Genomic DNA, 132,407 nt, shown 5'->3' with positions numbered 1-132,407 from the left:
CATGGCAGCCCACTCCAGTGTTCTTGCTGGGAAATGGCGTGGAGAGAGGAGCCTGGTGGGCTACAGCCCATGGGGTTGCAAAGAGCTGGACATGACCCAGCGCACACACACACACACACACACACACACACTGCGGGGAGCAGTGCACGTGAGCAGGTCGCCCGAACTCATCCAGAGCTGGCGTTTTCATAAGTGGAACTGCAGGTGGTCGAGAATGAGAGCAAGAATCAGAACCCCGGTCTGGAGCCCCCACAGCATCCGCCCCCAAAGCCAGGGGGCACCTGGGCACCAGCCCCGCCCCCAACCAAGGCGGCCATGCCCTCCCTAGGCACCACCTGCAGGTGGCCATGGCCCCGCCTGCCCCCCCGACCCCGTGCTCCGAGCAGGGGAGGGGGTGGGGAGGTGGGAGGGAGGGGCCGTCACCCTGACGAAGCCACCTCGCCACCCTAATGAAGACCTCATGCACCTCCAGTAACACTTAGCAAATCCGGGCACAAATAAATAACCCCTGTGCAATTGAATCAACCTTCAACTGATCAGCACAGCTAAACAAATTATCCCCAGGCCGGACGAGATTAAAAGGCCGGGCGTGCAGGCCGGGATCACTGGCAGGCAGGGTCGGGGGTGTAATGAGTTTAAGTCAAATCCCCCGTGTTCATTTCTCTGGTTTTAGGACGCTCTGCTCCCAAAGTGCAGGCTCTCGGGGGCCACAGCCCTGAAGGGCTGCTGAGGGACAGCGGACACACGGCTGCGGGGACAGACGGGAGCTGGGAGGCCTTCGGGTACAGGAGAGAAGCTCCTCCTGCTGGTGGAGCCAAGTGCGATGTTCGAGGGAGATGGGCAGGGGGCCAGCAGGTTCTCACCCGCGCCCTCACCCTGCACCCCACAGCGCCACGGCCCACGCTGCATCCAGACCCTGGGCATCTCTACTGTGCCAGGCCATGCCCCAGAGACTCCCCGGCCCCCAGCCCCATGCAGGGGTGCTGGGGTCTCCCCCAGACACACGGCGGGTGAAGAAGCCCCTCAACAGGCCCGAGGCCATGCAAGGCCTGTGTGTCGACAACCACGGCAGTCAGCGGAGAAGGTTACTGTCTCCAGCCTCGCTGGGCGAAGCCTGCTGTCCCCAGCGTGACACAGCCGAGGGAAGGGCTCGGGCAGCAGGGGACTTGCTGGCGGCGGCTGACTGACCGCCGGAGGGCCCAGCAGAACGCAACCTGGGCGGATGTCAAGCCCCACCGCATGCCCCCGCGCACCAGGAGTCTGACCAGTCACTCTGGAGGTTGGCCAGGATGGAGGTGTGGCGCAGCCCGCCTGCCCCCGTTGGCGAGGATGAGGACAGACACGGCGCGCAGGAGTGCAAGGCCCCTGAGGGGGCCGCGCCCACGGGGGTTCCCCCACAGCCTCCCTTCCCAGGGCCACTCGTGCATCTCTACAGAAGTGCCTGCCGTGGCCAGGAGGGGCCGTGCCCTTCGTGGGGGGCGGGCGGCGAGGAGCCTGAGTACAAGGAGGACTGTCAGATGATGGGGTCGAGGGTCGGGAGCTCATCCCTGTAGAGGCGGTGAGCCGGGCGGCGGGCGGAGGGTGGGCGGAGGGCGGGTGGGGCCCCAGGAGGGACGAGAGACACACAGCTGCAGGCACGCAGGTGCACACACGGGCAAACGCTTACCCACGCGTGTGCACACAGCGCACCGTCCCCAGCAGCCCTGCCAGCATACACCGTGCGGTTCTGCTCAGGGGGTTGTTTTATTGTTTAGTCGCTCAATTGTGTCCGACTTTCTGCAACCCCATGGACTGTACCCTGCCAGGCTCCCCTGTCCATGGGATTCTCCAGGCAAGAACAGTGGAGTGGGTTTCCGTTTCCTTCTCCAGGTGATGTCTTGGAAAAGACAAAACTGCGGGGACAGAGAAGAGCCCAGGGGTCATGCGGGCGGGGAGCCAGGGGAGCTGGGGGCGGGGCATGTGATCGCAGTTACGTGACGACATGTATTTGTCAGAACTCAGGATGGCATGCCAAGGGCATCCCCCGCATGGATGTCAAGCCTCAATTTTTAAGAAGACTAAAAACCTGCTCTAAGAGTCCTACTGTTTATTCAGGGAAAGTCACAGCCCCGAGGGCCCCAAGGCTGAGCCCCGGGGGAGGCTTGTTCTCCGTCCCCCAGCCATCCAGTCCTGTCTGAGTGATGCTCCGGGGCCACATCCCAGCAAGGGGCAGCTCGGACCCCACAGCGGCCCCTGTAGAAAACCTGGAGAGGCCCGTCCTCCCCGCGGAGTCTGCGCAGCCCACGCTTCTGATCATGGACTGCAGGGGAGGCACCTGGATGCCTGACCTTGCTCCCCTTCTCTCGGTGGCACCCCGAAGCGCAAAGCTAAACCTGAGGCCAATCTTAGCGAACGTGGGGCCCAGAAGCTGGCGGGACCCACGGCCGCGACGGTCTCGGCCTGTGGTACTTCCTACGGCTGAGGGCAATGCCCACACAGGGCTCACCCCACGGTCTCGGCCTGTGGTACTTCCTACGGCTGAGGGCAATGCCCGCACGGGGCTCACCCCACGGTCTCGGCCTGTGGTACTTCCTACGGCTGAGGGCAGTGCCCGCACGGGGCTCGCCCCACGGTCTCCCAGGTGTGGGGGCTGGACCTGAGCTTCCTGCTAGCCCTGCAGCCCGTGGCTCAGAGTCCAGGCCCCAGGACAAATTACAGATGCTGACACCTCTGAAGGACAAAGAGCTTTGTCATCAGGTGGCTCTTTGGATGGGGAGAGAGACAGAGAGGGAGGCATGGGGAGGGGAGGGAGAGACAGAGCGGGAGAGTGGGTGGGCTGGGGTGGGAGGAAGGGTGGGTGGGCAGCGGGGGGAGGGAGCCAGAGAGCAGAATCGGCCTCTGGCCTCTGGGAAGACGCAGGATGGCTGATGAGGTGGAAGGGCCTGAGGGGAGGAGGCGGACAGGGCCCTTCCTCTGCCCACACTGGGGTTGGCTGGTCCCTGCTCCATACGCTGAGTGAGTTCTGTGGCCTCTGCTGCCCCCCAGGGGTGTTCGCTGATAACGCAGGGACTCCCCGCCCAGCTCCTTGGTCCCAGACCCTACTCAGGCCCCAGCCTGGGTCCACCCGGGGCTCTGGGTGCGTCTGCACGGGACAGAACCCCCCTGACAGCCAGGACTACATCTCCTTCTTTCCCCTTTGTACTTCCCTTCTGAAATATGCTACAGATTCAAATGGTACAGAGATGCGTGGCCGTGGAGACCGAAAGCCCCACCTAACTCTTTACCCCCACCAGCCCAGAAGGCCAGCGTCGTGACGGGCCTTTTCAGCAGGCAGCGGGCCCTGTGTCTCAGGACCTCGCTGCGTGTGCATCCGTCTCCTTACGTCTCAGAGCTGTTTTCCTCGAGGAGTGTTGGCACTGTGCTTCCGGCCTGCTTTGGAAGTCTCATCCGCTTCCTTTGCTGGGGTGGGGCTTCTCCTGCTTCTTCCTGACGCTGCCTTGACCCGCAGCCGCTTGCTCATCGTCCGTCTCTTGTCTGCAGTGAGGCGGTGGGCATCTGGGGGCCCTCAGACCAGCTCCCTGCAGAGGATGTCCGCTGACTGCGTGAGCAAGCAAACATTTCACCGCCGGGTGGATGGAGACGGACGCGTGGAGAGAGTGTAGGGATGAACGTATGAATGGATGGACGTACAGACGCACGCGCGGATTCGAGGGCTGAACGGCCTCCCACCGCAGGGATGGCGCGCGCGGCGCTTATCCGTTTGCCTGTCCATGGACACTTGGTCGCTTCCGCCTCCTGGCTACAGGGGTCAATTCCGCGGTGAACACGTGTGTGCATGTTGACATCTCGCTTCAAGGCCCTGCTTTCAGTTCTTCTGAGCAGACCCACCTTGATCACATCATGATTCCGTGTTTTGAGGAACCGCCACATGGCTTTACCCAGCGATCGCACCATTTACAGCCCCCCAAACAGCGCCCAGCTCCCCCACACCCCGGCCAACGCTTGTTCTCGCCACATCTGTGTATACACGAGCCATCCCAACAGGTGTGACGGGCCCCTGTTTAAAGGCAGTCACTGCCTTGGGTGGGGGTGGGAGCTTCCTACTGTTTCTGTCTGCTCTTCGCTTGAATCATTTCCTTGCCCTTCTTTAATTTACAAAGCTTAGGATTCACTCACAACACACAGTTCTGAGTGTAGACGAGTGCTCAGGCACCATCACACTCAGGACACGGCAGATCCGTCCTCCCCCAGCATCCCCTTTTCATTCACACTTGCCCCTCACCCCCGCCCTGCAACCACTGATCCGTACAGAATCCCGCCTTTTCCAGAACATCGCCTGAGCTGATCTGCAGAGCACACTGCCTTCCCTGTTTGGCTTCCTTCCTGGCTCTGTTCTTGAGACCCGTCCCACCATCAGAAGCCCCGATGACTCCTTCCTTCCTATCAGAGAGCAGTGCTCCGTCCGCAGATGCACACAGCTTGTCGTCTGTGCGCCTGCTGGAGACAACTGGGTCATATTCAGGTTTTGGTCAGTGAGAACGCCTGTGTGCAGGCGTTGGTACTGGCATGACATCCGTGTCTCCCAGGCAAACAGCAACGCGTAGGGAGTCGTGTGGCAGGCACGTGTTCACCTCCGCGAGGAGCAGCCACGCTGCTTTTCAAGGTGCCCGCCCTGCCCAGCATCCCCAGCAGTGGTGCAGGGGTGCCCCAGCTGCTCCATGTTCCCCCCAGCACTTGGCATGGGGTGTCCCTGCGGAGTTCAGCTGTGTGTCTTGCTGGAGACGCTCTAGTAGCCACATCTCTTGCAGTCATCGACCCACACTGACTCACAGAACCGCAGATGCTGGGTTTGGAAAAGCCTTCAAACTCTTCTGAGTCCAGTCCCCTCAGCGCAGACACCCTAGCACAACCGTTACCCCAGTGACCGCCCGGCCTCAGCACCTCCGGAGGGAGCGTGCTCACCACCTCCCGTGCAAGGCCCAGCGTCCCCGGTGGCCAGACGGTCCCTGTGTTGTGCCCAGTCTGCCTTCCCAGACCCTCCGTGGGGTACAGGCCCCAGCCCAGTGCGCAGATGCAGAACGGCCTTCAGGAAGGTGAGCCCGCCTCTGACCTCCCCAGACAGCTCCACGCCCTCCCTGCTCGGACGAGACCGACGCTGGGTTCCCCCCACCCCGCCCGGCCCTGTCCCCATCGCAGGCCCGGAGCTCAGAGGATGGATCAGAGGCACCTGGAGGCCACCCAGCCTATTTTCCCATTTTACAGATGAGGAAATGGAGGCCCAGAGCACAGAAGGGCATGGTCCGTGGTCATCAGAAGTTAGTGCCAGGGCCCAGGGACAGGGCTTCATCCTACCCCTCCCCACGCCCACCCACTACCCTGGACCCCTGTCTCACACCAACTAGAATACAATCCAACCTGGCCAAGCTTTATCAAAGCCATGTGCTGGCTTTCTGTCCTCTCCCTGTAAGAGAGGACAGGATGACCGATAACCAGCCTGGCAGGCTCTGTCGTTCAGCTCGACACGGGGCGATAAGACGGCTTCTCATCAGGGGAAATAACTTCTTAAAATATTGAAAGAAAGGCTTTTGGAAATTGCACTTGGATTAGGGTTTCATTTATTAAAGAACTAAACAAATAGTGTAAGATATGAGTACGAGGAAGTTTTCAATCTCTCTAATGAGGGCAGGAAGCTTCGCTCCAGGAACAAAAATACTGAAGCCTGAGTTCAGCAGAAAACAAGGCAACCAGCTAAACTCTTAATTCTGTGCCCTGCTGAAATTAGGTGCAAAAACAGAGGATTTTCTTTGTGTTTACCATATGACATTAAATAAAAATACTCCTGCTGACATAAAGCTCCACAGCCGGGGGCACCGCCAGGCCACGCGCGGGCACCTGGCCGGAGAGATGGCACCGGCCTCCACGAGCAGGTGCTGCTTCCACTCCCGGCCTGGGGAAGAGGATTTATGCCCTTTCTGGTGAAACACTCCCCAGACCCTTATAAACTGGGCTCGGTGTCGATGGTGTTTGTTTCCCTCAAGAAAAGTCAGAATTTCAGGGAGTCCCAGGGTTTTGTTCCTGCAATAAAATACATGTGATTTTCAATGGGTTGCCTTTAATCTTTATATCCTTCCCCCTCCCTCAACTTAGATAAACCTAGTTCGTAAAAAAGTCACGGTGCACCACCTTTTCCCAGATAACTGGGTTCAGTGAAAGGCCGCTTCTGGGGCCCAGAGCCTCCTGGCTGGGGACCATGCTGCTGCTCATTCAAGGCTCTTTGCAACCGCCGAGCGGGGGCGCCCCACACCACACAGGTGACTGCCGGGCACGCAGCCACGCCTTGAGACTAGGCTGCACCCTGCCGAGGGCAAAGAGCAGCGGCAGGCTGGGGGTGACAAGCGGGGTCCGCAAGCACGAAGGTGCCCCATCCTTGACCGCAGGGCTGCCGAGTGGACCGAGGTCTGCGGACACCCTGAGGCTGGCCGTGGTTGCCACGCTGGCCCTCTCGGCCCCGCAGCTCTTGCGCCTGCTTCTGAACGCACGTCCTGCTTCAGCAAGACGCGGCGTCCGCGTCATCACAGCCTTTCTCCAGAGAGAGGGCCATGGCAGCAGTACCTCCCCGCCCCGACGGTCCCCAGGATGCTGCTCTGATACCAGACTCGGCATCGAGGGGAATCAGGGACCGAGCCTCTCCCGGTCTTTCTGCTGCTTGCAAAAGCTTGGCGCACGGAGCGGTTGGTGTCACGGATCACGAGAGGGCCTGTGCGTAGGGCACTGCCAGTGGAACTCAATGACCCGTGAGCGGAAGGAGACTGTAAGCGCCTCGTATGGGCCAGGCCCTAAAGGAGGCCCTTCTGCAAGTGGGATGTCATTTAATCCTCCCAAGTGTTGAACGAGCAAGAATGGGTTCCTCCAAGAGGGAAAAGCACTGACCCAGGCCACAGCACAGATGAGTCTCGAAGGCTGAGGGAGGAAGCCAGACATGACAGGCCACAGAACTCAGCCCATCTGAAGGAAATGCCCAGGACAGGCTGAACCACAGAAGCAGGAAGTGAACGAGTGGTTTCCACTGCTGCTGCTGCTGCTAAGTCGCTTCAGTCGTGTCCGACTCTGTGCGACCCCATAGATGGCAGCCCACCAGGCTCCCCCGTCCCTGGGATTCTCCAGGCAAGAGCACTGGAGTGGGTTGCCATTTCCTTCTCCAATGCATGAAAGTGAAAAGTGAAAGGGAAGTCGCTCAGTCATGTCCAACTCTTAGCGACCCCATGGACTGCAGCCTTCCAGGGTCCTCCGTCCATGGCATTTTCCAGGCAAGAGTGCTGGAGTGGGGTGCCATTGCCTTCTCCTGGGAAGTCCTAAATATTCTGCGATTCCCACTTACAACGTCTTGTTTGACATATAGTATTTAGGAGCACTGTTTAAACTCCTAGATACACGGGTTAATGCTTTTGCGTTAACTTTTTGTTTTTTTGACCGAGCCACACAGCTTGCAGGATCTTAGTTCCCCGACCAGGGACTGAACCCACGGCAGTGAAAGCTCCGAGTCCTAATCACCAGACAGCCAGCGAACTCCTGACATTAAAGCCCTGCGCCCCGGCTGCGTCTAGGCCTGCATTACAAATGTAATCTCCAATGGCTGCGACCCGGACTGGCCGAGAGAGGTGAGAGCGAGCACCCTTTATACAAACAAAGCGGGACTTCCCTGGCGGTCCAGTGGTTAGGACTCAGTGTTCTCACTGCTGCGGCCCCAGGTTCAACTGCTCGTCAGGGAAGTGAGATCCTGAAAGCCAGGAGGTGCCGTCAAATGAATAAGTAAAGGGGTTCCACTAACTGCTGCGTCTCATAAAAATTTAGAGGGATGTTGCCTCTACAAGACCGAGGCAAACCCTGGCAATGCCTTACCTGTTCCAAGACTGCGATACCTGGAAGTCTTGCTGGTCCAGGTTTCAGCTGCCTGAGTGCCTGCAGTCAGGAGGCTGCAGAGGAAGAGACATTGTCATAACACAAGAAGTTTCATGAATGAATTGACTATTTGCATAGTTGGACTCCGCTCAGGCGTCCCTCACTGTGTAGCTCCAGAATCTACTTCTCTCCGCCTCTTTCTCTGTCTCTCTCTCTCTCTCTCACACACACCCCCAACACTGAACGCCCTGGGAATCATGTTGTGAGGCTGTGGAAGTACAGTGCAGATCAAGTCAGGTTGTAAATCTTGCAAAAGATGCAAAATTTCAGAAAGTCCATAAATGAAATGCTGAGGGATGTTCAGACCTGGCCCAAAGCCATTGGCAAGTGTGGGAGGGCCTGACTGTGCAACCGAGGACCAGGAAACTGACAAAGCTGGTGTCAGGCTGGGGCTCCCACTGTGAGTGACGTGAACAGCAAGGGGCTAGGAGAGGCTCCTGGGGAAATGGATGCTGAGCGTATATATCTCAGCACAACTGACCCTTTTTATGACAGAGCTGGGGAAATCATACACGATGTGAAGGAGAACGTGGAGAGCAAGCATACAATTTGTTGGGAAAATTATGACTTGCCAACACTCCACCTGATTAATTCTTCGCTGGTTCTACAACTCATCATTGCATTAAGAACCTAAATTTCCTTGAATACGAGACAAATTCAAGATACTCCCCCTCCTTTTTTTTTTTTTTCAAGAGAAATTCTCAAACTCTTTTGCCCCACAATTGACATCATTACTATGTCATTCCCATTTTTAGTGAATTCATTTAAGGGATCTTTCTTTCCAGTTCAAGTCTCATCTTGCACTCAAGTAGTCAAGGGCAGGCTCGATATTGTAACTGTGTAAATTCTGCTCACACACCCACTCAGGCCACCAGAAGTCCCTTGCCTGGACGGCCATCACCTCAGTCTGGGACAGCATCTCACCTCATATGTCCTTCGTACTCAGGCTTTACCAAAGATCTAAACCAAAGAATGCCATCATAAAAACATTACCCAGTTTAGGGACTTCCCTGGCAGTCCAACAAAAATAAGAGCTCACCTTCCAACACAGGGGCTGTGGCTTCTATCCCTGGTCAGGAAGCGAAGATCCCACAAGCCTCAAAGCAAAAACCCAAGACATAAAACAGAAGTAATATTACAACAAATTCAACAGAGACTTAAACAATGGTCATCAAAAAGAATCTTTAAAAAGCTATCTACTTTGTTCTTCAGCATCTCGTTAATAAAAGCGATAAGCTTATTCCAGACTTGGGGGTTTGTTTTGTTTGGGTGGGTTTTTTCGGGGGGGTCAGATTTCTCGTACCTATTTGCCTTCAGAGAAAGAATGCATGAGTTGGTAAATAAAAGTAAACGAACCTTTTACAGGTTTCACACGGCAATACATTGGCAATTGGCTTTTGAGGCACGTGAGGATGGATGGGTGTTTAAATTTAGAGCCAACAAAAACCTAGACCTGCCTGAGGAACTGTATGCTTCTTCTTTCGAATATTCGGAGAAGGCAACAGCACCCCACTCCAGTACTCTTGCCTGGAAAATCCCATGGATGGAGGAGCCTGGAAGGCTGCCATCCATGGGGTTGCTAAGAGTCAGACACGACTGAGTGACTTCACTTTCACTTTCTCCTAATCTTTCCCTTGGTGAACTGGCTGCAAAAAAGCTCAAAACACAAGGTTTCTCTTGACTTTTATGTCTGTCTTGATCATTTTTTGCAGACAAGCCTTTTTCTTTCATGCCACCAGAAATCACTGTGCAAGGAGCATGCTTCATTTGACATAACTTGGATTGTGCACGGAGTTATCAAACCCTGAGAAAAAGCAGTAAGGATAGGCGGGTGCCACCCAGGGCTTCCCAGGTGGCTCAGGGGTAGTCTGCCTGCTAAGGCAGAAGGCACAGTTTCAATCCCTGGGTCAGGAAGACCCCCTGGAGGAGGAAATGACAACTCACCCCGGTATTCTTGCCTGGGAAATCCCATGGACAGAGGAGTCTAGTGGGCTACAGTCCATGGGGTCGCAGAGCTGGACATGACAACAGGGCTTCCTAAGGGGTTAAGTGATGTAGACAGGCCTGGCCGGGGGGAGTCCGCCGTGACAGGCCGTCAGGAAGACGGACAGGTTCCTCAGGGGTGTTCATCTCTCCAGGGAGAGGCTCAAGACTCTGATTACTGCAGGGTCAGCACAAGACCCTCCTCTGCCAACACCACTTCAGCTCAGAGAGAGAGATGTGTGCAGGGCGTGTGGGGGGCTCTCAGACCCCTGGGGGGACTAGAAGTTATCCTGCTTCAGGACAGCACTGCCCCTGCTCTTCCCCTTTACCTGGGCGAGCGCATCATGAGACCAGTAATCAAGGGTAAAATTCGGAAGGCCAGATTCCGCCCCTCTCAGCTGTGTGGCCTTGGGCGAGTCCGGTGAGCCTGAACCTACCATCTATATGACAGGGATGGTAACGTGTCTACTCAGCGGGGTTGAGATTAAACACGTTACTGCAGGAAAGCACTGAGCACAACTCCTGGCGCACACTAAGTGCCAGATAAATGCCAGCTGTCATCATGCCCTCGGCCGTGGACGGCTGGCCCAGAGGGGCTCGTGAGGGCAGAGGCGCCTGGCACACCACGAGGGGCTCAAAGGCCCTAGTCAGGGAGTTCCCGAGAGGTCCAGTGGTTAAGACTCCGCACTTCCAATGCAGCAGACGCGGGTTCAATCCCTGGTCGGGGAACTAAGGTCCCACATGCCACGTGGTGCAACCAAAAGCGGTCTCTACAACCTCAGTGACTCTCAAATATATGCATTTTGCTGTGTGGGCCTTCGTCGCCACCAGGACTTCTCTCTAGCTGCAGCGAGTGGCGGATACTCTCTAGCCGCAGTGCATGGGCTTCTCATGGTGGTGGCTTCTCTCCCTGTGGGTTTCGGAGCACAGGCTAAGAAGCTGTGCACAGGTGGAGCTGCCCCTCTGGATGTTGACTCTTTCCGGACCACGAATTGGACCTGTCTCCTGCCCTGACAGGCAGATTCTTTACCACTGAGCCCCCAGGGAAGCCCCCAAAAGATATTTTTTTTTTAAAAAAAGGCTTTTGTTACTGCCAGGCAGAGCATACTGACATTCTCTCCTAGACCAGACTACTCCCTGAACTGTTTTTTAAAAAATTCTCTGCCACAGTTTATTTAATCTTGGCTGCGCTGGGTCTTCACTGCAGAGCTTGGGCTTAGCGGCAGCATGTGGGGTCTCGTTCCCTGACCAGGAATGGAGCCCTGCGCTGGGAGCACAGTCTTATCCACTGGGCCACCAGGGAAGTCCCTCTGAACTCTTTCCCAACTAGGCACTCACTTTTGGACTTCTGTGGTATCTCTGCATTTTCCAGTCTTAGCAAGAACTGCCCCCCGACCCCATCCTGCATGTCTGGTAACCACCAATGTCTAACCAGCTCCTCATTCCCCACCGTCCCCCAGGTGGTCTGAGGCCACGTTGGCCTGCCTCCAGCAGGAATTCTGCTGGGTTTTCCTGCCTAGAAACCCCTCACCCCCCTTTCCTCTTAGTCATTTCCCACCCACTGACCCTATCCTGAACCTTGGCTGTAAATCCCCACTGGTTCCTGCTGCTCTAAGTGAAAAATGTCACCTGCTCTATCAGTAAGCACATGTTGCAGCCTACAAGCCGTCACATCACAGCTGCCCGACGGTGCACCCTGAGGGGACTCGGGTGAGAAAGCACGGGACGCTGGCCCCGGGAAGCTGAGGTGCACATCAAAGGAACGTAAGAAAGCGCTGAATTCCTGGAGATGCCTGGTTTTCCTGGATTAAGCAATCTTCTGACTTTCGGACTACCTGGTCTTTGTTGCAAACACCCTTATATACCCTGGCTCCGCCCTCACCTCTTCGGGGCAGTCCCTCAGCTATCCGAGATGCTGCGTCCTGGGCTTAAGTCCTCAGTTTTGTCCAAGGAATAAAACCTAACTCCCGACTTTTAGGTCGTGTGTTTTTTTTCAGTCAACAGGCATTTGGGTGAACCCAGAGGGCCCCACACTGAGGTCTCTTGCGCGCTACGTCAAGGGTCCTGACGGGGATGTTTTCGGCGCTTAAAGTGACGTCCAGCCCTGCTTTTCTCTCAGCTCCCCGTGCTTCCTTCAAGGTCCAGGAACCCAGGGCCAAGGGGCCAGAAACCCTGTTTCTGAGGTTCCTCAACCACAGAGCTGCAGAGTCTCCCTCAGGAGGGCGCGGGGACGCCCTTCTGGAGAAGTCAGACTCCCCTCGCCTGAGGGCCAGGTGCCGAGAGGCCCAGGGGTTGGTGCTGCAGCCCCTTTTCGCAAACATGGCGCCCAGCCCTCGCTGCCCGGGCGCGCGGAACCCCACAGCACAGAGCCCCGGGGCCGCAGCGGGAGCCGGAAGTCCCGCAGGCTGCACTTCCGGGGGAGGGGAGGGCTCGGCGCTCGCAGGGCGGGGCCTGTCGGGGGCGGGCCCGCGGAGCCTGCGTGCGTCACTTCCGGGCGCGGCGCGGTGAGCGCGGGCGGCATGGCGGGTGGCAGGGTAGTGGGCGTCCGGTGGGGCTGGAGCCGGGCGGAGAGGCTGGGCGCCCCCGGGGGCTCCGCCTGGCCCCCGCCGCCCTCGTCCCCGCGCTGTGGTAGGGGTGCTGCTGCTTCTGTGGGACCGACGGTTTCCTCAAACGCAGGAAACGATTAGTGGGCGGACCGGAGGGGCGGCGGAGGCGCGGCCCGCTGCTCTGCCGGGTTTCCGAACCTGCGGCGCCTACTCCCCCTGCGAGGGCGGGCCGCCGGCACTCAGGGAGGGCCCTCGGGGTGGGGCGGGGCCCTCGCGCGGGGAAGAAGAGTCCTCGTCTGCCTCCATCGGGAGCAGCATTCTTTGACATCTAGCCTGGGTACCTCTGTGTCTGAGTGAATCCAGAAAGTTCCGGGCGAATAAAGCTTGTGTGGGCGAACAGACAGGCTTTTGAATGGGCATTTCTCTTTTAATGCCAAATAGTGTTTATTCTGGAGCTCCCAGGCTATCTGCCATCGATTGATTTACTTTTTTTTTCTTAAGATAAATGTAAGGTGCCATCGAGCAGACTCCGCAATGGAAGGTAAACCCTTGCTGACGTCCAAGCAGAAGACTGCGGTGGTGTGCGGAGTCCCCACCCAGGTGGTCTGCACGGCCTTCAGCAGCCACATCCTGGTGGTGGTGACCCAGCTGGGGAAGATGGGTACCCTGGTCTCCCTGGAGCCCAGCAGTGTGACTAGTGACGTCGGCAAGCCTGTGCTGACCACCAAAGTCCTCCTTGGGAAGGATGAGGTAATGTGGCTGGGAAGGGCTCCCAGTGCCCGTACTTTGTCAGGATGTGGAGCATCTAGTAGGCAAGCGCACCCCTGTCCCCCCACCACCACAGCCCAGGGCAGCACTGCGCGGGCCCCGAAGATAATTGGAGGGCATCCACCTGCTGCATGCAGCCCATCAGCGTTTTATCAGACACACGCAGAGGTATTGGCTTTGTAATGCAAGCCTGTGCCACAGTTTGACCCCATCATAGTACCTCATGGTAGTGAGAGCCGTTCTGCCCCGTTCGGGAAAATCATCTGTGAGGTCTGACAGGCTTTCCCTCTGTGGACTCTCATGGCCCTTCCAGAGTAGAGAGAACCAGGAGAGAGAGGGGCCGGGAAGCTGGCCTGGCCTCCTGAGAGGCACTGTGTGAAGCCGTTAAGAAGAAAAAGGTTTCCTTCAGTTACAGTGGTCTTCCCCCCTTCCCTCTTCAGCCTCTCGTCCATGTCTTCGCAAAGAACCTGGTGGCATTTGTGTCTCAAGAAGCTGGGAACAGAGCCGTTCTTCTTGCCCTGGCCACGAAGGACAAGAGCATGGAGGCGGTGAAGGCCCTGCAGGAGGTGATCCAGGCGTGCCAGGTGTGGTGACCCTGGCGTGGCCACCCCTGCCATCCAGGAGGGCCATGCGGCAACTCAGACACCTTCGCAAGGATCTGAAGGTGCTCCTTTGGTTAGAAGCAGGAGCTCTCTGGCTGGAAGAAACAGATGCCTCGGGCTGGCCTTGGTTTGGAGGCTGACGGCCCCTGTGGAGGGACAGGAAGCGCGTCCTGAGAAGGTTGCGAGTCCTCCTCCCCAGGTCCAGAGCCTCACGTGTGTGAGAAGTGACGGATGAGCCATGGCCCTCAATTGTTGGGGGAAGTTTTTTTTATTGTTAAAAATAAATGCATATCCCCAAATACCTTACCATTCTTCTTAACAACGCTGAGAAATGTCAGGCACACGACATACGTTCATTGCAGTGAACAGCTGGGGGAAGGAAAATCTATTTGGCAAAAGCTCGATCTGAGGTTCACATGGTAAGACGGCTCCAGGAGCTGACTCTACTCCCTCCCTCATCCTGCTCCTCTTCCCGTGGCTTTTCTGATCCTTCCGTTGCCCAGACGCCGCTCGCGGCCTCGCGACGGGCTGGCACCCTAGCTTCCAGAGCCACGTGCTTAAATGCAGAGGGTAGAGGTGCATCCCCCCACCGACGCAGGTGCTCGTGGGAACGGCCGGGGTGCAGAAGCTCAAACTGGGACGTTAGGGGCTGTCGGGGACTGGTGATGGCGAGACCACGCTTCTGGTCTAAGCTGAGAAGGACTCGAGTGGGGTTGCTGAGCATGGGACAGAAGACAGCCTTGTTCAAAGGCTCGTTCCCTCAGCAGATGCCGGGGCCCCCGGGGAGGCACGTTCACAGCCCCTCAGGACCGTCGGGTAAACCCACAGGCACACACCAGCTGTGGGGTGACCCGGTGACCTGTGTCAGGAGGGCCAGGCAGTCGTACGAGGGTCCACCAGACTTCTAGAGCGGAGCAGATGCCCCTGTGTGGGGAGCTTCAGGGACCTGGGAGCCAGGCCCCCATCAGGGGAAACGGGCAGATCCATGCTGGGCAGCTCAGGGCTCTTCGGCGGCCACATCTGGCTGGGGGCTCTGGGTCCACCTCCCTGCTGCTCGCTCTCAGCCCTGGCCTTTCTCCTGAGAAGACCCTGCCTGGCGTCTGCACTTGGAGGGCCTGCACGGACGCTTTAAAGGCCAGAAAGCAGCTGACCAACAGGAGAAGGGAAAGGCCTGTCCACCCACACGAGAGGGCCCGAGGGGTGACACAGGTCACGGCAGGTGTGGGGACACAGACACCGGAGTAGAAGAGGTGTGTTGGGAGGTCAGCAGCACCTGGGAATGATGGGGGTCACAGCTCCTGGAGGACCGGCGCCTGGCCGGGCACACGGGGCGACGCGAGCACCGCTGGGCCGGAGCCGCCTCCATCCGTATCAGCCTGTAATTAGCACGCTTGTCGTCTAGGCATCAGACGAGTCTGGAAACGCTTCTCCTGCTTGGCCAGCCGGGAACCTGAACCTCGGGTCAGGCTCCAGCCTGGGGCTAAGTCCAGATTTGCAGCTTTGGTTTTCTGACTTGGCCCCTAAATGTACGAGAGGTCTGGTTCACCCTGCCTGTTGGTGAGCTCTGGGCTCACCCTTCAGTCCTGGTAACACGTTTAATCCTCCCGCCCACCCAATGAGGTCTACACAGCAGTTGAGGAAACAGAGGCACGCTGCCACCAAGCGGCAGGGCTGGGGTTTGAAGCAAGCAGAGGGCCCCGAGGGACGCCGTTCACACTGACTCCTTGGATGGGCCACACTGGCTTCCCTAGTACCTCAGCTGGTAACGAATCCGCCTGCAATGCAAGAGACCAGAGTGATCCCTGGGTTGGGAAGATCCCCTGGAGAAGGGAAAGGCTACCTGCTCTGGTACTCTTGCCTGCAGAAGTCAACGGACAGAGGAGCCTGGCGGGCCCCAGTCCATGGGGTCACAAAGAGTTGGACGTAACCGAGCAACTTTCACTTTCCCACGCTGTTCACCCGGCCCCAGCCCCATGCTAGCACTCCCCGGTCCCTTTTCTAAGGGACAGGCCATCCTCGTTGACACGGCGGGCGGACGTCCCTCCGTGCTCTGCGTGCAGGGCTCGTGCGCAGCCTTGTGGCCTCCTGCGCGCCAGGCCCTGGCGGCGCCCCTGCCGTCTGACCGAGTCCTAGTGACTGTGTTAGGAGGCAGGTGGGCAGTGGAGGCAATTGAGGCTCAGCAGGACGGGGCGAGTTGCTCAGGCCCCCAGGGGACCGGCCCCAGGATGCAAACACACTTGAGCCCATCATCTGTGCTGTCCCACAGCTGCCCGCCGGGAATGTGGGGGGACGGCTGACGTATAATTGAAACCAGGGTCCCCAGCGCTGTCCTAAGTGGTACTTATAGCTGCCCAAAGCTGTCGTAGCTATTGAGAGCAAAGACTTCCGTCACTGAAGCCAGCGCCTCACTGCTCTGCTCTGCCTTGTAAATCAAGACGGGCGGCTCGTGTGAGAAGGCGCTTGGCCCTTTCTGCGGTGCTCTGCTCGCAGCTGCTGTAATTCAGGAGGAGAGACACACTCCAATAAAGAGATCCATAAAGCCGCGGTTTCCGCAGGCAGGGCTGTCGGCTTCGTGGAAATTGTTATTCCTTTAGATGGAAAGGCTGCATATGGTGCTTTACCCAGCAATCAAACTGTAATTACAACTCCCAGCAATTTACGGCCAAATGTGGATAACACACGTGGGGTCGGTGTGCCCGCCCCTGCAACGCCGACAGGTGCAGGAAGCGCCCTTGTTCAAGGCCGTGGCCTTGGACCAACGCAGTGTGGGGTGGACGCGCGGTATGGGGTGGACGCGGGGTGGGGTGAGGTGGTGTAGACACCCCTGCTGCTGAGCTGCAAGCAGAGAAGCCCACGTTCTCCCACTTGCTGCCTTTTCCTAAGTGGACACGGCCTGCAGCCCCAGCTCAGAGTCAAGGGCGGGCCTGCAGCCCCAGCTCAGAGTCAAGGGCGAGTGGGTCCCTTGGCGGTCAAGAGAGGCCAGGAGGGCGGCCATCCTCGGTTATCCATCCAAGCAGTTTGTCCGGGGTTTGATGGAGCCCTGGATCCTCCTGAACCAATTATGACAGACAGCCCACTGAATGAGGCAGCGGGCGCAGGCCCAGCTGGATAAGCTGGCATCGGCTGTTCTGTTTCGTGCCTTGGAGGGAAACTGGAGATCAGGAGGGGGCGCTGGGCAGGGGACGAGGGTGATGGCCGGATCCGCGAGAACGAGCTCAGAGCTGGCTGAGTGGTGTGGAGGTGAGCGCGCCGCCGGCTTTCACAGTCACAGCTGGAGAGCAGGGGGCAGGCCTGGCTTCCTGTGGGGACCAGGGACATCAGAAGGGTACATTCCACACAGACTGCGAGACATGGGAGGTGCCGGAGCCCCGGGAGGCGCGGCTCCCTGACGTGGGGCAGTTGAGGGCAGAAGGGACGGAAGACAGGAAGGTGGAGCAGCGTGAACAGAGCAGGGCTGGGTGGGGGTGCTCCGAGTGTGGCAAACGCCACATCACCCCACTCAACCCTCGCCGCATGTGAAGCGGGCCTCGGACCCCCCGGCCACACAGACGGGCCGGGCAGACGCAGGACCCAGAGCCACAGCAGTCACTGGTCCAGCAAGACCCACGCCTGGAGGTCGGAGCCATGACAGCCAGGTGGGTGGTGGGTGGGAAGGACTGCTGGCCCCAACCCTGGGCAGGGCACGGAGGAGGGTGTGGCTGGGCTACCCAGGCAGGTAGGGCCGGCCTGGCAGGGCAGCTGGGGCGGGCAGCAGGGAGGCATTTGCTGGGTCTGGGGCAGGGCCAGCACTTTCCCAGCAGCAGGCCTATCGGACTGACCCCAGCCGCAGGGAGGAGGCGCGGCAGAGGCCTGGAGGTCTGGCGGTGGTTCCGGACAGCCCGCCACCCCCACAGGCCCGGAGGCCTGCGTCAGACCTGCCTCAGGGGCCCGGCCGGACGGCCGAGGGCGTTACCAGGGAGGTGAGCTGTGTGTGTGTGTGTGTGCGCGCGTGTGTGTGTGTGTGTGTGTGTGTGGGCGTGCCCGCACACCCAGGAGAGAGATGTGTCCAGGCTGGACCCCTGTGCACCCCTGGAGAGAAACACCCACACCCTGAGATTCTGAGCTTCACAGCAGTTCTATCCCCAGCCCACCTCCACCCCAGAGGCTGTGCCCCCTGCCAGGCACCCCGTGCCCCGGGTGCCACCCCGCGGCCAAAGAGGCCCTCAGGCCAGCCCGGTCAGGCCAGGCCCAGGTCAGCACCCCAGTCTGCTCTGGGGCAACAGGCAGGTATGGACAGGCCCCGGGCAGGCACAGGCTGTCCCGGGGACCAAGGCAGCAGGCCTGGCAGGGACTCGGCTGGGCACGGGCAGGAAAGAGGGCAGGATGCAAGGAGAAAGCCTCGTGTGGGTCCCCGCGCATCGCGGGGCAGGGCTGGTTGGCTCGGTGACTGGGCAGCAGAAGGCCACCCACGTGCGCTCGCTGGCGGGACCCTCGCCCAGCCCCCGGCGGCAGCAGCCGAGGCCGCCTTTGGGAGGAGCCGGCAGCGCCTCCCGAGTCCCGTGCTGACCAGGGCTGCCCTGCCGGACACGGCCATCATCACCCGCAGAAACCGGGGCCCGGAGAGGCCACAGTCGGCCATGGCCACAGACACAGTGAGAGGCCCTCAGGCTCCCAGGCCTGCCTCTGCCTGGGGCCGGGCACCCCCGGCTTCAGGCCCAGGGCTCCGCCCAGGTGAGGAGCCAGCACCTTGGACAGAGAGAGGCCATGCTTCCAAAACTGCCCCCAAACTAGAGCTGGAAGGCCCCTCAGCGCCTCCCCCGCCGCCAAGCTGAGGCCCAGAGGGAGTGGAGGAGGGGCTCGGGGCCTGCAGGCTGGTGGGCAGCCAGGCCGGGACTCATCCCCTGCGGGCTGCAGAGGCGTCCTGGGGCATGACAGCCGCCCTGTGCAGGCCGTGCGGGTGTGGGCTGAGTCACCGGCCGTTCTGCTGGCAGCAGCCACAGCCCAGGGGTGAGTCCTTTCACTGCCTGTGGGCACTGTCAGCGAGGGCCTAGGGGGCATCAAAGGACCCTGGTGGGCTGCTCTCGGCACGGGAAGGGCCTGGATGCAAGGAGGGCAGGCAGGGAGTCTGCCCCCGCATGACCCCGGAGATGTCCCCAGGCAGCAGACCGGCCTAGAAAGGGGCTGGCTCGGCAGGAATGCCTGGAGGGAGGTTCGGTGCCCGACCCAGGCTGAGTGCCCCGGGTGTCAGGTCCCTGAGGTGAGGGGCAGGCGCTGGGACGAGGGCGCTGAGGTCTGTGATGGGTCTGCAGCGTCCCAGCCTCCCGCAACCCGGCCGGGAGCCACCTGGGGCCCCGTCACCTGTCATGGGACCCGCATTCAGGGGCCTCGGCCTCTGGGTGGGCAGGTTTGTCCCGAGACAGGCTCGGTCAGTGTCCAGCCCCAGGAGGGCGAGCAGGAAGTGTGGCTGTGACAGCGTAAGGCCTCCTTTGGCTGAAGAGTCCCATGGTGGCTGAAGGGTCAGCCTCGCCCTGGCCCTTCCCAGGACTGGGTGCTGAAGTCCTTGCCTCCCCAGACCCGGGACCCTTCGCCAGTCACGCGCGGGCTTGGCACAGCTGGTCCTTCCCTCTAAGCGGGAGAAGCCACGCCTCACCCCCCCAGGGCTCCTGATCCTGCCACGCCTGGTACGTGGCCCTGCTCTGCGGTCTGCGATCTGCGGTCTGGGGCTCAAGGAAGGAGCAGGTGGGGCAGGGCCTGCAGTCTGCACACAGCAGCCCACGGAAGGGTTGGTGGAACCCAGACTCACCTTTGCAGACGAGAAAACAGAGGCACAGTGAGGTGAAGGGGCCTCCGAGGAGGCTGGGATCCCGGCGGCAGGCGGGGCCGAGGCAGCCGCTGGGGCGACCTGATCAGGAAGCCGCAGGACGGGCGGGCGCCCAGGCTTACAACGTGTGGCCACCGCGCAGTGGGCAGACGGGGCTGGGGGCCCGAAGGAACTCGTGGCGGCGGGAGAAGCCACAGGCCGCAGCAGCCACCTGCCAGGCAGCGTGGGAGCCCATGCGCAGGGCGCTGGCTCCCCGGGGCCCGGGCGTGGGCTGGGCAGGGCACAGCGATCCTGACGCGCCTGTGGAATTGAAGGAGGTGACATTTGGGACGCAGGATGACACTGGGCCCAGGGGACTCTGGCCAAGGCAGCCTGCAGGGGTCTGGGGGAGGGGCAGTCCCGGGCTTTCCGGGTCAGGACCAGGGCCTCAGGGCGTATCTGGGGGCTCCCTGGGCAACCATATGGGTGGACGGGCGCAGGCGCAGGGGCCGGCAGCCTCTCTGGAGCACCCCCATACCCCTGGGGAGCCCAGTCACGTCTCCCCAACAACTCCCGCCTCTGTAAGGAGCCTGATGCCTTGACCCAGGGCCTCAGGGAGGGTGGGCAGCACCAAGGAAAGACCATGTGGGCAGGTGCCCGCGCTGACGCCCGCCAAGGCGCCCCCTGCCACCCCGAGGCCGGGCGGGCGAGCCCCCGGCCCTGCCAGGGCTGACCCCGCAGGCCCAGCTGCCTTTCTCACTCACCCAGGCCCCTCCTCCCCTCCTCCAGCAGACAAACACAGGAACATTCCCAGTAGACTTTTGGGGGCTGGGACCCAATAATAGATTTAACCATTTTAAGGGGCATTTAATCCACCCTCGATGTCACGCTATGCCCACTGTCTCCTCGGAGAACTCCATCAGCCCAACGGGAAGCCTGTACCCACAGGAGTGCAGCCCACCCTGGCCCGCCGCAGACCCACCCCCTGTCTCAGGCCCCCGTGGGCCTGGCCTTCTGGTCCAGGCAGGTGAGGGCACCTGGCGGCAGGCAGTCCGGGAGCCAGCCGCCTGGAGCAAGCAGCCGGGGGAGGGATAGAGTGTCATGGGAGGGGCCCGCCTTCGCGCCGCCCCTCTGCTGGCCCGCCCTCCGCCTGAGGCTGGGGGGGCCACGGGGCTGTGCCTGCTGGTTGCCGCCCCTCCCGGGGCCTGGTGTGGCCTCCCAAAGGTAGCCCGGTCCCACCCCCACCAGGGCCGCCTGCCGGGTTCACTGGCCACGCAAACGACCAGCCTGGCTTCCCTAGAGGCCCAGCGCCCAGGACTGGCTGGGGAGCTTCCTGACTGAGAGGTAGGTGCTGGGCCCTGTGACCAGGGCCGGAGGGCGGGGTGGAGGCCTCGAGTGCGAGAGCGGGGAGGTGCCTGGCGCCCCAGCAGGTTACAAGAGGCTGCAGAGCGGGCACCCAGGATGGGCGAGCAGTCCTGGGGTGGCCAGGAGCCCTGGCCAAGCAGGACGCCAGATGGTCAGGCAGGCAGGCTGGGTGGGTGGGTACCGGGCGCGCCCCCCACCCCGTCCGCTGCTGAGGGCAGGGCCAGTCTGGCTGGCTTCCCAGACCCCACCCCCGGCAGGCAGGGCCACGGGGACTCCCCGACTTCCTCTGATGTCTTTGGCTCCTGGACGCAGGCTCCCCCAAGCCCAGGACACCAGAGGGGGCATCGCCCCAGGTCACGGGCGGGCGGCTGGTGTCTGCGCCCAGGCAGCAGACACCAGAAAGGAGAGCACCTCGGGGCCGGGCCTCGGAGTTGGGTCCCTGCACACAGAGGGCTGCCCAGAGCCCAGGCACGCAGGCAGGAGGATCTGCCTGGCACCCTTGTGGGAGGGCCGTTGGCCAAAGCCCAGCTTGGCCGCGCAGCCCGGCGCTGCGGCCCGCCCACATGCCGCCCGCCCCCAGCGCACCTTTGCCCTCTCCACGCCCCATGTGCCCTTCCTCCCTCTACAGATGACTGACACCCCGGGGCTCCTGGGCACCCCCTTGGTGTGGACGCCACCGGCCAGGCCTGCGGGACCGCAGATGGAGCGTGCCGGGAACGGCTCCCAGGGCCCCGGGCCCCTCTTCCTCACCTCACCGCTGGCCCGCGGCGTCTCGGGCGTCTTCGTGTGGGCGGCCCTGGTGCTCACCGGCCACCAGGTGAGCCTCCCCTAGGTGCCCCCTGGGGACCCGCAGCCCAGCCCCAGGGGGCCTGCTCGGCCTTGGGGCAGACCCTGAGGCCTGGCTGGCTGGAGGAGCAGCGCCCCGGGGCTCACCACAGCCACGTGGGGCCAGGGAGGGTCAGGGGACACAGAGAGCCGGGCGGGAAGACAGATAGCCTCCGCCCAGCAGTGGGAAGAACTCTCGCTGGATGCCCGGCCCCCCCACCCAACCCCGGGGCGCTTTGTCAGGCCGTGGGTCCATTCGCTGAGGTCAGCGGCAGGGTCCGCTTTCGCGGACGAGGAGAGTGAGGCTGTGAAAGACTGGGGGTCTTTCCCAGGCCCACGTTGCTGGGAGGGGAAGAGTCCTCTACTCCCGGGGGTCAGAGCGTGGCTGGAGGGGCCCAGAGCTGGGGACCCAGGTCGCCCCAGGTGGAATTGCCAGGCCTGGCAGAGAGAGTGAGGGAGTGGCTGGGGGGCGGTGAGAGGCGGTGCTTGGGGGCAGCGTTGGGCAGTGGGTACCAGGCATCACAGACAGCAGAGCAGCTCGGGAGCCCAGGACCAGCCCAAAGAGGTACGAGTGCAGGTTGGCAGGAGAGGGCTTCCCCGGGCTGGAGGCACTCCCCGGACATGTGGGAGTTTGGCCCTCAGCCAGGGGTGCTGGGGAGCCAGAGGAGGCTGCGGTTGGGCACCAAGGGCAGAGTGGCCCCGTAGGATGGCTTGGCTGGCATCGTTGCAGAGGCTGGACTGGCGGAGTGAGCCTGCGGCAGGGGCAGTCAGGAGACTGGCTGGCAGGACAGCAGGAGGCCAGAGGCCTCGAGGCAGGGCCGTGGGGGCCGATGCCCCCCCAGTGAGAGTCGCCCCCAGGCTGGTGCATGTCTAGGCGTGGCCTCAGATAACCGGTCGTAAGGGGGACAGGGCAAGCATGTTAGGGTGGGCCAGGTGCAGCCGAGAGCGGCAGGAGAAGGTGGCCCTTTCCTGTTGGGGCCATCCGGGAGGCCTTCCTGGAGGAGGCAGTATTTGCCCTGAGTTTTAGCAAGCTGTCCCGGAGCATCTGGATGGGTAGACAAGACAGGTGGGTGGTGCGTTTGCATCACACGGAAGCCAGGCCTTCTTCCTGGTGGCAGCATGGCTTTAGGTTCCCAGGCGGCTGTGCTTTGTGGGACAACGAGCACCCGGGGGGGTGGGCACCCAGTGTCCTGGGTCCAGGCTGTCCCAGTTCCAGCCACAGTCTGGGCCTTGGCTTGGCCCTCTGTTCAGCCCTGACCTTCTGGGAGCGTGTGTCTGGAGCCCAGTGTCCCGGGGCCCCACGGCCTGGGCAGGGCTTACGGAGAGCCTGTGGGCGGCATTTCCCAGGCCCCCACCTCCTCTCCTCCCCCCACCCCAACAGGGAGTCCCTCACTCTCCACCCAGGGGGACAGAAAGCGACTCAACTCTCACTTTAAAGACGGGGCACTGAGGCCTGAGGGGACAGCGGCTTGCCGAGGCCCGCAGCGGGCAGTGCGTGCCCAAGGGCCCGAGTCTGTCTCCTGATAGCTGGTCAAGCTGTGCCCTTCCCAATGCACCCGCTGGGGAGGGAGCAGCTGATAAGGAGCCTGATGATGCCAGCCTGCCCCCGCCACCCCGGGCTGTGCCCCCAGAGGCTGGGCTTCTGCGCTCAGCCTGCCCCTCCCCCTTCCCTCATGGCGCTTCCTCCAGGAAGCCCCCCAGGGGTGCTGGGGCCCATGGCCAGCTACCTGTTTGCCTGGCTCCCTGTGCTTCTTCCCCTCACTGCTTTTTCATGTCCTCGTAGAAAACAAAGATGATGTAGGAAGGTTACAGGCGATCATGGGGACTACCCATCTGTCCCTTTCATCCAGGGATGTCCTCCCCTTCGTCTCTGCCCGGCTCTGGCACACACCTGGGCCCTACTTGCTTTGCCGTCCTGTTGCGTTCTCTCGGAGCAGCCCCCCAGGCTGGTGTCCGGGGCTGAGGGTCGCCCTCTGCAAGGCAGTCAAGGGCCCACCACCAGGCTCGGTCTCCTGTGTCCCTACGATGAACATCCTTGAACGTGAATCCTGTCCTTGTCTCTGAATAAATCTGTTCCGTGGGCTAAGTCCCGAGGAGGGGTCGGAGGCATCAGCTGTTCTAATGCCCCATGTCGCCGTGCCATAGTGCTCCGCAGGCCAGCGTACATGCCCACCCCTGAATGAATGAGCACGCCCGTGACTATGCACGCTCCTGGTGCGCAGCGTCGGCTCAGGGCAGGGCCCAGCGAGGCTGGCTCTGCTCCCTCCCGCTGGCTGGGGGCTGGGGGCGGGCGGGCAGCGAGCCCCAGGCCTGCCTTCTCTGCCTGCCCAGATCTACCTGCACCTGCGCTCCTACACGGTGCCCCACGAGCAGCGCTACATCATCCGCCTGCTGTTCATCGTCCCCGTCTACGCCTTCGACTCCTGGCTCAGCCTCCTCCTCCTGGGGGGCCACCAGCCCTACATCTACTTCGACTCCGTGAGGGATTGCTACGAAGGTGGGTGCTGCCAGCTCTCCAGGGCCCCGGGAGCGAGTGAGGGGCTCCCAGGGGCTTGCACAGCCCCTGCCAGCCTGAGTCTGGCTTAGCGAGGGCCCCGCCAGATGGCCAGATCAGGGGTGCCAAGGAGATTCCCGGGCTCCCAAGGTGGGGGAGGGGCTGCAGCTGGGCCGGCCGGAGCCTGGGAGAGGCCGTCGGCCAGGTCGTGGGGGAGTCAGAGCCACAGGGACTGCTCTGGCCCCACCCCCCTGCCCGGGGGAACGTCCCAGGGCTGGGCTGCGAGCCCCGTGAGGAGTGTGTCTGTGTCTCCTGGGCAGGGGGTGCCCAGGAGCTCTGCGTGGCCAGCGGGCCTCGTGGGCGGCCCAGGCTCACTGCCCACACCCTGCTCTGCAGCCTTTGTCATTTACAGCTTCCTGAGCCTCTGTTTCCAGTACCTGGGGGGTGAGAGCGCCATCATGGCTGAGATCCGGGGAAAGCCCGTCCGGTAAGCTTCTGCCCAGAGCCCGCGGGTCCCCCACCCCCTGCTGGGCAGCCAGGACACTCTGGGGGTATCCTCCGGGGACACGCCTCAGGGACTCCTGCACCCCAGGACCAGCTGCTTCCACGGCACCTGCTGCCTTCGGGGCATGACCTACTCCATCGGCTTTCTGCGCTTCTGCAAGCAGGTGAGTCCCTGGGCCGCCCGGCCAGCCCCCCACAGCCCCTGCGCACCCAGCATGCTGGGCTGGCTCTACTGGGCTGGCTCCTCACCAGTGGCCCCCAGCCACCATCCTCAGCCCCTCCCCGACCCCCAGGCCACGCTGCAGTTCTGCATTGTGAAGCCCATCATGGCCTTGGTCACCATCGTCCTGCAGGCGTTCGGCAAATACCACGACGGGGACTTCAAGTGAGGCCCGGCCGGGATGCGGGCAGGGCAGGGTGGGGGCCGGAGCGGGAGGCAGGGCTTAGCACAGGGGGAAGGGCCGGGGGCAAGGCTGTGGCAAACAGACCCTTGTTCCCACGTGAGGCCTAGGAACCCCAGGGCCTCGCGGCCCCGACCCCACGGCCCCCGGACAGCCGGGGTGGAGTTAAGGGCACCCAGGGAGCCAAGCTCCGCCCTCGTAACGTGCCCCTGGGCCAGGGCCTCAGGAACATCCCACACGCATGTGCACTCCTGCTCGCATCTCAAACGCCTGCGCACTCCTGCACATAGCCACACGCATGCGCACTCCTGCTCACGTGCACACATGTTCACACATGCACATGTGCAGGCACACGCTGTCACAGAGGAGCGCACACATGCGCGTGCACACATAAGGCTCACGTGTGCATGCGTGTGCACACATGTTCCTGCTCACACAGTCACATGCACACCAAGGCCCGCACACGACGTGGGTTTGCCTTGCACAGGGCTGTTCCTATGGAGGGAGGTTGGGGAGGGGCAGCGGGGCTCCTGCCTGGAGGGGGCGGGAGCTGGAGACCAGCGCCCCTCAGCTCCTCGGCCTCCCCGCCAGGTGCCCCGTGCGGCCCTGGAGGGGGGCCCAGGTCTGAGTCTCTGCGGTGCCCAGGCTGGGGGCTCAGGGCGGTGGCACAGTGGGTGCGATGGGGTTGGGCACAGCACTGTGGCCGCCCTAACGGGCTCCCGTCCTGGCCCGCAGCGTCCGCAGCGGCTACCTGTACATCACCCTCGTCTACAACGCCTCGGTCAGCCTGGCGCTGTACGCCCTGTTCCTCTTCTACTCTGCCACCAGGGAGCTGCTGCAGCCCTTTGAGCCCGTCCTCAAGTTCCTCACCATCAAGGCCGTCATCTTCCTCTCTTTCTGGCAGGGTGGGTGGGCACGTTCCTGGTGCCCTCAAGCCCAGCCCCACCCCCAGCTGCAGCCCTGGTCAGCCGGTGGCCCTCTCAGTAGGGGAGACAGCGAGGACCCCCCAGCAGATGGGGCCTGATGTGGGGAGTCAGGACGCCCAGAGGGGTGCTGGAGCCATGCACCCACCACCCCCTGGGCACTCCCGGCCCCCACTTCTCAGAGGACAGTGAGCAGCTGGGGCCAGGGGGAGAGCAAGACAGGCCCTTGGGAATTCTTGATGCCCGCTGTGCCGCCAAGGACCCAGCACTGGAGGCACCCAGTCCCCCTGAACTGAGCTCAGACCCTGCAGACCCCTACCAAGCTCACGCAGCCTCGGCTGGGTGGGGGGGGCGGGGGCGGGTCTTGGCTGGGGTCGGCTCCCGTCCAGCCTCCTGTCCGGAGCAGCTGACTGAGCAGCCATCACCACTCCCCAGGGCTGCTGCTGGCCATCCTGGAGAGGTGTGGGGTCATCCCCGAGGTCCAGGTCATCGATGGGAGCACAGTGGGGGCCGGCACAGTGGCCGCCGGCTACCAGAACTTCATCATCTGCATTGAGATGCTCTTTGCGTCCATCGCCCTGCGCTATGCCTTCACCTGCCAGGTGTACTCGGAGAAGACAGAGAGCTCACCAGGTATGCAGGGCCCGCAGCCCGGGTGAGGAGCTCCTGGACCGTCTCTAGGGCAGGGGTGCTGGGGGGGCCTGGGCAGCTCCCAAACCACGCCTCTGTTCCCCATCTCACCGTGGTGGGCAGGGAGACGGCCCCAAGGAAGGAACGAGCCCCAGCAGGGGCGTCACCTTCACACAGTCCCAGGGAGGAGACCAGGGGCTGGATGAGCTGAGTGAGTCCCTGCGCTGATAGACAGTTCCTTGCCCCCTGGGCCTGAGGGGTCCTCACCAGCACCCCCAGGCACTCAGACAGGCCTGGCAGGAGAGTCGGGGAGCTGGCTGGCGCTGGTGTCCCTAGAGAAAGGCCCATGTGGGTAGGGACGGGCCTCAGCCTGGACTGGTCAGCCTGGAGTGGTGAGGAGATGAAGGGATCACCCCAAGGTGAAGATAAGGTGGGGGCCAACCCAAGGCGACCTGGCAGAGGGTCTGGGCTGGGAGTGCCCCAGGGCTGGGCTGAGATCCAGGGATCCTGGAGTCACCCCCTGCTGGCTGAGCCAGGACCTGGACATGCAGAAAAGAGGCCTCAGCCCTGGGCAGTGCGCAGGCTGGCAGGGAGGAAGCCAGGTCCTGGGGGCTGGGCGCATGAGGGGCGGGGTGGTGCGTGCCCGGGGTGCGCCCAGCCCACCCACCGCCCGCCACCAGCCCCCTCAGCACCCATGCAGAGCATCTCCAGTGGCCTCAAGGAGACCATGAGCCCGCAGGACATCGTGCAGGACGCCATCCATAACTTCTCACCCGCCTACCAGAAGTACACGCAGCAGGCCACACAGGAGGCCCCCCGGCCCGGCCAGGGCAGTGTGCCCTCACCCCGCACGCCCACCCACAGCCCAGATGGCGGCCCCGGTGGGGGCAGGAAGGGCCGCAACGTGGAGAAGAGGATGCTAATACCCGCGGAGGAGCTGTAGGGGGCCTGCGGTTAGCGGCCACCTGGAAAGGACAGGGCGCCCTGCCCGCTGACCATCTTGCCAAAGGTCAGGCCTCTCCTGGGAGCCTCCTGCCCACCCACCTGCGGCCGGTGGAGTGGGTCACCTGGTAGCCCTGCCAGGCGCCCAGGGGCCGCTCCCTCACCCGGTGGGCCCGCAGCCCCAGAAGAAGGCACTTGCGCCCACCTGGTGACCCCAGGGACCTGCCGGGCTCCCCCGGCCGGCAGCTCAGGCAGCCTCCCCGTATGGACAGAACCCGGGCGGGGCAGCCGGGAGCTGCAGGCCACACGGGAGGGCTCCACATGGGCTGCGGGAGGCGGGGTGGGCCCTGGAGGGAGGGGCCGAGGTGCAAGCCCCCAAGTCAGCCGGCCCGCCAGGCAGAGGGTGTGCTGGCTGTGGGTTGGGGGGGCAGGGCCCCCTGCGGAGGGCAGAGGGTCTCCTGGTGAGCTGCACATGTTCATACATAAACAGCCAGGTTTTCCAGTGCCTCCAGCGAGCTGTGTCCCTGCAGGGTCAGCACTCTGACGGATGGATTGCAGGGTGGGGGGCACAGCTGACACCACCCTCCCTAGTCTGGGTGCTGCGGGGAAGGTCTCATCCACTATGGGGCGACCGGCTACGGTCACAGCTCCGAGCAGGCGGGCAAGGGGCTTGGACCTGAGATGGGGCGGCCTGCCCCTTGCAGGCCCTGAGATCCAGAGCCTCTGCTCTCCCGGTTCAAGGCCCTGTGCTGCCCTGCCTGGGATGGATTGAGAAGGCTGGGTGTGCAGAGCCCAGAGGCCAAGGAAGGAACTGTTCCCTGGAGCTGCCTCCCCATCCTCTCCCCTTCCCTGTGCCAGGCTGGCGTGCGGGGGGAGCCTGGGACCCGGGAAGGGGAACAGGAGCTGGGGAAGTGAGGGTGGGCCCCAGGCGTCGGGGTTCAGCACCTGGGGAGGGGGCAGCAGCCACCCGGGAGGCTGAGTCGATCCAGTGTGTCTAGGGGAAGGAGCAGGGTGGGGGCAGTGGCCCAGCTGGGTGGGCAGGAAGGCCCGGGTACCACCCAGGTGCGATGCCCCCCGCCTCCCGGTCGCTGGCCCCCACCTCACCAGGGAAAGAGCGAATGGCCGAAGGGCTCGGGGAGGCTCAGCCAGGCAGAAATGGCCTGTGGTGTCCGGGCCAGAGCATCACCCCTGGGCCTGGGGACACGGGGCTCAAGGCCAGCGGCCTCTCCCAGGGCCCAGCCCGCCTGCCTGATAAGATAGGCCGGCCTCCTCCCTGCCACCCCCTGGGAAGTCCCCACCTGCCTTATCACCCTCTGCGGCTGTCAGACCAGCGCGGGGAGGCCCCTCGTCTGTCAGTTGGTGTGGGAGCAGCCACGGGGCTCCCCAGAGACGTGCCGGCCCAGGAGGGAGGTTTTCTGGAGGCTGTAGAACAGGCCTCTGCGGCTCCGTGGTGAGACGGGGGCGCGGCAGCCCGGAGGCTTTGTCCGCAGGGACCTCCGTGTGGTGGGAGTTGCCCAAAGCTGTGCACCAGGAGGGCCCGGGGCCAGGCCTCCTCCTGGAGACCCCAGGGTGGTGGGGTCCTGGGGGCAGGGGGCTCCTGGGCAGGCCTGGCACTCAGGGAGCACCCGTTGTGTGTGTGTGGCTCTCTCTCACACACACCCATACACTACACACACCCCCCCCCCCCGACGAAGGCTCAGGGAGGCCCAGGGAGGTTGGGCCACTTGCCTGGGTCACAGAGCCTGGAAGCAGGGGGCGGCTCACCCCGGTCCTGGCCCCGCAGCCCCTCTGCTTGTGGCCAGGCCCTCCTGACCTGACAAAGCCAAGGGAGAGGATGCAGATGCTCCGTGCCTCCCCGGCCCACACCCATGGCTGCTGCCTGCCCTGGTTTCTGGCCCCGTTCTGGGGGTCCTGAGAAGCAGCAGGCTGGGGCGGGGGTCCAGCCTCGCTGAGAGAAGGCAGGGGGGAGCTGAGCGCACCTGTCCCCTCACCTGACTCCACGGAAGGGCGCTCAGTGCACGCAGGACGAGCCGGTGGAGGCCAGGCGTGGACTCGCACGGAGCGGCTGGTGCAGAAGCAGAGTCCCTGGGTTATCAGGTGCTGCCCGGGTCAGCTCAGGCAGGGGTGGGCGGGAGGGCCGACAGCAGTCAGAAACGCTGATGAGCAGCTCCCCTGCAAGCCTCTCTTCAGAGGCCGAGGCCGAGTACTAACCCGCCTGACCCTCGGTGGGTCCGTGGAGCACAGAGGGGGCAGCATCTGAGGACGGGCGCCCCAGCCCAGCAGGCCCAGGCTGGCCGGGCCCCAGCACTGGCTTTCAGGGGAGCATGACTCCTTGCTTTCCCTACACTCCGGGCAGACCCCAGCTCTGCCGCCTCCTGCGGGCTCACTGCAGCCCCAGCCAAGACAGCTGTGCGGGTGTCCGCGACGGGGCAGTGGGGTCCCAGGGAGCCCACCCACCGGCGCCTGACCCCGCCCCACACAGGCCGGGCCGCCTACCCCCAGCAGCTCCGCTGCTGACCCGGCCCCGGGGGGGCGTGGTCACGGCGATGGCTGGGCACGTGCAGCGCCGACAACCCCCTCGGGCAGGGGAAGGACGGACAGACAGCTGTCCCTGAGCGGTAGCCATGCGGCGAGACGACGTGAAACCAGAAAACTCTTTATTGAAAGGTACAAAAGCGTCACAGCAGAGATGTACAGCAATAAATTAGGTGTGGCCAGCCGGGCGGGCCGCTTCCCACCTCGGGGCCACGACATAGGGTCTGTTCTCAATAATTTATATCATGATAAAAGCAGCACAAAAATAAATATTGAAATGAAACTGCTGAGTGGCCGGAGGTGTGGAAGACGGGTGTGGAGCTGACGCACAGGGCCCTGTCGCCAGGGAGCAGGGGTACGGGCCTGTCTTCTTAAATAAAAAAACCCATATATTAAAACTGTGACAATGAAACTCCAACGCTCTGAAAGGAGGAGGGGGCACACGGGTCTCCCAGGCCTGGTCCTGGGAGCAGGGAGGTCCGGCGGGCAGCACTGGGCGGTGGGCAGCCGAATTGAGAGGCCAGGCATGGGAGGGGGTCCCCCCCACCCACACTGCCAGGCAGCTCTGCTCTATAGAGATTTACAGTATCAAATAGGAAGAAAAGGTACGAAAATCTGAACGATAAAATGTGTATATAATTTTATATATATATATACTTTTCTCTTTTAAATATCCCCATGGTCCTTATTGATATCCAATGTGGATTACCTACCATGGCTATGGTGCGGACAGCTTCTCTACATGCCCGCCTGGCTCTGAAGGGACCCAGACATCCCCGAGGCCGCACCTCCCCCCAGACAGGGGGACAATTTTCATCTGCAGCCCTTGGGGCCCTCTGCCCACCCCACACGCTGCCTCCTCCTCCTGGGTGGGCTATCGGTGGAAAGCAAGCAGAGAAGGAGCCGGGAACTGGAGCTCAGGGCTTCTGGCCTGCGGGGGGCTTGGGGCTCACCACCCACCCACCACCCGCCTCTCGGCCTGGCACCTTCCCAGGAAGGGCGGGAAGGGGCGCCCAAGCCTGGCCACACTCAGGGAAGGGACACCCAGCAAAGGCCACCCGATCATCAGTGGCTCTGAGTGCCAAGAGGAAGAGCGGACGAAGGTTCCAGGCAACGATTAAGCACCAAGGTGGCAGAGTGCCACGTCCTCTGCCGACAGACCGTCCAAGTGTCCCCAGGAGGCTGGTCCTTGCCGCCTCCCCAGCCCAGCGCCCACCCCTCCCCCGTCCTCACCAACAACACTCCTCGTCCTCCAACCTACCCTCCTCCGTGCTTTCCGTCTCATCCAGCAGGACCTCGGCCACTGCCAACTTCACACCTGCTCCCCAGAGAACGTGCTCCCCCTGCCTGACCCCCGGGGCTCCCCTCTCCCGGCCAGGTGGCTGCTGCTCCTCGCTGGGGACCGCCCCTGGGCCACCCGACACGGAGAGGAAACGCAAAGCGTGGGCGGGCCCAGTGACAAGCCGCTCCCGAGGTCCCCAGAGCGGCAGCACCCCGCAGGAGGGCAGGCACACGTGCGCACATGTTCACACGCACAGGTGACCCTCGCACACGCTTGCACAGCCCTTCCTCCACCCACTCAGGGGGTCTGGGCCTCTGGCCGAGGCTGCAGCAGGATCACAGTGTTTGGACCCCGTGGGGGGCGCCTCCTCCCGGGCGCCCAGGTGCAGTCAGCGTGTTGAAGGGGTGCTGGCCCAGCTGGGGGCCCGTGCGGGGTGTGGACACGCTATCTCGTGCAGACGGGCAGCTTGAGGGAGGGGTGGAAGACGTCTGGGCCAGGGGCCTCCTGAGGGCCTTCCGTCCACACGCCCTGCCCCCGCTGGCGCCGGACAGAGAGCCCGGGAGGCAGCCCGGAGCGGGAGACGGCCCGGAGAGGGCGGCGGAGCCCAGGGCAGGCGGGGCGTGCGGTGCGCGTGCGTGTTCGCGTGTGCAGGGCGGGCGGCGCGCGGAACCCCGTCTGTTCCCGCCGGCCGGTCCGCAGGAGTCCGCGGGACCACACCCCTCGGCCGGGCGGGCACTAGGAGGCGGCCGAGAAGGGCACGGAGGCGGAGGCGGCCATCTCGGCGGACTTGACGATGGTGATGACGCTGGTGGTGGCCACCTTGGTGGGCGTGACGGGGCCACGGGCCACGGTGCGGGCGAAGGTCTGCAGGGCCTCGTACTTGGAGCGCAGGGCGTCCAGCTCGAGCCGCATGCTGCTGTTCTCGCGGGCCAGCTTCTCCACCTCCTGCTGCAGCTCCACGCGCTGGCGCTCCAGCTCCTCCTTCTGCGTCACGCGCTTGATGCGGCAGCTGGCCGCGTAGCCCCGGTTCTTGAGCGTGCGGCGCCGCTGCTTCAGGCGCACGACCTCCTCCCGCGTGAGGCCCCGCAGGTGCTGGTTCAGCTCCCGCACCGACATGGACACCAGCTCATCGTCGCTGAGCGCCGCGGCGTTCTCGCCCGCCTCCTTCTTGACCTGCGGGGCCACAGTGCGGGGTCAGCTCCAGGGGCCAGGACTCGGGCGGTGAGTAGCGCGAGGGACCGGGCCCCTCTGCCCCCAGGCTGCCCTCCACTGGGCTCGGGACAGGCACCGCGGCCTCACCCGGCGTCGGGCACACACGGCGTGGGGCGCAGGCCATCCTGAGGGAGCCACTGGCTATGCCCTGCTGTGAGCCGGCTACTCCAACCCCGCGAGGCTGTCCCAGCTGTGCTGCCCTCTGGGGACCTCCAGTGCCTGGTCCGGGCTGCTGGGCAGATGGCTGCCCCACCCTGTGCGCCCCTCCGGTCCATGGGGTGTCCCCAAGGCCACCTTGACCCAGCGGGACCCAGCAAGGGCCTGGAGGTCTGCAGGCCACACACCTACACACACACACCCACACCCACACCCACACACACACACACACACACACGGAGAACGGACTCCGGCCAGCCCTAGGGGCTCTGCGGGATCAGAGGCCACGCGCCCACATCCGGGTGCTGGGCTGACAAGCACATCCTGGCCAGCAGGCACCCACCCCTCCTCCCCAGCGTCTCCTGAGGCCACAGCCCCGACTCTTCCCGCCTCCTTCAGGTACTTCCTCCAGCCCGCAGCCCCCTCCCGACCCTGCTGACAGGCGCCCTTCCATACACACCAGGGCGGTCCTGGGCTTCTGGGGCCAGAGGGGGCCTCTCCCAGGCCAGTGCCTGGCGCACAGACGGGGCTGCACCCACCATCCCTTACCTTCAACGCCTTGTTCGCTTTGGGATTAGTCGTCATAACCTGGGCACAGTCACCCGGACAGAACCACCTGGAAATGGTAGCTGGAAATCAGAGAGATGCATGCAGTCAGTTTATGGTGGGGGCTGGGTGGACAGGCCGCCGTCACAAGTGACCTGAGCGGGAACGGCCCCCTGCAGGGGGTCACAGCATCCCGTAAGCGAGGGCATCCTGGTGGGCCTGAGCCTCTGCCAAGGGCAGAGGGAACACCGGGTTACTTTCTCCAGTCCAGCATCCGCCATCGGGGTGGCCTGGACACACCTCGTCCAGCAGCGGTCACAACAGCTGCCCCGCCCGCAGGGCCCTGGCCACAGGCGCTAGCGTCGAGGGCCGGCACCAGGCAGCAGCCGCGGCTGCCTCCTGCTTTCGCCCTGAGCTGGACGGCGGCAGCTGGGCAGCGCGGGACGCCTCGCCTGGGGTCCACGTGCGCAGCAGCAGAGTCCCTCCCAGGAGGCCACGCCTCAGCCGAGAAGCATGCTGGCCCCAGGGACGCGCCCACCCTGGCAGGACCCCGTCACCCTGGAACCACCTGGCCCCCGACAGGAAGGCCCCCTCTGGGGAACTCCAGCCTTGCTGAGCTCACCCCCACGACCGGTGGGGCAGCCCCATCCTCCCCGGAAGACCTACCTCCTCCTGGGGCACTGCAGCGGTGACATCACCCCCTCCACTGAGGCCGCCCCACAGCCATGACCCGAGGCCCAGAGGCGGAGTGGGGGCTCCCACCGCCTCCAGCGCCCACCGACCGTCTGGCGGGAGCTGTCCCCGCCGCCCGCCAGCCCCCACCGCCCGCCCTTCTCATTTTCGCGTCTGCATTGTGTCACACATTCTAATCATTCATGAAAAAGCCAGCCAAAGCATCCCAAGCATGATTCCCCTCTGATAGTTGCCATGGCGACCTTGGGAAGTAGCCAGCCCCTGGTGGTCGTCATGGAAACGGAGAAGCCCACAGCAACAATGGCTTTGGGCAGGCTGCGCCGACAGGACAGGTTGTGGGGCGGCAAGTAGGCCCCCCGGGCCCACAGCTGGGGAAGGGGTGCAGAAGACCCGGCCCCGACTCATGCACGGGTCTCGGGCTCACAGGTTCGGGGCCCGCCCCCCGGTTCTGAGGTGAACTGAGCAGAGAGAGACACCCAAGGAGGGTCTGGGGCCAGAGGTGGAGCTGCAGCAGAGGCTGTGTCTCACGGTGAGGGAGGCCTGCTGGGCAGTCTCCCCGCAGCCTGAGACCCTCATGGTGGCACCACCTGGACTCCCCCCGGGCACTGGTCCCGCCTCTGGCGGCCCGCCCACCCTTCAGTACCAGACAGTCTCAGCATCCCGGTCTGTGCCCAGTCTGCTCTCCCAGCCCTGGGGGCACCGGGCCCCTGGGCCCTCTTGAGCTCACGCCTGTGCCCACGGTGGACACACGGCTGCGTGTCCTGGGTGAACCCAGGAGGTGAACCCACAAGAGGTGAGAACTGCAGCCTGACTGCGGCCTGACCCCTAGGGACCCAGGGCGCCCCGTGGGCCACCCCTCCCTCCAGCTCGGGAGTCAGCCCCGGTCTGGAGAAGCCACCAGGAGGGCCGGTGGGCCGGGCGGTCGAGAGGCCATGAGAAACTTCTCCACGTCGAGCGAGGAGGGGCCGCTATCGTTCCAGCCCGCTCCCAGCACGCCAGGGCATAGCTGGGCGGTGAGTCACCAGCTGTTTACAGAGCTGGGCTCACATTCCCACAGGCGGAGGCCCCGCCCACCCCCGGTGGGAAAGGAAGGGCAGGGGGCCTGTGCTGGACCCAGCAGACCCTCAGGGACGCGCCAGCCTGGCTGGGACCCCAGCGCCTTCCCAGGGGCGCCTCCCCTGGGGACCTGCCCACCGAGACGTCACCGGGTGGGCACCCAGGGCCCAGGACGCACACGGGACTGGGGCTCGGCATCCCCGTCCACCGGGTCGAGCTGGCTGCAGACCCCAGGCCCCACGTCTGCCGGCACTGAGTCTACCTGGCCCACCGCCTGGCCTCTGGGCCCACGACTTGGGCGAGGAGCCTTGGCAGAGACGGGGGAGAGCAGCCTGGCTGGGGTCCCCCCGGGGCCTGCCCTCAGTCCTCAGGCCCCCACCAACCAGACAGAGCCGAGGGGCTGGTCCCCAGCCTCTGAAACACCTCTCCTCTCTGTGGGTCTTGGTCTCCTCTTCTGAAAAACGAGAGGATCGGAACCAAGGGCCCAGTGCCAAACGTCCTCAGCTGGGCCACTCCGGTGACGCCCAGAGACAACACCCTGACCCTGGGCGCTCACCCCAGGGTCTGCACAGGACCCCCACCCCAGGGGAAGGGAGGCGAGCCCCAGGCAAGCAGACACTGGCCGGCCCTGTCCATCGTCACAACCCCCACAGACCCAGGCGTGACCCCCACAGACCCAGGCGCATTAGTGCTCGGCTTCCAACGCCCTCAGGGCCCAGGGGCTCACATTGAAGTCAGGCTGTGGGTCAGCGGGCCAAGAGCCCTTCCATGGACTCAGTAAGGGAACAGGAGTGGCAGGCTACTCGGCTCTCCCCAAAACACCCGAAACACCCCCAGAACCGACCTCACGTCACTTCAGGCTTCAGAAAACAACAGCTTGCTTTTGGAAAGAGGTTCAGAGAAGAGTTTTGCAGGTGTGAACGAGAGTTTGTAGAACAACTGACTGGGGAAGAGCTGCCCTGAAAAGGTGTTTGTGACCCCCGCAGCCGTGCAGGCCAGCAGAGGTGGGAGCCGGCCAGGGAAGACGGCGGCCGGGGCGGGCAGGATGCCCAGGGCCAGCGCTGCTGCGTCAGAGCCTGGACCCTCACACACCTTCCCGACAGCCCGGCCAGCGGCTCCTCCTGGTGCCGCCACCCGCAAAGCCGGGCCCGCGCCAGGCTGGGACACTGGACGGGGCTGCTCTGCCCCTTCTCATGCCCCGAGGAGCTGCTGGTGCAGCACGCAGCCAGCACCTCTCCCAGGAGCACCTCCCAGCCAACTGTCGGCTCAGAGGCTGCTTTTCAACCCAAAGCCAGAAACTCCGTTCCAGCTGAACACAAAAGAGGACGTCCTCTGTAGGGAAGGGGACCCAGCGGCGTAGACAGAGGCAACCTGGAGACCACACGGCCTGCAGGGAACTCGGGAGCGTGCCTCCCCTTCTGGGCCCATGAGAAGCAGGGCAGGGCAGGGCGCCCAGGTCTGACAGTACAGGACTGCCCTTCCAGCAGGCAGGTGAGCCGGGGCCGGGATCACTTCCTGCCCTCCTCCTAAGTCCCTGCTGCGGCTGAGACCTGGCTCCCGGGGTGATGCACGGCCTGGCCGGCCCCTGTGTGCTCCAGCCTTCACCAGGCCGGGCCAGGGTCCGGGGCCCAGGAAACCGGTTCTTCATCAGGGCAGCCACTGGCAAACGGGGGCGCGACCCACCTGGGCAGCCCTGGGCTTAGATCACCCAGGAGCAAAGGGGGCCTCGAGAGTCTCAGATTCTCACTGGATTGCACGACCAGTCTGCATGCCCAGGTCGTGAGCCCGGGCGGGAGAAGCCGAGTCTCCAACGTCAGCGTCGAGCAGGGCAGGTTCCCGATGCCCACAGCGCTCAGCCTGAGAGAGGGGGTCGGAGCGGACCTCCCATTGCCAGGCCTCAGGGCCGTCCGGGGGGCGTGGCAGCCAAGAGTGAACCCCAAAGCCAGAACCACCATGCCGTGCTGCCTCTGCTCTGGGGACTGGGGCAGCCTCTTGAGAGACCCTCAGCCGACTGCCCCTGGGGCTGGTGCCACAGCAGGAGCCTGTCTGTCGAACAAGCACCCGTCGACTCATCCGACCCTGGAAGGAGCCAGCAGAGGCAGGTCCCAGAAACAGGAGGGTGCCCGCCGCCTGCGCCAGCTCCCTGAGACGGGGGTGTGTCCCGCCGCACCCTGCCGGCCACCCCAGCGGCCCAGCCCACACCCAGCCTGCAGGCTGGCCCTGGCTGGCTGCCCTCCGGCAAGACGTGACTGTCTGCCTGGCCTGGAGGACGTCTGGTCACCTTGCCTTTGCAGCCCGAGGAAGCTGTGTCATCCTGGCCATGTCCAGAGGAGACTCAGGCAGCCGCCAGGCTGACAGCAAGCTGAACGCCGCCCCACCCCCGCCACAGCTTCAGGCTGGGCCCCTGCTCCCCTGGAGCCCCCACGGCAGGGGGTTCTGCTCTGCCCCAGCCCAGCGGGGCTGACCAGGGCTCCGACCAGCCCCACCTCTCTGTCCAGCCAGGGACGCGACAGCGGTGGACCACCCCAGCCCGCACGGCCCCAGAGACACCCCCTCTCGCACCGCGCTCCTCCTGGGTCTCCAGCGTGGGTGGCGGCCACAGGCCCCCCTCCCCTCCGCGCCCACCTGCTGGCTTGGCCTGCATCCCCGTTGATGCTGCAGCCCTTTGGCACCGCCTGGGCACGGGCCCCCGAGTCTGGTCTGGATTCCCATCCCAGTGCCTCAAGCACAGCCCCCACAAGCAGGCGGGGGGTCCCTCCTGAAGCCGCCACTCCCGGGGCCACCTGTTGCCGTGCCAGGCCTCCCCCACAAACTTCCTGAAGCCCCCCACTCATCTGTGCCGGGGGCCTTCCCACGTCTGAGCTCCTGCCCCTCTGCCATTGCCCCCTTCCTTGCCTCGCTTCATGTGTGGGAGGTGGGCACCCCCTCCTGAGCACGCATCCAGGGCAGCGCTCAGGACCAGCGCTGACCTTTCTGTCCAAGGCCTGCCTCCCTCGATGGGTGGAGGGCAGGGGCGCTCTCACCTCCCCATTCCCCATGACTCCTGGCAGGTGGGAGGCCTGCTGCGTGAGCAGGTGACAGCGCCTGTGTGAGGGAGGGGCTGGGGCGTCCCACCCCGTGTCCTCTCTGCCCCTCTGCCCAGGGCACCCAGGTGGGCAGCGCAGAAAGGCAGGCCAGCCACACCAGGCACTGGGCGTGGGGCCCGCCCCTCTGGTAGGTGAGGCGCTGTGGGGCTCAGATTCCTTGGGGAGAACTGTGTGTCTGTAGACTGAGATCCCGCAGGTTCATCTCTACCTGCTCTAAAATTCTACAATTGTGAGATGACACTCTCAATTTCCTGAAACTGTAAGAAAGAGGAAACATGACGAGTCTGTGACTTATAAAAAGCAAAAGTAAATACCGGAGCAGTGCATCTTCCATCAGCCGAGGACAGGGAGGCGGGGAGCAGAGAGGAGAGTGACTCACTGTTTACTGCCCCGAGGAGCAGCCACGCAGAGGACCGTCCCCACTGGCCGGGGCTCCATTTCCCGTGCGGGCTGGACCCGCCGTCCAGAAAGTCCATCCAGAAACCTTTAGACTCGGGAACGGCCAGGACACGGGCAGGAATTCTGGGCTGCCTGAGACTGTAAACAAACTCTCCAGCTACGGCAGAGCCTGAGCGTGAAAACACGCACTTCAGTGGACAAAGAACGCCCGGAAAACGAGCTCGCTTGGCGGCAGCCTCAGTGCAGGGCTGGAGAAAGGGCTGGAACACAGCAAGCCCCGGAGCCGACTTCCCCGGTAGCCGCGATTCAACTCCCATTTTTAGCAACTACCTTGAAAGTGAGCGATGCTCAACTTGGAAGCTGTCCCTTAAAGGCCAGCCCTGCTCAAGCACGAGACACAAACACGCTCAGGCGAGAAGCCTCGCTTGTGGTTCTGAATTAATAAATGTTTTATTCTGGAACACCGAGAGGTCCAGCTTTAAGTTGTAAGAGCAGACACCCTCTACGGAGCTCAAACATCCCTACTGGACCCAGGGAGGGAAGTTCTCGCATAGGAGGCAACCATCCACAAGGCAGGTGTGCCCCACCCACCTGCACAGCCTACCTTCAGTGTTCCAGGCCCTCCCACCTGCTTAAAGGAACGCTTTTTAAAAAAGGGTCAACCCCCCACCAGCCAGCAAAGACATCAAGCTTGCGGACTGGGCTTCAGAGATGGCAGGCAAGGCATCCGGCCACACTTCATTAAGACTCCTGGGCAGCAACCACTGTGCTGGCAAAACCTGGTAGATGCCAACAAAGGGGCGAGGGGAGGGCGATGGGCCGCCAAGCCACACTACCGGGAAGCCACTGAGCTGTCACTATGGGCTGCATGTGGACGTCCGAGTCCCGGGACCTCGGGAGAACAGGCGCCTGGCAAGAGGGGGCTGAGTGGCAGTCAACTCTGAATGGACTGTCAGGGGGAGGACCTCACTTCTCTAGGCTGCCCTACCGTGGGGAAGGTAAACAAGAGCGTAATCATTAACACAAGACGGAGAGCAGGGGACTTCCAGCAACAACGCGGCCGCAGGCAGCTCCCGGAATGTGAGCAGAAGGGGCGAGTGCCGCTTGGTTGAGGGCTCCGGGACACGTGGCGAGTGAGGACACTGGTTCAGGGGCCAGGGGACGGGGGCCAGGGCGGAGCGACCTTGCTTTCCCAACGCAGACCCGAGGCCAGGTGGCGGGGCAGGTGTGTGGAAGCGCGCGGTGTCCGGAACTCAAAAGAAGTAGAGAAGGGTCTCTGTTTCCAGTTAGAAGAGGCGGAGACCCCCACTCAAAGAAGAGAAAGATGAGACGCGAGCCACGGACTTCGGGAAATGACGCGCTCGTCGCCCCCCTCCCCACCACAAGCTCCCACGCCGAGGCTTCCCTCGGTGAACCCCGGCAGGTCGGCTGCTCGGACAGGGACCCGGTCAGCGAGGCCCCTGCTCCTCGCCCTGCGCACGTCCGGCGCGGCAGGGACCCGGGCGCGCGCGGGCAGCGCAGGCCCGGCCTGAGCGCCGCTGGGGCGGGACCGCGCCGCCAAGCCGGGCAGCGCCCAGGTGCGCGAGGCCCGGGTCGCCCGGGTCGCCATGCGCTCCCCGGCACGTGGCCCCCGCCGCGCCCCCGCTTCCCCCAAGCGCATCTCCGGGGGCCCGGAGGGCAGAACAGGTGGGGCGGGCCTGGCAGGGGCGCCGGGCCCGCCGAAAAGCCGCGTTGCCCACCCGTCCCTCCCCGGGCCCGCCAGGCGCCCGCCTCCCCCGGACGCGGGCCGGGGCTCAGGGATGGGGGCGCGCCCTCAAGGAAGGGCCCCCCGCCCGTGCGGCGCGCTCGGGGCTGGACACCCGACCGCAGGTGCGCCGACCGGGCCAGGGTCCCGAGGTCCGACACCAGCGGCCGCGGGTCCGAGGCGGCAGACACTCGGCGGCGGGCGCCCCCCGGGCGGCCCCTCGGGCCCCCGCCCGGCCCCGCCCGTCCGCCCCTCACCTGGCGTCGCGCGGGGGGCGCGGGCGCGCGGCGGCTCCTCGCGGGCACGCGCTCTCTTCGCGCTCAGTCTCGCGCTTCCCGTCGGCCGCTGCCTCCGCCGAGCGCTCGGGCTCCGACCTCACGGAGAACAACAAGTCCCCCCCGCCGCCCGCCGCCAGCCCGCCCGCCCGGCTCCCCAGCATCTGACACCGCTTCCGGGATCGGCGTCGGCGCGCGTCACGCCGCCCCGCCCACCGCGCGCCGCCCCGCCCACCCGCCGCGCGCGCCAGCGCCCCGCCCACTCGAGGCACCACCCACCGCGCGCCCCGCCCCGCCCAGGCCCCGCCCAGCGGAGGCTCCGCCCCCGAGCCCACCTGCGCTGAGTCGACCCGCCGTACCTGTGACCGCAGGTGCCGCGCGCGCCGCGCGGTGGCGGCAGCAGTCCCCAGATGTCGAGAGCCGGGAGCACCCCATTCTCCCTCGAGCTCGTCCGCTCTCAGCTCGATGGAAGGGCAAACTCCTGTCTGCAATCCACATCCATATTCGCCGGTTGACCTCCCGAACCTAATCTTAAACGCCCCCCATCCCCCAGGCCCGCGCATCCCTGAGACTCACCAGGGCCCTCAGAGACCCCCGATCTCTTGATTTACCAGTTTGACCTAGATATGGGTAGAGAGAACAAGGTAAAATGGTGTTAAATGGTTTCAACCCAGAGCCTCAGTGTTAAGGGGCTCCAAGACCCATGACCTGGAAACAGTGCCCACCTAAGGCCCAGCTGATGGTTGCTGTGGGGTGGCAGACCCCCAAAAAGCAGAATAGAATGCTGCCCAGACTCAGGCCAGGGCCAGCCCGGGAGAGGAGAGCCCGCTCCTGCTGCACGTGGAGGCTGAAGCAGGGGAGCTGACCCATTCCCCCCTCCTCAGCACTTGGATGGCATGCCAGATCCCTGGACGGTTTCTGGATCTTTCTCGGAAATAATGAGCTACGTCCATGAGGCCACATTTCTGGGTTCTGAGAGAGCAGGGAAAGTCGCTAAGGCTGGTATGAGGGCGAGGGGGCCTCGAACCATCTTGGGCCCTTCAGAGTGTATCCCAGCAACAAATGGGAGAAAGTGCCAAGGGGTTTTCGAGTCCCCCGTTTGCAGTCCCCATGACAGGTGGGCTTCTTTCTGAGCAACCTGCTCTGCCAGGGTGCCCTGGCCTTGTGGGGCCACCAGGCATGCTGGACTTTGCCGATGGCCTCAGCAGTAACAGCTGCCAACAAACACAGGAGCGTTCGCCTCTCCAGGATGTTTTCAGAGCTGGAATTTGAAAGGTGTTTCCCCTTCTCCCAGCCCACGCCCTCCGTCCCCAGATTGTGGCTCTCTCAGCAGGACACCACGGTGAGAGGTCAGGCTGACGGACTCTCTCCTCCCTGTCCTCATTCCCCTCACCAGCCTGCAGACTCTTTGTATTAACTTGGTTACCAAGGGCGCTGTCTAAATGGCCTCCTCAGTGCCGTGACCTCCCAGCACGCAGAAGCGGCAGCAGGTGGCTGTGGGAGCTGGGCGTGCGCCTGTGCCGGGGCCAGTCACGCAGGTCCACTTCTGGGCGGCACGCAGAAGCGGCAGCAGGTGGCTGTGGGAGCTGGGGGTGCGCCTGTGCCGGGGCCAGTCACGCAGGTCCACTTCTGGATCTCAGTTTCCTCGGCTGGAAAATGGGCTTGATGAACGAACTTCTTTACAAAACCGAAACTGAGTCAGAAACTTGGAGCAGGAGCTTATGGTTACCGGGGTGGGGAGTGTCGCGGGGCAGAAAGGTTGGGAGCTTAGCCTTGACATGTACACACTGCTGCACTTAAGACAGATAACCAACAGGGACCTGTATCCCAAGTTCCCTGTATAGCACAGGGAACTCTGCTCAATACTCTCTAATAACCTAAATGAGAAAAGAATCTGAAAAACAGGAGATACATATACATGTATGACTGAATCGCCTTGCTATATACCTGAAGCTAATGCAACACTGTTAATCAATTCTCCAACATAAAATAAATTTTTTAAATAAAAAATAAGATGGGCTTGATAAAACCAAAATGAAGACGGGCTTTTTATTTTTAATTAATTAATCACTTGGGCTGCACTGGGTCTTAGCTGTGGCATGTGGGATCTAGTTCCCAGACCAGGCATCGAACCTGTGCTGGCAGCCCCAGGCCCCCCGCACTGGGAGCACAGTGTCCTAGCCACTGGACCATCAGGCCAGTCCTGAGATGGGCTTTTTAAAAGTGATGTTGAGACAACATGATAACCATTCAGGATAAGATAAAGTTGGGCCCATGGTTTACCTACAGGGTACGGCAGTATTATGCATCTCGAAGGGATCAAGTAATTATTAATAATATTTTAAAAGAAGCCATGAAATGATGAGAAGGTTCTGGAAGTGGATGGCAGTGGTTGCCCAGCAATGAGAACGTGCCTGACGCCTCCGAGCTGACACACCAAAAATGGTTAAAATGGGGAATTACACTTTATTTGTATGTCGCCACGACAAGAAAAACAACCTTAAGAAAACATTCACATATTGAAGAATACACGAGTGACTTCCTTTATAACTTCTCAGTGGGAAAAGGTTTCTTCTAATTATGATGAAAAGTCGAAACATAAAAATGACTTAATGACTTCCCTGGTGGTTCAGTGGCTAAGAGTCCGCCTGCCAATGCAGGGGACATGGGTTCGGTCCCTGGTCTGGGAAGATCCCACATGCCGTGGAGCAACAAAACCCCGTGTGCCCTGGAGCCCGCGCTCTGCAGCGAGAGCAGCCACCGCAAGGAGCAGCCTGCGCGCCCCAGCGAAGAGGAGACCCCGCTCAGCACGACTAGAGAAAGCTCGGGGGGCGACAAAGAACCAGCACAACCACAAAACACTAAACAATTTTAAAGTAATTAAGGCAAAAATCACCATAAGCAAAGTTACCACACAAAGAATAGACTAGGACTCCTCTCCTCGTCCGCAAAGGACTCCTGGAAATGTAAAAGACCAACAGAAGGAGCAAAGGGTAGGAAGAGTCAGCGACAGAAAAGGACATCTACACGACAGACGCAGCAAAGACGCCCACCGCAGACGGAGCGCACGTCACCATGGCATCGCAACGCCCGGCCCGTCTTCCAGGTCCAGGGACAGAGCACCTCCTCAGATGGAGAGGCTGGAGGCAGGAGCCCTGGAGCGCACTGCTGGGGGCTGGGGGAGTATCTGGCAGCTTCTTCCATGTTGCCTTGGACCTTACTCAACCTTAGACCCAGTCACTCACTTCGAAATCTGTGCCACATGTGCACCTGGTCACATGTGAAGCTGGGTGTATGAGCTCACCATTGTGGCAGTACCTGCAATAAAGGAAGACGGGAAGCCACCACATTGTCATTATCAAGGGACCAGCTGAATAAACTGCGGACGCCTGCATCACGGAGTACCACGCAGCCATGCAAAAAGTACGCGCGAGGTCCTGCGCATTACCAAAGCCCTCAGGGTCTGTTATACACGAAGCATCAAGGTGCAGAACTAGCGGATGATGTGCTGCCTTTAGTGTCAGCAAGGGAAGGACATAAAAACGTATACAGTCGGCGCTCTGTATCTTCCGGTTCCATATCCTCAGGTGCACCCAGTCTCAGATTGAAAATATTCAGAGGTAAAACTTCTCAAAAGTTCCAGAAAGCAAAAACTCGAGTCTGCAATGCACTGGCAGCTATTTACATAGAAATTACATCACATTAAATGTCACAGGTAATCTAGAGATGATTGAGAGTATGTGTGTGTAGGTTTCGTGCAAATACTGCGATTTAAAAAAAATATATTTTTGGTTGTGCCTCATGGCATATGGGATCTCAGTTCCCTGACCAGGGACCGAACCTCTGGCCCCTGGACGTGGAAGCGCAGAGTCGTAACCACTGGAGCACCAGGGAAGTCCCCTGTGCTGTGGAAGGGACTTGCGCATCCTTGGAGCTTGGTTTCCATGGAGGACGTTCGGCCACATTCACGTCTGTTCCTGCAGAAGGCAGGCTGGGGGTAGAACAGAAACCGGGGGCAGGGGTTGCCTGTGGCTGGCGGGGCCGACGCCGTGGGACAGAAACGAGGCGCCGTGTCAGCCTCTTTACGTCAGTTCCGCTGGCAGACCGTGCAACGTGTTAGCTATTCAAAGCTATAAAGTCAAATTAAAAATGAAATAAGATGGAGGGAACTAGGCTGACCTCACACGACTGTCATGAGAGTGCACTTTCTAAATGGCTGTGAAGACCTTTGCACAGCTCTGGGTCCTGGTTGGCCTTGACAAATAGCCCATTTATGACGGCTTTATGGTGAAGGCAGAGCTGGTTACCAGATAAACGGCTCCTCTTTGCCCTGGGAAGAGGCTTGTGACCGTCAGGGCCCCCGCCTGAGGTAGACAGACCTGCTCGTTGCCCAGCTGGGTAGAGCTGGTTCCCAGGGAGGAGTCTGGGCCCCCCTCTCCACCCAGGGTCCACCCAGCTCCTCCCTCCTCCCAGACAGCTGGAGGCCATGGGCAGACTCAGGTGGCCCTGGCCAAGGTCCAGGTAAAGGGAGGGACACTGAGGCCTGAAGACCAGTGACTCTGTCTGCAGGGGAGGGGACGAGGGGCCCGCTTCAGCTCTGTGGGGGGGCCCAGCAGTTACGACCCCTCAGCGTCCCCACAGTTGCCCTCAGGATCCCGGACCCCTGAAAGGTGGGGGGCTGGACTGCAGGGTGGGGGCAGACTGCAGGGGCTCCTCCTGCACGCCCCACCCAGCCCCGGACAGGCCAGCAGGGCTCTGGAGGAACCATGGGTTGCCGCTGGCCCTCAGGCCCGTGTGGGGCCACCCTCGCTGGGAGATGTGTGCACCCGCTCCGGGCCCTGGTCCCTCCCCCGGGGGAGCTTCCGGGGCCAAGGCCCCTCCTGGGAGTGCAGAGCCGCCCCGCTGCTCCCCGCAGCCTGGGCCCCGCCAGGAAGCAGGGGTGAGGGGGCGGCTGGGAGCATCTGCCTGCTGGTTCCCCGCCTCCGGTTTCTGGGGCGAAGGAGGTGGTGGCCTGGCCAGGACCAGGGTCCGTCTGGAACCCTCTGTGTCCCAGCGGTCTCCTCCCCTTCCAGCTCCGGGGAAGGGGCCCCTCCATCTCCACCCTGGGAGGGGAGCAGGGGGCCGCAGAGGGAGGAAGCGGAGTCAGGCTCCCAAGGGCACTTGGCCTTCTCCACGTCCATCGCGCAGAGCTGCCCGAGGCTCACACGGGAGAGCGCTCCGAGAAAGGACGAGACCTCAGTTATCGCGGCCGAGATGGTCCCAGGTTCATGTGTTACTGAGTAATAAAGCTGGTCTCCAGTCACGTTTTGAGAACAACTCTATCAAGTTTCCTAAAAAAGTTACCTCACTCCACCCCCCGCAACCTCCCTGCCCACCGCCTCTCCTATGTTTACCTGGGGCCCTGGGGCTTGGAACCGGCTCCTGGAGTTGTGGGGGGTCCTCGCGGGACTGAACCCCCACCCATGGGGTATGCACTGACCCTGGGAGTTAGTGCTGGAGTGGAACTGAGTTGTAGGAGTTGGGCGGCAGCCGAGTGCCCTGCAAAGCTCCTGCTCCCAGGTGAGGGTCCCGTGACCGCCCCACCCCGACATTTCTAGCCCGTCCGCAGCGGCCAGCCAGGGGTGGCATGCTGGCTGCCCTCGTGGTCTGCAGCCCCATCCCACACTGGCACCCACGGGCTATCCAGGTGTTACTTGGCCTCCTTTCCCAGGTGGAGCACCTGAGACTCAGGCGATGGCAAGCTGGCTTGTGGCCACCAGCGTCTCACTAAAGATGCTCACTCCCTTGTCTCGGGGCCCCCAGACCCTGCGGGTTATAAAGGAGGAGGAGGGCCCGCAGTGACGGCGGCTCCGAGCGCTGGTTCTCACAGGACTGTGGGGCAGGGAGACCGCATGCCACGCCACGGTCCCTCCATCCTTTGATTCTGCAAAGAGACACACCTTTCCTGCCCGTGGGACTTAGAGATGCTGGAGGGCGGGGTTCTCAACCGGGATGATTCGGGCCTGGGGGCACTTGGTCAAGACTGGACACAGTTTTGTATTTTGGGTTGTCACAGCTTGGAGAAGCAACAAAGACTGTGGCCAGAAGTTCCTCTCTCGGTAACTGCACTTGACTTCAGGATCCAAAACTAAAAATTCTTTTCCCAAGTCATGCCTTTCCGTCTGGAGTCGTAAGTGACCACGATAATGGTGCGTGTTTACACAGCCGTGTGGCCTTTGCTTCAGAGAGCAAGCCAGAGGCTTCCTCGCCAGTGAAGCCAGTGATGCTTTCTGTGTGTGATACCTACACAGAAGCCCTGTAGCCTTCCCTGCCGATGCTGTGGGTCTGCTCAAGAGAACATTTTGAGCGGTTCTCCCCTGTCCTATTGAGAAAAAAAATTGCTACTGGCATCTAGCATGTGGCAGCCAGGAATGCTGCTAAACATCCCAGAATGCACGGGGCAGCCCCAGAAAGCAAAGAAGGCTGCAGGGCAGAACGAGAGGAAGTGGCAGCCCACTCCAGCGTTCTTGCCTGGAAACCCCATGGACGGAGGAACCTGGTGGCAAAGCTTAGCAGCCAAACGACAACTACACACACGCCGGCGAAGCCGCTCAGTCGTGTTCGACTTTGTGCAACCTGATGGACTGCAGCCCACCAGGCTCCTCCCTCCACGGAATTTTCCAGGCAAGAGTACTGGAGTGGGCTGCCGTTTCCTTCTCCAATATATCCACACAGTCCCTATCAATAAACAGTATATTGATTTTTTTTTAAAGGATGGTAAGAAACTGCTCTGGGGAAACGCGAGTCTCGTGTCCCCCACGCCCCACAACAACGACAGAAGCAGCTGCGTTCTGTGTCCTTCTCGGCCCCAGACGCAGGGTGAGGCCACCAGATGCCTTCACCAGATGCCCCCGCCAAGGACCCGGAGCCACAGCTCCGTCACCTCCCAGTTACGGAGGACAGAGAACCACGTCCGGGTGACTGTGGGCAGGTGAAGTCAGTCCAAGTAGCCGGCCTGCACACAGGAGTTTATTTTGGCCTGATCTGTAATCTCCCCAAACTGCAGCACCCGCTGCGTCCTCCAAGCAGCAGGCATAGCTGTTACCATGTGCCGTGTTCAGTGGCGGCCGGGCCCTGAGTCCCGTTTTCAAGACGGAAGCACGCCGGGCCCCAGAGGACACCGGGGGGGTGTCCACACCAGCTCACCAAAGGAGCTGTTCGGTTTCTCCAAATACCAGCCAGCTCTGTGACTCTCCAACACCAGCGGGGTGTCCTACAACTCAGTTTGACTCGAGCACTAGCTCCCAGGGTCAGTGCAGACCCCGCGGATGAGGGCTCGGTCCCACAAGGTCCCCCCACGATTTCAGGAGCCCATTTCAAGCCCCAGGTCCCCAGGCTCCCCTCTCATCTACCTGTCTGACTACAGATTTGGGGGGTTCCCATGACCCCAGCCTCAGGTTCAATGATTCATTCAAAGAGACCCATGCACAGGGCACAGGAAGGACTTATACTCAGGGCAGAGCGTCGCTGAGGCTGCAACTTGGGAACCACCGGGGCATGGTCACAGGGAAGGCGTGGGGAGGCCCCGGGGCATGGTCTCAGGCTGTGAGGGGGCGGGCCAGGGCGCACACGGAGCGCAGACGTCCTCCCTGCACAGCTGTGCCTGCAGCGGCTCGGAGGCTCCTAGGAGAGCTCCTTCCAGAATTTCCATCAAGGTTTCGCTATGTACACATGATCGATCCAGCCCCTGGCCATTGACCATTGAACTCACCGGACCTTCTCCGGCACTCCCCCCACCCCCACCTCCTCGGAGTTGGGGATGGGGTGCAGCTGTAAGGTCCACCCCCTCCTCACAAGGGCGGTTCTACCCGGGAGTCACCTCCTTAGCGTGAACTCTGGTGGGGTCCACGGGGGCTTGTTAGGAACAACCGCAGACAACCCTACCCTTCAGGAAGCTTCAGGGCTTCAGGAGCTCCCCGCCGGGAGGTCTGCACGAAGACCAAACATGTCCTTTTTAAAAAAAAAAGCCATTTGGCTGTGGCGGGACTTAGTTGTGGTCCAGGGGCTCTAGTTCCCTGACCAGGGATCAAACTCCTGGCTGGGAGTGTGGAGTCCTAGCCACTGGGCCACCGGGGAAGTGCACACCCTTGTTGTACAGGGTTGCCAGGCCCTGTCTCTCTGCCTCCTGACCTGGAAACCTGGTGTCCCGCAGTAAGGAGGCCCGAGCCGTGGGCAGCTGCCCCTGAGGAGGTCTTGACCCCTGACCAGACTGACCGCGGTGCTCCCGTCCGGCCCTCTGTCCCTGCCTCCCCGCCCCACACGTGTGTGCGCACACACACACACACACACACACACACACCCAGAACTGCCCAGCTGAGCCCAGTGAGCCCTGGGCCAGGAGAGGTGGTAACACGGGTGGTGAATACAGAGTGCCGTGACCCGTGGGGCCTGCAGTCACCCACCTGGGGGCGGGCCCCCTCCCCCACCGGCCTCTGCTCAGCCTGAGAATATCATGGAGACCAAGCCAACCTGGGGACATCTGACTCAGTCCTGAGCTAAACATTGGAACACGTGATGGAGTGTGAGCCTGTGAGGGCACTTCCCACAGAAAAGTGTCAACCAGGAGAAGCGGGCCTGGTAGGAGGCCGGAGCCTCGGGGACATTTGTCTGCATCTGCTTTTAAGCGGGAAGAAGAAAGCAAAATCCGTGAGGGTGTTTTTCTAATTTCAAAGCTGGTGTACGCTCTGAGCAGGCAACTTGGGCAAACCCCACAAGGAAGCTAAACCCGGCTGGGGAGCTGGGAGGTTCCAAGGCAGTGTCGGGACGGCGAGACGGGAGCATGGGCTTGGGGCTGCCGTGGGTGTCGCAGGACCCCCGTCCGGCCCACCAGCCGGAGGACAGGCGAGAAGGAGGGGCTGGCCTGAGGGTCTCCGTCCGCTGACCAGGGCGAGTGCAGGCCTGGAGGAGCTCCTCCCATCCTGTGATGCTGGCCCTGACACCAGTGACCCCAGCCCTGCCAGCCCCGTGCCCTTGACCCCTGACCTCTTCTCCCCACTGTAGCTGAGCAGCCCCTCAGGTGCACCTGGGGCTTCCCAGCCACGGTGGAGGTGCTCAGCCTCGACCGTTAGGGGAGCCTGGAACCCGGTGAAGCGCTGGTCGGGGGGTCGGGCTGGACCTGGGGTCCCTGCTGCTTAGTCCGCTTGCCCTAGTTCTCCAGCGGGGTTCCCTGGGGCCCCAGGGTTCCGCAGGTGGAAGGGTCCGGCCCCCCACACCCCGGGGCACCCGGCTCCTCCCCGCCCTGCTCTCTGTGGCTGACACTTGCTTCCCGCCGCCTCGCAGGCTCTCGAAGGCGTGGGAGCAGCGTGTCGCGAGTGGGTTGGCGTTCCCACCGGAGCTGGGCCCTGGGCTCAGTCTTGTCCCTAGAGGTATTGAGCCTGGTCCTGGGTGCAGGCCCCAGAGTGTGCCAGCCCTCACGGGGCGGGAGGGGGCGCCGGCTGACACGGGACTATCCCTGGAATCCTTTTGCTGGGCATGCCCGCGGCCTGGTGGGAAGTGTGCCCTCAGAGAGGCTCTCCTGTGGGGGGCTGCCCCCCAGGCCTGCTTCCTCAGCCGCACGGCCCCACACCCGGGCTGTGCCCGCGGAGAAACTGAGGCCTGGGGCCCCTCCGGGCGGGCAGCCTTCCTGCTCCCGCCCCTCCCCTGGCGGGTCAGCTTCCTCAGGAGCTCTATTTTCAGACCATTGTCGGAAGGCGCTTCCCACCTCCGGCCAGAGGCGGCCTCCCTGGGGCTTCCGCTTCAGGCGGGGTGGGGGGGCGGAGGCGCCCAGGGCACCCACTCCCCAGCTGGCCTCACCACAGCCACACCCCGCGGCAGGCCCCTGCGCCCCCCGACAGCCCGGCGTTGGCGGAGGGAATTCCCGAGAGTCCCCACGGCCGCTGACTCACGGCTGACCCAGTCTCCAGCGCGGACGAGGTGGCTTCTGGATTTAGGAGCTGATGGGTCCTCAGCCTGTGGTGGTTGCTGGAGGGCACCCATCTCCCAGCCCCCCCACTGTGAGTGCTGGGCTGGGCCAGGCCTGGCTGGGCTGGGGACCCCTGCCCCAGGCAAGGAGACCTCAGCCGGGGACACCCCGCCCCCCAGGGCTGGAGACCAGCTCAGGGGGTGCCCAGGGCCCCAGACTGGAGCAGCTGCTTCCTGCATGGAGGCCGTTAGACCACACACAGCTGCAGTCCTGCCCCCTCCCCAACCCCCACCCGGGGGGCCGGGGTAGGTGCCTCTCACCTCTGACCCCCATCTACGGGCCCCCTCAGCTCCTGAGACCTGCAGGTGCCAGGGAGGGGCTGCCCTCCTGTCTCCTGCAGAGCCGTGGGGGCTTGGTGGAGGTGTGTGCCCACCATGCGCCCACTAGGTGAGGAGTCTGGGGGGCGAGGGTTCTCACCGTGGCTCTGGGGTCACCGCCCAGATGACCTGGGGCAGTGGGGGTCAGAGGCCTGGGCTTGTCCAGCCGACGCGTCTGTCCAGGCTGAACCCCGCACCAGCCCATCACGGCTTCTCAGGTCGCGACCTCGCTCTGCCCGCCTGGTCCACTCACCTCACCCACGTTCATCTGGCAGGGGACACGCCGGCGAGGTGCTGCTGGGGGGGAGGCAGGAGGACGCAGGCCTTAAAGAAGGAGGTAAACGATAGGATTTCGGGGTGGCAGGGGCTCCAAAGGGAGCTGTTGGGGGCCCGGGCCACGGTCCTGGGGTGAGAATGGCGGCGCCTGGGGTTTCTGACGCAGGAAGAGCCTGGGCAGGCAGAGGCCCTGAGACAGGAGCCTGGCGCGCGCAGAGATGAGAAGGCTGGGGTGCCGGACGGGGTCGGGGCGCACAGCAAACCAGGCGAGGGTCCTCGGAATGCAGCTGCCATGGGCGGGAGGGCGGCCCCAGAACACATGCCCACACCGGACCCTCAGAGTGGACCTTGTCGGGAAACAGGGTCTTTGTGGCCTAATTCAGGGAAAGCCCTCAAGCTGGGGTCGTCTGGGTTGGGGGGGCCCTAAATCCATTGAGAAAAGGGGACCAGAGAGGGGCGGCCTGGGGATCAGGCAGAGACGGAGAGTGCGGCCGGAGCCCAGGAGCCGGTGCTCCGTGAGCTGGAAGGGGCAGAGGGCCCCTCCTTGGACGCCCAACCTCGACACCCAGCCTGCAGGGCACGCCTGTGCTCCAGCTGCCCAGCAGAGGGGCTTCCCTGGGAAGCTAACGAACGCAGTGGGGTCTCAGGCAGGCCTGGAGATCCCTGCATTCTCGGGTAACCTGTGGAAAGCAGGTTCCTGGGCCCCCAGTTCTGGGGGCAGCCCGGGTGGCCCCTCGCTGTCCCTGCAGCCCCTTCCTCCCTCCTGGACCGGGCGCGGCAGAGCTCCAGGTGGCCAGCTGGTGCTGTGGGGGACGGGCCTCCAGCGCTGCTGCCCCAGTATCCCAACAGGAAAGATCTGTCCATCACCCCTTGACCTCTGACCTCTGTGACCCCGACCTCAGCATCTGGGGCTTGTCCAGAAAGTTCAGACAGGCAGGCAGGCAGGCTCCATTCCACAAGGGCTGGGCGCTGTCCCTGGGGCACTGCCCGTGAGCACAGACGCCAGGTGTGCGAGCTGCCAGGGTGGAGGCACAAGCAGGGCGACGGCCACCGCCTGCCCCGGCGGGGGCAGCCCTGGAGGACTTCATGGAAGAAGGGACCATGCTGGGAGGCTGGATTTTGAAGGAAGAAGAGGCTGTCCAGTGAGACAGAGGCTGAAGTCCCAGGGAGAGGCCAGGGTGGTGACTGCCAGCCTGGACTGTGCCTGCCCCTCCTGCGACACAGAGGGAGGCTGGGGCCTGAGCAGGCCCCGCGGGAGGAGCCGGGACAGCCCCGTGGGGCAGGCGCGCTGCCCTTCATTCCTGGAAACCTTCGCTGGGCCATTCACATCAGTGAAAATGAAGCGCCCAGAGAGGACGGCTTGTCCGGCTGTCCCCACCCAGCCCAGGCCTGCTTGTAACCATGGGGAGCACTGGGTGTGCCTCTCCCAGACCGTTTCCACCGTTAGATAGATGCGGTCACTTCCGACAGCCTGACACCCGGACGGCTTCTTTCCCTTCGCCACCGATCGGGCTGTTCCATCACAGGAGGTCCACTTGGTCCTTCCACAGCAGCTTCTGATGAGTGCGTCTTCTGGGCGCCCTGTGCCTGGGTCCAGGCAGCCAGACCCCAGGCCTCCAAGAGGCTCAACTTGGTGCTGGAATTCCTGCACATTTGGGGTCAGATCCTAGGCGTGCTGGCTGGGTCAGAGGTCGGGCACAGCTTACAGAATCAGGCTGTCGCTAGACATCTCCCCAGGATGGTCATGCGCTCACGTGGTGTGGGGCCAGCTGGGGGCCCCAGGGGAAGGCCAGCATTGGCAGAGCCTCTGCCGGAACCTGGCCTTGGCGTGACGGCTCCCTGGGCTGTCTTCCTGGAGCCCCGCTGTCTGCAGCAGTCCCAGGTTTGAGAAGGGGGCCTCTCTGGTGCAGCCAGGGGCAGCCTTGACAGGGAGCGCTGGGTGGGCCCCCGGGAGTCTGATGCAGAGGGGTTTCCTTTTTTTGTTTCAATTTTTAAAATTTATTCTTAATAGAAAGATAATTATACTACTGTATCGGTATCTGCCGTACACTGACACCGGTCAGCAATAGGTGTACGCATGTCCCCTCGTCTTGAGCTCCCCCCCAACATCCGACCCCATCAGAGGGGGAGTATTTTGACCTGTCCGCCCAAAGTCAGCCCTGGCTGTCTACCTACCCCAGCGCCCGTCCAGCCCGCCCTCCCTGCCTGTCTTCCTTCTCGGGAGGTGGGCACCTCTCTCCTCACTGAGCGTCCCTCCCTTGCTCCACCCTTCATTCTTCACCATCCGTTACTCCTCCGGGCAGACGAGCTCCAAGGAGGCAAAACAGAGTCCAGCCCTCCCTGCAGCCTCTGCTGAGCCTTTGGCCCTCCAGCCCCCGCTCCCTGTACCTGGAGCTGCTGGCTCCCTGGCACCTTCCGGGGCTTGCCTGGCACCGTCCAGGGGGGCTCAAGGTCAGCCTCTCTGGTGTTGAGGGTCCCTGGAGAGCGGTCCTTCCTGCAGATGCCCCTGGGAGCCTTTGGACTCTTGGCTTAGAACCTCAACACCCCAAATGCAACTGATGTTGTCACAGCCGAGAGAAAAGTGACCACAGCCCACCTTGCCCCAGGTGGGCAGCAGACCCGCCGGGGGAGTGGAGGTGGGGCTGGTGGGGTCAGGGAAGGCACCTCTCTGGCTGGGGCTGGGCTGTGAGAACCACACAGCATCTTTGCTCAGGGGGTTCCCTGGTGGTGCGGTGGATAAGAATCCGCGTGCCAATGCAGGAGACATGGGCTCGGTCCCTGGCCCAGGAAGACCCCACAGCCCGTGGAGCAACTAAGCATCTGCACCACAATTTCTGAAGCCCCTGCACTCAGGAGCCCATGCTCTGGGACAAAAGAAGCCACTAAAGTGAGCCGCTCACACCCCAAAACCGTAGGGAGCCCCCACTCACCGCAGCTGGAGGGAAGCCCACACTGCAAGGAAGATCCAGCACAGACACAGACAAACAAACAAACTTAATTTTAAAAAACAAACAAGAAACCACCTCTGCATAAACACCCTCACAGAGACGTGGCCGAGACCAGCAGGGCTTCTAGCTGACAAACGTCCCGGGACGCCGCCTCCGTGTGCGCTCAGTCGTGCAACGCGGGGGCTGCCGAGAGGACAGACTGTGCAGCCAGCGCCCACCCCCGGACCCCTTCCCCGGCAGGGGTCTCTCCAGGCCCGCAGCCCTTTCTCCGAACACCATCCTCGGGAGGAAGGCCGGTCCGGGGCTCTGACAGCCGCCGGCAGCTGGTCCGGTGCATCTACACTGGCCACCGTCCGCAGGTTTTCACCTGAGCCCACCCTCTCTGCGCCTTTCAAAGCTCAGCGCTGCCCCTACTGCAGCATTACTGAATAAAATCTGTTTCTCAGCTCCGGGCCCTGTCCGGCTTCCTTCGGCAGCGATGCCGCCTTTCCGACGCGCTCGGTCGGTGAGTGGCGCCCGCGTCCTTCCCACGGTCGCCTCGTCCTTCGCGCGGGGACCCTCCGCTCTGCCTTCAAGGGGGCCGCCCGCTGCAAGTGGCCGGGTGGGGCCTGGCTGTCCACCCGATCCTCGTTCCTGGTTGGGAGGTGGGGACGGCGTGGAGACCCCCAGGAAGAGGAGGACGTGAGGGTCTGGCGTGGAGCCGCACTCGGCGCGTGGTTGGCGACCACGTCCTCAGCACCGAGCGGGCCCCGCTGCGCAGGCCGGCGCCCCGAGGCCGCGGGAGTCCCGAGGCCGCACCCCGGGGCCCTGCCCGGTGCCGGCTTGGCTGCTGGGCTCCCTCCTAGACGCCCTCCCCCCCAGGGAACCCCGCAACCTGCCCTTCGGCCCACAGGTGGGAGAGCACTCTGAAGGCCCAGCACGTACGGGGAGCAGCCGAGGCCACCCTTCCGAGCTGCGTGTTCTTGGGCTCGACACTCACTAAGGGCAGCCGCACCTGCGGGAGCGGGTGACAAAACCCGCCTCACCGAGGAGGCTGCACCGGCCTCCCGCCGCCAGAGGGCGCTGCAGGCACCGCGGACCCGCTCGCCTTCCCACCCCCACCCCACCCCCCCTCGCTGTTTTGTTTCCGGGTGTTCCGGAAGTCGGACTCAAAGGACGACTTCCGGTTCTGGGGCGGCCGCGACGGTACCCGGGCGCCGCTGCGATGCGCATCTATCGCTCTCACTAGAAGAAACTGGGTCGCCTCTGCCGGAGAGACGGAGCCTCCCGGGATCCAAGGCGGAAAGGCGGGGTCGCGCGGCCGCTTCAGGAGTTGCTGCCCGCGGTGGGGCGGAGTGTTCGCCCCGGGCCGCTGTCCCAGATTGGAATGAATGGGCGAGCGGCGGGCTGCTGACTAGCGCGGGTCTTCCCCCCAGTGCGGCGTCGGCAGCGCGGAGCGGCGAGGGCTCGGGGGCAGGATGAACCGGGCCAAGCCCACCACTGTCCGCAGGCCCAGCGCTGCGGCCAAGCCTTCGGGTGCGCGGCCTCTCCCCGCGGCACACGGCGCAGCGCCTTCGGGTCGCGGCTTTGTTTCCCCGAGCCGAACGCGGTTCCCAGGAATGGGGTCTCGGACAGCAGCCCTTGGTCCCGGGGGCCCTGGGAGTCCCTGGACGGGGGTCTGGGACCGCCGCCACCGCCTCCTCGACCCAGGCCGGCTCGTTGGTCTATGCATCCGAGGCCGCGGACCGCAGCCCAGGAGTGCCTGGCGGGAGGAGAGGGCGGCACAAGCAGGGGCTGCCAGCAGGCTGGAGCCAGACTGGCCTCCAACCCGCGCTAGCTGAGTGGCCTTGGGCGCTTTACTTAACTTCTTTGTGCCTGGTAGTACTCAACCTGTGAAGTGAGGTTAATGATGCCTGTTTCAGAAACTTGTTGAGGGTGAAGGGACCGGAAGCTGATAGGCTGGAAACGGCCTGGTGTGTAGTCAGCGCCGTGTGACTGTCCGCTGTTGCTCACTGGCCAGTCCCAGCACTGCTGTGCACTTGCTGGGTGTCTTTGTTTTTTCGCCTGCCCCGACCGTAGTCGAATCCCCATGGAAATGGTGGGAGGTTGGAGTTGTTCTCGGACTCCTTTTCCACCTAGCTGCTGTGTGAAGGTGCGTGTCCCTCTGCAGGTCACCCTCCGCCAGGAGACTTCATTGCTCTGGGCTCAAAGGGTCAGACTACTGAGTCGAAAACAGCCTCCACCCTGCTGAAGCCTGCCCCTTCCGGCCTGCCCTCGGAGCGGAAGCGCGATGCTGCGGCTGCGTTGGCGGGTGCCTCGGCGTTGCCGGGGCTCACCAAGCGCCCCAAACTCTCCTCCACGCCCCCGCTGAGTGCCCTGGGACGCCTGGCTGAGGCTGCGGTTGCAGAGAAGCGTGCCATCTCTCCCTCCATTAAAGAGCCATCCGTGGTCCCGATTGAAGGTAAAGACAGCTTCTATACGTCCCCCAGAGAGCACAGCCCCTGCCTCGTCCGTGCACCAGGGTTCAGAAAGGCTACTTCCAAGCTTAGGAGTGTAGGTTCTTTGGAGAATGGAGGACAGGAGTCAGCTGTGAGTTTGCTTTTCAGAGCATCTCTCATAGGGCCGCCTTCACTGCACCTCTGCTTCAGACTGACAGTGATGGGAGGTGCTTGTCACTCAGGGCAAGGTGGCCCACATCGATCTGGGGCTGCTGCCGAGTGCGCGCCTCTGTGGCCCTCTCTGGGGAGCAGACAGCCGTGCAGGGGCCTCCTGCATTGGAAAGCCTTGCACGGGTTCCTGCCGGCCCTGCTCCAGGGCTGGAGCGGGCGTGAGCCTGATGCCCTCCTGGAGGGCTGCCAGCTCCGGTCCTTGGGGAGCAGGCGCACTCTGTTGTTCCCTTGCTGGCCTGGCTATTTTCCGAGGCCGCCTCTGTGACAGTCTTCTCTGAGTGCAGGGAGTCCAGGGCAGTGCAGACAGACAGGTGCTGTCCTTGGGGGTTGTACGTGTTGTGAGGACCCTGTCCACCCAGGAGGCGGTAGCTTGTGCTGCCTCACTCTCTTCCCAGTTCCTAACGGTGCAGAGTTCACCTGCTTGCTTTTTATCTCTTAGCTGATGAGGTATCATGACAGCATTAGAGACAGGCATAAAGCTTACCCACAAGCCCGCTGTTTACACAGAAGCTGTTCTGCCCTGGACGTTCCCGTTTTTCTGGAGGTCGGGTCTGTTTAACATCACATCAGTCCTGGGTGTTAAAGTGTACAGGGCTCACGTGGCAGCCGGGGAGGGGAAGGCCCATCGGGGAACCGGGGAGAGAGGAGGCCCGTCAGGGACTGTGGTGGGAAACAGAGCCTGACAGGCTGGCTGGGATCCGACTGGCAGCGGGACTACGAGAGGAGCCGTGGCGTGGCGGCCTTCATGCTGGTGGAGGGGCCGGTGCTCGGGCCAGGGCCGGGGCTGCGCTGGGCAGCGGTGAGACCAGGGCAGAGGCCGGCCTGGGGCTCCGCTGGGTGGCGGCCTTCATGCTGGTGGAGGGGCCCGTGCTCAGGCCAGGGCCGGGGCTGTGCTGGGCAGCGGTGAGACCCGGGCGGAGACTGGCCCGGGGCTGCACTGGGTGGCAGCCGCCTCGGATCTCTGGCTCGGGGTCCCTCCCTGGCGGCTGGGCCAGGTCAGCACTGAGCACTTGAGGGACCGAGTCCTGACTCAGGCCACAGCTCTCTCCTCACTGGCCATGCTTTGGTTTTATCATCACACGAGTCCCAGATAAGGTGGCTTTGAAGGTTACTTGGAGTATGGTTATGAAAGGCATGTTACAAATGAAACACATTTAGCAAAACAGAAGAGGCTGAGTTCAGCTACTTCATGGCGTGTGGCACTTGGAGTGTCTCCACAGCCAGGACTTTCTGAGCTCCACCCCTCTTCCTGCCTGTTTGTCTTTCTCCCTGGCACGTGGAGAGCACTCGGGGAGTGCCGGTCAACCTCTGTCCTCCATGCATTTGAGTCAGAAATCCATCGCGTTGCCATCACTTGGGTATCTAAAAACACAGTCCTAACAAAACCTCTTGGGTCAGAAAAGAAATCACAGTGGAAGTGACAGAACAGGTGGACCCAAACGATCGTAAGTGCAGCACAGATCAGACGTGGGTGGAGCCGCGCCTGGCCCAGGGGGCCCTCAGGTGGGGAACGGGGAGGGGGGCCTCTGGTCCTGTCAGAGGAGGAAGGTGGGGGCCGGGATGCCCAAGGAGGTAGCAGGAGGGAAAGCGCAGAGGGCAGCTGCGCGGGGGGAGAGTCGGAGCCCTGGCAGGCTCTCAGCGATGCAGGGAGCAGCCTCTGAGGGGCAGACGCGGGGAGGCCGCAGTGGAGGAGGAGGCCCGGGTCCACAGGTGGTGCCTGGCCAGCCCGCTCGGAAGCTCAGGGAGGGACCAGCTTGTAGAAAAGGAGGTGTTCCTAGGCCATGCACCCGCAGTGAGAGGCTCTAGCAGTGCCTGGGGGGCTCCCGCACGGCCCTCCTGGGCCTGGTCACTCCTGGGGGTCGGGCGACCCCTGCACTGCACGGTCCAGCTGCCCCGCCCACTCCCTGGGGACCTGCGGTCGTGGCTCCACCCCAGGCCCTCAGTCAGGTCCCTGGAAGTCGGCCTCGGCAGCCCCTGGCCTGGGGGCTGCGTGGGACGGTCTAGCTCGGGGCTGCCCACCTGACCGGGCGTTCCCCCGGCAGTCCCACCCACGGTGCTGCTGGACGAGATCGAGGCGGCCGAGCTGGAGGGCAATGATGACCGGCTGGAGGGCGTGCTGTGTGGGGCCGTGAAGCAGCTGAAGGTGACACGGGCCAAGCCGGACAGCGTCCTGTACCTCAGCCTCATGTACCTGGCCAAGATGAAGCCCAACATCTTCGCCACGGAGGGCGTCATTGAGGTGAGGGCTGCCGTCCCCTCCTCCATGCCAGGAAGTGGGGAAGGGGCGGGCAGGGCCAGACGGGCCTCCTCGCCACCGCGCCATCTCCCGCAGGCGCTGTGCAGCCTCCTGCGCCGGGATGCCTCCGTCAGCTTCAAGGCCAAGGGCAACAGCCTGGTGTCTGTGCTGGCCTGCAACCTCCTCATGGCCGCGTACGAGGAGGATGAGAACTGGCCCGAGATCTTCGTCAAGGTGAGCGGCCTCTCCCAGGCGATCACTCTTGGTGAAGGGGGCAGAGGGCCGCGATTGGGGTGGGGGGACTGCTGGACCACCGGGGGGTAAAGGCGTCTGAGCCCCGAGGGCCGCGTGTGGCAACCCAGGGCATCTTCTGCCCCGAGCTGCTGGCTGTGAAGGGGCAGCCAGGGCCTGGGGAGGCTCCCAGCTTGCTCCTGCCCTCACACGGGGTCGCAGGAGAGGGCAGGCTGAGGCTTGGGCTCCGTCCTGGCAGGTGTACATCGAAGACTCCCTGGGGGAGCGGATCTGGGTGGACAGCCCGCACTGCAGGACCTTTGTGGACAACATCCAGACAGCCTTCAACACCAAGATGCCCCCCAAGAGTGTGCTCCTGCAGGGGGAGGCGGGGCGTGGCGGAGGGGACCTCAGTGCTGGTGAGAGCCCCTGCGGCAGCTGGGCTGGGGTTCCCAGTGGGAGGGGCCTGGGCACGCGGCACCGGGGGGAGCCGGTGTCCACTAGGCGCTCCTTCTGCAGGGAGCAGCCCGCACCCGTCCCTCACGGAGGAGGAGGACAGCCAGACGGAGCTCCTGATCGCCGAGGAGAAGCTCAGCCCCGAGCAGGAGGGCCAGCTCATGCCCAGGTAGGTGTGCCGCGCGCCCCCGGCCCGCGCGGTCCCAGGAGACCCCCGCCTGCCTGTCTTCCTGCCCGCTGCCGTCCCCCCTCTGGCCTAGGTACGAGGAGCTGGCGGAGAGCGTGGAGGAGTACGTCTTGGACATGTTGCGCGACCAGCTCAACCGGCGGCAGCCCATCGACAGCGTCTCGCGGAACCTCCTGCGGCTGCTCACCTCTGCCTGCGGCTACAAGGAGGCGCGGCTGATGGCGGTGCAGAGGCTGGAGATGTGGCTGCAGAACCCCAAGGTGAGGTGCGCGTTCGCGCGCGCGCGCGCGGCCCTCCTGCGCCGAGGCCGCGGGGCTGACGGCGTCCCCCCCTCCCGCCGCCCGCAGCTGACGCGGCCTGCCCAGGACCTGCTCATGTCCGTGTGCATGAACTGTAGCACGCACGGCGCCGAGGACATGGACGTCATCTCCCACCTGATCAAGATCCGTCTCAAGCCCAAGGTCCTGCTCAACCACTACATGCTCTGTATCAGGTGCGCGGGGGGCGGGGACGCGGGGCCGCCGGGGGCGGGGGCATGGGGCCAACGGGGGTGTGGGGCGCGGGGCTGCCGGGGGCACTGGGGGCGGGCGGTGGGCGTGGGGCCGCCCGGGGCGGGCGGCGGGGGCATGGGGGGTGCGGGCGGCAGCTGCTGGAGCTCCCTCTGCTTTCGGGGTCCAGGGAGCTGCTGAACGCGCACAAGGACAATCTGGGCACCACGATCAAGTTCGTGATCTTCAACGAGCTCTCTAACGCGCGGAACCCCAACAACATGCAGATCCTATACACCGTGCTGCAGCACAGCTCCGAGCTGGCGCCCAAGGTGGGGCCCCGCGACCCCGCCCCGGAGCCGCTGGAGGAGAGGGTGTGGATCGGCGGGTGCAGAGCGCTGTGAGGAGGCTCTGCTGTCCCGGGGTGTCTGGGTCGCGGGCTCTCTGGGCAGGCCTCCTGTTGGCCCATGAGGTGAGGGCCGCGGGAGCTGGGGCGGGCGGCCGGCAGCTCCCGCGGTCTCTCTCTGCGCAGTTCCTGGCCATGGTGTTCCAGGACCTGCTGACCAACAAGGACGACTACCTGCGGGCCTCGCGGGCCCTGCTGCGTGAGATCATCAAGCAGACCAAGCACGAGATCAACTTTCAGGCCTTCTGCCTCGGGCTCATGCAGGAGCGCAAGGAGCCCCAGTACCTGGACATGGAGTTCAAGGTGCGCGGCGCCGCACCTCCAGGCCACCGTCCCCGCGGCCTCTGCGCTGGGTGTCGGGGTGGGGCAGCAGTGTCTGGTGTGCGCAGACCGACGGCGCCCCCAGGGCCCGGGTCTGCTCAGGGTGGATTTTAGGGAGTTTGGGGAGGCGGGAAGGGCCTCTGGAGAATAGGACTTGGGCCCGAGAGTGGTGGATCTCGGGAGCCACGTGAGCTGTCAGCAGACAGCCCCTGGGGGTCCTCTTCTCCGAGGGTAGCTCAGTCCAGCTCTGTGGGCTATACCTCCCCTTGTGGCCCGACCTGGCCTTGCTGTGGCTGGTTCTTGGTCCCTAGCATCCTGCCGTCCTGCTGGCCGTGGTGGGGGGTGGGTAGAGGGGAGACGGGGACGTGGACCGCTGCGCTGAGCTGGGCTGGGCGGGGCTGCTCTGTCCTGCAGGAGCGCTTCGTGGTACACGTCACGGACGTGCTGGCCGTGTCCATGATGCTGGGCATCACTGCCCAGGTGAAGGAGGCTGGCGTCGCCTGGGACAAAGGAGAGAAGAAGAGTGAGGAGCTGGGGGCGGGCTGCCTTCTGCTGGACTCTCGTGCTGGGGAGGCGGCCTTGGGTGGGAGAAGGGGGCTCTGCTCTGAGTGTGGGCCTGGGGCAGGAGGGTCGCAGCTGCAGCTCGGCTCCTGGAGTCCCAGGAAACTGCTGGTTCCTACTCTGCCCAGGCGGAGAGCAACCGCTCCCAGCCCGGGGTCACCCTCTGCTGGTTTGCTTGTGCAGGTCCTGGTGCCTTTGGGCTGGGAGTAGGGTAGGGGGGCAGGGCAGCGGTGTCTGGGTCAGCCTGCTCTGGGTCATTACTGACCCTGGAAAGGGTTGGCTGCAAGGCCCTTTAAGCGATTGGCTGGAAGGACACTTGGGATTTCAGGGTTTCAGTTCCCTGAGGTGTCCTCAACCCTGGAGGACGGTCAGGTGCTGGCGAGCCTTGCCCAGCCGTCTCAGCCGCCCCCCCCACACCCCCCATCTGGGGCCCCGCCCTTCTGTGAGGTCTCAGGGTGCTTGTGCCGCCCAGGCTTTCTCCGTGCGCCTGGCTGCCATGCACGCGATGTAACCGGCTCCTCCTCCCCAGACCTCGAGGTGCTGCGCTCCTTCCAGAACCAGATCGCTGCAATCCAGCGGGATGCCGTGTGGTGGCTGCACACCGTCGTGCCCTCCATCAGCAAGCTCGCCCCCAAGGACTACGTGCACTGGTGCGGCCGGCTCTGCCTCGACCCCGACCGGCCGCGCTCCCGGGGCTCACGGGTGACGAGTGACAGGGCTCCTCCCTGGATGACAGGCCACTAGCTGGCGCCAGCCTGTCAGAGGCCAGAGGGGCCAGGGGGCAACAGCCAAAACCTCGCGGTGTCCGAGCTTCCGGCAGGGCCTCGGGGAGGCGGGGCCCTGTCTGGTGGGGTGGGGCGCCCCCTGTTGGGAGGGGCCCATGGCCTGCCAGCCTCCCAGGCCTCACGGCAGAGCCAGGAGCCGGGCCATCGCTCTGCGCACGGGCTTCCCCGCCCACGGGGGCTGATGGGGTGGGGCCAGGACCCCAGCCTGACGGCCCTCCCCCGCTGCAGCCTCCACAAGGTTCTCTTCACGGAGCAGCCCGAGACCTACTACAAGTGGGACAACTGGCCCCCCGAGAGCGACCGCAAGTGAGCAGGGCGGGGGCGGGCCTGGGGGCGGGTCCCTGCGCCCGCACCCCGCCGCCCTTTCCCCAGACGCACTGTGCAGGCCCCTGCGCCCTCGCGCATGCTCTGCTGGGTGGGCCCCGCCCCTCGCGTCCAGGCCGCGCGCACACGTGTCCTCTCTGCCCTCACCGGTCCCCGAGCCAGGTCACCCTCCCTGAGCTTCTGACAGGCCGCTTCCCTCTTCTGCCTCTTTGGGCCCCACCGCGGCGTCAGCGTGCTCCTCCACCCCTGCCAGAGCCCCGCCCCTGTCTGAGGGCACGGCACGGGGCCGAGCTGGCCTGTGAGACCCCCGAGGCCGGGCTCCCACTCCGTCCTCCGCAGGGCTGTGGGGCCCGGTCCACATGGGCATCAGGCACAAGTGACCGTGGGGAGGGTGGGCAGTGCCCCCTCTGTGCCCAGGTGAGACGAGCTGGGGCTTCCCCTGCCCTGGGGGTGGGCTCCCACGAGCCCTCCTCTGCCCGCTCTGCCCGCAGCTTCTTCCTCCGCCTCTGCTCGGAGGTGCCCATCCTGGAGGACACGCTGATGCGCATTCTAGTCATCGGGCTCTCGCGGGAGCTCCCTCTTGGCCCCGCCGACGCCATGGAGCTGGCTGACCACCTGGTGAAGCGGGCTGCAGCTGTGCAGGCTGACGGTGAGGGCCTCCCGCTGCTGGCTCCCCTCCCCGCGACCTCCCGGGCCTCCGTGTGTTCTCTGCACGGTTGAACCCGGCAGGAGTGTCTGTCCCCCGCCTCTCTGAAGGGCTGCGGGGGGGCCTGAGGCGGAGCCGCCCCCTTCTAGAGCGCGTGTCTCGCTGCTGGTGGGCCTGGGCTGGCCTGCAGCGTTGGGGGGCTCGCCGTTCCCCTGCTCTCCCTGGCGCACCCGCTGCACCCACAGGTGTCAGCGTGTCCTCGCCCGTCCCTGAGCCCGGCCGTGCTGCAGCCTCGGGCGCCGCGCGGTGCGGTCGTGCCCTGGCGCCCCGGGGCCCCTGCGGCAGCGCGCCCGCGCCTGCGTCGTCCCCGCCCCCCTGCCCCGTGTCCTTGCTCCTGGGCGTCCACGGCCCGAGTCCAGGCGGGGCGCCCACCGAGGGACCCGCGTGTGGCTCCTGCGTTTCAGACGTGGACGTGCTGAAGGTGGAGCGAGTGCAGCTGATCGACGCCGTCCTGAACCTGTGCACCTACCACCACCCCGAGAACATCCAGCTCCCGCCAGGGTGAGGCCCCCGGCACCCAGGTCCCCCGACTGCCCCGCTCTCTCCTCAGCCCGCAGCACTCTGCTGCTTGGTTCCCTCGTGTGTGAACCAGGCGCTGTGTCTGCTTCGGGACGACAGTGCGTGCACGCCGTTTCCTCGGCGCCCGACCGCGGCGCGGTTTCCATTTGCCGCGTGCGTCACTCGTTTGCGGATGTGATAGGGTGGTCTCGGCGCAGCCGCGGGGCTCCGCTGCCGTCGTCTGCGTGACCTGACAGCGTCGTCCCTCCAAGAAGCCTCTGCCCATCCGCTGGTGCTCCCCTCCCCTTCCCCTCAAACACACACGGCCGTCAGACGCCACGAGTCCTGTAGCTTGGACGTTTCTGCACGTTTCATGTCTGAGCTGCAGTGGCTGGGTGGCCCCTCACAGGATGTGTGTGCTGTTGCCGCCCGGTGCCAAGGCTGAGCTGTGGCCATCTTGGTTCCAGGTATCAGCCTCCAAACCTCGCCATCTCCACCCTCTATTGGAAGGCGTGGCCCCTCCTGCTGGTGGTCGCTGCGTTCAACCCGGAGAACATTGGTGAGCGCCCACTGCCCCAGCCAGCCACGGCCACCTGAGCCTGTGTGGGCCTTGCTTCTCCTGGATGTTGCGCTCATCGGGCCGGGGGGCAGAGCCTGGCGAGGGGCGGGGTGATGAGTGGGGAGGGGCTGGGGGCGGGCCAGGGTCCCGCAGCCACCTGTTGCCTTGCCCCCTAGGCCTGGCCGCCTGGGAAGAGTACCCCACGCTGAAGATGCTCATGGAGATGGCAATGACCAAGTGAGTCGCTTGCCACCACGCGGGGCCAGGATGCGGGGGCTCGGTTACACTCAGAATGTGTGTCAGGGGTCCCGGCCTTCAGGCCCCCGGAGGGCGCCTGTGTCTCTGAAGTGGGAGTCGGCCTGGTGCCTGTGCCGGAACACCTGGCCCAGTGGCAGGGGTCTCGCACGGCCCTCCCGCACACATTCTGTTCTGGGTCTGGGGCCCTGACGCCTATTGGCCAATTTTGGAAGCACCAGCGTGCGGTCATGTGGAAGGACAGAGTGGCCGGCTGTGGGCTCTGAGGGACACCCGCTCCCTCACTGAGGTCTGACTGTGGCGTGTTGCCGATGGACCCTGGACACGTTGCACAGTCTAACGGCTCCATTCGGGCTTGGGCCAGGGACGTCGCCACGGGCTCTGATCCCTACTCTTGAGCACTACCCGGGGGCGGCACTGTGACAGGTTCTCGTCCCCTGGTCCCAGCAATTACTCGTACCCGCCGTGCACCCTGACGGATGAGGAGAGCCGCACCGAGATGATCAACCGGGAGCTGCAGGTCTCGCAGCGGGAGAAGCAGGAGATCCTGGCATTCGAGGGGCACCTGGCCGCAGCCTCCACCCGGCAGACCATCACCGAGAGCAGCAGCCTGCTGCTGTCCCAGCTCACCAGCCTCGAGCCCCAGTGCGTGTGCAGCCCGGGGCGTGGGGCGTGGCGGGCAGGGGTTGGGGGGTACAGCTGGCCTGGCTGGCAGGGGGCGGCCAGGCCTGGGGGGTGGGGGTGGGGTCTAATGGGAGGCCGGGCCACACTGTGGGTGAAGCCAAGAGCCCCCGAGGCCAGGCTGAGAGGGGAGGAGCCACGGGCCTGCGGGAGGATGGGCAGCTGGCTGCAGGTGGGAGGCAGGCAGGCCCCCCCCATCCATTCTTAGCTGGGGGCGCTTCACTTGCCGCTTTGACACACACGTGTTGCCTGGCGCTCTCAGAGGGCCACCCCGGAGGCCTCCGCCTCACATCCTAGACCAGGTGAAAGGCCTCAACCAGTCCCTGCGCCTTGGGCACCTTCTGTGTCGGAGCCGGAACCCCGACTTCCTTCTCAACATCATCCAGAGGCAGGTGAGCACCCCCAAGGCTGCGGGGGGCCTTCCCGAGGCTGCCGGGGGCCCTGGCATCAGATGAGACTGTGGGCTGGAGGGCACGCCTGGAGACCGGGCCCTTCAGCCACGGCTCCGGGGTGCAGAGAGCTGCCTTGGGAGTCCCCGCTGGTGGCGGGCAGTTGCTGGAGGAAGGGTGGCAGCGGGACTGACTAGAAAGAGCCGTGTGCTGCTGCCCGCCCAGGCCTCCTCGCAGTCCATGCCCTGGCTGGCCGACCTGGTGCAGTCCAGCGAGGGCTCCCTGGACGTGCTGCCCGTGCAGTGCCTGTGCGAGTTCCTGCTGCATGACGCCGCTGATGAGCCCGCCTCGGGCGGGGAGGAGGAAGAGGGCGAGAGCAAGGAGCAGAAGGCCAGGAAGCGGCAGGTGAGTGCCCACTGGGGGCCCACACGCCTGCCCCGACCCCAGACACCTGGGGCCCACATGCCTGCCCTGACCCCGCCACCCTCACATGCCCAGCCTGACTCCTGATCCCCGGGGCCCCACATGCCCACCTTGATCCCATCTCCTGACCCCACCCCCCGACCCCAGGCCCCACACGCCCGCCCTGACCCCCGACCCCTGCCCCCACAGAGGCAGCAGAAGCAGAAGCAGCTGCTGGGCCGCCTGCAGGACCTGCTGCTGGGCCCCAAGGCAGACGAGCAGACCACGTGTGAGGTGCTGGACTACTTCCTGCGGCGGCTGGGCTCCTCGCAAGTGGCTGCCAGGGTGCTGGCCATGAAGGTGCGGGGACCAGGCCCTCTGCTCCCCTGGCACGGTTGTCTTTACTGTTAAAACGACCGTTTTTCTCACTGGGGCTTCACCGGAAGAGACTATCAGGGAAAAGGGCACGGTAGGAACGTGCAGACACTGGGTCCTGTCCCGCCCGGGCCCTTCCCGCTCTGGGGTGACCGGAAGTGTCCCGGGGGCGGCCCTGTGTCTGTCCTGCCATCTTCCAGAGGCGCTGGCGCCAGATTCCCGGGCAGCCGGCCCACTGTCCTGGCAGCTCTGAGTACGCGGTGTCTGCTGGGCTGGAGGGAGCCGGCAGCCCCAGAGCCCGATTGTCCGCTTGCAGGGCTTGTCCCTGGTGCTCTCAGAGGGCAGCCTGCGGGACGGGGAGGAGAAGGAGCCGCCCCTGGAGGAGGACTCGGGCGACGCGGACGCGCTGCAGGGCTACCAGTGGCTGCTGCGCGACCTGCCCCGGCTGCCGCTGTTCGAGAGCGTGAGGAGTACCACCGCGCTGGCGCTGCAGCAGGTGCGGGCGGGGGCGGAGGCGAAGGGCGGGGCACCGAGGGGGCGGGGCCGTCCCCGTCGGGAGGGGCTGGGTGGAGGGGCCGGGGGCCATCCCCTCCGCTCACACGGCCCCCCTCCGCAGGCCATCCACATGGAGACCGACCCACAGACCATCAGCGCCTACCTGGTCTACCTGTCCCAGCACACGCCCGTGGAGGAGCAGGGCCAGCACAGCGACCTAGCCTTGGTGAGGGGGCGGGGCTGGGGGAGCTTGTGAGCGAGCAGGCGGCAGCGCCACACCTTGGCTCTGGGTCCCGAGTGCTGGGACCTTGGTAGGGACCTTCTGTCCAGAGCAGCAGTCGAGGGCAGGAGCCCCCGTGTCTCTGGGGCTCTGGGCCCGAGAGGTGTGGTTTGGCCAGCCTGGGAGGCGGAGGGGCCAGGTCCACGCATCCTGCTCCTGTGGGGCCCCGTGAGCCGGGCACGGGCCTGTGTTCTCCCGCGGCCTGCTCTTTCGTGGCCGTCTTTCTCCTGACCTTGCTCTTCTATGAGCTTGTCGGCTGACAGCGCGGGGGTCCTGAAGGCTCCAGGTCCCTGTAGAGGGAGTGGAGGGATTGGCTGAGGACTGAGGTTGGTGGGCAGTGGGATTCTGCCCAAGCCTGGCTTCTTGCCGAGGGGCCGGTGGCCCCTGCCTTCTGAGTCTGGTCTAGGGGCTAGCCTCCCCCACGTCACTGCTGCCGGCTGCAAGTAGACGCGTCTGGCTGTGGGCAGGCGGCTTTTCCCTGTGGGTCCTGAGCCGTCTGTGTTCCTGTCACTCCCTCCTCTCCGAGGGGCCAGCCCTCTCCAGTTCACAGCCCGTGTGCCTGAGGGGGCTGCACACGGGGCCTCGTCTGTCGTCGGCGTGCTGGCCGGTGCTGGGGTGTCTGTGCCAAATGGGGTGCGGCGTCGGGTGGCCTTGGCCGGGGATGGGCCGTTGGCCGGGTGTGACGGGAGGAGAGCCCGAGCCGCTGACCCCGCCCCCTGCCGTCCGGTCCCCTAGGACGTGGCCCGGCTCATCGTGGAGCGCTCCACCATCATGTCCCACCTCTTCTCCAAGCGCTCCTGCAGCGCCGAATCGGACGTGGTGCTGGCAGCCCTGCTGTCCATCTTTTCCCGCTACGTGCAGCGCATGCGCAAGAGCAAGGAGGGCGAGGAGGTCTACAGCTGGGTAAGGAGGTGGCGCCCCGCCAGGCCCCGCCCAGCTCCGCGGCCCCGCGCCCCGCCTCGGCCTCTCACGCCGCCTTTTTCCTCCAGTCAGAGTCGCAGGACCAGGTCTTCCTGCGCTGGAGCAGCGGGGAGACGGCCACCATGCACATCCTGGTGGTCCACGCCATGGTCATCCTCCTGACTCTGGGCCCGCCCCGTGGTGAGCAGGCTGCGGGTGGTAGGGCCGGGTCTCCGGTGGAGGCAGACGCCCCTCCTGGGGAGCACGTGAACCTCTCCGTGGTGGGGCCCCTCAGGTCCAGCCGCTGTCCCGTCGTCCTGAGGTGCACATGGGTGCTGCCGGACACCTGGGCCTGCTCCTCCTGCCAGGTTTCTGAGGTGGAGATGTCCACAGGGCTGCCCACCGAGGGGCCGCAGGTCCCCGCCACAGGCCTGGGCGTGGCCCTTGACCCGCTGCCCAGGGGCTGTGTCCAGAGCTGGCTGATCCTCTGGCTGCCTGAGACCTCCTGGCCTGGCAGCCTCTCCATCCCTCCTGTGAGGCGGATGGTGTGGGTGACTCTGCGTCTTGTGTCCAGGGAGGCGGCCTTATGCCGGTCTGGCCTGCTGGCTGCCCAGGGCTTTGTGGAGACGAGGGCGGGAAGGGGCTGGTTTGGCCAAGCCCACGGGGCCCAGCACACGTGCTGGTCCTGGCCTCACCCGGCTTCTGGGGGCCTGGCCGGCTCCCTGCACTTCGATCTCCTTGACCGAGAGAGGAGAACACGGTCGTTGTGAGGGTTGGGTACGCCCGCCTCTTGCAGGCTCTGGCGCCCGTCGCACTTGCTCTTGGTACACTACCCCCCGCCCTGTTCCTCAGCAGCCCCGGCTCCCCCGTAAACTGGGGACACGCTGGCATCAGCCCTCAGCCTGAGGTCCCAGAGTGGCTGTGGTGCTGACTGCACCCTCTCTCCTGAAGCTGGTGACAGCGAGTTCCAGGCGCTGCTGGATATCTGGTTCCCGGAGAAGAAGCCGCTACCCACAGCCTTCCTGGTGGACACGTCGGAGGAGGCACTGCTGCTGCCCGACTGGCTGAAGCTGCGTATGATCCGCTCAGAGGTCCCTCGGCTGGTGGACGCCGGTACTGCCCGGGGCGGGTGGACAGCCCAGGGAGGGGGGCGTTGGTACTGCCTGGGTGGGGACAGCCCGGGGGGGGCGCTGGCACTGCCTGGGGGGATCCGGGCCTCGCCTCTCACTGTAGGCCGTTGCCAAGGAAAGAGGGCAGCTCGGGGGCCTCTGGCACGTTCTGGGACGTCTGTCATCCGGCTCACGTCTAGACTTTTCAGGGAGCTGTCTCTATGTGCAAGCTGTTACGGCCTTACAAGGCCCCAGAGAGAATGGGGTGCTGGAGGAGGGAGGGAGGCAGTTGGTCTGGACTGTGGGGTGGGCTGGGGCAGCCTGCAGGGAGGAGGAAGGGTGCCCAGTAGCTGGGGAGGCCAGGCAGGTAGGGGGTGAGTTGGTTTGGGAAACAGGACACACGTGGGCAAGTCTGACGCGGGGCGGGGGCTGGGGGACCCAGTGGCTGCCCTTGGGGCTGTCCGGCCCTGCGCCCGGCCGCTGAGGGGAGCTGCCCACAGCCCTGCAGGACCTGGAGCCGCAGCAGCTGCTGCTGTTCGTGCAGTCCTTCGGCATCCCCGTGTCCAGCATGAGCAAGCTGCTGCAGTACCTGGACCAGGCCGTGGCCCACGACCCCCAGACCCTGGAGCAGAACATCATGGACAAGAGTGAGCACCAGGCCGTGCCGAGCGCCCTGGGCAGGGGCTCCAAGCGGACGGCCGCCTCAGACGCCGCTTGCGGTCCCGGGGAGGCAAGGGGCTCTGTGGGCGCGGTGGGGAGGAGCCCCCGCCCTGCATGCGGTCACCCGCGGTGTCCCTGCAGACTACATGGCCCACCTGGTGGAGGTGCAGCATGAGCGCGGCGCGTCCGGAGGCCAGACCTTCCACTCCCTGCTCACAGCCTCCCTGCCCGCCCGGCGAGGTACCCGCGCACGGCCACTCGGGCAGCCTCTGCCCCGTGTCCCCCTCCCGCTAGTGGGTTCTCTACCTCGTGGGCCTCGGGAGCCCCGGTGAGGCTGGCGTCCCGGGCGAGAGCTCTCGGGAGGGCCCGTGAGCTGCTCCTGTGGGCGGCGGGCCCCGGGCGAGCCTGGCCTTGGGCGGCAGGGTCCCAGTGAAGCGGGTGGGAGGGCTTCTCACTGACACTGCTCCTCCCTCCCTGCAGACAGCGCAGAGGCGCCGAAACCCAAAAGCAGCCCAGAGCAGCCGCCGGGCCAGGGCGGGACCCGGGCCGTGGCACGGGTGCGGGCGCTGGGCCCAGAGGACGACCTGGCCGGCCTGCTCCTGCAGGTAGGGCCCCGCCCGGGCCCGTGGGCTGGGCTCCCCGGGCACAGGAGCGGGTGCTGCAGAGCACACGTGCCGTTTCCTGGCTGCACGCTTGCACACACGTGTGTGCACAGGTCACACGTGGTCTCCGGGGCCTGTTGCCCTTGGCCCCCCTGTCCCCAGTCCACGGTCTCCTCTGCACGCCCACCTGGAGAGAGTGGTGGATTAGGGTGTCCGCTGCTGGCCTGACAGCCCCCTCTCTTTGCACAGATCTTCCCATTGAGCCCGGGCCCACGGTGGAAGAGTTCCCACGCACGCCCTGCCGCCCTGGCGCTGCAGCAGGCCCTGGGCCGGGAGCTGGCGCGAGTCCGCCAGGGGAGCCCCGAGGTGCCGGGTGTCGCCGTGCGCCTCCTGCAGGCTCTCGCCACCCTGCTGAGCTCCCCACACGGCGGGGCCCTGGCCCTGGCCATGCACCGCAGCCACGTCCTTGCCTGCCCCTTGATGCGCCAGCTCTGCCAGTACCAGGTGGGCCTCGGGTGGGCCGCGCTTGCCTCTCCCGCCCCGTCCACGCCCGCACATGTGCTTGCCCCGTCGTGTGTCCTCAGGATCACTGGGGGAGCTAGGTGGGCCCTCACCGTGGAGGGGGGGGCGCTGCGCGGCGGGTGGGTTCTGGGGCTCTGGCCCGTCTGAGCCGTGCCTTGCCCGCCCCCAGCGCTGCGCGCCCCAGGACACTGGCTTCTCGTCACTCTTCCTCAAAGTGCTCGTGCAGGCCCTGCAGTGGCTGGACGGCCCCTCCGTGGAGGCTGGGCCCCTGCAGGCCCAGCTCAGGCTGTTTGCTGCCCAGTGCTCGGCGCGGCGCCGGATCAGCAACGGTGAGGCGGGGCTCCCAGGCTCTGCCGCTGCGTCGGGGGGCCTGTTCCCGGGGGGACCCAGTGGCATCGGGGGCGTGGTCCAGTGGTTTCAGGGCCAGGGCCCAGGGGTGGCCCCTCGGGGAGGGGAGTGTGTGGGGGAACTGAGGGGGTCACTCCTGGGGCCCTGGCGGGAGTCCACCCAGTCACACTCTCCCCTGCAGTGCGGAGCGGGTTCCTGCACCTGGTGGAGGCCCTGACATTCCGCGGGGACCCAGAAGCGGTCAGCTCCACTGTGCGTGCCATCGTGGCCACCCTCAGATCTGGGGAGCAGTGTGACGTGGAGCCCGAGCTCATCAGCAAAGGTACTCGGGCCGCAGGCTCCACTGAGGACCCCCTTGCCGCTCCAGAGTCCCTCTGCCGGGTACCCCAGCAGAACAGAACCCCGGGGGTGGGGCTGTCCGTCCTGGAGTCGGGCATGCCCTGGGCCCGTGTGACGGGCACCCCTTCTGATCTGCAGTCCTCCGGAGTTTGATCGAGGCGAGGTCACCTCACTTGGAGGAGCTGCTGGCCGCGCTCTTCTCCACCGCGTCCGCCGTCCCGCCCTCGGGGCCCGTGGTGGTGGTCAGCTCACTGCTGCTGCCAGAGAAGGAGGAGCCCCTGGCCCCTGGGAAGCAGGAGGCCGACAGCTGCAGGTGAGTCGGCGGAGCTGCGGTTGGGCCTGGGGGCAGTCCCGGGCGGCTGTGTCTGACCCCTAGCCCCCTTCCCTGCAGCCAAGAGGCCATGCTCCTGGGGCCCTGCTCGGGGCTGCTTGTCGACTGGCTGGAGATGCTGGACCCCGAGGTGGTTGGCAGCTGCCCCGACCTTCAGCAGAGGCTGCTCTTTTCCCGGGGCAAGGTGGGGCTCACCGGGCCGGCGCGCGCTCTTCCGTCGGTTCTGGCAGGCCCCAGGCTGGAGTCTCATCGGCCAGACAAGTCCCAAGTGTGCCGAGCCAGTCGCCATGACCGGCCAGATCTGGTCACAGAGGCGGGAGGGCAGGGGTGAGGTTGGTCCCTGTGGGCCCAGGTCCTCGCAGGGCGCTGGAGGGAGAGTGGAGCCCACCTCCCCTGACGAGGAGTGGGGGCCGGAGCCCGCATCAGGGCCCTTCTGGCTGTGGGAAGACGAAGAAACGCTGACCGGGAGGCCGGGGAGGGGTTGTGCGACCCCTGGCCCTGCTCCTGCCCCGCGCTGGCGGGTCTGCGCTTCTGAGGGTGCGGGTCACACTCCGCGCCCACAGTGCTGCTTGTGTGTCCCGTCTCTGAGAGGTGGGTTTAGTTCAGTCCATGTTTTATCTGTGGAGTGACCCGCCAGCCTGGGAGGCCCTGCCCTGAAGTGGCAGCTTCTCCCTGCCCTGTGCCACCTCCTGCAGGCTGCCCGCCATCCACTGACCCCATCTGCCAGAGCTGGGCAGCCCGGTGGAGACCAACCCAGGTTTCCTCTGTCCCAGGGCAAAGGCCACCCTGGCCCCCAGGTGCCATCTTTCCGTCCCTACCTGCTGGCCCTGCTCACACACCAGTCCAGCTGGTCCACCCTGCACCAGTGTATCCGCATCCTGCTGGGCAGGGGCCGGGAACAGAGGTGAGCCCCCGCCACCCCACAGGCTGGCTCCTTCCTTGGCACCACAGGCGTTGTGAGGCCCCAGAGTGCTGTGTGCAGCCGCCCAGTGCAGAGCTCCTCTGGGAGCCTGGCCCAGCACCACCCTGGCCCCTGCAGGAGCCGGCTCCCTGGCCCGGGTGGCCCTGCTCTGGGTGGCCGGTGCCCTGTTCTCCAGTCACAGTAAGGGCTGTTGTCAGTGCCGCGTGGCTGCAAGTGCGGGGCGGGTGGGGGAAGGGCTGGACGAGGTCGGGCGGGTGGCCCACGTCCTCTGAGCCCGGCCGGGGTCACAGCCGACAAGGGGCATCTTGCCAGTCCCATCCGCCTCCCTCTGCCTGGAGTCACGCCTCCTGCTGGGTCTGGCCTCCCCACCTCCTCCAGGTTTGACCCCTCGGCCTCCCTTGACTTCCTCTGGGCCTGCATCCACGTCCCTCGGATCTGGCAGGGCAGGGACCAGCGCACCCCACAGGCAGGTTTGGGGTGTCCCCTGCCCAGAGGGCGGGGTGGCCCGGGCACGGCCATGCCGCGCGGGACTGACCGACCGCATCCGACTGCAGAAGCGGCGGGAGGAGCTGGTGCTGCGGGTGCAGCCGGCGGAGCTTGTGGGGCTGGTGGAGCTGATCCTGGCCGAAGCGGAGGCACGCAGCCAGGATGGGGATGCGGGCGCCTGCGGGCTGCTCCAGGCACGGCTGCCCCTGCTGCTGAGCTGTTGCCGCGGTGGCGACGAAGGCATCAAGAAGGTGACGGCACACTTGACAAGCTGCGTCCAGCAGTGGGGCGACAGGTGAGGGGCCACCCGGCTCAGACCGTGCGGGGCGGGGTGGGGGGCACTGCCCCAGCCACGCAGCCGCCGCATCTGCTCTCCCACAGCGTGCTGGGGAAGTGCAGCCGCGACCTGCTGGTGCAGCTCTACCTGCAGCGGCCGGACCTGCGGGTGCCCCTGCCTGACGTCCTGCTGCACAGCCAGGGGGCCACCGGCAGCAGTGTCTGCAAGGTGAGGCCCGACGGGCTCCTCAGGGCGCCTGGGTCCTCTGCTTGGGGGTAGAACCCAGACCAGGAAGTAGGGAAGTGCTTTTTCTCAGAACTCGGTGAGGGTGGATGAGTGTCTGAAGTCGGAGCCTACCGTGCCTCCCTCTCCTGTCTGACCTCTTGAAGGGTCCTTCCTCCGGGAAGTCCTCCAGGTGTGGAGCAGAGCAGAGTGGGCGTTCCCCCGTGTCCCCCTCGTTCCCTGATGGGGACTGTTGAGAAACACGGACTGCGCGATGTGTGTGATGATGTCTCGTGTGCCCGGCCCCTGCTCTGTCCCCGCACATCAGCTGGGCTCCCTGTGGGCGTGGTGACTTCGAGCCGCCGTGCTCGGCGCGTGTGGACAGCGTGCCCCTTCCTGGCTGCCTGCCTCCCCCACGTGCCTAGTGTGGTCTTCCACGTTCAGAGTCTGCCTTCCCCTCCTTTCAGCGGTGCGGGGGGCTTGTGGTCTGCGGGTCTCCCTGCCCCCTCCCTGCCTTCCCTGCGCAGGGCCCTGAGTCGGATCTGCCTCCAGCCCTGCGTCCCAGGAGGAGGGAGCGACGTTTTTCTAGCTTGCTTTCCTTTGTGTGTGTTCTGTGTTTCACACACCTGAAGTTAAGCTTTACCTGTGAGGTCGGTCTTTCTCACCTGAGATAGTTCAGGGCTTCTGTTCTGTTTCCGGGGAGCGGCTGATGTCACACTGCGTGCTGAGGTTGGCCAGGACCTCCGGCTACAGCCAGCTTGATCCTCTGAAGCCCCAGAAAGCAGTGGGGGCAGGTTTCTCTGGGACACCATGAGGGGCCTCAGGGACTGTGCCAGGGCCTTGGGGCTGAGCCCGGGTGGGCAGGTGGGCACGAAAGCCGCGAGGGCCCTGGCCCTGACCCCCTGCCCCTCTCAGCTGGACGGCCTCATCCACCGCTTCATCACCCTTCTGGCGGACACCAGCGACTCCCGGGCATCCGAGAGCCGAGTGGCCGACGCCAGCATGGCCTGTCGGAAGCTGGCGGTGGCCCACCCCCTCTTGCTGCTGAGGTACCGCCTGGCTGTGTGGCGTGGTGTCTCCCCACCCCCAGCCAGGGGCGGGCCCCACACCTGGTGTTCCTATAGGAATGGGCTCTGTGGCGGTCATCCTGGGGCTGGTCAGGGCTGGAGGCTGCTTGCTGACAAGCCAAGCCTGGGGGGCGGGGCCGGGTGAGTCGGTTGAGCAGCCAGGAGCCTCGCAGTGGGCATCTGTGGGCTCGGGGTGGTCTCTGTCCAGCAGATGAGGTCTCTGAGGGGAGGGGAGAGGCTGGGGGACGCCCAGGACCAGGCGGCTCTGGCTTGGCCGCAGGCACCTGCCCATGATCGCCGCCCTCCTGCACGGCCGCACGCATCTCAACTTCCAGGAGTTCCGGCAGCAGAACCACCTGACCTTCTTCATGCATGTGCTGGGGGTCCTGGAGCTGCTGCAGCCGCAGGTGTTCCAGAGCGAGCACCAGGGGGCGCTGTGGGACTGCCTGCTCTCCTTCGTGCGCCTGCTGCGGGTGGGTGCCCCGTCCCTGTGCCCTGCCCCGCTCTGCCCCCACCTCCAAGCCCACTCCCACCCCCACCACCATGCCCCGCCCCCCCATTCTGAATTCTCTCCCCAGTCGGTTTGTCCCCCTGTTCCCACAACTGCAGCAGGCTCGGTCCTCCTGACCAGGACTGGGGGTCTGTCCACAGAAGCCGCTGGGTGAGGGCAGATGTGGCTCCAGGGAGCCCTGCAGGAGAGCGGAGCCCCGGGCTGCGGGGGGGCGGGGGCAGGGCCAGGCCCCCAGCTGCCGCCCTCCCGGGGGAGCCCCTGCGGGGCGGGGGCAGGGCCACTCCTGAGCCTCAGGGACCCAGCAGAGGGCGGCGCCTGCTGGTGTCCAGCCTGCGCTGTGAGGCTCTGGGAGGGGTGCGCGCAGGACGGGGCACACAGCCTCCGTCTGGGGCAGCCCCGGCTGAGTGCCGCCTCGCGATGCCCTTTGCAGAACTACAGGAAGTCCTCCCGCCACCTCGTGCCCTTCGCCAGCAAGTTCGTGCGGTTCACCCACAAGTACATCAGCTGCAGCCCCGCAGCCGCCGTCGCCTTCCTGCAGAAGCATCTGAACGTGCTGCAGTGAGTGCACCCCTGTCCCAGCGTCTCGGCCGGGGCCCAGCGTGGCAGGGCTCAGGGCGGGGAGTTCCCAGGGCCATGGTGCCCGGGTCACAGACGCTGGGCCTGCGCCAGGGCCGTCCTGAGCTGGCTCCCTCCTCCCCGGCCCCCTGAGTCCCCTACCCCCATGCTGCTCAGGCACAGCCCTGGCCTCCCCCTCCCCGCCCCGTGTGGCCCTCAGGCAGACCTTGTCGCCCTTTGCCCCCTGCACGTGGTCCTCACGCAGAGCCTTGTCTCCCCCCCCTTGTCCCCCTAGTGACCTGTCCCTTGACAGCAGCGACCTGGTGATGCTTAAGTCGCTCCTGGCGGGGCTCAGCCTCCCTAGCAGGGACGGCGGGGCTGACCGGGCACTGGATGAGGAGGGTGAGGGTGAGTGGGGCTGGGCTTCTGCTGGGCGGGGCCGGGCTGGACTCCCCTGGGCGTCCCCGGGGCGTCGTTGGCTCTGGCTCTGTGACGCTCGCGCAGCCCCAGGTGGTGCCGTGGCCCACGTGACCTCCAGCACCTGCTCTGTGGGACCAGCCGGGTCCTCTGTCCCCTTGCCTGGCTGCATCCACATTCCTGCCCCCGTTCGCGGCTCCCACCGCCCTGGCGACAGCCCGGCGCCTGCAGCAGCGTGTCCAGCGAATGGTGGGTTCGTGAGCGGGCTGAGGACCCGGGGGCCGCACTGACGCTGGTCCTTCACGGCTGTCCTGCCCCCGGGGGCTGCCCTGACGCTGGCCCCCCACAGTCGTCCTGCCCCGGTTTTGCCCAGTCGTTGGTGCTGAGTGTCACTTTCAGCCATCCGCTGACACGCCTGGCACAGTGCCTTTATTGAGCACCTGCTGTGTGAACGGTGGCAGCAGGGAGTGCAAGGCTCTGGGGAGAAGCGCGTGTCTCCCAGGTGGCCCCCAGCAGGCTCGTGGTCTCATCACACTCTGAGCGCTCGCTGCATGTTGGTGCTGTGCCCAGCCTGGGCAGGGCCACGTCTTCGGGTATCTGCCCTGACTCCAGACGCTGCTCAGCAGGGACACCCCTCCTCTCCACGCTGGGGTCCTGTGGCCACAGCGTTGAGTGTATCTGGCTGCATAGGCCCTCTGTGGACGGTGGCTGAGGGCGGGCCATCCTGTCCCCTTGCCCCTGATTGGCATTGGCTTCCTATCTCGAAGATGAGAGCTCGGCTGGCTCCCTGCCTCTGGTCAGTGTCTGCATCTTCACTCCTCTGACTGCAGCCGAGATGGCCCCCTACATGAAGAGGCTGTCCCGCGGCCAGACGGTTGAGGGTAAGTTAGGGGTGCGTGCGCCCTCCAGGCCGGGGTGCCCCCATGGTGGGTGGTGGCCCCCATTCTGTCCCTGTGGTCCTGGGTCCCAAAGCGGCCCTGGCTGTCCCGGCTTCTCCTGGGGGGCATCCAGAAGACAGCAGGGCCCCTGGGAAGGCTGGGAGGGCCGGGTCTTTGCTCATAGTGGGGGTGGGGCCATGGAGAGGGGCTTGGAGGAGGAAGCTGCAGACCAGGGTCGGGGGTGGGGGCTGCTCTGCTGGCCAGTGTTCTTGGGGAACCCCCTGGAGTCCCCGTGGACACCAAGGAAGGGAGGCCTGGCGAGGAGCTGGCCGGTGGCCCCTGGTCCCTTTCGGGGGAGCTGAGCCCGGGTGGCCCCTGGGGGAGGGCAGGGCGGTATGTCTGCAGCATGACTCTGAGGTGGGTACAGACACCCAGGGATGTGGTGCACACACAGATCCCAGCCCCGCAGACCTGACGGAGGGTCTTGGGGGAGCGTGCACCTCCGGGTCGAGCCCAAACCAGAGGCGCCGTCCCGGTGGAGTCGGGGAGGCGGCAGAACCCCAGGCTTGGCTGGCCTGAGCGAGCGCTGAGGTGGCGTGGAGGGTCCCAGGAGGCTTGGGCGCCTTGTTCTGAGCAGCCGAGCTGCACCTGGGACCCTGGGGCCTCGGCCAGGCTGGGATCCCTGCCCGTCCGGTGTGGAGCGGGCAGCGGGCCAGCCCCGGACTCTGCCCCCCGCCTCTAGGTTGCTGGGGTGGGGGGGACACATCTCTGTCACACACGCCCTCTGCTTGACTTAGATCTGCTGGAGGTCCTGAGCGACGTGGATGAGATGTCTCGGCGGAGACCAGAGATCCTGGGCTTCTTCTCGGTGCGGAGCAGCCGCGGGCCCCAGGGGGCTGGGGCGGGAGGCATAGCCACCCCCACCTCCTTCCTGCGGGGGCAGCGCGCCTTGCCATCCAGCCCAGAACTGAGGCGGAGTGGGGCTGGGGGAGTGGGGTCCCCGGCCGCGCTTGCTGAAGCGGGGAGCCCTAGCGGGAGGTGGCCCCGCTGACAGGCATTCTCCTGCAGACCAGCCTGCAGCGGCTCATGAGCTCGGCCGAGGAGTCCTGCCGCAGCCTGGCCTTCAGCCTGGCCTTGCGCTCCATCCAGAACAACCCCGGGTGAGCTAGTGTCCCCGGGGCTAGGGCTGTGGGGGGCTTTGGGGCCTTGGCTGTCCTGGCTCAGGGTAGGGGTGGGGGGGCGGGGCTCCCCTGAACTCGTGGCTTTTTCAGCATTGCAGCCGACTTCCTGCCCACATTCATGTACTGTCTGGGCAGCCGGGACTTCGAGGTGGTGCAGACAGCCCTGAGGAACCTGCCTGAGTACACCCTCCTCTGCCAAGGTCAGTTTGCTGCCCCCGGGGGCCTCAGTCCTCCGGCTGGGAGCAAGAACAGGCAGAGGCTCCGCTCCCGAGAATGGCTGGGGTGCAGGGGCAGAGCTGACGGGCCCTCCTCCGTCCACAGAGCATGCGGCCGTGTTGCTGCACCGGGCCTTCTTAGTGGGCATGTATGGCCAGATGGACACCAGCGCCCAGATCTCTGAGGCCCTGAGGATCCTGCACTTGGAGGCCATGATGTGAGCCGAGCTTCAGACCACCAAGGCGGACCACGCAGCACTCGGAGCCCACGCCCAGGGCCTTGCCGGCAATGGGGGCCACCTTTCCCAGAGGCTGTCCTGCCTGCGGGTGCTGGGGGCGCAGCCGGGGGGGAGGGTGCTGACATCCTGTGGGTCGTGGCTCAGAGTTGGGTTCAAATGAAACATGTTGAATTCTCTGATCCCGCTGCCTGTGTGGTTTTCAGAGACCTGAGGGGGCTCAGGGGGAATGAATGGGAGCCGGGAGCCTGGCCCAGCCGGGAGACAGGAGGCCCCCTGCCTGGGCACAGTCCTGGCCCTCCAGCCAGCTCTCCTTTCTGGCAGCGCTGGGGGGAGAGACGATGGTGCCCGGGCGCCCACTGCCCACGGGCCCGGCTTCATCAGCGCCTGGGGGAGTGGGGCGTGCTGGGGGTGCAGACTAGCCCCCAGTCCATCCCCAGAAGGGACCATTGGGCCTGAGGCTGCAGGCTTCCCTCCTGGAAGCCTCTCTGTTCCAGCTGCAGGGGGACGGCCAGCCGCGTCTGTCCACTGAGGGTGGCTGGCGGCCCCGCGGAGCTGCAGTGCTGGGGGCTGGTCTGCCCGGGAACTTGGCCTGGGGCACCGAGGGCAGGGGAGGGCCCTGGGGCCCCCAGGCGGCACTGGTTTCTCCAGGCCTGTGTCCATCTTGCGGGGTGACGCCGTTCTCCCACATCGACGCTCACAGCAGCGGGTGTTCCCCACGCACAGGGCGCCTCCGCCTTCCCTCCCACTGCCCCCCAGGTTCATCACCGCCGCCCCACCCCCCAGCAGGGTCACCCGGTTCCTGCTCAGCCCGGGCCACCAGGGGCCACTGAGGCTCTGATGGGCCCAGGCCCTGGAGGCCGGCCTGGGTGAGGCAGACAGGCCCTTGGGGGCAGGGGCGGGCAGTGCTCTAGCCCCCAGGGATGGGGCTGTGCTCCCTGCCCAGGGCCCCGGGTCAGCCGTGGCCCTGTCTGGCTGCAGGACGGCCTCACAGGCCCTCTCCCACCCCTGCGCCCTCACTCAGCCTCCCTGCTCCCCTTGCCCCTGACGGGTCAGCCACACAGCTGCCCATGCGATGACCCCTCAGTGTCCAGGTCCCGCCCACTTCCCGGTGAAGCCCCCCGACGCCCTCCTGTCCTGTCTGGGTGGCTCCTGCCCAGGGCATGTGGGATGGATACCCCACCTGGGGGCTGGAGCCCCCCTGCCGCCCCTGCAGAGACAGGCATGGACCTGAAGGGTCCCCTCCCAGCCTGGGTGCCCTGCGGGGAGCCCCATGGCACCTCCACAATGCCACAGCCCCCATCTGGGCCTGGGTGGTGGCTGTGGGGACATTTGCAGGTCTCACCCGGGCCAGGGTGGCCAGAAACAGGCGCCCTGGGGTTTTGGAGGACTGGGGCTGGGGCGTTTCACCTCAACACGGGCCGAGGACGGGCCCAGCTGGCAGGCAGGCTCTAGGGGAGCCTGGGGCCCCTTGCTGCCCAGTCCCAGCAGTGTCAGGGCCGAGGCTGGCAGGGAGGCACAGCCGGGCCCTGGGAGAGGGGGCGCTGCCCGCCCCCACCCACAGGGGCAAAGGCAGGGCTGTGGGCAGGTGGCTGCGGCTCAGCGGCGTCCGTAGCCCCTGAGTTTGCCAGCCAGGGTTCAGCGTTGCCTGGCGGGTGGGGGCTGCGGGGGGTGCGGGGCCAGCGCAGGGAGCACATGGCCATGTGCAGGGGAGGGCAGAGCGGGGGTGCGGGTGGCCTCCTGGCTTGGCCCCCATCCCCATGAGCGTCCTTGGCCAGCTCCATTCTACACAGGGACGCCTGGCCCAGGGCCCAGTGGAGGGGGGCAGGGGCGGGGTGTGCGTGTGTGGGGTGAGCGGGGATTTGGGGACGCTGAATGAGCCCCTCTGTGGGGAGCAAGGCCACCTAATAGGCACCTGTGCACAACCGTGCAGGTGGAAGCCCGAGTCCCGCTCCCTGCATGGCGGAAACTCGGGGCCGCTCCCTGCAGAGCAGGGTGGGCTGGGCTGCCCAGGGGACATCCAAGGTCCGGGAGCCTGGCTGGACCCACAGGTCCCGGGAAACGGGCCAGCCTGGGGCTGGGGCTCCTGAGAGTCAGGAATGTGGGGAGATGTGGAGGTGGGGTGGAGCCCCCCGGCTCCAGTCCTGGACGTGTGACCCCTGCACCCTTCCTGGGCCTCAGCCCCCCTTTGACAAGCAGAGGGAGGCAGTGAGCTGAGGAGCCCCGCTGGCCCCCAGGCCCCTTGCTGTCCGGGGAGGGCTGTCAGAGGGCACAGAGGACCTGGCTCTCCTCACCAGGTGCAGAGGGGTGGGGCCAGATTGCCATTGCCATGGTGACGAGTTCATCTGTGTCCTTACAGCCTCATTAACAAACGCCTCCTGGTTTCATTTTTGGTCCTGGCAAGAGGTGGACCCTGACCTGCAGACGGGCCAGGTGGCCGGGCAGAGGGCCAGAGAGACGTGGGCAGCGGGGGCCCAGGACCCAGGTGTCCTCATGGAGGTCCCCAGCAGTAGGGCCACGCCTTCACCCAGGGAGGGCCGGCTCGTGGCCCTGCTTTGCAGATGAGGCACTGAGGCCGTTCATTGTTCAGGTCACACGAGGTCGAGCTGCCCCAGAGTCCTGGGCCAGGACACTCCCCAGCTTTTCCTCCCTCAGAGCAACTGAAAACGTGCAGCTTGGCCTGGCTGGGCTGAGGTGGGGTTATTTCAGGCGTCTTGGCCAAGAGGGCTATGGCGGGGGGCTCCCCCAGGGTTGCCAGCCCTTCCCTCCCGGGGGAAGTGGCCTGTTAGGAAGGCTCTGGGGAGGACAGGCTGACCCCGGAGCCCTCTCCCCGGTCCAGGCCCAGGCCGAGCCCCCAGAGGTCAGACCCCACCAGGCTCATGCTCCAGGGAGCTGGGAAGGGCTGTTCCGAGAAGGTGGAATGTCCAGTGGGTTTTGCAGGATGAAGAGGAGTTTTGCAGGACTCAGCTTGCCAAGCTACAGTTGGAGCCCTGGGCTCTTGTGCTGCACGCGTGGAGAGCCCGCAGCCCCGGTTTCCTGTTGGTGCCTCCCGGTGTAAAGCCTGGCCTGGGAGGTCTGTGGGGCTCAAGCGGCCCAGAGGGTACGCCTGACACACGGGGCTCCATGGGCATCGTCCAGCGAGTGGTCACATGCCACACACGGGGAGCGGGGGCCTTGGGGCAGGACTTGAGGCAGCAGAGCCCTGGGCCCCGCTGACCACTCCAGCGGAGGAAGCAACTGCTGACTGCCGCCTGCTCTGCACACCCAGGGAGTCTCTGGGGGGCTCTCAAGGGCCCTCAAGCCCATCATCCCTGGCCCAGATCACCGTCGGTGTCCCTGGCGCCCACAGGCCGGGAGAGCCCATGGGATGGAAGCGCCGTGGCAGCAGGAGCTGGGGGACGCTGGGCCCCAGCCGCCCCGTCAGCCTGCCGCCCCTGCCTGGGTGTCCTCGCCCTGAACCTCTGCTCCACCCCTGGGGTCCTCCAGGCCTGCTCCCTTCAAGGCCAGGGCAGCCGTGTCTGAACTCTCAGCCCCAAGCCGGGGGCAGGTGGCTTGGGGCACCCCAGGCCTCCACGGCCAGCTCAGCATCCCTGACTGCAGCCTCCACTTCCACGTGATGGGACGCGCCGACGCCCGGGTCTGGGGGCTGTGAGCACAGGAGTGCTCAGTGAAGGGGGCCCGTCCTCGAGGCCTGCTCTGTGAACAGAGAGGTGCTGCGACCTCGCCAAGGACACACAGGCGCTGCAGGCAGGGCCAGCTTCCGCCCTGGCCCGCCGCCCGGTGCCCCCGCCAGCCCCTGCGTGCTGTTAACAGGGCTGGAGGGCTGGGCCCCATTACATGGGGTTCCTATAAATGGCATGAGGAGAATTAATAATGTATTTATAACACATCGTCGTGGTAGCCGAAAATGATCTATAAATGTGCGGTTAATGTTTTATAATGTTTTTGTAACCCGTTATAAATGATAAATGGCAGACTATAGATGCCGGATCAAATATTTATAATGCATTGTGTGCAACATTGGGCTGCTACAGTTCGGGAAAGCCATTAATAATAAAGTGGATGGAAATGTAAAAGTTACCGACATGCCCAGCAAAGCCATTTATAATGAAATGTAAAATTCGGCTGTTGGAAGCAAACCACGAGCCTCAGCCAAAGCACCGGCCGGGTTCCCCCGGAGCCTGGGGAAGGAGCGGGTCGTGAATTATTCGTGAGGTGTTCGGACGAGAACGTATACTATCCATAGCATGCCATATAAATATGCTATTAATATACCCAAGGCAGCGTGCATTATTCATGGGGCCTAATTAATTAATGGGTGGCCCCTTAAAATGGGGTGTCACAGCTTCCAGCTCCCTCCTGCCTGGGGTGCTGGCATCCACAGCCGCCCATGTGAGCCAGCAGCTGAACTGACGGTGGCCTTGGGAACCGGGGGAGGATGGGACGCCCCTGGGATGCTCTGCTGTGAAGTCCGTGTGACCCCCTGGTACCCGTGCAAGTGGCTCTGGTTCCCCTCGGGGTGCTCTGCTCAGCTGTTGCCCACAAGCGTCTGGCGACCACAACTGCAGCTGCCCTCACTTCCACGGGTCAGCCCCAGTGCTGCTGGGGACAAGCCACTCGCCTTGCTGTGAAGCGCAGGAGGCTCAGAAAAGGGGGGTGACGGATGGGGCAAAGCTGTGCAGAGCGCGGCTGCCAGCCCGGGCCTGCCCGTGGGGTCCGAGCGTGTCTTCCACACAAGCCCGGGCTCCCAGCGCCGTTTCCTGAGACAACCCTGACGCGGGGGTCAGTTTGGGAACCCCTGTGCAGCATGGCCACTCCCTTGGGCGTCACGCTGCTTGGCAGGGGACGAAGGCTCTGAGAAGTCCTGCAGGAAGGGCCTTGTGGGTGGGTACCTTTCCCTTCCTTCTCCACCCGCCCCTGCTCCCGCTCTGGTCTCCTCCCTCTGCCTCAAGGCTCCAGGCACTGCCAGCTCTGCTGTGTCTGACAGGCACCCCTGGTTTTGTTCCAGCTCAGGCTATCAGCCTTGACCAGATCTGTTACTTGCAGTTCAATCTACCGGTTAAAAGGTCTGCAGACCCCACCCTGCCACTCCACGGTCCCCCACCGCTTACCTGCCTAGGGGCCCAGCAGGCTTTTGGGATGCAAATCAGTGCTGCCTGTGGTCCGAATGCCCCTGGTCCCCAGCACCCTGCCTGCCAGCCTTCCTCCCAGGGAGGGCCCCCAGCCTCACTAAGAGGTCTGGAAAGCAGGAGCGGGGAGATTGAGACCATCTGGCCTGGAAGTCCTGCCCAGGACCAGGGTGGCCCCCCGGGTAGGAGGCTGGCCGGGCTGACCCAGGCTCCCTGGGCCCTCCCACACGCAGGGGCTGGGACTCCGAGGTTTCAGCTCTGTCTGCCGACCCAGTGGTCCCCTCTCCCCTCAGAGCCTCATTTTCATGAGCTGCAGAACAGGTCGGGTCCACCCACTTTTGGTGAGAAAAATGGGTGTGGAAATGCTAGAAAAGGCTGGAGTGGGGCCGGCCTGGCCCTGCCGCCTCCCCGAGCCCCCCCAGCCGCCACCCCAGCCGCCCCCGCAGCTGGGTCCTTCCATCCCTCCGGTGCTCCTCCATCCCTCGGGCGCTCCCCTGGCTTCATCCCTGCTGCCGAGCTCCATGCACGCCAGGCCCTGTGCCTGGGACACTCCCCCCTTCCTCTTAGGAAGGACAAGCCAATTGTCCTTGTCCTTTCAGGGGGACAAGCCGATTCCCACTTACCCTCAGGTCTCAGGTCTCAGGTCTCAGTTCTCCCCAGGGAAGCCATCTCCTGCCTCTGGCTCAGCACAGGGGCCCCTCGCTCGCCATCTAAAGGGACTGGATCCCCTCGGGGCACTGTCATGGGGGCCGTTTGCCTTTGTCTGTGCTACGTGTATCAGTCAGGTAGGAATGCTAGCTGCTGTAACAAACACGTCCCAAAGTTCCAGCAACGGGATCCAGCCCGCCAGTGTTTCTCACGACCCAGAGGCCAACCTGGCCAGTGATGACCTTCTGTCGGACCTGCACTGTCCAAGCTCCTCCATCTGCCGCCCCATCATCTGGTAAATTCTCTCCATCCAGCCCGCAGACCACGGAGAAGACAGAGACGGAGTGCACCCACCGCCTCCGTAGGCCACAGCAGTCTCCTGACCTGCAGGGGAGGCTGCAGAAGGCTCCAGGCAGCGGAAACGGCAGGAAGAGGAGCACGTCCGAGGGGTGGTGGTGGGAGGGGATGTGGAGAGGTGACTTTGGGGGAGGGCTGGAAGGCCCGTTTTGAAGACAGTGCTTTTCTGTTGAGTGGGGGCGGGGGGGTCGGAGGAGGGGTTTGAGAAGTTGGGGGGCAAGTTCTGGCTCCCACTGTTGTCAAAGATTTTGTGCTGAGAAGAGACTGAAGGTGTCACGCCAGAAGCAGAGGCATGGCTAGATTTCCTGGAGAAACCCAGGCTTGCAGCAGCTGGTGGCTGTGGAGGTGGTGGCAACGGTCAGCTTCCGGCTGGACTGGATGTGGGCAGGGAGGAGACAGGAGGCGAGGGTCATGCCCGGGCTTGCGGCCCCAACAGCAGGACCACGTCGGTGGCTGCGGGCGGGGCTGGTTGAGGGCTGGGAGGCCCAGGAGTGGCTGAGTGCAGGGGGCCCCAGGGCAGAGGCTCTAGGCCAGAGGGGCAGGGCAGGTGTGGGAGGGTGGGGCCAGGCAGCAGCAGGAGATGTGATAAGAGGCCGGACTTCACTCAGAGTGCTGCAGGGGCCAAGCAGGGAAGGGCTTGTTCTGCTGGCTTTCTGGAAGGATCCCTAGGCTGCGGGGGAGGGGCCCAAGGTCAGGGGCCAGGTGTCCGTGGCCTGGATGGGAGGGGCCGTGGCGGGGAGGTGTGGGCAGACTGGAGGTATCCGAGGTAGAAGGTCGCACTCTCTGTGAGGTGCTGAAGGGGACACCCCACACGTGCTGCCTGCCACACCACTGTCCCCAGAAGCAGCCACGCGGGCAAGAGTCAGCGCTCCAGCCACCTCCCTCCTCCTTCGGAGCCCCCAGCCTCGTCCAGCCCTGTGACCACCCCTTCGTGGCCTTGGCCTTTCCCTGCCTCACTGGCTTTTCCAGTTCTCAATTCTGCCCTGGGGTCAGGAAAACCCACTTGGCTCCAGGACTAAGCACCAGCCAAGCCGAGCTGGCAGGACATCGCCCTTTGTCCCTTCCGGAAAACCCCAGGGGGTCAGGGCAGCGGCCACGGTCTCAGGTCACAGGGGCTCCCTGTCTAGTACCTGCTTGTCCTTGGGATGGGAAGCTCACCACCACTGGGCCCAGTCGCAGAAAGGAGTTGCCTCTGCGTGGGAAGACCGTCTCCACTCCTAGTGGGCACAGAAGCCACCCTGTCCCCTTGCTGGGCCTCTATAGGAAAAACACCTTCCTTCCTGCCCGCAGCAGCCTTGTCTGGACAAGCCCTGGGCCTGGCCGGGCGGGCAGGGTCACCGCACATGTCTCGTGTGTTTCTGGCTGCCTGTCCTCCTGCATACGGACAGGGTTCCCAGAGAACACGGACGGCTGGGAGCAGCCCCGTAACTGAGGTCCCCATGGGGACCTTTTTTTTCCTTAATAACCTGGGGCGTAGCGGAAAACTGGGACACAGACCAGAACACCGAGACCCCCCAGGGGTCTCAGGCAGGGAGACCCCTAGAGGACGTCGCCCCACCGGCAGGGCCGCCAACGACACCAAGCCCCTTTCCCGGCCTCCGCTGCCTCTTCTTTGTATCCGGGAGGTTCACGGGCCCGCCGGCAAGACAGGCCGGATCGGAAAGTCCTTCCAAAGGCCAGAAATGCGAGGGCCGTTCCTGCTGAGCGCCGGGAGGGCGTGGGGGCCGCCGGCCGGCCCGCCTGGTGGCACCCGGGTCAGGCCTCAGTCTCCGCGTCCCAGAAGGGTGCGGGAAAGGATTGAAAAGAAAGAGCGTCGAAGCGCCTCCGCAGGACCCCGGGAGGGAGGGGCGAGCGGCGGGCGGGGCCTGGGCGGGGCCTATGGGCGGGGCTTGCTCGGGCCGAAGCCTTGCAGGGCCAGGCCGGGGCGGGGTCCGGCCGGGTCCGGGGGCGGGGCCTTTCCGGGGGCGGATCCTGACTGGAGGAGTGGGGCCTGGAGGGCGGGACCTCGTGGTAGGGGGCGTGGCTTAGCCGGGGGCAGGGCCAGGCGGGCGGGCTCCGGCCGCGCTCCCGCCGGCTCCTAGCGCTCCCGGGGCTCCTCGGCCGCGGCTCCTCGTCCTCCCAGCGCTCGGGGACGGGGTTCTCGTCCGCCCCCCGGGCTCGGGCCGGGCCGCGGCCACCGGGAAGCGCTGTCCGAGCTCCGGCGCCGGCCGGGCGGACACCGCCGCCCGCATGGCGGCCATCAAGGCGCTGCAGCAGTGGTGCCGGCAGCAGTGCGAGGGCTACCGGGACGTGAGCATCACCGACATGACCACGTCGTTCCGCGACGGCCTGGCCTTCTGCGCCATCCTGCACCGCCACCGGCCGGACCTCATGTGAGTGCGCCGCCGCCCGCGCGCCGCCGGGGAGACCGAGGCCGGCCTGCTCGGGCCGGGCGCTGGGCAGTGGACTGCGGCCAGGACCCCCGGCCCGGCGGGACGCTCCGCAGGCTGCCCCCGCGGCCTCAGTTTGCCCGACCACCAAGTGGAGCTGGGCCGGAGCCAGGACCTCCGGCCGCCCCCGCCGGCTTAGTCAGTCTGTGACTCAGGCCAGCGACCTGGGCTCTGGCCACAGCCAGCCTTCCTGGCTGGTCTCCCTGGGAAAGGGCCGGCACAGCTGCCCTTCCGGGCCCTCTGAGACCCCCCACTGTCCTGAGACCTAGCCACCAGATCAGGGGCCCTTACTGATCAGACTGACTGTGGGGTACTGCCCCTCCCGGAGCCTGTTTAGGCACCTTTAGGAATGCAACCCAGGGTCACTGTAGGTGAGGGGCTAACAGAGCCAAAAGCTTGAGACCACCCGGGTCCAGGTCCCACTGGCTAGGCCTCAGTACCCTGGGATGATAGGGCCAGAGACAGGAGCGTTGGGAGGTGGGGCAGTCTGGGGACTAGGTCGTCTCCCCCCAGGAGCGTCTCGGAGCCGAGGCTGGGAGGTGGACCCTGCCCTGCTGCCAGGCCTTGTCCCCATTCTGGGCCCTTCCATCTGTTACGCACTCAGCAAACACTCTTTGACTGGGACCCAGCTGGCTGGGACAAAGCTCTGTGCCGTGAGGCCCTGGGCCCCTGCATCGTGAGAATTCACAATGAGTAAAGCTGCCCGGGCGGGTGCCTGGGCTGGCCAGACAGAGGCTCGGGAAGGGTGTCCTCAGAAGATGCCTTCTGGGAAAGCAGGGTGTTTCAAAGTTCTCCCGAGAAGTTGTGGGTGGAGCCAGAGGTGGGTGGAACGGGTTTTCCAGGGAGCCCGCAGGTGGGAGAGGCCCGAGGCTGTACCTCCTACAGTAAGTGCTGCCCTCGGGTCTGCTCTACAGACCGGGAGACCAAGAGACCGAGGCCCAGGGAGGAGGCATCCTTTCTTGGGACACAGAGCACAATCAGGCAGAACCAGAGCTGGCACGTGCCCCGCCCCCCCCACCGCCCGCACCCAGACGTCCCCTGTACCCCCGGGGACTGTCCCCAGGCCCTCTAGAGGGAAGCTGGTCTTAAGAAAGAGGCCCGCAAGGATTTCCTCCTGCAGCCAGGGGTTGTGAAATGCACGTGTGAGGCCGGTGGGCTGTGCTCTCTGCCCCCAGCCCCGGCTTGGGGATGCAGCGAGTGTTCCACACTGAACACCTGAAGCTGGGCTTTGAGGGGTGGGCTGGGGTCTTGGAGACTGGGGCACGGACTAGCAGTGGAGGCTGGGGCAGGCAGGGTCCTGGGGAAGGCTAGCTGGTGACTGAGCCCAGGAAACCTGGACAGGGTGAGCAGGAGGAGTCTGCCACTGGCGAGAAAACCAGCGGGTGTGGCCTTCTGCCAGCCCCACAGCCTCAGGACACCACATGGGTGTAACTGGAAATTTGGGGCCTTTCCGAGCCCCAGGAGTGCCCAACTGTTCTCAGCTGAGCTGGGGTTGGAGGCCTGTGTGTGTGTGTGTGTGTGTGTGCAAGCCTGTCCCAGCATGCACTGCCCACAGGTGAACACAGGCGTGCACATGTGGGTGTGTCTGCGTCCTGGCGCAAGTTGGTGTCATGCAGCAGTTCCGATAACCGTTATTGAGTGCCTGCTGTATACTCAGCACTCCGCACTGTGCCAGGTGGCCTTCCCCCGCCGCAGGCAGGGAGTGATGTAGAGACAGACAGCAGACAGACACGCGGACAGGAGCTCCAGGCAGCTCCAGAGGTGGTGAGGGCGGGGCAGGGGCCGCTGGGGCAGGAGGAGGCCTTGCCCGGCGCAGGGGATGGTGTAGCCCCTCCTTGCTGGCTTGGTGTCCATCACCTGCCCCCTGGACTTTCAGCTCCAGGCGGGGGGATGTCTGCTTTGTGCACTGCTGCGTCCCCAGTGCCTGGGACCATATCTGGTGCGTGCCAGGCGCTCAGTAGCTAACAGCATGCAGCCAGAGGTCGGCAGACGTGGCTGGTGCTTGGGGCCCAGCAGGCGCGGCTGTCGTTGCCAGGTGAGGGCTCTGCAGGCGCCTGGGAGCAGCAGACAGGGCAGAGGCGGCCCGTGGCCACAGAGGCAGGGTGGAGGCGCATGGCTGCAGCCGGGGAAGGCCACCGGAGGCCAGAGGGACGGGAGCTTCCGCAGGGAGCTCAGCCCTGCCGGCACCTTGGCGTTGGACTTCCGGTCTCCAGCGTGGGAGGGAGTAAACGTCTGTTACCCTCAGCCACCCCGTTTGCGGATGTTTGTCACGTTAGCCGTGGGCGACGCGTCAGGGTCCCGTACATGGCGGGGCCTGGAAGGGACTCCACAGATACTAACTGGTGGGGTTCCGTGAGCGTGGGCCCACGTGCGTCGCGGGCCTCTGTGTGTGCCCTAAGCACCCCTCCGCTGCCTCTGGCTCCGGCCACGCCTCTGGGCAAGGGGATGGCCTCCCCAAGAAGCTCTGAGCCGCCCCACCGGCCCCCAGCGGTGCAGGAGGGGAGGAAGCATGTGGGAACTTGGCAGGGTGGCTGTCCTCCCTGGTCAGACCTGGGTGAGACTCACCCCCTCCCTCCCCATCCTGTGAAGACCCCCGGCAGCAGGAAAGTGGACATCCTGTCTCCGCGTCTCCTAGCTTTGCCACCAGGAAGGCCTTCCTTTTACCTCTTCTCAGGCCTTCCTGCTGCCTGTCTCCTCCTGGCGCCCAGCGGAGGAGCACACCAGTGCGGGGCTCCGGCTGCCTGCTGCTGGGTCCTCACGGCAGCTCTGCCCAGCGGGACCTGGGGTTCCCGTGTGCCCTGCACTGGTCGCCCGCAGGCACCCTGGCAGGTGTGCAGTGTCTGCTGCAGGTAGGGAGACAGGTTCACCCAGCGGTCTGTCCCTGCCCCCAGCCCCCCTGCCGAGCCCACTCTGAAGCTGTAGGTTCACAGATGGGCCTGGAGGTGCCGCCCACAGGCTCTGTTCCCCAGTGACGCCACACCTGCCCAGCAGCCAGGTGAGCTCAGGAACAGCTCAAAGTAAACACTCCCGTTCCGCCTCCGGGCAGTAAACCTGTGGGGCTGGACCTGGAGGAACCAAGACTCCAGGAGGCCGGGAGGAAGGCGGGCGGGCACGATGCCAGCGTGGGAGCCCTTCTCAGAGGCAGGGCTTCCTTCTCCAGGGCCTTTCGGGCGGGTGCGCTGCTGGAGCCCCCCGCCTTGTGGGGGCCCTGGAGGGGTCAGGAGTCAGGGAGTAGGGCTCTGTGCAAACTTGCGGGGTGCCCCCGCAGTCCCGTGGGGAGTGACCTGACCTTTCCCTGCAGCTTGTATCAGGCTGGGCCAGAAGCAGGGGCGGTGGTGGGGGGCTCCCTGACCGCTCTGGGAGACTCACCAGTCATGGTGGGGTCAGGAGGCCTAGTCCCAGAGGCCCCCACCCAAGACCTAATTCCTGGGCCAGGGCAGAGGGGCCAGGCCCTGGGCATGCGATGGCCTCCCCACCCTCCGGCGCTGGCTTTGTGGTCAGCAGGAAGCCACCTGGGGACCAAGCCTTGGCTCTGGCTTGAGAGCTGTAGCCTGGCCCTGTTGTGGCCTTCCGGCCAGCTCTCCAGGGTGCCTGTGGGAAGAGGTTTGGGTCCGAACCCCCGCCTGACTCCCCTTTCAGCTGCTGCACGAGCCCCAGGCTGACCCCTCTTGGCTGGGCCTACTCCAGCCTGGGGGAGGCCTGCAGCCAGACGGCAAGCAGGGGGGCGTCCTGGGGCCAGCCCCACGCGTGGGGACCCCTCCCTGCCTCTCCCTGGCCGCCTCCTCGCCCCAGTCCCCCAGCCTCTTCCGAGGTGTCTGCCTTGGTGTCTCTGGCCCCAAACCAGCTCCCCCCGCCCCAACACTCTCTTCGGCTCCGCGGCCTCTCCTGTCTCCTCCCTGGGTGCTTTCGTGCCTATGTGTCCCTCCGTCTGTGTCTCGGCCTGTCTGTCCATCTGTCCCCCTCTCTGCTCCCCTTCCCTGTGGGATTAACCCCAGATGTGCTGGAGGCACCTGGAAAAAAGGCTCTGCTTCTGGCATTCCCCACCCCCACTCCAGCCCTAGAGCCCACCCCCACGCAGCTGCTTTTAGTTCCAGGAAGTAAACAGCATGAGGTCAGCCCTCCAGGAATTTGGAAGGGGGTATGCATGCCCAAGAGCCCCCGGGGCGTTGGAGGTCAGCAGCCCTGCTCAGCTGTGGCCGCGGGGGGCAGGGGCTGTGCGTGCCCGGGCACTGTGCCAGGCTGGGCGCTGGCCAGGGCAGGGCACCCAGACCCAGTGAGTTCATTCATTCAGCCAGCGTTGCGACAGTGAACAGATGCCCAGGGGGCCCCTCGCTCAGCGAGCACTGCACAGAGGAGCTCGTCAGAGCGTTTATGGAGCACGGGCTGTGTGCTGGCCCCAGGCAGGTGCCTTGGAGTCGTAACAGAACATCCATGATTTTATCGTTACTATGGTTATTTTTATTTTTGGCCACACCCAGGGGATCAAACCCGTGCCCCGCCCAGAGGGGAAGCAGAGTCCTAAGCAGTGCGCCGCTGGGATAGTCCGGGAACAGGCCTGATTTACCTGGGGCTGGGGGTGCTCTGGGTCCCCGCCCACAGGTGTGCAGGTTTGACCCCTCAAGGCCTTAAACTGAAACACGAGCTGGCGCCAGGCCTGCCTGAGTCAGACGAGGGGTCAGCCCGCGGGGCCTGTTGGGCAAGGTCTGCAAACCGGCGGCTGAGGCACAGAAGGAAGCCGTCCCACCGGCCCGTCCAGGAGCCCCGGGCGGGTATCCGCAGGGCTGGTTCCCTGTGGGCCTCCGCCCTGGACGTGCGGATGCGGTCTGCTCCGCGAGCCTCCACTCTGGGCCTCTCTTCGTCCACGTTTCCCATTTAGAAGGACGCCAGGCGTTTTGGGTTAGGGCCCCTGCTGACTTAGCTTGATTCTCTCTGTGAACTCCCTGCTTCCCAGCAGGGTCACGTCCTGAGGTCGTGGGGGTTAGGGCTCCAAACAGCCCCTTGGGGAGGATAATTCAGCCCGTCCCACCGGGGATTCACCTGCTGGGAGAAGGCTGGCGACCTGGGGCGGGCGCTCCTTGATGCTCTCTGAAAGGGTTTGCAAGGCCACTCTGACTCTGGCTGTTTCCACCACCCCGCTGAGCCAGGGCGATGCCGGCCGAACCCCCTGCTGAGGGAGCTGTGAGCTCAGGCTCTGGGAGAAGGGGCGCTCTGGATGCAGGCAACAGCGTGAGCCAAGGCCCGGTGGCAGGAGACAGGGAGTTTGGAGAGAGCCGGGTCTGGGTGGGGCATGGTCGCTGTGGGACTGGTCAGGGTGGTCTGGCCCAGCCAAGGAGCCTGGGAGGCAGGTTGGCTTTGGTGCTGAGTGTGGTGGCCTGGAACTTGAGTGGAAGGGCGATTCTGCACCCTCTGGCTGGCACACCTTGAGCCTGCTCAGTGGGGCTGACCCCAAGCCGTGGGTGCCCCGACCTGCCCTGGGTTCTGAGATGTTCACTCTGAGTCTGCAGGTGGACAGGGTCCTGTGGGCAGCTGGCTGCCCCCCACCTCGCAGGACGGAGCCGCTGCAGCCCCCCGGGTGGACCGAGGCCAACGCAGGGGGCAGAGGGCTTCCTTCTTTTGCTTGTTTGGAGACAAAACAGACCTTGTTATCCTGCCCTGCAGCACCGAGCATCTTGCTGAGGACATGGCCGTTTTGGTCAGTGACCCAGGGCAGGTCTGGAGAAGAGATTGGGCTTTCAAAGGGATGCTGAGGTCAGAAGGGCCAGCCTGGCCGGGAGTCGCTGGACGATGGTTGGAACCCAGCCAGTCCTCCAGCCACGGACTGCGGGGGAGGGGAGGCCTGGCCGCCACGCCCACTTCCCTACCCCGCCATCATTTGTCCCCGCAGACAGCCTGCTGGCCACCCTGCCCCGGGTACAAAGCACCTCTGTTCTCCTGGGTGGTCTCACATCTGGGACCAGTTACCTGGGAGGTGGGGGTCCAGGCGGAGACCGGTGGGTCCCGAGGAGCCGGGCAGGGCAATGAACAGCAGCCAGAAGCCTGTGGGCCCCCCGACGTGTGGCCCAGGGCCAGCCTCAGTTTCCTCATCTGTGTACTAGGCCTCCTGGGTATGTCAGGGGTCAGGGGGTCAGTGCACGGTCAGGGCTGGGAGCCAAGGCCTCCCGGGCCAGGTGGCTGCAGGGTCTCCTTTCTGTTTGTGACCTCCCCAGCTTCAAGGTGGGCGTGAGCAGCTACGGTCGCCCTCTTAGGTGGGACCCCAAGAGAAGAGGGCCCTGCCCGGGTCGGGCAGCACTGGGGTGCAGCCCTCAGCTCTCTCCTGTACCCCGAGGCTTCTGCAGAAGATCACCCCAAAGTAGCGAGGCTGCCGCCCAGCACATGGACAGCCAGACAGACCCATATGTGACCAGGCCTCCCGGAGGCGTTGAGCCACCCAGCTGACTGTCCAGGCCTGGGCTGGCTGCCTGCTGGGGCCCGGCTGTGTCTTCGGCTTGGACCGTCCTCCCAGGGGTGCCGTGCGGTGCTGCGCGGAGTCCTAGGCCTGGCCTGGAGCTGGCACCAGGCTTCTCCCCCTTCTGGAGTGACCTCTGTGCTCTGGCCTCTCCAGGCCGGGCCTGGGGCCCCTGCACACTCGCAGCAAAGTGCGGGGTGGGGGTGGGCGTGGGGGCTCTGACATTCTCAGCCTGGAGGGTCTGCCCCCTTAGGAGGACGGCTGGGTACCTGGCGGGCACGTGTGAACCTCAAACGCCAGGACTCTGGGGCCTCGACCCTGCTCTGGTCCTGTCGTCCTGCTGTGTGGCCTCGGGCATGTACTGAGCCTCTCTGCCTCATCCCTGTCTGTGAGCGGGGCGTTGACGGCGTCTGCAAGTGCCGGGCAGTGTTTGTACGGAGCTGGGGACAGCAGCGCTCACAGGCAGCGCTGAGTTCATACAGGGAGCGAGAGGAGCCTGGAGCTGGCGCGGGGCCCGGCCTGCCCTGACCACTGGGCCGTGCGCACCTCCGTCCATGGAGCCACTCGCTCTGGGACGCTGGCCTCTTGGGACCCCCCAGCTCCCTGCCAGGGGGCGCCCTCCCTGAGCGGGAGCCCGGCAGGGCTGACCGCTCTGCCGCCCAGGGCCTGCTTCCAGCCACACCTAACGGGCAGGATCGTGTGCAGCCTCCACAGGGTGAGAGGTGACGGTTGTAGCTGGGGGCCCGTGTGGGCCACGGGGCCCAGGTCAGAGGAGGTGCTGGATGGCCTCCCGGGCCAGAGCCCTGCCCTCCTTGCGGTCACTGTGCGACCTGCTTCCTTCCCCACCCCCACCCCGGCCTCAGTTTCCCCCTTCCCCCAGGTCCTTCTGGCTCCTCCTTTCTTGGACCCTGAGCTGCTTTGAACACCAGCGTTCTTATTTTCCAGAAACTTCGATGCTCTCAGGAAGGAAAACGTTTATGAGAACAACAAGCTGGTGAGTGCCCGCTTGTGCCTCCCCAGCCCGTGTCCCAGGGACCCTCATGGGGCGACGTCCCCAGGGGTCGCTTCAGAGTCGCCGCTGCCTGCAGGTGGTCAGGGGAAGGGCCAGCCCGTGCGGGGCAGCCCCAGCTCCCAGAGCAGCCCCTGATCTTGCAGCCAGGCCCTCCCAGTCCCTCTTCCTGGACCCTCCTTCCCACCCGGGGCAGAGCAGGGGGAGTGGGCGGGACGGGGCCCCTGGGGGTCCTGGGATGGACCTGCTCTCAGGCTAATGGCCTCAACTGCTGCCTGGCCCTCCTACCATGGACCCCTCCCGGCTAGCCTCAGCGTCTCTGCTGCTCAGCGAGCTCCTGGCCACCCGCCGATGCCAGGGCGCTGGCCCGTGCTCACTGCGCTCCCTTGTGGGCCCGGCCCGGGTGCAGCCGCTGCTCGGCATGGGCAATGGGAAACTTAATCGAGATGAAATGAAATGGCATTTTCAGTTCCTCAGCAGCACTGACCACGTTTCAGACCCTCACCAGCCACGCGTGGACGGCTTGGGATGGGATATGCCCACTGTGACAGGGTGGTTAGACCACCTGACCACGGGGAATGTGTGCGGGTGCGAGGCATGGTGAGGGGACCGGGGTGCCTCCCTGGGTGAGGCCGGGAGGGGGGCTGCGGAGGTGAGGCTCCGGGGCTGGAGGGCGCCCTGCTTGTGGGAGACAGCGGGCGGGCCCGGCAGGGACGGAGGGGGAGGCTGGAGCAGAGCTGGGGGGGAGGTCGGAAAAGAAAGAGGAGACGAGAACAGAGGGAGGAGCCTGGAGCAGCCGGCAGCCCGGGGTGTGGGGACAACTTGGCTTCTTCTCTGAAGGCTGTTGTGCTGGGAGCTGCCCCTGGTGCCACAGGGTCTGTGCAGGGCGGGGGGCAGCCAGAGGAGCCAGATCCCGCCTGTGTTTGAAGGACTTAGAGGCGGCGGGAGGCCTCAGTATCTGGCGTGGAGGGGCCATCACCGCTGGGGCTGCGGGGCTGCAGGCCCAGGAGCCTCCTGGATGCACAGAGATTGGGGGAGTCACGGTAGTTTAGGGGAGGAATGGAGTGCGAAGGCGGGAGCCCACTGGGCGGGCAGGAAGAGCCCCGACGGCGCAGAGCCAGGTAGGGGAGGCAGCCCGAGGCGGGGCGGGGAGACGCAGAGGCCAGGGCCAGTGGGGAGCCCCTCCTGCCAGTGCCCTTCCAGCCGCGGCCCCCGGCTTTGGCTCCTAGGACACAGGTCCCCGTTGGCCTGGGGAGGGCTTCTCCCATGGAGAAAGCTGCCCCGTGACCTGTGAGGCCCGTGTCAGCCAGGGGTGCACAGATCCGGGGGTGGGGGACCGTTGAGGGGTCTCCACGGTGACGGGCTGGAGTCCCTGAGGACCAGGGCCCAGACGGGCCCCTGGCTCCTTCAATCCCGTTGTTGGGGTGTGATCCCCATTATACAGATGGGTAAACTGAGGCCAGGGAGCCACGCAGGCCGAGCAGACCACGAACCAGAACCTGACCCTTCTGGACTCCAGGCGGTTCTGCTGCCTCGGGCCCATCCCACTCCTCCGGGGTAGCTGGTGGTCTGGCCAAGGAGGGGTGGGGTCTCCCGGCCCCTCGCTGACCGCCGCCCTCCCTCAGGCCTTTAGCGTGGCGGAGGAGCAGCTGGGCATCCCGGCCCTGCTGGACGCCGAGGACATGGTGGCCCTGAAGGTGCCCGACCGGCTGAGCATCCTGACCTACGTGTCCCAGTACTACAACTACTTCCAGAGGGGTGCCTCCGGTGAGCGCTGCCCTGCCCAGGCCCCCCGCGGGCAGACACACCCAGCTCTCCCGTGCCCCTCCGGGCCTGGGTCTGCCTGTCTGCATCCCTGGGGTCTGCGCCCACAGCTCGGGCGGCGTGGCCAGCCCCACTGGGCTCTCAGGCCTGACGCAGAGACCCCCCGTTGGGTGCTGACGGTCAGCTGGCCCTGGCAGGGTGCAGCTGCTAGCAGGCCGGACAGGGGAGGGGCTGGCCGGGGGGGACGTTGCTCCAGCTGCTTTGTGCAGCAGTCTCCCCACCTCCCACCACGCCTTGCCTCACCCAGGCTCAGAAATCCCCGGATCGCTCTGGGCTCAGGGCCAGCCTGCCCTAGAGCCCCACTCGGTGGGGGAAGAGAAAGTCCCTATTCCCTGCCCGCAGAGCAGGGCTCTTGGGGAGGGGAGGGGATGGGGGAGGGCAGGGGATGGGGGGAGGGGAGGGGATTAGGGAGGGCAGGAGATGGGGGGAGGGGAGGGGATGGGGGAGGGGATGGGGAGGGCAAGGGATGGGGGGGGAGGGGAGGGGGGAGAGCAGGGAAGGCCAGGCCCTGCTGCGAGTGGAAGCAGTCAGGGCCGCCCCCCACCCAGGCCCCCACCCATACCCCCCCACCCCAGCTCCCGCACTGGCACTGGCACCTCCAGGGAACCCACACTGGGTGGGGAAGAGGGTGGCTGGACTCTCAGAGCCAGCATGAGGGGCCTGGGCCCTGACCCCGTGTCTCATGCCAGCTGAGCGCACGGCCGGTGTCAAAAGGCCGTCGTCTAATGCCAGTGAGGAGCCGTCTGGAAAGAAGGCCCCGACCCAGCCCATCCAGCCCGCACCCGGCCCGGCCCGGGGACAGCCGCTGTCTCCAGTCAGCACAAACCGTACCGTCCAGAGGAAAGATGGGGGCACGGAGGGCCCCCCGCAGAAGGCTGTAAGCGCCCAGCCCCTCACTCTGGTTCATGGGTTCTCTGTCAGCTTCCCCCGAGCAGGGCTCTGGGGCCTGAGTGTGCCCAGGATGTGGAGTCCCCTCAGGGCCCAGACGTGGCCCCAGCTGCCCCCTAGACTGGCCCCACGAGCTCCTTCAATGCTGTGATGGTGGGGGTGTGATGCCCACTGTACAGACGGGTAAATGGAGGCCAGGGAGGCCCTACAGGCCCAGCGGGCTGCAAGCCGCTGCTTCACCTCAGCCCCTCCCCCGCCCGGTGGGCCTGGAGAACTGGCGGTGTGTCCTTTGCTCCCAGGCCAGCCCTGCAAGGTGAGGTGGAGACGGGATGGGGTAGGGTGGTCACTCCAGGCTTCCCCGCCCGGGGCGCTGGGAACTGGGTTGGATTTCTGCACCTTGGGGTGGGAACTGGAGGTGTTGGAACCTGTCCTGGTCCTCAGGGTCCCCCAACATCAGCCCCCAGCCCCCCTCCCCTTGGACCAGGCTGGAGACCCTGAACTGAGTCCAGGCATGAGCCTCCTCTGGGGCCTCGGTCTGTAAACTGGGATCTTCCAGCCCCTGGGTGGCTGGGCGGGCTGGGGGTGGGCGGGCTGGGGCAGGCAGCTCAGTGGCGCCCACCCCCCAGGGCCAGGCCGCGGGGGGCTCCCTCAACAGCAGCTGCGGCGTCTGCGGGCAGCACGTGCATCTCATGCAGCGCCACCTGGCAGACGGGAGGCTGTACCACCGCGGCTGCTTCAGGTGGGCATGGGCGTGTGCACACGCGTGTGCACGTGTGCGTCTGTGTGCGTGCTGATGGGTGTGGGCACTTCCCGGGGCGTCCGCATCCCTAAGGAGGGCCTTGGGCGAGACTACCTCAAAATGATTGGGAGATGGGGTGTTTGAGTGACTCACCAGCCACACGAGGGGACATGGGACGCACACGTGTGTGCCCTGGGAGGAAGGAATGAACACGCGTGTGGCTGATGGAGCCTTCCCCGCCCCCAACCCCCGCAGGTGTAAGCAGTGCTCCAGCACTCTGCACTCGGGGGCCTACAGGGCCACAGGAGAGCCCGGTGTCTTCATCTGCTCCAGCCATCACCCCGAAACCACCTCTGCCAGCCCCACGTTGCCCAGCCTGGCCTCCAGGCGGCATGGAGCCATGTCCATGGACTCGGAGACCCCTGGAGGCCTGAGGAAGACGCGGGAGGCAAGCGGACAGAGAGACGTGGGGCCAAAGGCCAGGCTGCCTGGCTGGGACGCCGTAGCGGGCAGTACGTCTGCCAGAGGTTCTGCTCCAGCTGCAACCGACCCGCCAGCCCCCGCTTCATCCCGAGTCCCCACGGGGAGCCCAGCTGCGCCCAGGCTCATGGTGGGCCCTGCAGGGGGTGAAGCCGGAACTCATGTAACCAGCAGCTCCCTGACGGTATGGCCGTCGCCAGCAGGCAGACCCCGGCCCACCGGGACCCCGAGTGCCCCGGATCCTTGCCCGGCCACACCGCAAGGCTGGGCCACACCCCGAGTCTCAGCCCCCCAGACCAAGCTCAGTTCCAGGCCGGCGTCTCCAGTGCCAGCAAGCACCCCAGCCTGGACCCCATCATCCTCTAAGACCCAGCAGGCTCGGGAGCGGTTCTTCCAGACCCCCGGAGCTGCCCCCGGCCCTGGCCCGGCTGCTGCAGATATGCCTTCCAGGGACGGCCGCAAGGAGCAGGCACTGAGCTTCCTCCGCAAAACCCTCCCGGAGCTCGGGGCGCCCGGCAGGTGGGTGCAGGAGGGGCCTGGGGCCCAGCGGGGTTGGGGCAGCCGGGGAGGCCGGGGAGGTGCTCGGGGCTTCGGCCCTGCCTGGCGTGTGGCACCGGGGCTGCCCATCCCCAGCCTGTTTCCTGACCGGGGGGTGTGGGGACTGAGGAGGGCCTGGAGGCTGTAGGCGGGGGCCACAGCTGGCCCTGTAGAGCCGGCTGCATGTGTGCGGGGGGCCAGGCCATGCTCAGTCCACGTGAGGACACCATGCACAGATGAGGGGCCGGGGCCACGGGTGGTCTGAGCGTTGGCGGGTTTGAGCACGGCCCAGTGTCTTCAGCATGCGGGACCCTTCAGGGCCGCGGTGTGGTGGGTAGAGGTGGGTCTCCACGCTCGCGTCCTGGGGCTGCTGGACAAGCGGGGCCCAGGCAGCTGCAACCGCAGGCATTGTTCCTTCACAGAGCTGGAGGCCGCGGGTCCGAGCGCCAGAGGTGGGCAGGGCCGCACCCCAGCACAGGCTCGCGGGGGCGCCCGTGGCCCCTGGCTCGTCTCTGCTGTCTTCACGGGCTCCTGTCTGTCCATCTGTCCTCTCCTTCTCTCCTTTCCCTCTTGTCTTTGACGTCAGGGCCTCCCTCATCCAGGATGAGCGAGTCGTAGCTTGATCTCACCTGGAGAGAACCTGTTTCCAAATAAGGTCACGCCCTGAGCCCCTGGGGGGGCGGGGGGTGGTGCACCGTGGTGCCCGGTACACGCTGGAGGGTCCATGCCAGACTGGTGACAAGGCTGCAGCCACTGCCCGGAGTTGCCCTTCCCATCGGGGCCGCTCCTGGCTTGGAGCTGCTGACGCTGACGGGTGCCAGGGCCTCCCAGGGTGGGCACGGGCAAGCAGACCCCCTGCCGCTGCAGCGCTGAGGGGTGTCCAGAGCTCTCGGGGGCCGAGGCTGTGTGAGCGCTCCCGGGGTGCCCCCTGTGGGGAGCCCAGTCTGGGGGGATGGGGAGAGAGAACTGGTTTGCCTGAGGGGCCCGGGGCCCCACTTCCTGCACAAGTGCACTCCCGGGGACGCAGTGGCTGTGGGCGGGCCTCGTGCATGTCACTCAGGACGGAGCGCAGACTCTGCCATGCAGCCCGGCTGCTCCGGGCGGGTCGGGGGGTCAGGGAGGGAAGTCAGGGTGCTGCCCACGCCCTGCACGTGGTGCCTCGGGGGGTGTTCAGTGCCAGCCGACCCCAGAGCTCACAGGAGGGCGCGCCAGGGCCAGACACAATGCCCACACCCGCAGCAGCCTTCAGGAGGGTGGGCCTTGGGAAGCGTCTCAGGGAGACGAGGGGCTGCTTACTGCCTGGGGGTCGAGGGAGCTCCCACCCCTGCTGACACCCGTGCCCCCCCAACAGGGCCCCCACCACCGCCACCCCCGCTCCCAGCTCCCATCCCAGATCCGAGGGGCCCGGAGCCAGTCCGCCAGCCAGGGCGTCACTGCCCACATCCCCACAGACCCTCAGCTCCCCCGCGAGGATGGGGCCTCCCGCCACCCCGGGTGTGGGCAGTACCTCATGGGCATCCCAGGAGGCCAAGAAGGGCTCGGCTGCCTCCTCAGGGGCTGTCGGGGCCGGTGCTGGCTCCAGGCTGAAGCTGGAGGCCCCGCTGGCCAAGGGTAAGAGCCCCCAGTGTGGGCGGGGTGCGGGCCGGGCTGTGGGGGTGGTGGGGTCCCCGGCGTCCCCGCGCCCAGCCTGCCGCCATGTCGTGGCCACTCTGTTCCCAGCCCGTGGTCCTGTTCACAGCCTGGCTCCTGGGGGCCCTTCTAGGGGGCTGTCACCCGCTGGCCCAGCCCCACAGCCCCGCCGCCCTGTGGCGACGGCGCCCTGGCAGGGTCCCCTTCCCGTGGGTCCCTCCTCACTGCCCAGAACTGGCCTCGGGGTCTGTTCTCCAAAGGCCCTGATGCCCTTGACTGCCCTGGCCTCGTGCTCCAGGCCAGCGTTACGGGCACTTTGCTGCAGGACTGTGCACTTGGCTTTTTCTTGGCGCCGGGGCTGCCCCTGAGGGCACCCGTGGGGTCACTGGGCGGCTCAGAGAACGCAGGATCCAAAGCATTCTTCCTCCTCTTTCGTGGCTGAGCCCCCAGCCCGAAGGCCATTCTGCCCGGAGCCGAGGAGGCCTGCAGACGGTCACCCCACACCCGCACGGAGTCCCTGGAGCGCACACCCTGTTTGGCAGCAGGAGAAGCGGGCAGGGACCCCCCAGGCACACAACACAGCGGGGAGTCCTTCCCAGGAGCCAGGCTGGCCGTGGGGGCGCCCGAAGGTGGGGTGGTGGGAGGAGCGGGAGGGGCAGCCTTTCCCAGCAGACTATTCCCATCCAGGCCCAGGTGCCAGCCCCCAGGGCAGCCCGGAGGACCAGCCGGCGGGGTGGAGGGCCCGCCTGAAGCCCGTGGATAAGAGCCCTGTGGACAGGTGCGTGTGGCAGGCCCCCGGGGCGCTGAGCCTCCCCCGCCTGTGGCCAGGGCGGGCACCGGGCAGGCACAGAGCAGGTGCTTCTCACAGGCCAGCCACACGGCGGCCAGTTGGCACTCATGGCAGGGCTGTGTGCCATCGGCCCGTGCGGGTCAGCTGTGGAAGCGGGAGCCTGGGGGGACAGGCCATGTGCCCTCAGGCTGCTGGCCTCGGGGGGTCAGGCGGCTCCAGGGAGGGTCCATCAGGACCCTCGGATCCTCACTGAGCCAGCCTGGAGGCCCCAGGGAAGGAGAGCACCCGAGGTGCGTCCCCCCAGGGCTGACCTGGGACCCCCACTCACTGTAGGCTTGGCAGAGAGAGGGGCAGGGAGGGAGAGAGGGCCGCTGCAGGTCCGCGGTGCGGGGTGGCCTCCCTGTGTGAGCTGCGGGGACCCATCCTCATACACGCTCCAGGCGGGGGCCGTGTGTGCATCGGCCGTGTGCGCCTGAGCACACGCTCACACCTGTGCACACACATCTGCTCTCCAGGTGAGGCCATCGGGGCCGAGAGCTGCACGGGTGCTTCAGACTGGTCTGCACAGGGTGTGGGGAGGCCTGTGTCCCTCCCCTGACCTCCTGCCTCTCTGCCCAGGGCCCCGGAGGCAAAGGAACCTCAGGTCCTGAGAGAGCCGCGGGCAGGTGATGCAGCCGGGAAGGCGTCCGGGAGCTCCAAGGCGGGCATCCGCATCACGCTGACCTCTGTGCGGGTGGACAGGACGCCGGGCGTGGCCGGCCCCGGGGCCAGCCTCCCAGGTACTGCCAGCAGAGGCCCCCACCCTCCTCTGCAGGCAGCCCCGGTCTAGCAGGCCCTTCCCTCGGGGGCAGAGCAGCCGCTGGTCCTGGCGGGCGGGCATGCCTGTGTGAGGCGTGACTGTGCCTGTCTGCTCCCAGCCCCGCTCTGCCTCCCCAAGCAGGTCCCCTGTGCCCCCAAGGGCCAGGCTTCTGTCCCCTTCCCCTCCCATGGACGGGGCCAGCCGGGCAGACTTGGATTGTGGCCTGACACCCATGTGGGCACCCTCCAAGGGGCCCCAGCTCAGGAAGGCAGGAGGGGGAGGGCCTGGGCCTACCGGCCTGACACATGGCTCATCCTCACCACGGGTAGCCGCGTCTGCGTCTGCATCCCCTCTCAGGAAGCTGGCTGTCCCAGCCAGCCTGGATGTTTCTGGCGACTGGCTGCAGCTTGAACCATCGAGGAAGGAAAGCCCTGCCCGGAGCCAGAAGGAGGAGGAGAAAGGTCCTCCGCAAGGCAAACCAGGTGAGTCCAGGGCATACCGCGTTCCTGCTTGGGATCCTTTGGAGGACATGCCCCGTGGGGCTTTGGAGGATGCATAGGAGCTCGTGAAGCCTAGAATGGAGGAAGACAAGCCTCCAGTGCCAGCAGAGGCGAGTGCACCTGGACGTGCCGGGCTCTGTGTATCTGAGGTGGGGCTGGAGGTCTGGAGGGGCTGGAGGGGCTGGGCTGGGCCCCAGGATGGGATCAAGGCCCCGCCTCCCTCCTGGAACCTGAGTCACCCTGGCAGCGATGGGGCATCTGCTCCCGGCATCTTGTGGGAAGGGTGGCTGGGGTGCTAGCTGCCAACCTAGAGGAGGGCAGGGCCCGGGTGAGCACAGGGTCTCCTGGGATTTGTCTGCCAGCTCGCACTCTTCAGGCACCAGCAGGGGCTGCTGGGCATGGCAGGCATACCAGGATGCCAGGGCGTCCCGGGGGGCAGGGCTGGGTGGGCCCCACTGCAGACCACGTCTGGGTCATGCTGGGCCTGGTGCCTGAAGAGGCTCATCCTGCCCCTTCCCCAGGGAGGCCTCCAGGCCCGGCCGGTGTAGCTGCTCCGCCTGCCAAGTCGGCAGCCTCCCCAGTCAGGGTGAGTGGGCTGGGGTGGGGGTGGGTGAGAAGCTCAGCCCCGGGACCCGGGCGACTCACGGCCGCCCCCCACCTCTCACCACCCGCTCATCCCCAGCTGCACCCCGACGACATGCCGCCCGAGATCCAGCGGCAAGTTCAGGACATTGAGAGGCAGCTGGATGCCCTGGAGCTCCAGGGCGTGGGGCTGGAGAAGCGTCTGCGAGCGGCTGAGGGGGGTGAGCGCCCCCCCACCCCGGGTTGGGGCCCCCTCCCTCCCCCGGTCGGGCCTCCCCTCCCCACCCAGCATCCTGACCTGGCCTCAGCCAGCGTGGCCCTGGGCGCCTCGGCCGGCCTGCGCCCAGCCCGCTCCTCTCTGTAGATGACTCAGAGGATGCCCTCATGGTGGACTGGTTCCGGCTCGTCCATGAGAAGCAGCTGCTGTTGAGGCTGGAGTCAGAGCTGATGTACAAGTGAGTGTCTGGCCGTGGCCCCCTGGAGGGGCCTTCTCCGTGCACGTACATGGGTGCACACACAGGTGTGCTCACGGGTGTGCTCGCGGGCGTACTCAGGGGCGTGCTCGCAGGCGTGCTCATGTGTATGCCCGTGGGTGTGCTCACGGGCGTGCTTGTGACGGAGTGTGCTCACGGGTATGCCCGTGGGTGTGCTCGCTGGTGTGCTCGCGGGCGGCCAGGCTCACAGCCACGCACCCTTGACAGGGCCAGGGATCAGCGCCTGGAGGAGCAGCAGCTGGACCTCGAGGGGGAGCTGCGCCGGCTGATGGCCAAGCCGGGTGCGTCCAGCCAGTGGCGCGGGGCGGGGCTGCAGGGCGTGGGGTGCGGGCTTCCCTGGGCCCCCGGCTGGCTGCCTGGCTGAGCTCCTCAGCCTCTCTGTGCCTGGGTTTCATTCCTGGAAAATGGCGATCCCAGCGCCCTCTCCTTCGGTGGTGGTGAGGGTTGTGTGGGGCGTGCCGGGAGCAGCTGACAAGAGTCTGTTGGCATCGTGGTTCCCGCAGCTGAGTGCAGGGCTGGGGCTCGGGTCCTGGCAGGCCTGCCCGCCCCTTGCCGTAGTGCTGCGAGCCCGCCGTGTCTGGGACGGGCGGGCGGTGTTGTGTGCGTGGCTGTGACAGCTGGGAGGGGCCCGCAGCGCCCCCCTGCAGTTCAGGCGCTGTTCACTTGCTCCCTCAGCCAGTGCTGCCCCTCAAGGGCCAGGGACCCCCCTGCTCCGCCAGGGGAGGAGCCTGACCTTTGGGGAGTGGGGACACCACGTCCCTGAGCAGGGTGGGGACAACAGGGTTCCGCTGACGCCAGCTGTCCGTGCAGAGGGTCTGAAGTCCCCCCAGGACCGGCGGCGGGAGCAGGATCTGCTGGACCAGTACGTGCACACGGTCAACAGCCGAAGCGACATCATCGACTTCCTGGATGAGGACCGGCTTAGGTGAGGGGTCCAGGGGGGTCCGGGTGAGGGGGGCTCAGGACCTCTCCTCTGGTAAGCCGGAGGAGACCCACCCTGTGCATTTTGCAGGTGGGTCCTGAGGCTGAGGGCGGGCCCTGCCAGGCAGCCCGGCTCCCAGGGTCTCCCCTAGTGAGACCCCTGGTGCACGCCGGCCCTTCCGACCCCGAGTCACTGTCCCAGGTCCTGCCGGGCCGAGCAGCGGGGACCCGCGTGGGGCGGGAGAGGGTGGTTCAGTGGTGTGGCCCGCCGGCAGGTGGTGAGAGGGCTGGTGAGGTCGGGCGGTGTGAGGGTGCCCGCGCCCCCGCCACTGCGTGCCCTCACGGCCGCTCCGTTTCAGGGAGCAGGAGGAGGACGAGGTGCTGCAGAGCATGATCCAGAAGCTCGGTGACTGGGGGCTCCGGCTCAGGGGGGGCGGGGCCCGTGGGGGCGGGGCCTGTGGTGCGTGGGCGGGGCCTGTGGGAGGGAGGGGGCCTGCCGGCCCGCGGGGCCGCAGAGGCGCTTGGTCAGGAAGGCTCACCATGAGGCAGTGAGTCTCCCGGGCTTGAGGGGTCCCATGGTCGGGGCGAGGGGAGGCCTCGTCCCCCAGATGGCGCCCAGCCCGGCGGGTGCTCTCCAGGCAGGCGCTCGGCGCGTTCCCCTGGGGAGGGCGGCGGGTGGGCTCTGCTGGGGCCTGGGAGGCCCCGCGGGTGGGAGGCTGTGGGGAGCCGGCCTCCAGGTGGGCGAGTGAGGCCCCTGTGTCCGCCCCTAGACCTGCAGAGGAGCGGCGAGGAGCAGAGGAAGAAGCCCAGATTCCGCTTGTCCAGCATCTGGTCCCCCAAGAGCCGGAGCAGGACCCCCGAGTAGCCGCCTGGTGGCGCTGCAGGACCCTCACCTGCGGGTGGGGTGGGACCCACGCTGCCCGCTCTGCGGGGTCCGGGGCGCCTCAATAAAGAAACTGACACGTAGCCTGGCCTCCGTGTCCCGTCCGGCCCTGAGCTCCTGGCAGCCCAGAGGTCTTAGCCACCGTCCTCTGCTGCTGCGTGGACAGGCCTGTGGCCTAGGGCACTCACAGCCTCTCTGGACCCGGCCTGGGCCCTCTGGGATGGGCCTGCTGGCTGCTTCCTGGCCTGGTGGCGCGGACAGGCTAGACGTGAGCCTTCAGGAGCCAGGGCAGGGCCGGGTCTCTGCAAACTGCACCGGGTGCGGGCCCCCCACTCGTGGGGATCCCCGTCTAGATCTGTGACTTTGACCTTTGAGGTGAAGGCCAGCTGGGCCCCTGTGGGCCGTGTTCCTGGCGTCCAGCAAGGGAGAGCCAGGCACCGCCCTGCCCGACCCCGGGTAAGGGGGCCACGGTCCCGCAGGGCAGGCCTGAGGGAGCAGAGGTTCCTCGCAGCCCAGACCTGCGTCCTCGGCAGCGCCAGCCCAGGCCCCTGGACCGCAGTCAGCCTCCCTCCCAGGGCTCAGCCTCCCAGCCCAGCACGGCGAGTCACAGCCGTGTCTTCCTGTGGGGTCTGCAGCCACCGCGGAGCCCACCATGGTGGTCCCGCCCTGGGGACCCTTGGCAACAGCAAAGCACGGACACTCCCCCACCTGGCAACAGGTGGCGTCAGGACCCCGTAGGTGCCCGTGGGGATGGGAGCCCCTGGCTGAATGTGCTGGGCCCACCGGCTCTCAGCTCTCTGTCCTCACGGGCTGTGGGGGTCTCCGCTGGGGTCTGGGGAACCGTGATCAGGATGTGACCTGACAGGGCGGGGCATTGCCTGGCGCAGAGGTGGACTCCCGGTCCCGGCTGTGCTGCTGAGCCGCGTGGCCTTGGGCCAGGGCCCTACCCTCCCTAAGCCTCTGGTAGTAATGGGCTGCGTGTTCCTGGTGAGGTTGATGGGGCCACGGGGCTGAGCCTGGCCCAGCAGTGGGTAGAGGGGCTCAGAGACTTCCTGCCGACCCCTGGATAGCGGCCAGATCCTGGTGGAGGGCGGGGTGATGGGGGGCTGTGGACAGCCCTGGGCCGTCAGTGGGGCCTGGGCCCTGCAGGGACTTGGCCAGGTAGGGCAGCCTGACGTCCTTCCGCAGGCGCTGGGCACCGTGGTGGCTCTGAGCAGAGGCCCGGGGCCCTTGCGTGTTAGGAAGAGGACCTGGAAGGGCCCCGGGGCTGTCAGCCTGACCCTCCCTGAGTGCCAGCCCCTACACCATCCTCCCACGCGGGCCCCTGCGGCAGTGCGGCCTCTTCACCACCAGGGGGAGGCAGAGGGCCACTCAGCAGAGCTGATAGCTGCATTTTACTGACAAGGAGACGGGGGCTCAAAGAGGTGCGGCCAGCCCCCTGGAGTCATACAGCAAGCTAGGTGTGGCCTGGGGCTGGAACCTGCAGCCCAGCTCCAGCACCCCTGTGGCAGTGCCCTCCACGTGACCCGGGAGCCCGGGTGGGCAGGTGCACAGGGCATCTTGAGACGGAGTGGGAAGGATTCCTCCCGGCGCGTGTGAGGTTGTCCAGCCCGTTAGGGGACAGCCCTGGTGGGGACACGCACCTCATAGGCACCCCCGGGGAGAGGGGGCTGCCCTCCATCATGGCTCCTCTTTGGGGCCCTGGAGGCCCCCCTGGGGGTGCTGGGGGGCTCAAGGTAGCAGATCCCCTGCTGGCGGTCACACCCCAGGGTGTGAGCTGCTGGCAGGCTGTGCTTGCTGTCCACCCGGGGACCAGTGCCCGGTCATGGCAGGTCAAGCCTGGCGGTGTCCTTGGGGGCCGAGGAGTTACCAGGTCACACAACATGCATTCCATCGGGGGCAGAGCAGGAGGGGCCGCAGGGACAACCCTCGAGGCATATAGGTGGGGCCCGGCTTCATTGCAGCCCCCCAACTTGGAGGAGAATTCAGCTGGTGCTCCAGCCCCAGGGGGCCCCAACAATTGCAAGAGGCCCACAGACCAAAAGGAGTGGGCACGGCAGTGTGCAGTGGGCACAGCGCTGAGCGGGAGGCTTAGCTGGACCCATGCCCAGCTGGGAGGTTCCTGGGGCTTTGAGATCCACCTGTGCATACAGGAGGCGCTCAATATGGCCTTTCTCTTCCCAGACATGGCCCAGAGGAACCGTGCTCCCATCGTTGGACACGGTGGTGGGCTGTGTGTTTGGAGAGGGCTGTTCCCCAGGGGCCCTCATGGGGCCCACACGCTGGCCTGGGGCCTCACTGACGGACTTTCAGGGCAGGGCGATGCTCGAACCGAGGCCTGGCTGCGCGGAGGGTCCGGGGTGTGAGGGGAGCTCAGGGTGGGGCGTGGGCCAGCGTGGCTACAGGAGGAAGGGGGAGGTGGCCCAGCAGGGGCTCCTGTGTGCCGGACTCCAAGCCCAGCGGGAGCCTCCCACCTGGCCGCCCCCCTTTGCTGCCGCCGGAGCCTCCACTTCCCTGGCCTCCCCGGGGCAGACGTGCGGCAGGCCCTGACCACCCCTCGCCTGGAGCCCCGTCCTCCACAAGCCTGGGTCCAAGACGGGGCTCTCCTGGAAGAGGCTCCCTGAGCCCCCGGCCGCCCACCGCCCTGGCCCACGTGGGGCCCTTGGAGGCCACCCTGCTTTAGGCGTGTGTTTCCTAAGGCGGGCGTTCCATGTCCTTGAGTCAGGGAGCTGGGCCGTGTCCCAAACCCAGGACCACGCCCGGCACGCGAATGAGCCGAGCACACGGGTGAGTGAATGAGTGAGGCCCGCCTCGGGATGTGACCCTGGCCCACTCGCCGCCCTTCCTGGGCTTGAGCTTTCTCACCGAGTGAGGGGCTTGCGATGCTGCTGGGGGTCCCCCGGTCCCCGGACAGGGCTGGCCTGAGCCCTGGGCTGGTGCAGAACTGCCTTGTGGGGGGCGCTGCCCAGGCCTGGAGAGCTGCATGGGCTCAGGTGGGCAGAGTGCCCAGGGTGTGGGGGACGAGCACACACACGAGGCCCCAGTAGCTGTAAACGGTGGAGACCTCAGCAGGGCCCCGCAGCCTCCTTCACCCCCCGCAACCCCCACTGGCTGGTCCCGACCCGCTTCCCTCAGCCATGTCCGTGGAGCTGAGGCTGGCCTGGTCCCTCCCACAGATGCCCCGGGCTCCCTGCGCCCATCCCCCAGCCATCTCCACTCCCACCCTAGAAGGGGGAAGGGCCCCCCTGGTCAGAGGCAGGAGGAGGAGGGGTCAACAGAGGCGTCCTTGGCTGGGCAGGGCTGGCGGCAGGGGGTGTCCGACCCTGGGGCTAGGGTGCAGGCGTGGCCTCGGGATGTAGGCCCGTCCCGGGGCCGAGGAGTCAGGTGAGCAGCACCGCCTTTGCCAGGAAGGTGGTGGATCCTGGAGGATGGCCAGCTCGCACAGCGGGCGTGGCGGGGCCTGGACTCTGGTGTCCTTAGCCTCCATCTGGGAGGTGCGGGGAGCAGAGCCTGGACCCCCTCCAGGCCCCCTCCTGTCTGGGGACTCACTGGGGAGGGGCCCTGTCTGGTTTGGCCCAGGCAGGAGCCACAGTCGGCCCACAGACAAGTCTCTGTGGGCACTGCTGTGGGCACGTTTTCACCTCTCAGCATCTTGGGCGTCCTGGGAAGAAAGGGCTGCCCAGGCCTCTAGAGGACACACGCAGGGTGTGACCCAGCTCCCACCAGCCCGCCCGAGTTCCCCCTGTACCACTGACCCCAGGGCTGGCCGCGGCCCTTCCTGGTGGAGTCAGTGCGAAGGCGCCAGAGGTCAGGCCCGGTCTGCTCAGGGGAGGGGCCTCCCCAGAGCCCGTGGGTGTTGGGGGCCAGAGTGAGGTACTCCGCCCGTGACAAAGGTCATGAGGAAGGAGGCTCGACATACGCAAAGGCGAGATGGAGCCTCAGGAGTCCCCCTGGAAATCCTCGAGCGTCTACCCCCATAACCAGAGCCTGCCTACTTTACTACTTTGTGCTCTTACCTACACCTCTGACTTTACGGGGGGCTGTCCCCCACCACCTCTTTCGGAGAAGGAGTTAACCTAGAGCTCCAGTCAATAAAAACTCTTGGGTGTGACAAGAGTGTTTTAACCTACAAACTCCTCTGAAGGTTCTCTAGCCTGCCTGACAGGCTCGTCCGGCCACATGTGATTGCTCACAGCCTCCCAACCGTGAGAGACACGAGATGCTTTAAACCCTCTAAAAACAGGTTCTTTAGAGAAGTTAGAAAACTATAAGTATAGTGGGCTGATTAGAAATTGTATTGGTGAAGGGTTTTTCATTTGTTGAGCCAATGTTTGTTGCTAAGTCTCCACATCCCCTGCCCTTACACACGTTAATGAATATATAGAAGAAATAAGTATTAACCTTTGATATTAATCACGTTAGACCTTAGGCTAAGTAAATTCTTTCCTTAATTAAAACCCACTACACCCTCACCCTGTAGGAATGTAACTTTATTTGGGTGGTGTCTGTTTTGAGAATAATCAGCCCTGGAGAAATAAGTGTCCTGATTGGACTGACCGCTGTCACAAGGAGAGGGTCGTAAATTGTCAGCAGGCCCCCTGGCCAGAAGATGATGTAACACCCCTAAGACCTCTGTATACATTTGTATGAAGCACCTGACTTTGATAAAAGTCAGGACTGCTGACCCCGCATGACTTTTGCATAACATCTCAGTGTATAAAAACAGACTTTGGAAAATAAAGAATTGGGATCAGTTTCTCGAAATACTGGTCTCCCCATGTCGCTCTCTCTCTCACTCTGGTTGAGTCTCCATCTGGAGCGCGGAACCCACCATGCTTACTAATTATGCCTGGGCTTCTAAGATCTGACCGGGGAGGCCTCAGTGTCTCCTCTCCTTCGGGAGAACGGAAGGACGCCTGCGGCCTATGTAAGTGGTGCAAACTTCTTGTCTTGAAGTTTTATTGGTCTCCTGCGTAAACCAAGCTACTCAGCCTCTTTTCTCCACTGAATTTTCCTACTGAGCTATCCTCATCCTATTACTCTTTATATCTTTGATAAAATATTTAAATAAATAGGTCGCCGACGCCGTCCCCGCTTCGAATACCCTGGATCAGCCGGGGCAGGACCCCGGCACGTGGGCCCCGCTCTTCTGTCCCCACGGGGCCTGTCCTGCCCTGGGAGGGGTCTCCTTGCCCGTGGTAGACGCAGGGGTGGGCCTAGGAGCGTGCACACTAGGGCATGGGGGCTCGTGAAGACCCCAAGGGGGCTTCAGAGCTTGGCTGTCAGGTCAGGGCACTCTGGAGCCCGGGGACCCAGAGCGCGCTGTGCGGGCAGTGCACGTGAGCTCTGGGTGGACACCCCCTCGGCCCACAGGCTCCCAGCCCCTCAGGAGGGGTGCGGCGGGAACGTGGGGTCCCGGCCCTCCCCCCCGTGTGTGCTGTGGACGCTGCCTTTCCATGTGTGGCCATGTGCAAACGGGGCCTCCCGCCCCCTGAGGCTGCTGGGGCTCCCACTCACCCCCAAGAACAGAGCGCTGACTCTGGGGCCTGCCCATGCCGCCTCCCACCCCTTCCAGCAGAGGCCGGCGCCACGGGCCTGGGGGCCTGGGAACCCTCTGCAGGGCCACCCGGGTGCCTCTCCCAGCCGTCCTGTCTCGGAGTCCCAGATTCTGTGCTGACAGGCTCTCCCAGGACCCTGATGAGGGCGGATGGCATGGCCGCCAGCACATTATCCTGCTAGTAAAGAACTTCCCCCCGACACGCCTCACCTGCAGCCGCTGACACTTCCCAAAGTCCGTGAGGATGGAATCCGATCGGAATGCAATCTCCAGGACATCTTATCTCATCACAAATTGAAATTATATTGTATTAAATTAAAAAGCTAAAACCGTTCTGTTCGCTCTTATACGGCTGTGTGAAACTTGATCAGTGGTTTTAAGAACGTGACACTTCCGTATGGGCCATTTCTCCTCTCATTTACTGAGGTGGGAAGACCTGCTGGAGAGAGGGGAGGGGGGCGTCTGGCTCTGGGGCTGGCCCCCCGGGATGGACCCGCCCCTCTCTGTGAGTAGGGGGCTGGGGTCAGGGTCCGAGGCTCCACAGGGGGACAGGGGCGTCTTAGCGGGAAAATGTTGTCTCTAGGACAGCGGGGGAGAGGCAGGAACTGGTGGTACCGTGAGGGACAAGCTGAGCGGCCCGGGGAGTGCAGCGGGGGAAGGAAGCCCCTCAGAGCTGGGGGTCGGAGGGTGGGCAGATAGGTGAACAGCAGGGGTGAGCCTGAGTGCACCTGGGCTTCCTTGGGACAGAAGAAGCTGGGCTGCAGCCTTGAGTTCCGGCAGAGCCCCCCACTCGCCAGTCCAGGGGAGAGGAGAGCTCAGACAGCCTGGGGGAGGGGGTGTCACGCACCTGCTGTTTGGCCAGTCCCGAAGAAGGCTCGCCCCCAGGGTGAGAGGCGGGCGGGCTTTCCCACACTGCGCCCGCAGGAAGGACAGGACCGCCCGTTCAGAGCATTTTATGTTGATCACATGTTGAAATGGAGACATTTCACACATAGCGGGTTCAATAAGATGTTACGAGACTGATTTCGTCTCTCGCTCACTTTTTTAGCACAGCTGCTAGGGAATTCACCACCGCACGCCCGGCCCTCGCAGCCGTGGCCTGACTCTCCAGCGGTCAGGGCTGCTGCCCATGCCAGTGGCTCGCTATGACCCCGCCTTCCCGCTGGGGACATCCGCCTGCGCTGGCTGAGTGTCCCTCTATTCCTGCCCACCTCCGGGGCTGCGGACACCGCCCTCGCCCACCACCCCCGCGCCACCCTCCTTTCAGACCCCGCCTCTCCTCTTATCACAGGGCCAGCGGCGCTCTGACCAGGCTGCTGCGAGCCGGGCTGAGTGGCCACTGTCCAGTCCCCACAGGGGGCCTGTTCCCACCGGCTGCCGCCCAGAGGCCCCACAGCATCCCCTGCGCCGCTCACTCCCAGGGCCCTGCATGTCCTGAGAGCAGACCCTACTGGCTTCCCCATTTTGTCTGGGGTACCCCTCCAGGGTAGACGGCTCTCGGTATCCTTGGCTCAGGGTAGATAGCCCCCTCCCCAACCCTAGGAAATGAGTCATACTTAGTACAAGCCAATCATGGCCATTCTCATCCCCAGTAAAGGAGGCTCTGGGAGGCTCAAACGGTAAAGAACCCGCCTGCAATGCGGAGACCAGGGTTCGATCCCTGGGTGGGGAAGATCCCCTGGAGGAGGGCGTGGCCACCCACCCCAGTACTCTGGCCTGCAGAATCCCCATGGACACAGGAGCCCAGCAGTCCACGGGGTCACAAAAGAGTCAGACAGGACTGAGAGTCTTAGCACACATGCAGAACCTCCGTATCTTTGGGTTTCTTACCATGTATGAATTTCCCAGGGCTGCGAAAACAAAGCACCACCAACTTGCTGGCTTGAAAAACAGAAATTTGGGGATTCCCTGGCAGTCCAGCGGTTAGGACTCTGTGCTTTCACTGCCGAAGGCCCGGATGCAGTCCCTGCTCAGGGAACTAAGATCCCACAAGCCACGTGGTGCAGCCAGAAAGTACCCGGTTCCGGAACCAAGGTGTCTGTGGGTCGGCTCCCTCTGAGGCTGTGAGGAAGGCCTGTTCCGGGCCTCTCACTAGCTTCTGGAGTTGCCAGCAATCCCCGGCGTCCTGGCGCGTGGCTGCATTGCTCGTCTTCCTGCAGCCGCTGCCTGGTGTGCAGGTCTGGGTCCAGATGCCTCCTTTCACAAGGATCAGGGCCCCCACTGATGACCCCATTTCCAATAAAGTCTCACCGTGAGGTTCCTGGTGGACATGAAGTTTTAGGGGGCATCATTCAACCTACTCCGTATGGGAAAATCATCCCCTTTTCGTTTTACTCAGATTTTCTGGTATTTGTAGACGACTGGGAATTTATTTCCTGGAGTGGAGGTGTGGCCCCCAGCAGAACCTCAGACACGGACCTTGTCTACGGGAGGGCCGGTGGGTGGCGGGCAGCGAGGCCTGGCGCTCTGGTTGGGAAGTTGGTGATCGTAATGATGAACTCATGGAAAACTAGATGCAGCTGTTAACCTGTGCTGCCTTAGCTTCCAGACCACAGATCCATCAAAGCTGGGGACATACTAGGAAAATACTCAGAATGTAAGTGTTAACGGACTGCTTCTTGTGGCCTCTGATAAGTCTTATGAGAGAGGTGAGTTTGGGGTGAAGGTAGCCAACCCGAAAGCTAGAGGAAGGACGTTGAGGATTTGCTAACAGAGCTTTCATCCAAGCTGATGAGGCATTCCACGAAGGGGCTTTGTTGTGGGAGGAAAGCCAGTTCTCACGGTCCAAGCTAAAGCTCTTGCCAAAAGCAGAGAGGAAGTAGAAGGCTCATTGCGAGAAAAGCTCACGTTTCCAGGCCTCCCTGCAAACCTCCCATTAAGACAGTCATATGATTACGTGAGATGCCACTGCCCTCCCATCTTTGCTGGAAGCCACCTGCGGTGTGGGGGAGCCATGGTGGGACTTGGGACTCACGGCGCCACAGCAGCCAGTTTGGGACCATGAGGGAAGATTGGGTCACCCCACAGTGACTGGAAGGGCAGAAACAGGGAAGGCTCCTGGGTGTTTGCTAACATCCTGTGGCTGTTGCCTTGCCCTGAATTAGCTGGTCTAGAACCTTTTGTGTGGAGACTTCTTGTTCTAAGGGATAATAAACCAGGATTGTTTGAGCCTCTGCCTTGCATGTTCTGATAGCCAAGTCGAGCCCCCTAAGCTACGTGTGCAGTCCTTTCCTTTGCCCGTGTGTGCCCCAACCAGGCTGTGAGCACCACGGACATGATGACCTGGCCCTGACCACGCAGTCACATACTCCCTCAGGGCCTGCTCAGGGAACGAAGAGGCTGCCCCCCGTCTGTGGCAGCATGGCCCGGGGCTCGGAGCCCATCCTCCTGAGCCCCCTGCCCACCCTGCGGCCCACGGCGGGTCTGCGGTACGACCTGGAGCAGGGCCCTGGCTCCCCTGAGAGTGGAGACCCCAGTGACGGCGTTACACCCCGCGCTGTGCTGCGTGTGGGCGGCCTTGTGCGCTTTGTCGGCTCGTCAGGGACTGCGGCCCGCTGGGGGGGTCTCAGCAGCCCTCCTTCCTCTGGTCTCAGGTCTGCCTGCCACAGCGGGTGGGCAGCCCTCCATTCTTGGGAGGGTTGGAGCAGAGTCAGAGAAGTTCTCCAAGCCCAGCTCCACCTGCTGATGGAGGTCAAAGAGCTGGGCGCACAGTCCCGCCCCCCACCTGCTCCCACGGTCTCCAGTCTTTCTCCGCCACGTGGGATAATCTATGCTGACTTCCAGCAGGCCCAGGAAGTCACCCCTTTTATCTGCCCGTTGCAGAAGGCTGGGGTGCTGCCTGGGCACCTCAGCCCGTGGGCTTGGATGCGGGGCTGGGAGGGCTGCCCTCCTCCCCCGGCTTGCTCAGGCTGACCTTGGAGTGACCCCAGGCCCAGTACTCCGAGTGGGGGTGGCTGTCACCTCAACAGGAGGAGGGGGGAGGGGGAGGGAGGAGGGGCGGGACCAGCCTGCAGCGCTTGGCGGGGCTCCAGGCAGCAGCCAGGTAGCCGGCTGCGTGCCTCCCTCCCCTGGAAGTGGGGGGCCCCCCAGGGGACCCCCGTATCACGTGACCCGTCAGCTGACAAAACAGGATGACTCAGCCGGCAGCTGTCGGCCCCTGAAATAATGACAAAAACAATTAGCAATCCAAGCAGTAGCCTTTCCTTAATTATCTCCTCCGAGTTTAATTAACTAGCTAAATTATCAGCAGTAATGTAGGCATTAATTATGTCAAATTACAGTGTAAAACTCACAAAGTGTGGAAAATGTCAATTCAGCTCGGCTCACCTGCCAAGCGGGGTGGCGGTGTGTGCGTGGTACCTGCGCTTCAACCGGCGGGCTGAGGCCACGGGGCCCCAGGCCGGGCGGGCGGGCAGGGGGCGGCGGCCACAGGGCTGGACGCGCGAAGGTGTGGGGACCAGGGAGCCTGGGCCCCGGGGACACGGATGGCGCGGTGGGGACGCTCCTGCGAGGACCAGGGAGGGAAGGGAGCCGCTCCCGGACCAGATGGCCAGGATGCTGAATTATTAAATTATGAATATTAATACAAATCAGACACAAAAGAGGTAATAATTTTGCTGCCCTACAGAAATAATTAACATAATTTTGATAAATTACATGATAAGAGAATCTCAAAATTGAGGTAGATTTATCTTAATTAATATCTTGGACCGGCTCTGAAAGGTAAATTGTTCCTTGGGGGCTGGGGCAGGGTGAGTCCACGGTGGGCCGCAGCCCCCGGCCAGGCGTCGTTTGGTGGCGAGGCCGGGGGGACACGGCAGGAAGAACGGGCACCGTCTGGCCCAGGAGCATCTTGGGAGCCGGCCAGCCCGCTCCGGGCCTCAGTTTCCCTTTCTGGAAGCCCAGTTGGTGGACCCAGCTGGCCTCGTGGGGCCTTTAGCTCTGCCTGGCACTTTGACTGGTTCTCCCATCAGAACGCTCGGCTGTGCCGCGTCACACCTGCCCAGCAGTTAAGCCATGCACCTGCCTGCCTACCCGTACACACGTGGCCGGGAAAGCAGGGGATCCAAGAGCTAGTCCCAGCAGCTTGTTCTGAGTCTCCTCTGAGCCTCAATTTCCCTTTGGTGTGATGGGAGTTGGCCTGCCCGGACTTGGAAGACTGTTGGCCACCCCTCCTACCAGCCCTCATTTCCCTGCCCATCCTGTGATGGGCGGTGGCAGAGGGACATTCACTAAGCCGGAGGGAGACTTCTGAAGACAGCGGACAAGCCTGGTGCAGGTGGCACCGGGACGTCCAGGGCCCACCAGCTGGCCAGCCCTCAGACCGCAGCAGCCTGGTCCTGTGTGACCTGGGACCATGGGCGTCCCACCGGGGGGCTTGTCACCTAGGAGGCCCTAGTCTCCTCGAGTCCCCCAGCTCCGCTGCAGACGCACTGGCCTCTCTGCTGTCCTCAAACAGAGCAGAGGAGCGCCTGCTTCAGGGCCTTTGCACCTGCTCTCGCTGGCCGGTGATGCTTTTCCCTGAGTCGTGGCTTGACTCCCTCTCCTGCTCAAGGAGGTCTTGGTTTTGCAGGGGGCCTCCTGGGACATCCCCCTTCACCCCCGTGATTTCCCAGCCCCCTGCCCTCCTGCACTCTTCAGAGACCTCCAGTCAGTACATATGTGCCTGCTTATGCACTGCCAGTCGCCCCCCACGCCCCCCAGAACACAAGCCCCACCAGGGACTGGAATCATTGCTATTGTAAACTCAGGGCTTGGCACATAGTGGTGCCCAGTAAAATCCTATGGTGTCCCTCACCCAAGGGTTGAGAGGTAACAGGGCCCAGAATACAAAGGCCCCAAGATTTCTTCCACCCAGGCTGGCCTTGCGGCCCCGGAAACACTTCACAGGTGGGAAACCGGGGCCAGGAAGGCAGCGAGGTGGAAAGCGCTGGTCCACGGGGCAGACTTTGGCCTCGGGCCCACACCCCTCTAATCACTGGGCGGCCTTGGCTTCCCATCTGTGAAACGGGAGAACAACGCCTGCCTCACAGGTGGCCCCCAGACCTGGGCCTGGGCGTAGGGAGAGCGTCATGCCCCACAACTCTGAGGTGCATGAAGGTGACCCCTCATGGGCTGGGGATCTGTGACCCCTCCCTACAAAGGCTGGATCTGCCAGAGCTGCAGGCGGGCAGCCTGGTCCCCGGGCCAGAACCAGGCAAAATGGAAGGCGTTTGTCCCTGTGTGACATGGAGGCCAACTGCTGGGGATTGGCCAGGCCTCACGTGATGTCAGGGTAAGGTGGTGGGTGGGAGAGTCCTGGGCAGTCTTGTGGAGGAGGTTAAGAATTTTGCACTTAATCCTAAAGTTCAAGGGGGTCTTTGGAGGGTGTCAGGCCTGGGTAATGTATTAGATTTGGGTTTGTTTTTTCTTAAATGTTTAATTATGAGACATTTCAAACACACAGAAAACAATATAACAGATACTAGCTGCCTCACCACCAAGATTGCGAGCTCAGTCGCTGAGTCGTGTCCGACTCTGTGCTATCCCGTGGACTGTAGCCCACCAGGCTCCTCTGTCCACGGGATTCTCCAGGCAAGAACACTGGAGTGGGTTGCCATGCCCTCCTCCAGGGGATCTTCCCGACTAGGATCGAACCCGCGTCTCTTACCTCTCCTGCGTTAGCAGGTGGGTTCTTTGTTTCCTTACCACCCACTCCCAACCACTGGGAAACCCCTACTCCCAACCAAGATTAAACAGGTGTGAACATTTCACCATACTTTAATCGGATCCCTGGTACGCAGTCTCATTTTAAAACATTTTTATTTTAGGATAGTTTAGATTTACAGAGCAGGTGCAGAGACGGCACAGAGGGCTCTCGGGCACGCGCAGGCCACCCCACCCCTGCAACACCTCAGCTCATCTGGTGGGCCGCGGGCGCTGGCGGAGACACCCAGAATGGTGCCCTCCTGGTAGTTCACCCACACTTGACTCAGATTTCCTCGTCTCCCCTAATCCCCTTTCCTGTTCCGGGATCCCACGTGACATTCCATCCCTGAGTCTCCCTTGTTTTGTGACTGTCCTTGCTTCTGAGGGCCTTGGCGGGTCTGAGGGAATCCAGGGCAGCATTTTGCAGGGCACCCCTTCGTTTGGGTTTATTCAAAGCTTTTCTTGGGCTTAGGCTGGGGTTCTGGGTTTCTGGAGGAAGAGTCCTGTCATCAGACGTGAGTTTTGAGAACATGAGTCTGGCTGCCTGGGAGGTGGTGCAGGGGCTGCATCCGGGCCCCTCAGGGTGGGCCGGACAGGACTCGGGGGTGGTGGCGGAGGGGTGGGAGAGGGCTGGGAGCCCAGGACAGTAAGGGAGGGGCGGGCGGCTGGCTTAGGAGTTGAGTCTTGAGCGGGGCCAGGAAGACGCCTGTCTCTGGCCTTGGCGCCTGGGTGGGTGCCTGATAGAGCTGGGGATGGGAGGGGGCCTGTTGAGGTGGGGTGAGTGGGATCTGCTCTTCTAGAACATTGCCCCCACTTCGCAGCTTAGGGCCACCACTACACACTGGGTGGGGAGGAGGAAACGAGGGGTCTGTGTCCTGGTGATGAATTCATCAGGCCCCGTGCTGGGGTATCTGATGACACTCAAGTGTTTAATTACAAGCTTCTGAGTACCGTGTGCTGTGAACGCTGTGGGCGGGGAGAGTTCCGGGCTTCATCCCACTGTGTGCTGCTTCTGAGCCCCTCGGGTCCGGCCCAGGTGGGGAGGGGGGTCTAGAGAGACAAGTGGGGCAGGCTCCCAGGCCACTGGCCTGACCTGCAGGCCCAGGGGAGCAGGCGGACCCCCAGCACAGCACTGTGGGAGGTGCTGGAGCCGGTGCCCGAGATCGGCATGGCTGTGGTGCCAACACCACCTGCATTACTCAGGCCAGGCAGGCGCCTCCCTAGAGACTGGGTCCTGAGCATCACTGAGAACTTGCCAGTCAATTCCTACCTCTTGCCTCTGTTTCCTCATCTGTAAAATGGGTTCACAGCAGGCCTTAGAGCGACTTGTCGTGACCAGGAGACAATGGGGGTGTCTTAGTTTCAGTCTCTGCCCACCAGCTGTCTGTCTGTCCCTCCCTCCCTGCCTATCCTTCCATCCTTCCATCAACTGCAATGGACATTTGTCTGCCCGGCATCTGAACATACGAAAGCAGGTATGTTTAGCTGCTTAGCCAGAGCTAAGCCTACATAGCTCAGCCTACAGCCTACAGGCGCACCTGTGGTGGGTGGGTGAGCAGGTGTGAGCCTGGGCACACCTGTGTGCAGATGTGTGTGCGTGTGTGTCTGGGGGGGTGGTCAGGCAAATGGTTACAGCCTGGAGGGACATCTGTCCTAGGCCCTTGGTCTCAGGCCTCCTCGCTCTGAGCTGGGGATTGAAGGCAAGGATGGAGGAAGTCAGGCCCCGCCCCCTCAGCTCCTGCTGTTCTCTGGGGCCCGGAGGAGAGCCCGTCGTCAGCGTGGGGGTGTGGCCATGGTGTGCTGCGGCTGTGTGTGCCACACGCCACGCGGCTGTGGGTCCAGGTGGCTGTCCCGCCTATGGCATGTCCAGCCTGCGGTGGTCTTCGGAGGCATGCACTCTTCAGGCTCCCCCAGCTCTGCCCCAGCCTCAGGCTGACTGTCTGTAAACCGGGTTGAAGGGCTCTGCAGCACCACAGCCCTTGAGCTGTGTAGACGTCCTCCCCCCCCTCCACCCTGAGGTCCCGAGTCCAGCCCCCAGGTGGGGCAGAGGTGGGGGGGGGGTCCTGGCCTGAAGATGGGTGGGATGATCCACTTCAAACCCTGTTTACAGCTTCCATGGGGAAGTCGCAAGGCCCACACCTCCATTGTCCCACCTGTAAAACGAAGGCCCACTGGCCTGGCTATCCGGCCGGCTGTGTGGACAGAGTGAACCAGCAATGACCTGCATCTGTCGCCGCGACATCCCGCAGTAGGGTCTCCGAGGCTGGTTCTGGACCCACACCCCAGCCAGAGCCAGCCCAGGTGTCAGACCATTTTCCAGATGATGCCATTGAGGCTCAGAGAAGTGAAGCGACCTGCCCAAAGCCACACAGCCAGCCAGGGGCCCAGTGGGTACAAATGGAGCTGTGTGTGACTGGATGCCTACATAGCTGGTGGGCAGGAGTTCGGACAGCAGGGCCTGGGGGGCTGGGAAAGGAGGGCGGGCAGAAGGACTCGCCCAAGGTCAAGCTTGTCAGGGACATTGCCGAGCCAGGCTGGCAGCTGCCCCTCCCCCTCCCCCCTCAGGGTCTCCCTGGCGTGACCCCCCCCCCCGGCCCCCCAGGTTCAGGGCCTGCCATGCACTTGGCAGAGGCTTTCCCAGCAGCAGGCTCTTCCCGGCTCCTCTGGTGACTTTAACTGGGCTGGCACCCAGGCCGACACCATCTGCCCTGGCAGCCCCTTCTTCTCCAAGAGGCCCCTCCCTTGGAGCAGGATGGTGGGCGTGGGGGCCTGGGCAGGCAGAGGCGCTCGGACTTCCCATCAGGGATTGGCATGGATGCTGGGAGGGACCCCACAGGGGGCTGGGCCAGATGCTAGACCTCCTGAACCACCAGTCCCTGGACCTGCTCAGTCCTTCACGTGTTCCTGGCATCCTGCACTGCCTTGCGGGGTGGGGGGGAAGGCGGGTGGCAGGAACAGAACCTGAGAAAATACCTTTTCTAGCCACCCGCAACACTATGGCTGGGAAAAGCCAGGCCTATGGGGGTCAACCCTACTGACTTTGCTCTGAAATCCTGACCATTTCCGCTCCCAGCCCAAATTCCTGCTCCTGTCAGGCACTGGCAGCAGCCCGGAAGGCAGAGTGACCCCTACCCGTCACTTCCAGATACAGGCAGGGCTCTGCACGAGCTTCTGGAGTGGCTGTCAGCACCCCTATTGCAAAGTGGTGCGAGGGCTAGTGGGTCGGTACTTGTAAATAACTATTAATTAATAGTTAACATCTCAGTTTGCTGGTCGTGGCTGAACGCACACTGCACTCTGGCTTCGCCCCCTCCCTCCACCCCCGTGGAACCTTGGCTGGTGACGTTTTCTGCATCTGTAAAATGGGGCCATATCAGGGAGGTGCCCTGTGTCCCTGGTGCACGTTTAATCCTCGCAGGGGTCCCCACTTCAGCCGGGCCCCCAGAATCTCAGGCCCGGGTGCCCACCTCTCCCAGGCACCAGTGGCTCAGAGTCCCGGGGCCGCCTCCTGGGGCACGCCTCAAAGGGCGGGGCCTGGACCTGGGGGCGGGGCCTCGGGAGGAGGGGCTGGGGCGGGGCCACCTGGACGGGGCCTCGTGTCCCGCCGCGCGCCCTCCGTGCGGCCGGAGCGGAGCCAGCAGGTGGCGCTGCGGCGTTTCCTAAGGCGCGCGGGCGGCGAGGCCGCGCTGGGTGCGCGGGGCAGGTGCTCCGTGCGCACAGACACGATGTGCATGGGTGCGTGTGCATCCGGTTGTGTGCACACATAAGCCGCGTGCCTGCGCCTCCCTCACACACATGCACACACGGGCGCAGACCCGCACCGCGCACGGCCACACTGGTTGCCTGCGCCACTGAATCCCGGCCTCAGGCTGTCGGCAGACCTTTGTCCCCGCAGTGTCTGCCTCCTGGCCGGCCCCCTCCTCCTGTAGCCCGGGGTCCTGGAGTCTTTCCCCATCCAGCCTTCGGCAGATCTCGGCTCCGGTTTTCTCGGGGCTCTCAGAGTCTGGGGTCCAACTTGCAGATGGAGAGCCCAAAGGAAGCCCCCCAACCTGGAATGGACCCCTCTATCTGGCGCACCGGCGGGCAGGCAGGTCCTGACGGGTGGGGAGAGGCTGCAGCAGGGCTGCCGACCCTGGAGCTGGGACAGTAGCAGCCCCACTGGGCGCTGGGTCAGGCAGGGCTGGCGGGCAGGTCACTTTGCCGTGATGCCCCATCAACCCTGCCTCCCAGGGGAGTAACTGAGGTCCGAGTGGGTCTGGCGCTGGCCAAGGTCACCCGCAGAGGGGACCAGGACCATAGGTGGAGGGTGTCTCAAAGCTGCCCTGGAACTGAAGAACACTTATTTTCAGCCTCCGGGCTGTGGTCAGGAAGGACCCAGCTCTGCCCCCAGCCTGCTGTGTGTCGCAGACAAGCCCCTGACCTCTTTGGGCCTCAGTTTCCCCGTCTGTCCAGGAGAGATGAGTTTTACCTGGGCCTACCTTGAAGGTTGGGTCACGTGTCCTCACCTGACTGGGGCCGAGCCCAGGCCCAGCCCCCTGCCCCCCAGACGCGGGCTTGTCTGGCATCCAGAGGCCTCTCAGAGTCGCCGTTCTCCGCCTAAACACAGGCGTTTCAAGCCTCGGCTTCCTCATCTGTGATAAGGGCTGTTAGGCCCACCTCAAGACATGGCAGCGGGGGGTTGGGGGCGGGGGATGTTGAGACAGGAGTCGCCTGGCCAGGGAGGCCGCCTCCCGTGTGCCAGTGCATCCGTGTGTGTGCACACGTATGCCCGTGTGTATACACAGAAGTACACGCAGAAAACCGCTCTAGTGATAAATGCTCCCCAGTGAAGACGCCCCCGCCACTAGCACCAGGGGTGACAGGCGAGTGGGTGGCTGGTGCCCCGCAGGAAAGAGCAGCCGTGTGCCGCCCACCCACTGCCCCCGAATCCTGCGTAAGCACAGTTTATCTTGCAGGTCAACAGCTTGCATTGTCTGCTCCGCGGAATTGTTCCAACACACCGGATACGCAGAGAACACGCCTTAATTAGATTCTGCAGAACCCTGACACACAAACAAAAGATATTAATATCAAGCGCTGCAGCTTCAATTGCAGTTTACACAGATCAGAGAACATTTGGGGTGCAAAAAGGTTGTGCGTGTGACAGGTTGTTACTTTACAAGTTGGGGACATGGGCGCCTGACAGGCCTGGGGTGGGGCGTGGGGGGCTGGGTGGGAGGGGCCAGGAGGGTGGGCGGGGCCAGAGCTCAGGGGCGGGCCTTCCAGGAAGGCCGGGTGATCCCCGCAGCCCGGATCAACAGGCAGCCCAGGGATCCGGTCATCACTGCTGTTCTCCGACATTATTCGAGAGATTATTATGGAGCCCGGTGGAGAGTCGCGTCTGCTGTTCGCAGACTGGTCACTTCTCAGCCTGATTCAGGCTCTGTGCCCCCTACACTGGGGTATAATTCTTTTCTTTCTATATTTTAATGTTTAAAACTTTCTAGAAAAAATAACAGCTTCTGTCCATAGGGTTGCAAAGAGTAGGACACAACTTAGTGACTAAACAACAATAACTGAGACAATTCACACGTGCAGTGGGATGAGCGTGACCCCCCCCCCAAAGATGTCCTGACCTCCCCCACCTATTCAGTTCAGTTCAGTCGCTCAGTCGTGGCCAACTCGTTGCAACCCCATGGACTGCAGCACGCCAGGCCTCCCTGTCCATCACCAAGTCGTGGAGCTTGCTCAAACTCATGTCCATTGACTTAGTGATGCCATCCAGCCGTCTCATCCTCTGTCGTCCCCTTCTCCTCCTGCCCCCAATCCCTCCCAGCATCAGGGTCTTTTCCAAAGAGTCAGCTCTTCGCATCAGGTGGCCAAAGTATTGGAGTTTCAGCTTCAGCCCTTCCAATGAATATTCAGGACTGATTTCCTTTAGGATGGACTGGTTGGATCTCCTTGCAGTCCAGGGGACTCTCAACAGTCTTCTCCAACACCACAGTTCAAAAGCATCAATTCTTCGGTGCTCAGCTTTCTTTATGGTCCAACTCACATCCATACATGACTACAGGAATGAGGCTTTACCTGGAAATAAGGTCTTTGCAGAGGAAATCCAAGTGAGATGAGGGCGTTAGGGTGGGCTCTGATTTAAGGTGACTGGTGTCCTTATGAGAAGAGAAGTCACGGGAAGATGGAGACAGAGATTGGAGCGATGTGACCACTAGCCAAGGATTCCCCCCGCCCCAGGAGCCCCTGGAGTGGCTGGCAGCACACCCTACAGTCCTTGGAGGGGGGCTGGCCCTGCCAACACCTTTCCTTCTGGCCTCCAGGACCTGTGGTGCTGGCCACCTAGCTTGTGGTTCTTTGTTACAGCAGCCGCGGGGAACTCACACGCTAGCCGCACCGTTCTCTTTTCTGAAGCGTACACTTCGGCATTCTAAGTGCAAGCCACAGAGCGGGCGGCGGTCAGCACCACCTCATCCCAGAAAGGGGTCGTCACCCCCAAAAGAAGCCCCGCCCACACCAGCAGTCACTGCCCACCCTCCCCACCCCCAGCCCTCCGTTTCTATGCATGTGTGCGTGCTAAGTCGCTTCAGTCGTGTCCTCTCTCTGGGACCCTAGGGACCGTAGCCCTCCAGGCTCCTCTGTCCGTGGGATTCTCCAGGCAAGACTGCTGCAGTGGGTTGCCCTGCCCTCCTCCAGGGGGTCTTCCCAACCCAGGGACGGAACCTCGCCTCTTGTGTCTCCTGCACCGGCCACGAGCGCCGCCTGGGCCACCCTCTGTTCCTAGAGATTTGCTCATCTGGACGCTTCTCATCAACGGGACGCGCGTCCTTTGGTCGACTTCTTCCTCTTCCACGCGCACGTCTTCAAGGTCCATCCGTGTTGGGGCGGCCTCAGCGCTCCCTCTGTCTCGGAAGCTGAAGCCTACACCCCTGTTTGTTATCCCCTCCTCCTGGGATGGGCGTTGGGGCGGGTCCCACGTTTTGGCCGTTGTGAGTCACGCTTCTGTGAACGTCCGTGTACAGTCTTGTGCCTGGAGAGACTCTCCGCTCCCTTGCTGGACACTTGGAAGCGCTTGAAATCCCTTTGGAAGGAAACTGACACAGGGACGCGGTGAGAGGCGCGCTTAGGGGGCGCCCGGGCTGGAGCCACAGGCGGATTTGCCTCGAGTGCAGAGCCCAGGCCGCCCTTGTGCGTCCGGCAGGGCTGTGTGATTGTACAAGGACTAGTGTCGACCATCCCCTTCCCCACAGTGACAGCAGCAGTCCTGTGTCTTGCTGGCCCCATAGCAGCCAGTGAAGGGTGTGTGCCATCCTGGCCCCTGACCCAACATGGCACCTCCCGCAGGGCAGATGGGGTCGCCCAGAGAGCAGGCGCTGACGGAGCCCCCGCTGTGCACTTGTGCGCATGGCCAGGGCCTTGGTGGCCCGTGACGCAGACCAGCACGGCCTCCCACGTCCAGCCCTTCCTCCGTCCTCCGACAGCCCCCAGCCCCAGCCCAGGAACGTGCGATCTCCAGGCTGGTCTTCACCAGACCCTGCCTGGCCCCCTGCATGACCTCAGGCAAGCGGTCCCACTGGGCCTCAGCGTCCTCACTTGCACTCGGGGACAGCCTCCTCTCTTGGCCCCAACGGAGGGCTCCGTTGCCAGCATCACTTGGATATCATCATATTAACTGTGTTTCCTTATTTTCTGTCTGTCTGATCCTCTGACACACATGGGGGCCTGGCTGAGGCACGCCCCCGCCCCCGCCGGAGTTCGCCAAGTCCTAGAGACAGATAATGGAGAAGGCAATGGCACCCCACTCCATACTCTTGCCTGGAAAATCTCATGGATGGAGGAGCCTGGTGGGCTGCAGTCCATGGGGTCGCTAGAGTCGGACATGACTGAGCGACTTCACTTTCACTTCTCACTTTCATGCATTAGAGAAGGAAATGGCAATTCACTCCAGTGTTCTTGCCTGGAGAATCCCAGGGACGGGGGAGCCTGGTGGGCTGCAGTCCATGGGGTCGCACAGAGTCGGACACGACTGAAGTGACTTAGCAGCAGCAGCAGCAAAGACAGATAAAACTCACCTGCCAGGGTGCACTTTTCAGACACAAACCAGCCAGTGCGGAGCCCACCCACCCCTTTCTCCAGGACCTGGCACCCTCCTGCTGTGGTCTTCCTGCCTTCGTCTCCAGGCAGGTCCCAGACCACCAAGGGCAGCCCCGGGCCCGCAGTGCCCCTCACTAGACCTCTTGCCTGACCTTGGGGCTTCCCTGTGCGGCCCTGCGGGAACGTGACAATAACACGAGCTTCCTTCATGACAGGCACGTCTGAGTCCGTGCCCCTCACACCTGATTAAAGCAGATCCCGGTACTAAGTGGGTGTGCTCTGGGCTGGGATGCTGGAGGCAGAGATCCCCAAGCAGGAAGCTCCCAGTGGGCACCACACGGAGGGCTTTCCAGGCATTATCTATCGCCTTTAGGCCTCATGCCAGCCCTTTGGGGCAGAGGCTGTCACAGAGGAGAAAACGAGGCTCAGAGAGGGCAGACTCCTAGCTGCAGGCCGCACAGCAAGAAGTGGCACCGGAGGGCGGGCCCCACGGCAGTCAGACGTCAAAGCACCCGGTACCCTGTGGGTGAGGTGGTCGGGCGGTCCACAGGCCTCCCTCCTCCTCGGAAGGGCCAGAAAGTTCTCAGCAGGACCACGGAGGTCAGTTGTGAGGAGATGGTGCCCATGGTCCGGGAAGGGGAAACATGATTGCTTAAAAGAAACTGCCTCTGATGGATTCAATTACACGTAATTTATATAATGGTGGCTGGAGTTTGCAGCCAAAATATAATAATAATCGCAAGACTTTCCTTGCAGGGCCCCAGAGACAAATTAAAATAATGCAGAGTGAGTTCCTGATTGGTGTGGGCTGTGGGAGCCTGGAGGCCTCCAGGTGTGCACCGAGACGCCAGCGCCCGGCTCCCCGGGGCCAGCTGGCCGGCCCGCGTGTGCACCTGTGTGGGTGCAAACGGCACGGCCCACGAGCACCTGGGCCTTGATACAGGACACTTCCCCGCCACAGAAGCCCCCAGCCCGCAAGCTGTCGGAGGATGGAGACCAAGGCGTGGTCACGTGGCTGCCGCGTCTAGCCCTCCGATTGGCCAGCTGTGGCCCCACCCCTTCTCCATCCCCTGCCGGCCCCACAGCTCCTCCTACCCCCACGCCCCACTGTCCCCACCCCAGGGACTCTGGGACTCACCCCTGCTCAGGGAGGAGAAAGCTCGTAGGAACACTTGCTGAGCAAAACAATCTTTTCTTTCTGCTGTGGAATAAAGTTCTGGAACCACGGCCAAAGGTGACCACCTGGCATTGGAGGGGGACACGCAGAGGGCCCGGGTGACCCTGAGCTGTATCCACCCCTGGCTCCCAGCCTCACTCTCCTCACCTGTACACTGGAGTGAGGCCCCAGCTTGGGGACCACACACTCTGGCCCCAGGGGGCACGGCCCTGCCTGTACTCATGACCACTGCGTGATGCCTCATCCGTGGGCCTGTGGCCTGGGTGGCCTTGGGTGGCGGCAGTCTCTGCTGGCCCTGAAGTCGCTGAGCCTCTTTTCCTTGAGAGCATAGCTGCGATGCCCCCATTTTGCAGGCTTGAAAGCAGAGGCCAGCGGGGTGAGGCCTGGCCCTGGGACTCGTGAGGGGCCACCCCCTTGGGGCTCCAACAGATCCCCACTTTCCTTCCATGTCACATCTGGCACCCCCACTGAGCCACCCCACTAACCCACATCCTGCCCCCCAAAGCCACTTCCCTGGCTTGTCCTCTGCCCCCAGTACACAGGGGTTCCCAGGCCCATCATCAGCGCACGTGTCGGGGCTCAGCACCCAGGAGCTCCCGGGGGCAGGGGAGTGGCCGTCACCTGGGTCCCCAGGGGCAGGGTGCCACCACGGGCTTGCAGCTTGCGGCCCGGCTGACAGGTTAATGAGGTAGGGTCACCTTTCTTCTCGTTTGGAGCAAGGATGGAAATGAATGTATTTTAAAGCAATCAATACACTGAAACACAAACAGATGGACAAGTGAACACACGCACAAGGGGAAGACACCCAGGAAATGAGGAGGGCGGGGGCCAGGGCTGGGGGATCCTGCCTCGGGGGGAGGGTAGCTTGTAGACTGATGGGGCCTGGCAGCCCCCTGCCCCCGACCCCATCTGTGGTCCTCCTGGGGACCCCGCCCCACCCTCCTCTGAGAAGAGCCGTTCTCTTAGGGGGATGGGGTGCCTGGGGTAGGGGGGCCTAATTGGCAGGGGCTGATCAATCAGCTCCTTCCTCCCTGAATTGATCAGAAATGAACAAAATCATTCTTGGCTAAGGAGACAGAACTCTTCTCTGTAAAAGGCAGGAGGGTGGGAGATGGGTAGGGGTCCCGGCCACGCCACCCGCCTGCCTGATGTCCACAGGGCAGCTCCTTCAGCCCCTGCCTGTTGGCACTGACTGTGTGCAGCCCTGGCCCACTCCCATCGCCTGGCTCTGGGTCCTGGGTGCAGCCCGCATGCCCGGCCCCCGAGGCAGACTATGCCCCGTTTTACATACGGGCCTGCTGGGGTGCAGGCCTCCCCCGAGACGGTGTGGCCAGGGCAGCGGGGTTCTGGGTCCACACGGGGTGTGTGTATGCCACGTGGTCCACGGAGAGCTTGCCAGGGGCCGGCCTTCCCAAGCACCTCCGCCCCCTCCCTCACCTTCTCTGGCCAGAGCCCCTCCTGCCCTGCACCTGCCTGTGCCCCCTCCCGGCCTCACTCTGGCCCCGGCCTCATGCCCTGCCCATTTCTCCACTCGTGTCCTCACCTCTCTCCCGTCTCCAGCTGCAATTACAGCTAATCAGATACCTGAGTGGCTTGGAAGCTATTAGCAGCTCTCCCTGCCCGCTGGGAAATCAGCCGGGCTGGACAATTAGCTCTTTAGTTGCAACTCAGATTCTGATGCAAGCAATAAACAACTCGCTGCACGGCCCCTCCCCTGCCCTCAGCCTTGTCACGCCCCTCCTCCCTCTTCCCTTCCTCCCCCGACCCCATCTCAGCGCCCCCAGGCAGATGCCCAGGGGTGGTGGGGGAGCCCTGCAGCTGTCCCTTCCCCCTGACTGGCCTGGTCCAGACACCTGACACTGTCCACAGCGCCCAGCTTGGCTTTGGGGAGGCTGAGCCTCCTGAAGCCAGGAAAGGAGGCAGGAAATGATGACCTGGGCTACTCAGGGGGGTCTGCAGCCCCCACCCCACCCCCCAGGCCGGCCCAGGCTGAATTCTCCCTGCCTGCCGTGTGTGCGTGAGTGCACGCGTGTGTGTGTGCGTGTGCGCCCGCCCGTGCACGCGCCTGTTTGTAATTAAGCAGTTAATTGCGCCAGTTCTTGATTAGCTTTGGGGGATGGTAATGTTCTAGCGAGATGAGGTGTTGTGTACAGTTCAGAATCATTTAGAGAAATTGGAGCTAATTTTGCTGTCTGCGCTTATTACTGCATTAATTTAATTTGGGTTGCTTTTAGCTCATTAACACATCTAATTAATTCGTTGACATCACTATTAAGATGTCTCTTTGAAATTGGCGTCTCCAGATAATCAGGATGGAGAGGCTGACACGTCGGGCGCGGAGCTGCCTGGGAACGCGGGCGGGAGGGAGGACCGGACCACTAATGAATTTTCCATCAGAGCCGCTTGGTTTGTCAGGAGGTGCGAGGGGCGGAGGGGAACTGAGACAAAGGAAGGGGGAGCCCGCGAGCTCAGGCAGCGGCTCGCCGGGTCTTAAATATTGAATTGGTTATGAAAACAAACAGACTCCACGGAGGAGCCAGGAGCCGGGACGTACCCTGGACAGGGCCTCTGCCTCCTGCCTGTCCGCTGCCACATTCCCAGGGGTGGGGCGCCCTGGACGGTGCTGGCCCAGCCAACGACAGGGCCAGCCTGCGCAGAGGCGCGGGAGGGCAAACCTGCCATGGGGGGCTGAGTGGGGGGAGGTCCCCAGGGCGTGGGGGTGACCCGGGTAGAATAGGTGGGTGGCCTGCGGCCCAGAGCTGGGAGTGATGTCACCTGGGAGCTTGGAGACACCCAGCTGACCTGAGGGACAGCTCAGGGGCCGGCGGGAGGGCGGCCCCACCCGTGGTCATTGGCGAGTGGTGAGAAGCCCTTGCCCCCACTCACACCACTCTGTCTCCTGGGACCCCTGTTTAAGGGACAGAGAGCTAACCCTCCAAGCTTTTGAGGGCGGGGCCTGTGAAAGGGCGTGGCCTTGAGGGACAGGGCCTTGAGAGGATGGGGGCTGTGGGAGGGCGGGGCCTGCGAGAGGATAGGGCCTGCGAGGGGGGGGCGGCCTGCGAGAGGGCGGGGCCTATGAGAGGATGGGGGCTGTGGGAGGGCGGGGCCTAAGGGTGGGGCCTATGAGAGCGTGGGGCCTATGGGAGGGCAGAGTCTGCAGTGTAGGGGTCGGCTGTGGGTCCTGAGCTGGGCCTCTGCCTCTGAGGGGTGTCCTGGGGACCCCTGCCAGTCTTGCCATTCACCGCCTCACTCCCTTTCCTCACCTCAGGCAGGTAAACCTGTGCTTCAGAGAGTGTTCCCAGATGTCCCCTGCTCCAGGAAGACCTCCTGGATTCCCCTGAGACTCTGGTGGACAGCAGGTCCCATGGCAGGGCCCCAAGTGGCCGCATGCTCCTTGTACTTAACAAAGTGAGGGCTCGTTCGTCTGCATGGCTGTGCCTGGGAGCCCAGCGGGCTGTGGGCGGGGGTCTTGGTTCTTCTCCATGCGGGGGCTCCTTCCCAGCACAGCAACTGGCTTTTAAGAGAATACAGTGGCAGCACCGGCATTTTTGTGACCGTCCCTTTGAAGCTGCTCTGCAGCTGGTTGAACAGCCACTGAGGTCCACCCAGGTTCAAGGGGAGGGGACATGCACTCGACCACTTGATGGAAGGTTCTGGAAAAGCATGGGGCAGCAGCCGTCCTGGAGAAATGCTGTCAACTGTTCTAGTAAGAAGAAAACATACGATGTATGAGCAAGAAAATAGGAACTGTGTCATTTGATGATTTTGCATATGAGTTAAATACCCTTATATTCTCATTTAAAGCTGACATTGTACAATACAAAGGTGAGTGCTAAAATTCATGCTAATAATTAAAATTAAAAAAATTTTTTTACTTAGAATGATGTGAAATAAATAAAACTCACCATTTGGCTTTCCCAGTGGCTCAGTGATGAAGAATCCACCTGCAATGAAGGAGACTCAGGAGACACAGGTTCAATACCTGGATCAGGAAGATGCCCAGGAAATGACAACCCACTCCAGTGTCCTTACTGGGAAAATCCCATGGACAGAGGAGCCTGGCGGGCTGCAGTCCTTGGTGTTTCAGAGAGTCAGACGCAACTGAGCACTCATGGTGCCAAGGCTGTTCAACTGGGGAAGGACAGTCCTTTCAACAAAGGGCTCTGGGAAAACTGGAAATCCACACACCAAGAACGGAGAGTCCACACACTTCTAGAATGAAGGGGAATCCTTGTCTCATACCACATACAAATGATGCAAAGTGGATCAAAGACCTGAACAGAACAGCGGAGCTATAAAGCTCTTAGAACAGATGGGACCCCCTTTGTGACATTATGTCTGGTAGTGATTTCTTGGAGGTCACACCAAAACACAGGCAACAAAAGTAAAAATAGACAAATTGGAATCATCAGAATGAAAAACTTGGGTGTGCCAAAGAGCACGATCCATGGAGTGAAAGGCTCCTACGGGAGGGAGAAAATACTTGAAAATCATAAATATGATAAGAGGTTAATATCCAGAAATATACTTTAAAA

At 64.3% G+C, this 132,407-nt stretch overlaps 6 protein-coding genes across 20 annotated transcripts; 4 read left to right on the top strand and 2 right to left on the bottom strand.

The window, feature by feature from the left end:
* The first annotated feature begins 12,382 nt into the window (after positions 1–12,382).
* Positions 12,383–14,143, top strand: PSMG3 (proteasome assembly chaperone 3). 3 transcript variants are annotated; one of them, XM_027527578.1, is made up of 3 exons: positions 12,383–12,425; positions 12,969–13,217; positions 13,676–14,143. In XM_027527578.1, exons 2-3 carry the CDS (start codon positions 13,002–13,004, stop codon positions 13,826–13,828), a joined length of 369 nt encoding a protein of 122 aa, XP_027383379.1. In that variant the 5' UTR covers positions 12,383–12,425; positions 12,969–13,001; the 3' UTR covers positions 13,829–14,143. The 3 variants fall into 3 exon arrangements, with proteins under 3 accessions (XP_027383379.1, XP_027383378.1, XP_027383377.1); XM_027527577.1 differs by lacking the exon at positions 12,383–12,425 and adding an exon at positions 12,463–12,549; XM_027527576.1 differs by lacking the exon at positions 12,383–12,425 and having other exon boundaries at positions 12,593–13,217.
* Positions 14,144–16,256: 2,113 nt separating this feature from the next.
* Positions 16,257–20,719, bottom strand: LOC113883242 (translation initiation factor IF-2-like). Of its 2 annotated transcripts, XR_003508594.1 has the most exons (3): positions 20,599–20,674; positions 19,620–19,937; positions 16,257–17,136 (listed from the first exon to the last, which is right to left on the bottom strand). XR_003508594.1 is itself a non-coding variant. In XM_027526792.1 (2 exons), the coding sequence occupies exons 1-2, from the start codon at positions 20,259–20,261 to the stop codon at positions 17,053–17,055; spliced, it is 726 nt and encodes a 241-aa protein (XP_027382593.1). In that variant the 5' UTR covers positions 20,262–20,719; the 3' UTR covers positions 16,257–17,052. The 2 variants fall into 2 exon arrangements, 1 of the variants encoding a protein (XP_027382593.1); XM_027526792.1 differs by having other exon boundaries at positions 19,620–20,719.
* Positions 20,720–20,871: 152 nt separating this feature from the next.
* Positions 20,872–28,207, top strand: TMEM184A (transmembrane protein 184A). Of its 2 annotated transcripts, none has more exons than XM_027526786.1 (9): positions 20,872–20,960; positions 21,610–21,798; positions 24,138–24,303; positions 24,697–24,787; positions 24,893–24,968; positions 25,098–25,189; positions 25,941–26,110; positions 26,564–26,761; positions 27,439–28,207. In XM_027526786.1, the coding sequence occupies exons 2-9, from the start codon at positions 21,610–21,612 to the stop codon at positions 27,699–27,701; spliced, it is 1,245 nt and encodes a 414-aa protein (XP_027382587.1). In that variant the 5' UTR covers positions 20,872–20,960; the 3' UTR covers positions 27,702–28,207. The 2 variants fall into 2 exon arrangements, with proteins under 2 accessions (XP_027382587.1, XP_027382586.1); XM_027526785.1 differs by lacking the exon at positions 20,872–20,960 and adding an exon at positions 21,027–21,132.
* Positions 28,208–30,340: 2,133 nt separating this feature from the next.
* MAFK (MAF bZIP transcription factor K) lies at positions 30,341–40,868 on the bottom strand. Of its 4 annotated transcripts, none has more exons than XM_027526789.1 (3): positions 40,667–40,868; positions 33,435–33,514; positions 30,341–32,690 (listed from the first exon to the last, which is right to left on the bottom strand). In XM_027526789.1, the coding sequence occupies exons 2-3, from the start codon at positions 33,468–33,470 to the stop codon at positions 32,253–32,255; spliced, it is 474 nt and encodes a 157-aa protein (XP_027382590.1). In that variant the 5' UTR covers positions 33,471–33,514; positions 40,667–40,868; the 3' UTR covers positions 30,341–32,252. The 4 variants fall into 4 exon arrangements, with proteins under 4 accessions (XP_027382590.1, XP_027382589.1, XP_027382588.1 ...); XM_027526788.1 differs by lacking the exon at positions 40,667–40,868 and adding an exon at positions 38,581–39,908; XM_027526787.1 differs by lacking the exon at positions 40,667–40,868 and adding an exon at positions 38,646–39,908.
* Positions 40,869–55,372: 14,504 nt separating this feature from the next.
* INTS1 (integrator complex subunit 1) lies at positions 55,373–79,468 on the top strand. Of its 3 annotated transcripts, none has more exons than XM_027526596.1 (47): positions 55,373–55,740; positions 56,375–56,665; positions 58,916–59,112; positions 59,206–59,343; positions 59,600–59,759; positions 59,860–59,965; positions 60,057–60,243; positions 60,331–60,476; positions 60,662–60,803; positions 61,004–61,180; positions 61,613–61,721; positions 62,289–62,409; positions 62,773–62,850; positions 63,360–63,517; positions 63,979–64,075; positions 64,540–64,631; positions 64,808–64,868; positions 65,334–65,531; positions 65,830–65,959; positions 66,182–66,361; positions 66,569–66,718; positions 67,050–67,229; positions 67,350–67,454; positions 68,244–68,411; positions 68,498–68,609; positions 69,360–69,521; positions 70,018–70,164; positions 70,319–70,417; positions 70,658–70,782; positions 71,029–71,283; positions 71,471–71,630; positions 71,831–71,971; positions 72,127–72,301; positions 72,380–72,503; positions 73,093–73,223; positions 73,620–73,707; positions 73,796–74,022; positions 74,109–74,232; positions 75,142–75,275; positions 75,574–75,766; positions 76,235–76,362; positions 76,655–76,767; positions 77,544–77,657; positions 78,452–78,522; positions 78,723–78,814; positions 78,926–79,035; positions 79,157–79,468. In XM_027526596.1, exons 1-47 carry the CDS (start codon positions 55,683–55,685, stop codon positions 79,270–79,272), a joined length of 6,570 nt encoding a protein of 2,189 aa, XP_027382397.1. In that variant the 5' UTR covers positions 55,373–55,682; the 3' UTR covers positions 79,273–79,468. The 3 variants fall into 3 exon arrangements, with proteins under 3 accessions (XP_027382397.1, XP_027382396.1, XP_027382398.1); XM_027526595.1 differs by having other exon boundaries at positions 60,051–60,243; XM_027526597.1 differs by lacking the exon at positions 70,319–70,417 and having other exon boundaries at positions 60,051–60,243.
* Positions 79,469–87,460: 7,992 nt separating this feature from the next.
* Positions 87,461–106,452, top strand: MICALL2 (MICAL like 2). Of its 6 annotated transcripts, none has more exons than XM_027527164.1 (18): positions 87,461–87,792; positions 95,240–95,288; positions 96,929–97,070; positions 97,817–98,004; positions 98,642–98,754; positions 99,010–99,753; positions 100,194–100,223; positions 101,123–101,382; positions 102,088–102,178; positions 102,809–102,969; positions 103,319–103,471; positions 104,011–104,075; positions 104,172–104,292; positions 104,436–104,526; positions 104,773–104,846; positions 105,376–105,490; positions 105,846–105,892; positions 106,257–106,452. In XM_027527164.1, exons 1-18 carry the CDS (start codon positions 87,650–87,652, stop codon positions 106,349–106,351), a joined length of 2,682 nt encoding a protein of 893 aa, XP_027382965.1. In that variant the 5' UTR covers positions 87,461–87,649; the 3' UTR covers positions 106,352–106,452. The 6 variants fall into 6 exon arrangements, with proteins under 6 accessions (XP_027382965.1, XP_027382967.1, XP_027382966.1 ...); XM_027527166.1 differs by having other exon boundaries at positions 105,853–105,892; positions 106,257–106,348; XM_027527165.1 differs by lacking the exon at positions 100,194–100,223.
* The last annotated feature ends 25,955 nt before the right edge of the window (positions 106,453–132,407 follow it).

The sequence above is a fragment of the Bos indicus x Bos taurus genome, chromosome 25, assembly GCF_003369695.1.
Source record: "Bos indicus x Bos taurus breed Angus x Brahman F1 hybrid chromosome 25, Bos_hybrid_MaternalHap_v2.0, whole genome shotgun sequence".
In the NCBI taxonomy this organism is placed as follows: domain Eukaryota; kingdom Metazoa; phylum Chordata; class Mammalia; order Artiodactyla; family Bovidae; genus Bos; species Bos indicus x Bos taurus.
This window is presented reverse-complemented; position numbering and strand designations above follow the sequence as displayed.

Coding starts and splice junctions, on each gene's coding strand:
- PSMG3 (XM_027527578.1), top strand. CDS start 13,002: ATGGAAGGTAAACCCTTGCTGACGTCCAAGCAGAAGACTGCGGTGGTG. Junction 13,218..13,675: donor TCCTCCTTGGGAAGGATGAG/GTAATGTGGCTG, acceptor TTCCCTCTTCAG/CCTCTCGTCCATGTCTTCGC.
- LOC113883242 (XM_027526792.1), bottom strand. CDS start 20,261: ATGGTCTTTCCTTGGTGCTGCCCACCCTCCCTGAGGCCCTGGGTCAAG. Junction 17,137..19,619: donor CTGTTTTCTCGTCTGCAAAG/GTGAGTCTGGGT, acceptor TGGTCCCCACAG/GAAGCCAGGCCTGCCCCCTG.
- TMEM184A (XM_027526785.1), top strand. Junction 25,190..25,940: donor TACCACGACGGGGACTTCAA/GTGAGGCCCGGC, acceptor CCTGGCCCGCAG/CGTCCGCAGCGGCTACCTGT. Junction 26,762..27,438: donor GAAGACAGAGAGCTCACCAG/GTATGCAGGGCC, acceptor GCCCGCCACCAG/CCCCCTCAGCACCCATGCAG.
- MAFK (XM_027526787.1), bottom strand. CDS start 38,982: ATGGGAGTTGAATCGCGGCTACCGGGGAAGTCGGCTCCGGGGCTTGCT. Junction 33,515..38,645: donor GCTCCTCGGGGCAGTAAACA/GTGAGTCACTCT, acceptor TCTGATTTCCAG/CTACCATTTCCAGGTGGTTC. Junction 32,691..33,434: donor AAGCGAACAAGGCGTTGAAG/GTAAGGGATGGT, acceptor GTGGCCCCGCAG/GTCAAGAAGGAGGCGGGCGA.
- INTS1 (XM_027526595.1), top strand. CDS start 55,683: ATGAACCGGGCCAAGCCCACCACTGTCCGCAGGCCCAGCGCTGCGGCC. Junction 70,165..70,318: donor GCAGAACATCATGGACAAGA/GTGAGCACCAGG, acceptor GTGTCCCTGCAG/ACTACATGGCCCACCTGGTG. Junction 75,767..76,234: donor CCTTCGTGCGCCTGCTGCGG/GTGGGTGCCCCG, acceptor TGCCCTTTGCAG/AACTACAGGAAGTCCTCCCG.
- MICALL2 (XM_027527164.1), top strand. CDS start 87,650: ATGGCGGCCATCAAGGCGCTGCAGCAGTGGTGCCGGCAGCAGTGCGAG. Junction 98,755..99,009: donor TACCACCGCGGCTGCTTCAG/GTGGGCATGGGC, acceptor CAACCCCCGCAG/GTGTAAGCAGTGCTCCAGCA. Junction 105,893..106,256: donor GAGCATGATCCAGAAGCTCG/GTGACTGGGGGC, acceptor GTCCGCCCCTAG/ACCTGCAGAGGAGCGGCGAG.